This window comes from Leptodactylus fuscus, chromosome 4 (genome assembly GCF_031893055.1).
Source record: "Leptodactylus fuscus isolate aLepFus1 chromosome 4, aLepFus1.hap2, whole genome shotgun sequence".
NCBI lineage: Eukaryota > Metazoa > Chordata > Amphibia > Anura > Leptodactylidae > Leptodactylus > Leptodactylus fuscus.
The window spans coordinates 85,694,865-85,797,083 of NC_134268.1; the positions used below are offsets into that span (position 1 = coordinate 85,694,865).

A 102,219-nucleotide genomic window follows, 5' to 3' on the forward strand; every position below is an offset into this window, starting at 1 on the left:
CACAATGAAATAAAGTTGAACAATTTGGGATTTATCTTGGACAAAGTATAATAACTGGAGGCCTGAGGTAGGTGATAAAAATGAAAAAACATTTATACTCAGCTTCATTACCATTTATCGGCCTCCTTGTGGCGTCTGGCGTTCTCTGCTTCTTTATGACGTCATTTGCCCAGGGTCACTGCTGAGACCTGTGACTGACACTCAGCAGTAATATGGGCACATTGAGCGTCATGAATAGAATAATTACTGGGGATCGCATTGTCCAAACTCAGGATGAATCAAATCTTTTTGAGGTTCATCTATCTTTAATCGTAAACATTACTGAGAGCTGTTTTGTTCCCAAACAGTAGATCTGCAGACGTCCAGGGTATCAGCCCCTTCCCCCCAATTTAATATTTAGACCATACTTCTTAGAAACAGGTTAACCTATTTTTTTGTAAAAACAAAATATGCAGCTTGCAAATTTAATACAGCATCATATTTTTCTATCAGAATAGCACAATTCATTGTGAGGCCCCATTCACATCTGCGTTCGGGTTTCCGTTTAGGGAGTCCGCTTGTAGACCCCTGAATGGAAACCTATCCGCATAAAAAAGCGGTTACCTAAAAAACTTGCGGACCCCATAAACTACAATGGGGTCCATGTGGTTTCCACAAAAACATGCGGAGGAAAAATAGATGCTTGCAGGACTTTTTTCTTCGCATGTCTATTGCAGAAACCACACGGATCCCATTATAGTCTATGGGGTACGTGGGTTTCCTTAGGAAACCACTTTTTTATGCGGTTAGGTTACCGAACGCAGATGTGAATAGGGCTTAAGGCTATTAACTATTTTACTAGTTGATTATGTATATTGCTATTTGTTTACTATGGTATACACTTTTTATAAATATGGGTTTTCTATGCTGCATGTAATAACTGTTTTTTTTAACACTGTAAAAAAAAATGCTGCAATATTTTGTTTGGCATCCTTGATCAAATTTGTGACATATTCTCCTAGTTTTTAAAAAAGAAATTTGTTATAGGCTTCCCATGAATTTGCATGTAAAATAATTCTGTGTTCTTATGTGAGCCCATGCTTGTTAACAAATAGGACTCATCAGAAGTCTGTCGAAGTTATTAGGTATCTCAGAATCAACACACATGGAGTTAGTAAAACTTTGGGGACAAGTAAATAAAAGATCTTCAAAGACTTTTTTTTTCTTGTGCTAATCCATCTTGCCCTTACTGCTTATGTCCTATGCAAATACATGTATACCTGTCTAGAAAGCAGATGCAGCAATGCCACTGTATTCCTATTACAGATGCCTGCTTAGGATATTACAATGGAAAATATTTTTTTTTATGTCTAAAACCTGTCTTTTATAGACTAGCAAAATTTTACGTTCTATTGTTATAGCACTAGAAAGTTGAACTGCTTTATAACTTTGAGCTTCTAGCCTTTTATAATGTTTTAGGGATCTTTGGTCTTTCTTATACTATTGCTTTTTCAATAAAAATTCAAGACTACAGTGCTTGTCTTCTCGGTGTCTTGTGTAGTATTTTACTAGGTTCTTTGAGCACATTTTGTGACTCCCTAAAAGACAGTTAAATAAACCTGGGCTCTACTATGACAGAGACACATGACATGGTTGTGAGTGAAGGGTTTTACAGAAGTCAGAATATTCATTGCCTGTGCTTAGGATATAGGCCGTCAATACCAGATCAGTATGGACCATCTCTCAGAACTGCTAACCATTTAATCTAAGTATAATGGTGTCCATTAAGCATCTGGAAACAACAAATTTTGTATTGTACCACTTAGTCTTTACATTTCAGTAATATGGTGGTATTTTGTTTGAGAAGCCTTTGTAACATGATTTCTTTCTTTTTTTGGAAAAACTCTGTAATAATGTTGATATTACTGGAAGGGTTTGTAATGGAAAATGCCTTCTCTTTACTGGAAAATGGTCCAAACTGTGGAAACTGCAGCTCTGTGTTAGCCAGAAGAGAAGGATCTAGGGGACCTGATATCAGACAGCCACAAAATGAATGAACAGTGTAGCCAGACAGGAGGGAAACCATGATAGTCAGCTGTATAGCTAGAGGTATAACCAGTAGGAAGGGAGTTAGTGAAAACACATCCGAAATACTGTATCCAGTTTTGGAGACCCCTCCTACATAAATATTTTAAATTAAAACAAAAAGGCAGGGCACCCAAGAAAACACTATAAGAACAAGAACGAGCAGGCACAATCTGAAATCAGTTGGGAGAGGATTAGAAACAATATAAAAAAATAATATTTTACTGGCAGACTAGTTGTGGCTTAGTACATCCATGAGATGTGGGTCTGAATCTTCCTTGAGTCATTTAAGATTGCTTGGGATAAACAAGGTCTATCCTAAGATATAATAATAATAATAATAATACATTCACATGCCTGCTACATGCAGGCCACACATACTATAAATACAGCCATCCTGCCTACAGCACACACAGCTCAGATACATGCCCTCCATATATACTGTAAATGCCACCGCACTGCATACCGCAACACAGCTCAGCTACGTGCCAACCATACATGCAGTAAATAGTCATTGTGCATACAGCATCATACAGCTCAGCTACATCCCAACCGCACATACTGTAAATAAGCCTTCCTGAATCCAGCAGCATAGCTAAGGGTAGGTTCACACTTGTGCCTGATGTCCACCTGGGGATTCCCAGCAGAACCCATTATAGTCTATGGGATCCGCAGGTTTCCATTTTTTTTTAAGCGGACCCCCTGAACGCATATGTGAACCTATTGTCAGCTACATGCACACAACACTTACTGTAAATAGTCATCCTACATACAGCATACCTAACAAGCACAGCAGACATACTGTAACACAGCTCAGCTACATGCACAGCACACATGATGTAACACAGCTCAGCTACATGCACAGCAGACATAATGTAACACACAGCTCAGCTACACGCACAGCAGACATAATGTAACACACAGCTCCTCAGCTACATGCACAGCAGACATAATGTAACACACAGCTCCTCAGCTACATGCACAGCAGACATACTGTAACAAACAGCTCAGCTACATGCACAGCACACATGATGTAACACACAGCTCAGCTACATGCACAGCAGACATAATGTAACACACAGCTCAGCTACATGCACAGCACACAGCTCAGCTACATGCACAGCAGACATAATGTAACACACAGCTCCTCAGCTACATGCACAGCAGACATAATGTAACACACAGCTCCGCTACATGCACAGCAGACATAATGTAACACACAGCTCAGCTACATGCACAGCAGACATAATGTAACACACAGCTCCTCAGCTACATGCACAGCAGACATAATGTAACACACAGCTCCGCTACACGCACAGCAGACATAATGTAACACACAGCTCAGCTACATGCACAGCAGACATAATGTAACACACAGCTCCTCATCTACATGCACAGTAGACATAATGTAACACACAGCCCAGCTACATACACAGCAGACATACTGTAACACACAGCTCTGCTACACGCACAGCAGACATAATGTAACACACAGCTCAGCTACATGCACAGCAGACATAATGTAACACACAGCTCCGCTACACGCACAGCAGACATAATGTAACACACAGCTCCGCTACACGCACAGCAGACATAATGTAACACACAGCTCAGCTACATGCACAGCAGACATACTGTAACACACAGCTCCTCATCTACATGCACAGCAGACATAATGTAACACACAGCTCAGCTACATGCACAGCAGACATAATGTAACACACAGCTCAGCTACATGTACAGCAGACATAATGTAACACACAGCTCCGCTACATGCACTGCAGACATAATGTAACACACAGCTCCTCATCTACATGCACAGTAGACATAATGTAACACACAGCCCAGCTACATGCACAGCATACTGTAACACACAGCTCCTCAGCTACATGCACAGCAGACATAATGTAACACACAGTTCCTCAGCTACATGCACAGCAGACATACTGTAACACACAGTTCCTCAGCTACATGCACAGCAGACATACTGTAACACACAGCTCCGCTACACGCACAGCAGACATAATGTAACACACAGCTCAGCTACATACACAGCACACATACTGTAACACACAGCTCCGCTACATGCACAGCAGACATACTGTAACACACAGCTCCGCTACACGCACAGCAGACATAATGTAACACACAGCTCAGCTACATGCACAGCAGACATAATGTAACACACAGCTCCTCATCTACATGCACAGCAGACATACTGTAACACACAGCTCAGCTACACGCACAGCAGACATAATGTAACACACAGCTCCGCTACACGCACAGCAGACATAATGTAACACACAGCTCAGCTACATGCACAGCAGACATACTGTAACACACAGCTCCTCATCTACATGCACAGCAGACATAATGTAACACACAGCTCAGCTACATGCACAGCAGACATAATGTAACACACAGCTCAGCTACATGCACAGCAGACATAATGTAACACACAGCTCAGCTACATGCACAGCAGACATAATGTAACACACAGCTCCTCATCTACATGCACAGTAGACATAATGTAACACACAGCCCAGCTACATACACAGCAGACATACTGTAACACACAGCTCCGCTACACGCACAGCAGACATAATGTAACACACAGCTCAGCTACATACACAGCACACATACTGTAACACACAGCTCCGCTACACGCACAGCAGACATAATGTAACACACAGCTCAGCTACATGCACAGCAGACATAATGTAACACACAGCTCCGCTACACGCACAGCAGACATAATGTAACACACAGCTCCGCTACATGCACAGCAGACATAATGTAACACACAGCTCCTCAGCTACATGCACAGCAGACATACTGTAACACACAGCTCCGCTACACGCACAGCAGACATAATGTAACCCACAGCTCAGCTACATGCACAGCAGACATAATGTAACACACAGCTCCTCAGCTACATGCACAGCAGACATACTGTAACACACAGCTCAGCTACATGCACAGCACACATGATGTAACACACAGCTCCGCTACACGCACAGCAGACATACTGTAACACACAGCTCCGCTACACGCACAGCAGACATAATGTAACACACAGCTCAGCTACATGCACAGCAGACATAATGTAACACACAGCTCAAATACATGCACAGCAGACATACTGTAACACACAGCTCCTCATCTACATGCACAGCAGACATAATGTAACACACAGCCCAGCTACATGCACAGCAGACATACTCTAACACACAGCTCCGCTACACGCACAGCAGACATAATGTAACACACAGCTCAGCTACATGCACAGCAGACATAATGTAACACACAGCTCAGCTACATACACAGCAGACATAATGTAACACACAGCTCAGCTACACGCACAGCAGACATAATGTAACACACAGCTCAGCTACATGCACAGCAGACATACTGTAACACACAGCTCCGCTACACGCACAGCAGACATAATGTAACACACAGCTCAGCTACATGCACAGCAGACATAATGTAACACACAGCTCAGCTACATGCACAGCAGACATAATGTAACACACAGCTCAGCTACACGCACAGCAGACATAATGTAACACACAGCTCAGCTACATGCACAGCAGACATAATGTAACTGTTAGAATCATATCTTCTATCTCGTATTTGTCATCCATCTTTCTCTAGCAAAGATATGTAGTCTTGTCTCAAAAGTAATTAACATGTAGATGCTATGGGCTACCAGGAAATGGAATGCTAATGAATCCTTATCTAGCTGATTGACTTCAGAGTTGCACCTTTGTGTCAAGAGTGTGTAACTCAGGATGTTCTATAGAAACACTGGAAGTTAGATCCAAGAAGTGACACAAAAGTCTTTGATGTGTAATTACCTTCTGAGCCTTGAGATACAGTAACTGTAGGGGGGTAGTTTCCTGTTGAAGTGTAATTAGTCAGCACGCCACATCCAATCCTGAAATGTTATAAGTCCAACCTGCTTTGTCTGTATAAATATTGCCTCTTCTGTAACAATAAATCAGAATCCATTTTGATACACGACCACCATGTGTCTTGTGGTTCTCCAGGCCCAATGGGTGGTAGCCCATCTAGGCCTGTTAATTAATTATTAATTTGGAACTCTGCAACATACTTTTACGAGGACAATTTAATGTCCCCAACAAATTGGCGCTTCCAACGTGCGGCTTGAGAAATAAGGAGATGGTTTACTGATCCCCCGGACGACCAGTGATTACAGAAGTTCCTGGGACCACAGATCCAACAAAAGTCAGCGCTGCAGGTAAGAACTTTTTTTTTCTTACCAATCTGATCTGTGTTCCTAAGGACTTCTTGTACTCCTGTCCGAGTGTGAGGTAAACACATATGTTCCTTATATAGATATCTCAAGCTTTTTGCAAAGAACCTAAGAGCAGTATGTTGTATGGGTGTTGCTAGCTAGGAACTTGGGCTGAAATTGTTAGCTGACTTGTTGTGGTTGTGCATTCATTGTAGTCATTTGTGTTCTGTGGAAAGTAAGAAGTCACGTGACAAAGGGACATAGTGAACCCTAAAAACCCTCCATCTGACCTTAATTAGTCACTTTTGATTTAGATACAGTAGTATCTTGGAAAAAAAGGGCAGGAAAAAGGCAGAGGGACCTTAAAAGTCACTTTTGATTTAGATACAGTATATATAGTGTGCTATATCTTGGAAAAAAAGGACAGAAGGGAAGGAGGAAATCCTCTAAACTGATCTTGAAAGTCTCCATTGAATAGGAATTTGGGGCAGGAAAAGACAGTGTGTAGTAGGAAAGCACGCAGAACAGAATGGGAGGAATGCAAAGTCAGCCAGTATGGAAATCGGCCCAAGAGATAGTTAGAGAAAGAGCAGGGAAGAGAGCAGTTGGAAGAGGATGCAATAAACTGTTGAAGAAAGCAAAATGTAGTGCAAACAGCAGCCATTGGGAAAGATTTGCCTCTCAATACAGAGGCTGGGTTCAGGATCACAAGCTAGGTGAGATATTGGATAATTGGACGCAGGTAAGCAGGGAAATAGAAAGGGAGGGGTATAGAAATAAGGAACATGAGGGAGTCATGTATTATGCCCCCCCTGAGAAAAACCCATCTCCCTATGAGCAAAACTCTGCACCATCTGCTCCAGGTAATCCTGATGGATGGACATGTGGTCAGGAAAGAGCCTGTAAATCAAAATGGCGGCATAGTGAAGTCCCTGCCTTATTACAAGCTGCCAAAGGCCTTGAGTTAGATCACAGGTCTGAGAAGGAGAAAAAGGTATTGCTTGCCTTCAATAATAAAAATTCTGGCCAGAGAACTCGCAACAGACAAGGAGGCAAACAAAAAAAAACAATTACAAGTGTTATCACTGTGGGAAGCCAGGCCATCTTATAAAAGACTGTAGGTTTTTAAAAGCTGGAAACCCCCCAGCTCAGGGCACTGACCAATGTGCCAACACCCCTCAAATGAGGAGTTGGCAACCCTGTACCAGTCCTCCCTGCAAAAACATCAGAAGAAGGTGTGGCAATAATACATAAAAGGGGAGGTATTGGGGGAAGAAATCCCCTTCTTAGTGGATACATGGGCTGCCATTTCTGTTGTTAAAGGATACCACATACCTTATGAGCTGAGGACTGATAAATCTCAATCTTGTGTTGGATTAGGAGGAAAAAGAATCATTTTAAAATAAACAGTGCCACTCAATGTGAAATTTAGAGGGAAAAATGTTGTCACCAAATTGCTTGTTAGTGACGATGTGCCAACATCTCTTATTGGTACTGAGGTGTTAACGGTGCTTGGTGCAAATATAAAATTTGATACTAGTGGGGAGGTACAAGTGGAAACATCAGCTATTACCATTGATGAATTTTGTATGCTGGCTGCCTCATTGTCTGAGTCATTTCATGTTTCTGTACTAACTAAGGAGGAATCCACCCAGCTTTCCCAGGTACCAGATAAATTCACAATGAGTGTCAGGCCCCTCCCCCACCTCCTATTGTCCTCTGTATATCCACAGCAGAGGTATCATGTTATACAGGTTTGGTAGGAGTCAGCAAGAAGGGGGAGGGAAGAGAAAGGGGAGACAGCAGGTGGCTAAGTTGTCAGATATAAGTGAAATTGTAACATTGTAAAACCACTGGTATAATGTATGGACAATTAGGAATATATGGTTTAATAATTTATAACTTTATAGTGTAAGCTGCTTTCAGAAATGCCAGTATTTGATTTTTAAACCTTGTGTAACAGTGGTAAAAACTTTGATTGGAATCTCATAAAGAAAAATGTTAAAATTCTGGCAGTTGGCCCTTAAGGCAAAACCTCAAATATAGGTTAAAAGGTTCTGAACATCTGTGGTAATTAGAAGAGAGGGGTTTGCCATAGACATATTCAAAAACTGCACAGAAATATTAATATGTAATGTTGGTATCAGTATTAGCGGTTTAAATCATATTTAATGTCTTTAGAATTGGATTAATGTCATAAATTTTAGATAATCATTATTATATTTATTTTAGTGATATACACATGAGAAGACGAAGCCAACTAATGACATGTTTTGTTTATTTTTCCTCAATATTCAGCGGTGCAGGAATTATAACTAACCCTGTGATTATTTGTAGGAAAAGAACAATAAGATGATATCACTGTACAAAATATATGAAAATTGACAAGTTCTTTATGATTCAATGGATGTGTGTGTGTCTGGAGCTCCAGTGTGAAGTATGTATGGAAGTAAATGGGCCCATATGTGTTACATGTATTGCTATATGCACATGCTCTGTTTGTTCATGTTTATATTGTTACATTTTTAGACTCCACAGGGAGCAGATGAAGAAATTGAATGCTGATAGTCCCACAGAGGGTGGTGACAAGTAGATATGAGTTCTTTTCCATCGTTGAATATATATATATGTCTTCTGGTGAATATGAGATGTACTTAGTCATTGTTATTTAGATGATCTTTCTGATATGGGAAAAAGGCACCATAAAGGGGTAGGCAATGCATGTGAGCTATCTAATATGTACACGCAGGTAAAGATAAATCGTAGTTTTGCAAAACAAAAGTGGTATTTCTGCGGCATTGTTTGCTACAAGGTGATAGACATCTGACTAAGTAGATCAGAAGGCACTAGAATATCTGCTCTGTAATGTGTTTTTGTATATAAATTCTTGTTATGACGGGGGAGGGGGAAGATAGATTGATCCCTTAAAGTTTTTGCCTTCTCTGCTGATATATTTTGAGCATTTAATGAATTAGTTGTAATTCTGGAATAATTAGAAGTTGTAGAGAATTGAATTTACTTAGGATTGTATAAATAAGTCTGAATACAGGTTTGGCAAGTTTTAGCCAGCCAACCACTTACAATGGCTGTACCCTTAGGCTACAGTGTCTTAATTAGTGTCTTAATTAGGTCTCAAAAGTTCTATTGTATATCTGCTGAGGGCAAATAGAGTATTGTATTGCCTTGTATAGCTTAAAAGTGAGACACTGGAAATCTAATTAGAAGTGTCTGGTATCACCTTAACTAAAAGAAGTGATAGCAAAAACCACCAGTGTATGAAAAAGATTAGACAAATGTTTTATGGGAGATTAAGTGAATATTATTGTGATATGATATGTGGATAATTTAAATTTTTATTCTTTGTGTCACAGATAAATATCACTGTGGGATCGCTACTCAAGCTTTGTAAACACTTCACTGAGGGAGTAACTCTAAAACATAACTTTTAATAAATTTGAATAAAAGGATTCTAAAAAATCAGTCCAACAAAAGTAGGTATATAGGGCCAGGTAGATTATTAAATACGCCTATTGGATAAACCGGCTAATCAATTTCCTCATATCCCTGTACCATCAATATACCACTACCCCTATGGTAAACAATAAGGGGTTAAAGAATGTCCCAGCCGTATAATGAAATTTAGGCTCTGACTCGTTTAGCAGGTATAGCCAGGGTCTTGGGCATAACAGCTCCCTAGCTACTCTCCTACGATAAGGCTAAAAATCAATGCCGATAGCCTGCCTGCACTTCTATCATATTCCCCTCAACGCGTTTCTATGTCCTTGTGTCAGGACAATTCATCAGGAGGAGTTTGTAAGTTAATAGATGAAGTGCGGTAAAAACCGCAGTTCCCCTGTCCCGTATGGTAGGACAGGGTACCGATGTATGCCGCCGAGCGCGGCGTTCCTCGCGACTATAAATCCAAAGACACGCCCCTTCTCCCGCCTCCTATGTCGTGGCGCGATCCCATTGGTCGCACCCTTTTGGCTCTGTTGAGGGCTGGAGCTGCTGTGTCATGTAATCATATGTATTAACCCCGTGTATTGCGATCGTGATAGATACCAACGTATCGCTAAATACAAGCAGATGACAGGTAAGTAGAGATAATCTTTCAAACGGCTCCAGGACGGAATTGCCAGATGTATCAACCGCGGAAAAGTCCAAGTCAAGAAGTTTTTGAAAAACAAGATTTTCATCCACATATTGTTTATCTACTGAAAAAACGCATCCATATTGAATTTACCGACTGCTAAGTTTAAACCACATTATTTGTTGTAGGAACAAGATGTATATGCAAATTACCTCCTATTACAACATTGTATCCATGTAATGTGTCTAGCTCCCAAATTATAAAGGCATAACGCCAGAGTTGGAAAAACGCATCATGTGAATGACGTACTACTGATTTCTTTAAAATAAAGCATTTATAAAGTCAGATGGAAACTTATTCACATACTAGTGTGAATAGGTGTAGTAAGATGTCATAATGCTCTAGGGATCTATCTCCCAAATCTCGCAATGATGTTATTTGCATAATATTTATAAGGATATACATATAACATAATGATATATTAGATGAAACAAGTATATCCAATATTCTCATTGAGACCTTTGGGGCTCAAAGATTGTAGCCTGTATATCCACGCTGCCTCTTTCTGAAGAATTTTCTTATGCAAATCACCTCCCCTTGGACTGGGTCTTACAAGTTCAATGCCTTGAAAGTATATTGTCTTTATGTCACCTTCATGATGCTCCCAGATATGTCTACTCAATGGTCTATCTTCTCTGCGTCTAACATTACCCACGTGTTCCAGGATGCGTTGACGCAACTGACGTGATGTCATACCCACGTAGTTCTTTGGGCAACTACATGTAGCCAGATAGACAACTCCCTCACTGACACAATTGATGAAACTACGGATATCATATTCTTTTTCAGTGTGAACGCTCCTAAACGTGGAACCCGATTTCACATGTTCACACGCCTTACAGTTACCACATCGGAACATTCCATTAGGGATACATCTATTTAACCACGTGTTTGTTGTCACTGGTGCAAAATGACTATGTACTAGTCTATCATGGAGGTTCCTACCCCTCCGAAATGTGATCGAGGGTGTGTCGGATATCATTTGTTCAATATCCGTATCTAATTTGAGAACACTCCAATGTGAATTTAAGATGGACCTCACTCTCTTATGTAGGTGATCATATGTGCCAATGACTCTCAACTGACCAGTCAGATCTTCCCTAGGGCGTGGATTTAAAAGGCTTGTGCGATTTTGGTTACATGCATTCAAATATGATGCAGACAACACATTTTCAGGGTAACCACGTGCTTTTAAACGATTGGATAGGTCTTGTGAAGCACCTTGAAATGCTGTAAATGATGAGCAGTTTCGCCTCATCCTTAAAAATTGGCCTTTGGGGATACCTTTCCTAAGGGACAGAGGATGATAGCTGTCCCATGCCAAGATATTATTAGTGGCAGTATCCTTTCTAAAGACCTCCGTTGACACACCCCCCGCCTCATCTATCATAATTTTCAAATCCAAAAATGTAAGTTGATATTTGTCAATATTTGCTGTAAATTTTAGATTGAGGTCGTTGTTAGAGATGAGCGAACACTAAAATGTTCGAGGTTCGAAATTCGAATCGAACAGCCGCTCACTGTTCGTGTGTTCGAACGGGTTTCGAACCCCATTATAGTCTATGGGGAACATATACTCGTTAAGGGGGAAACCCAAATCCGTGTCTGGAGGGTCACCAAGTCCACTATGACACCACAGGAAATGATGCCAACACCTCTGGAATGACACTGGGACAGCAGGGGAAGCATGTCTGGGGGCATCTAACACACCAAAGACCCTCTATTACCCCAACATCACAGCCTAACAACTACACACTTTACACACTCAATACCACCTCTCTGACAGTAGGAAAACACCTTGAAACGTGTATTTGGCACTTGCAGTGAGGAGAGCTTGTCACCAGCAGTGAATTTGGCCCTTGTAGTAAGTTGAGGTTGGCACCAACATTTGTTTTGAAAATCAGGGTGGATTGAGCCTCTAACCAGCAGAGTTTGGGCAAATTCATGGTGGAGGGAGCCTCTAAAAACCCCAGTTTGGACCAATTCATGGTGGAGGGAGCCTCTAAAAACCCCAGTTTGGACCAATTCATGGTGGAGGGAGCCTCTAAAAAACCCAGTTTGGACCAATTCATGGTGGAGGGAGCCTCTAAACAGCCCAGTTTGGACCAATTCATGGTGGAGGGAGCCTCTAACCAGCAGAGTTGTGGGAAATCAGGGTGGAGGGAGCCTCTAAACAGCCCAGTTTGGACCAATTCATGGTGGAGGGAGCCTCTAAAAACCCCAATTTGGACCAATTCATGGTGGAGGGAGCCTCTAACCAGCCCAGTTTGGGCAAATTCATGGTGGAGGGAGCCTCTAAAAACCCCAATTTGGACCAATTCATGGTGGAGGGAGCCTCTAAACAGCCCAGTGTGGGCAAATTCATGGTGGAGGGAGCCTCTAAAAACCCCAGTTTGGACCAATTCATGGTGGAGGGAGCCTCTAAAAAACCCAGTTTGGACCAATTCATGGTGGAGGGAGCCTCTAACCAGCCCAGTTTGGACCAATTCATGGTGGAGGGAGCCTCTAAAAACCCCAGTTTGGACCAATTCATGGTGGAGGGAGCCTCTAAACAGCCCAGTTTGGACCAATTCATGGTGGAGGGAGCCTCTAAAAACCCCAATTTGGACCAATTCATGGTGGAGGGAGCCTCTAACCAGCCCAGTTTGGACCAATTCATGGTGGAGGGAGCCTCTAACCAGCCCAGTTTGGGCAAATTCATGGTGGAGGGAGCCTCTAAAAACCCCAATTTGGACCAATTCATGGTGGAGGGAGCCTCTAAACAGCCCAGTTTTGGCAAATTCATGGTGGAGGGAGCCTCTAAAAACCCCAGTTTGGACCAATTCATGGTGGAGGGAGCCTCTAAACAGCCCAGTTTGGACCAATTCATGGTGGAGGGAGCCTCTAAAAACCCCAATTTGGACCAATTCATGGTGGAGGGAGCCTCTAACCAGCCCAGTTTGGACCAATTCATGGTGGAGGGAGCCTCTAACCAGCCCAGTTTGGGCAAATTCATGGTGGAGGGAGCCTCTAAAAACCCCAATTTGGACCAATTCATGGTGGAGGGAGCCTCTAAACAGCCCAGTTTTGGCAAATTCATGGTGGAGGGAGCCTCTAAAAACCCCAGTTTGGACCAATTCATGGTGGAGGGAGCCTCTAACCAGCCCAGTTTGGGCAAATTCATGGTGGAGGGAGCCTCTAACCAGCAGAGTTGTGGGAAAGCAGGGTGGAGGGAGCCTCTAACCAGCAGAGTTGGTGGAAATCAGGGTGAAGGGAGCCTCTAACCAGCAGAGTTGGGGGAAATCATGTTGGAGGGAGCCTAGTATTAGCAGAATTGTGCAACGCTTATGGTGGATGAGTATGAGGATGCGGAGGAATTGGAGAGGTTGAGTACAGACATGGAGTTTCATGTTGGGGTGCTTTACACAGGTGGGCACAAAAATGAAGGCTCTATCCAGTGGTGGTTCATTTTTATCAAAGTGAGCCGGTCGGCACTCTCAGCTGACAGACGGGTGCGCTTGTCAGTGATGATGCCACCGGCTGCACTGAACACCCTCTCAGATAGGACGCTGGCGGCAGGACAGGACAGCACCTCCAAGGCATATAGGGCAAGTTCAAGCCACAGGTCCAACTTCGACACCCAATACGTGTAGGGCGCAGAGGGGTCGGAGAGGACAGGGCTGTGGTCGGAAAGGTATTCCCGCAACATGCGCCTATACTTCTCACGCCTGGTGACACTAGGACCCTCTGTGGCGGCACTTTGGTGAGGGGGTGCCATCAAGGTGTCCCAGACCTTAGACAGTGTGCCCCTCGTTTGTGTGGACTGGTGAGAACTTGGTCGCCTACTGGAAGAACTGTCCTCCCTGCCGCCAACGTCACATGCTGGAAACATCTCCATCATATTCTGCACCAATTGCCTGTGGCAAGCATTGATGCGATTGGCCCTCCCCTCTACCGGAATAAAAGACGAGATGTTGTTTTTATACCGGGGGTCAAGGATAGCAAAGATCCAGTACTGGTTGTCCTCCATGATTTTGACAATACGCTTGTCGGTTGTAAAGCACCCCAACATGAACTCAGCCATGTCTGCCACAGTGTTAGTTGGCATGACTCCTCTGGCCCCACCGGAAAGTTCAATCTCCATTTCCTCCTCATCCTCCATGTCTACCCATCCGCGCTGCAACAATGGGACGATTCGAAGTTGCCCGGAAGCCTCCTGTATCACCATCACATCATCGGACAACTCTTCTTCCTCCTCCTCCTCCTCCTCCTCCATTAAACGCGATGAAGCGGACAGATGTGTGGACCTACTCTCCAGCTGTGACGGATCGGATGCTATCCCTGACTCCTCTGTGTGATCTGAGTTATCCCTGATGTCAATCAGGGATTCTCTCAGAACACACAAGAGCGGGATTGTAAGGCTCACCATCGCATCCTCAGAGCTCACCCTCCTTGTGGACTCCTCAAACACCCGTAGGATGTCACAAAGGTCTCTCATCCATGGCCACTCATGGATGAGAAACTGAGGCAGCTGACTTTGTGGCACCCTAGGGTTTTGTAGCTGGTATTCCATCAAAGGTCTCTGCTGCTCAACCACTCTATTCAACATCTGAAACGTTGAGTTCCAGCGTGTGGGGTCGTCGCACAAAAGCCGGTGTTGTGGCACATGCAGGCGTTGCTGGAGAGATTTTAAGCTAGCAGCGGCTACTGTCGACTTGCGAAAGTGGGCGCACATGCGCCGCACTTTCACCAGTAGCTCTGGAACATTGGGGTAGCTCTTTAGGAAACGTTGCACCACTAGGTTGAAGACGTGGGCCAGGCATGGAACATGTTGGAGTCCGGCAAGCTCCAGAGCTGCTACCAGGTTCCGGTCGTTATCACAAACGACCATGCCTGGGCCCAGGTGCAGCGGCTCAAACCATATTGCCGTCTCATCGAGGAGGGCATCCCTCACCTCGGAGGCAGTGTGCTGTCTGTCCCCCAAGCTGATCAGCTTCAGCACAGCCTGCTGACCTCTACCAACGCCAGTGCTGCAACGTTTCCAACTCGTAGCTGGGGTCAATCTAACAGCGGAGGAGGAGGCGGTGGCGGAGGAGGAGGCGGTGGCGGAGGAGGAGGCGGTAGAGGAGGAGGAGGAGGGGGGTGTTCTTCTCGTGTCCCTGCCAGGAATGTTAGGCGGGGAGACGAGGTACACCGGGCCAGTTTGGGAAGCAGTCCCAGCCTCAACTACATTCACCCAGTGTGCCGTCAGTGAAATGTAGCGTCCCTGTCCGCATGCACTTGTCCACGCGTCGGTGGTCAAGTGGACCTTTGTGCAAAGCGCGGAACTAAGGGCCCGCCTGATGTTGAGTGACACGTGCTGGTGCAAGGCGGGGACGGCACACCGGGAGAAGTAGTGACGGCTAGGGACGGCATAGCGAGGTGCCGCAGTTGCCATCAGGTCCAGGAAGGCGGGAGTTTCAACAAGCCGGAACGCCAACATCTCCTGGGCCAGCAGTTTAGCGATGTTGGCGTTCAAGGCTTGCGCGTGTGGGTGGTTAGCAGTGTATTTCTGCCGCCGCTCCAATGTCTGAGAGATGGTGGGTTGTTGTAAAGAAGCGCCTGATGGTGCCTTTGATGGTGCAGGAGAAGGAGATAAGACAGGAACAGGGGAGGATGAGGGAGAAGTCAACAAAGTGGCGGAGGCAGATGAAGTGGTGTCCTGGCTCGTCCTCTGGAGTGCATCGCCAGCACAGTCAGCAGTGGCAGAGGCAGAGGCAGTGGCAGAGGCAGTGGCAGTGGCGTGAACGGCAGGCGGCCTTTGTCCTGCCGTTGCTGCCTGCCACTGATTCCAGTGCTTGGATTCCAAATGACGGCGCATTGAAGTGGTGGACAGGTTGCTCTTCTCAGAGCCCCTAATCAATTTCGAGAGGCAAATTGTGCAGACAACACTATATCTGTCCTCGGCGCATTCCTTGAAAAAACTCCACACCTTCGAGAAACGTGCCCTCGAGGTGGGAGTTTTTCGGGGCTGGGTACGAACTGGAACATCTTGGGAGATTCCGGGTGTGGCCTGGCTTCGCCTAAGCTGCTGACCTCTGCCTCTGCCTCTAGCTACCCTTTTTGGTGCTGCACTTGCCTCAACATCCACACTACTTTCCCCGCTTGACATCCCCCCTGTCCAGGTCGGGTCAGTGTCCTCATCATCCACCACTTCCTCTTCCAACTCCTGTCTCATCTCCTCCTCCCGCACAATGCGCCGGTCAACTGGATGCCCTGACAGCAACTGCGTCACATCATCGTCGATGAGGGTGGGTTGCTGGTCATCCACCACCAAATCGAACGGAGATGGAGGAGACTCTAGTGTTTGAGCATCTAGACACAGATGCTCCTCTGTTAGGTTCGTGGAATCGTGACGTGGAGAGGCAGGTTGAGGGACAATGAAAGGAGCGGAGAACAGCTCTGGGGAGCAGGAACAGTTGGGGTTATTGTTCTGTGAAGCTTGGGAATTTTGGGAGGAAGGAGGACAAGACTGTTGGGTAATAGGAGGAGAGGAGGCAGAGTCTGACTGGCTGCTGGACAATGTGCTGTAAGCGTTCTCTGACAGCCATTGCAAGACCTGTTCCTGGTTCTCGGGCCTACTAAGGTTTGTACCCTGCAGTTTAGTTAATGTGGCAAGCAACCCTGGCACTGTGGAGTGGCGCAATGCTTGCTGCCCCACAGGAGTAGGCATGGGACGCCCTGTGGCTTCACTGCTACCTTGCTCCCCAGAACCATTCCCCCGACCTCGCCCACGGCCTCGTCCACGTCCCTTTCCGGGAGCCTTGCGCATTTTGAATTCCCAGTTAGAAATTGGCACTATATACCAGTAGTAAAAATTGTGGGTGCACGTAACCCCAATATATTCTTTGAATTCCCAGTCAGACAATGGCACTATATACCAGTAGCAAGAAATGAGGGTATTTGTAACCCCAATATATTCTTTGAATTCCCAGTCAGAAACTGGCACTATATGGCAGTAGCAAGAAAGAAGGGTATTTATAACCCCAATATATTCTTTGAATTCCCAGTCAGACAATGGCACTGTATACCAGTAGTAAAAATTGTGGGTGCACGTAACCCCAATATATTCTTTGAATTACCAGTCAGAAACTGGCACTATATGGCAGTAGCAAGAAATGAGGGTATTTGTAACCCCAATATATTCTTTGAATTCCTAGTCAGAAACTGGCACTGTATACCAGTAGTAAAAATTGTGGGTGCACGTAACCCCAATATATTCTTTGAATTCCCAGTCAGACAATGGCACTATATACCAGTAGCAAGAAATGAGGGTATTTATAACCCCAATATATTCTTTGAATTCCCAGTCAGACAATGGCACTGTATACCAGTAGTAAAAATTGTGGGTGCACGTAACCCCAATATATTCTTTGAATTCCCAGTCAGAAACTGGCACTATATGGCAGTAGCAAGAAATGAGGGTATTTATAACCCCAATATATTCTTTGAATTCCCAGTCAGACAATGGCACTGTGTACCAGTAGTAAAAATTGTGGGTGCACGTAACCCCAATATATTCTTTGAATTACCAGTCAGAAACTGGCACTATATGGCAGTAGCAAGAAATGAGGGTATTTGTAACCCCAATATATTCTTTGAATTCCCAGTCAGAAACTGGCACTGTATACCAGTAGTAAAAATTGTGGGTGCACGTAACCCCAATATATTCTTTGAATTACCAGTCAGAAACTGGCACTATATGGCAGTAGCAAGAAATGAGGGTATTTGTAACCCCAATATATTCTTTGAATTCCCAGTCAGAAACTGGCACTGTATACCAGTAGTAAAAATTGTGGGTGCACGTAACCCCAATATATTCTTTGAATTCCCAGTCAGACAATGGCACTATATACCCGTAGCAAGAAATGAGGGTATTTATAACCCCAATATATTCTTTGAATTCCCAGTCAGAAACTGGCACTGTATACCAGTAGTAAAAATTGTGGGTGCACGTAACCCCAATATATTCTTTGAATTACCAGTCAGAAACTGGCACTATATGGCAGTAGCAAGAAATGAGGGTATTTGTAACCCCAATATATTCTTTGAATTCCCAGTCAGAAACTAGCACTGTATACCAGTAGTAAAAATTGTGGGTGCACGTAACCCCAATATATTCTTTGAATTCCCAGTCAGAAACTGGCACTATATGGCAGTAGCAAGAAATGAGGGTATTTGTAACCCCAATATATTCTTTGAATTCCCAGTCAGAAACTGGCACTGTATACCAGTAGTAAAAATTGTGGGTGCACGTAACCCCAATATATTCTTTGAATTACCAGTCAGAAACTGGCACTATATGGCAGTAGCAAGAAATGAGGGTATTTGTAACCCCAATATATTCTTTGAATTCCCAGTCAGAAACTGGCACTGTATACCAGTAGTAAAAATTGTGGGTGCACGTAACCCCAATATATTCGTTGAATTCCCAGTCAGACAATGGCACTATATACCAGTAGCAAGAAATGAGGGTATTTATAACCCCAATATATTCTTTGAATTCCCAGTCAGACAATGGCACTGTATACCAGTAGTAAAAATTGTGGGTGCACGTAACCCCAATATATTCTTTGAATTCCCAGTCAGAAACTGGCACTATATGGCAGTAGCAAGAAATGAGGGTATTTATAACCCCAATATATTCTTTGAATTCCCAGTCAGACAATGGCACTGTATACCAGTAGTAAAAATTGTGGGTGCACGTAACCCCAATATATTCTTTGAATTACCAGTCAGAAACTGGCACTATATGGCAGTAGCAAGAAATGAGGGTATTTGTAACCCCAATATATTCTTTGAATTCCCAGTCAGAAACTGGCACTGTATACCAGTAGTAAAAATTGTGGGTGCACGTAACCCCAATATATTCTTTGAATTACCAGTCAGAAACTGGCACTATATGGCAGTAGCAAGAAATGAGGGTATTTGTAACCCCAATATATTCTTTGAATTCCCAGTCAGAAACTGGCACTGTATACCAGTAGTAAAAATTGTGGGTGCACGTAACCCCAATATATTCTTTGAATTCACAGTCAGAAACTGGCACTATATGGCAGTAGCAAGAAATGAGGGTATTTATAACCCCAATATATTCTTTGAATTCCCAGTCAGACAATGGCACTGTATACCAGTAGTAAAAATTGTGGGTGCACGTAACCCCAATATATTCTTTGAATTACCAGTCAGAAACTGGCACTATATGGCAGTAGCAAGAAATGAGGGTATTTGTAACCCCAATATATTCTTTGAATTCCCAGTCAGAAACTGGCACTGTATACCAGTAGTAAAAATTGTGGGTGCACGTAACCCCAATATATTCTTTGAATTCCCAGTCAGACAATGGCACTATATACCAGTAGCAAGAAATGAGGGTATTTATAACCCCAATATATTCTTTGAATTCCCAGTCAGAAACTGGCACTGTATACCAGTAGTAAAAATTGTGGGTGCACGTAACCCCAATATATTCTTTGAATTCCCAGTCAGACAATGGCACTATATACCAGTAGCAAGAAATGAGGGTATTTATAACCCCAATATATTCTTTGAATTCCCAGTCAGACAATGGCACTGTATACCAGTAGTAAAAATTGTGGGTGCACGTAACCCCAATATATTCATTGAATTCCCAGTCAGAAACTGGCACTATATGGCAGTAGCAAGAAATGAGGGTATTTATAACCCCAATATATTCTTTGAATTCCCAGTCAGACAATGGCACTGTATACCAGTAGTAAAAATTGTGGGTGCACGTAACCCCAATATATTCTTTGAATTACCAGTCAGAAACTGGCACTATATGGCAGTAGCAAGAAATGAGGGTATTTATAACCCCAATATATTCTTTGAATTCCCAGTCAGACAATGGCACTGTATACCAGTAGTAAAAATTGTGGGTGCACGTAACCCCAATATATTCTTTGAATTACCAGTCAGAAACTGGCACTATATGGCAGTAGCAAGAAATGAGGGTATTTGTAACCCCAATATATTCTTTGAATTCCCAGTCAGAAACTGGCACTGTATACCAGTAGTAAAAATTGTGGGTGCACGTAACCCCAATATATTCTTTGAATTACCAGTCAGAAACTGGCACTATATGGCAGTAGCAAGAAATGAGGGTATTTGTAACCCCAATATATTCTTTGAATTCCCAGTCAGAAACTGGCACTGTATACCAGTAGTAAAAATTGTGGGTGCACGTAACCCCAATATATTCTTTGAATTACCAGTCAGAAACTGGCACTATATGGCAGTAGCAAGAAATGAGGGTATTTGTAACCCCAATATATTCTTTGAATTCCCAGTCAGAAACTGGCACTGTATACCAGTAGTAAAAATTGTGGGTGCACGTAACCCCAATATATTCTTTGAATTCCCAGTCAGACAATGGCACTATATACCAGTAGCAAGAAATGAGGGTATTTATAACCCCAATATATTCTTTGAATTCCCAGTCAGACAATGGCACTGTATACCAGTAGTAAAAAATTGTGGGTGCACGTAACCCCAATATATTCTTTGAATTCCCAGTCAGAAACTGGCACTATATGGCAGTAGCAAGAAATGAGGGTATTTATAACCCCAATATATTCTTTGAATTCCCAGTCAGACAATGGCACTGTATACCAGTAGTAAAAATTGTGGGTGCATGTAACCCCAATATATTCTTTGAATTACCAGTCAGAAACTGGCACTATATGGCAGTAGCAAGAAATGAGGGTATTTTAACCCCAATATATTCTTTGAATTCCCAGTCAGAAACTGGCACTGTATACCAGTAGTAAAAATTGTGGGTGCACGTAACCCCAATATATTCTTTGAATTACCAGTCAGAAACTGGCACTATATGGCAGTAGCAAGAAATAAGGGTATTTGTAACCCCAATATATTCTTTGAATTCCCAGTCAGAAACTGGCACTGTATACCAGTAGTAAAAATTGTGGGTGCACGTAACCCCAATATATTCTTTGAATTCCCAGTCAGACAATGGCACTATATACCCGTAGCAAGAAATGAGGGTATTTATAACCCCAATATATTCTTTGAATTCCCAGTCAGAAACTGGCACTGTATACCAGTAGTAAAAATTGTGGGTGCACGTAACCCCAATATATTCTTTGAATTACCAGTCAGAAACTGGCACTATATGGCAGTAGCAAGAAATGAGGGTATTTGTAACCCCAATATATTCTTTGAATTCCCAGTCAGACAATGGCACTGTATACCAGTAGTAAAAATTGTGGGTGCACGTAACCCCAATATATTCTTTGAATTACCAGTCAGAAACTGGCACTATATGGCAGTAGCAAGAAATGAGGGTATTTGTAACCCCAATATATTCTTTGAATTCCCAGTCAGAAACTGGCACTGTATACCAGTAGTAAAAATTGTGGGTGCACGTAACCCCAATATATTCTTTGAATTACCAGTCAGAAACTGGCACTATATGGCAGTAGCAAGAAATGAGGGTATTTGTAACCCCAATATATTCTTTGAATTCCCAGTCAGAAACTGGCACTGTATACCAGTAGTAAAAATTGTGGGTGCACGTAACCCCAATATATTCGTTGAATTCCCAGTCAGACAATGGCACTATATACTAGTAGCAAGAAATGAGGGTATTTATAACCCCAATATATTCTTTGAATTCCCAGTCAGACAATGGCACTGTATACCAGTAGTAAAAATTGTGGGTGCACGTAACCCCAATATATTCTTTGAATTCCCAGTCAGAAACTGGCACTATATGGCAGTAGCAAGAAATGAGGGTATTTGTAACCCCAATATATTCTTTGAATTCCCAGTCAGAAACTGGCACTGTATACCAGTAGTAAAAATTGTGGGTGCACGTAACCCCAATATATTCTTTGAATTACCAGTCAGAAACTGGCACTATATGGCAGTAGCAAGAAATGAGGGTATTTGTAACCCCAATATATTCTTTGAATTCCCAGTCAGAAACTGGCACTGTATACCAGTAGTAAAAATTGTGGGTGCACGTAACCCCAATATATTCTTTGAATTCCCAGTCAGAAACTGGCACTATATGGCAGTAGCAAGAAATGAGGGTATTTATAACCCCAATATATTCTTTGAATTCCCAGTCAGACAATGGCACTGTATACCAGTAGTAAAAATTGTGGGTGCACGTAACCCCAATATATTCTTTGAATTACCAGTCAGAAACTGGCACTATATGGCAGTAACAAGAAATGAGGGTATTTGTAACCCCAATATATTCTTTGAATTCCCAGTCAGAAACTGGCACTGTATACCAGTAGTAAAAATTGTGGGTGCACGTAACCCCAATATATTCTTTGAATTCCCAGTCAGACAATGGCACTATATACCAGTAGCAAGAAATGAGGGTATTTATAACCCCAATATATTCTTTGAATTCCCAGTCAGAAACTGGCACTGTATAACAGTAGTAAAAATTGTGGGTGCACGTAACCCCAATATATTCTTTGAATTCCCAGTCAGACAATGGCACTATATACCAGTAGCAAGAAATGAGGGTATTTATAACCCCAATATATTCTTTGAATTCCCAGTCAGACAATGGCACTGTATACCAGTAGTAACAATTGTGGGTGCACGTAACCCCAATATATTCTTTGAATTCCCAGTCAGAAACTGGCACTATATGGCAGTAGCAAGAAATGAGGGTATTTATAACCCCAATATATTCTTTGAATTCCCAGTCAGACAATGGCACTGTATACCAGTAGTAAAAATTGTGGGTGCACGTAACCCCAATATATTCTTTGAATTACCAGTCAGAAACTGGCACTATATGGCAGTAGCAAGAAATGAGGGTATTTGTAACCCCAATATATTCTTTGAATTCCCAGTCAGAAACTGGCACTGTATACCAGTAGTAAAAATTGTGGGTGCACGTAACCCCAATATATTCTTTGAATTACCAGTCAGAAACTGGCACTATATGGCAGTAGCAAGAAATGAGGGTATTTGTAACCCCAATATATTCTTTGAATTCCCAGTCAGAAACTGGCACTGTATACCAGTAGTAAAAATTGTGGGTGCACGTAACCCCAATATATTCTTTGAATTCCCAGTCAGACAATGGCACTATATGGCAGTAGCAAAAATAGTGGGTGTATATAGCCCCAATTCTATTGCTAGGGGACTTGCAGGGTATTTCTGGGGTGAAGGTGGGGGGGGCACACCGTTGGAACGGGTATCGGGGTATATATCGGGTATACGGGAATACACTGACAGTGTATTCCATTCAGGATCCTGGGAAAGCTGGGTTGCGGCGATTGAGCCCGTCAGTGCCACGTTACACTGACAAGCTTCTCCCTGGAATTTAGCTCTTATAAGAGCTGTTGGTTGTCTTCTCCTTCCTATCCTAGCCTGTCCCTGCCTACCCAGAATCTAAGCCCTAGCTAGCTGGACGGAAACCTCCGTCCTCGGTGAATTGCAAGCTCAGAATGACGCGAACCTGGGCGGCGCTGTTCTTTTAAATTAGAGGTCACATGTTTTCGGCAGCCAATGGGTTTTGCCTACTTTTCTCAACGTCACCGGTGTCGTAGTTCCTGTCCCACCTACCCTGCGCTGTTATTGGAGCAAAAAAGGCGCCAGGGAAGGTGGGAGGGGAATCGAGTAATGGCGCACTTTACCACGCGGTGTTCGATTCGATTCGAACATGCCGAACAGCCTAATATCCGATCGAACATGAGTTCGATAGAACACTGTTCGCTCATCTCTAGTCGTTGTTATTGAGTGTGTCAACGAAGTCAAAGAACTGTTGCTCAGTTCCTGACCAAAAAATCAGGATGTCATCAATAAATCTAAGCCAAACGTGGACCAATGAAGTCCACGCTTCCATGGACTCCGTAAATACATACTGTTCCTCCCACCACCCTAAGTATAAATTAGCAAAAGTGGGTGCTGCGGGACTACCCATTGCGGTTCCGACCATCTGTAGGTAAAGGCGGCCGTCGTATGTAAAAAAATTCTTTCAAAATGAAATCCATCAGATCCATCAGATCCATCAGATCCGACACAGCCAATTTGTGTTGGATCTGATGGATTTCATTTTGAAAAAGAATTTTTTTACATACGACGGCCGCCTTTACCTACAGATGGTCGGAACCGCAATGGGTAGTCCCGCAGCACCCACTTTTGCTAATTTATACTTAGGGTGGTGGGAGGAACAGTATGTATTTACGGAGTCCATGGAAGCGTGGACTTCATTGGTCCACGTTTGGCTTAGATTTATTGATGACATCCTGATTTTTTGGTCAGGAACTGAGCAACAGTTCTTTGACTTCGTTGACACACTCAATAACAACCACCTCAATCTAAAATTTACAGCAAATATTGACAAATATCAACTTACATTTTTGGATTTGAAAATTATGATAGATGAGGCGGGGGGGGTGTCAACGGAGGTCTTTAGAAAGGATACTGCCACTAATAATATCTTGGCATGGGACAGCTATCATCCTCTGTCCCTTAGGAAAGGTATCCCCAAAGGCCAATTTTTAAGGATGAGGCGAAACTGCTCATCATTTACAGCATTTCAAGGTGCTTCACAAGACCTATCCAATCGTTTAAAAGCACGTGGTTACCCTGAAAATGTGTTGTCTGCATCATATTTGAATGCATGTAACCAAAATCGCACAAGCCTTTTAAATCCACGCCCTAGGGAAGATCTGACTGGTCAGTTGAGAGTCATTGGCACATATGATCACCTACATAAGAGAGTGAGGTCCATCTTAAATTCACATTGGAGTGTTCTCAAATTAGATACGGATATTGAACAAATGATATCCGACACACCCTCGATCACATTTCGGAGGGGTAGGAACCTCCATGATAGACTAGTACATAGTCATTTTGCACCAGTGACAACAAACACGTGGTTAAATAGATGTATCCCTAATGGAATGTTCCGATGTGGTAACTGTAAGGCGTGTGAACATGTGAAATCGGGTTCCACGTTTAGGAGCGTTCACACTGAAAAAGAATATGATATCCGTAGTTTCATCAATTGTGTCAGTGAGGGAGTTGTCTATCTGGCTACATGTAGTTGCCCAAAGAACTACGTGGGTATGACATCACGTCAGTTGCGTCAACGCATCCTGGAACACGTGGGTAATGTTAGACGCAGAGAAGATAGACCATTGAGTAGACATATCTGGGAGCATCATGAAGGTGACATAAAGACAATATACTTTCAAGGCATTGAACTTGTAAGACCCAGTCCAAGGGGAGGTGATTTGCATAAGAAAATTCTTCAGAAAGAGGCAGCGTGGATATACAGGCTACAATCTTTGAGCCCCAAAGGTCTCAATGAGAATATTGGATATACTTGTTTCATCTAATATATCATTATGTTATATGTATATCCTTATAAATATTATGCAAATAACATCATTGCGAGATTTGGGAGATAGATCCCTAGAGCATTATGACATCTTACTACACCTATTCACACTAGTATGTGAATAAGTTTCCATCTGACTTTATAAATGCTTTATTTTAAAGAAATCAGTAGTACGTCATTCACATGATGCGTTTTTCCAACTCTGGCGTTATGCCTTTATAATTTGGGAGCTAGACACATTACATGGATACAATGTTGTAATAGGAGGTAATTTGCATATACATCTTGTTCCTACAACAAATAATGTGGTTTAAACTTAGCAGTCGGTAAATTCAATATGGATGCGTTTTTTCAGTAGATAAACAATATGTGGATGAAAATCTTGTTTTTCAAAAACTTCTTGACTTGGACTTTTCCGCGGTTGATACATCTGGCAATTCCGTCCTGGAGCCGTTTGAAAGATTATCTCTACTTACCTGTCATCTGCTTGTATTTAGCGATACGTTGGTATCTATCACGATCGCAATACACGGGGTTAATACATATGATTACATGACACAGCAGCTCCAGCCCTCAACAGAGCCAAAAGGGTGCGACCAATGGGATCGCGCCACGACATAGGAGGCGGGAGAAGGGGCGTGTCTTTGGATTTATAGTCGCGAGGAACGCCGCGCTCGGCGGCATACATCGGTACCCTGTCCTACCATACGGGACAGGGGAACTGCGGTTTTTACCGCACTTCATCTATTAACTTACAAACTCCTCCTGATGAATTGTCCTGACACAAGGACATAGAAACGCGTTGAGGGGAATATGATAGAAGTGCAGGCAGGCTATCGGCATTGATTTTTAGCCTTATCGTAGGAGAGTAGCTAGGGAGCTGTTATGCCCAAGACCCTGGCTATACCTGCTAAACGAGTCAGAGCCTAAATTTCATTATACGGCTGGGACATTCTTTAACCCCTTATTGTTTACCATAGGGGTAGTGGTATATTGATGGTACAGGGATATGAGGAAATTGATTAGCCGGTTTATCCAATAGGCGTATTTAATAATCTACCTGGCCCTATATACCTACTTTTGTTGGACTGATTTTTTAGAATCCTTTTATTCAAATTTATTAAAAGTTATGTTTTAGAGTTACTCCCTCAGTGAAGTGTTTGTGTCACAGATAGACAGACATGAACCTGATGTGTTTTCCTCTATCAGAACGGTGGTAAGGCAATCCTCACACAGATAGACAGATGTCATATTTCTTTGGCAAGATAGAGCAACATGGAATTTGCTCTACATCCTCCTCAAACATCTCATTTCAGCGTTATTTGACTTTTGAATCCAGCAACTCTTATACCAGTAGGAGTTCATGATTCAAAGGGGGAAGTAGATAATGAGATATTTAGTAGATGAGATATTTTTAAACTCCCTCTCAGAAGAGGCGGCTTCGGTCATGTCACTGATGCCCCATTGGAGAATCCTGACTATGAGATGTTTGTGGACGGTTACAGGTACCTAACAGAAAAAGGCAAATTTGAATACAGGGTATGCTGTAGTCATTATACATGACACCATAGTATAAGAAGCCCTTCCACCACACATGTCAGTATAAGAGGCTGACCTTATAGACGCCTGATAGCACAGCAAACATTTACACTGACTCCAGGTATGCGTTTGGCATTGCACATGGTTATGGTCCAATATGGAGGTCCAGGAACTTCCTGATGGCACAGGGCAAACCAATTAAGAAAGGAAACTTAGTAAGTCAGTTGATGGAGGCCACATTGCTTTGTAAGCAGTTGGCAATTGTGAAAGTCAGAGCTCACACAAAGGGAAGAGACCCTGAGAGTATTGGAAATTAGAAGGCTGATTGAGCAACGGTACTACTACCATGGAAGGGTCTCAACCAGGTGAGAAAAATAGCAGACCCTAAGGGGCTGTACTCTAAGGTGACTGGGGAGGAAATTGAGAAATGGACAAAGGCTGGTGCCAGAGAATGTGAAGGAGTGTGGAAATGGGGGATAAATCAGTGTACCCCCAAATGGCTGGTTTGGCCCACGGTAAGGTGCATGCCTCTTGAAATGCCATGGAGTCATTAGTGGGTAAACTATAGTTTGCCTCAGCTTTTGGAAGGGCTGCAGGGAATCACGTAAAAGCATGTCACATATGTGCTCTACACAATCCAGGACATGTAGTTAAGACACACCGCATGCACACCAAAACCCCTGTATCCATTACATATAATTGCCTGAATCTGAACGTACAAATGTGTTGGTCTGTGTATTTGTTCTCAGGTTGGATCAGCCGAGTAACGACGCAGGTAACTGCCAAGAAATTGATATCTGAGCTTGTGTGTAGATTGGGGACACCTGAGATGATAGAGTCTGATAGAGGCACACACTTCACAGGTGAAATAATGTATTTCGGATTGAGCAGAGTTCAGGAAAAGTGAAAAGTTTCTTTGAGTAGAAGTAGCCATGTGTGACCTGGTGAGCGGAGGATGGGCGGCTGCAGGATTTAGTATCACTACTGACAGATATATGTGAGCCTGCATGGCATGTCGTAAATGAAAATTGTCTTTTAGCCAGGCCCAGAGCCCTTGTACCTACTCCAGAGATTGCAGGATAACTATATGCTATAACTATAACTTTAGTAACTACTAAAGATGAGACGGTATAAGTACGTGCTTGTGTGTATAGTGATATCTCTTCAGGATGGCCTGGGGCATATCTGGTAAAAAAAAAAAAAAAAAAAAAAAGCCATCACAAGTGGGCTGCAGATAAACGGCTATTGAAAGATGTAGTGTGTCACTTGTATTTGTATCTTCTGTAAGGTACCCTCCTGACAGAAGAATTGGTTTTAGCCCATAGCAAACTTACTTTGGGTCAGCCCCTAGGTTAGAGTTGTATTATGGTGTACTGACTGACTATGTGATGTCTTGGCAAAAACATCTGACTAATGTATAGTTTTGAGTTTTCTCCTCCCTCTCAGATTTTAAGTTAGTGGACGGGACCTATTCATTTGAGCCAAGAGATTGATGACACGTGAGAAATCTTCTTGAACCAAGATTTGATGATTCCCTCCAAGTGCTGCTAACTACTAATACTTCTATGAAACTTGAAGGACAGAGTAACTGCATCCATGCTTCACATTGCAAAGAAGTCTCTACACAAACAGCGATGAAGATTCACCCGATGTTACTGTTATAGATTATTCTGGCGATAAGCCTGCATAGAACATTTGACAATGAGTGGGACAATAAGTTTTTTTCTTTAAACATCATATGATCTTGATCTGAATGTGTCAGACTGTAGGATATGTACTCATAGCCCCATATTAGCCTCAGTCATGTTATATAGCTGTTTTCATAACACAACAGGAAGTAATGATACATAGTATAAGCAAGTGAATGTATAATCAGACTGAAGATAACAGGCCAGAACTATGGTTGAGATTAATTTGGAATACAGGAATATATATAAGGGGAATCTGGGATGGTCCAGCAGTAGACGTTAAGTCACTGAAGTACCTAAATATGAATTCCTGTATCCAATTATCTCAAAATGGGGGAACTGTTAGAATCATATCTTCTATCTCGTATTTGTCATCCATCTTTCTCTAGCAAAGATATGTAGTCTTGTCTCAAAAGTAATTAACATGTAGATGCTATGGGCTACCAGGAAATGGAATGCTAATGAATCCTTATCTAGCTGATTGACTTCAGAGTTGCACCTTTGTGTCAAGAGTGTGTAACTCAAGATGTTCTATAGAAACACTGGAAGTTAGATCCAAGAAGTGACACAAAAGTCTTTGATGTGTAATTACCTTCTGAGCCTTGAGATACAGTAACTGTAGGGGGGTAGTTTCCTGTTGAAGTGTAATTAGTCAGCACGCCACATCCAATCCTGAAATGTTATAAGTCCAACCTGCTTTGTCTGTATAAATATTGCCTCTTCTGTAACAATAAATCAGAATCCATTTTGATACACGACCACCATGTGTCTTGTGGTTCTCCAGGCCCAATGGGTGGTAGCCCATCTAGGCCTGTTAATTAATTATTAATTTGGAACTCTGCAACATACTTTTACGAGGACAATTTAATGTCCCCAACATAACACACAGCTCAGCTACATGCACAGCAGACAAAATGTAACACACAGCTCAGTTACATGCACAGCAGACATACTGTAACACACAGCCCAGCTACATGCACAGCAGACATACTGTAACACACAGCCCAGCTACATGCACAGCAGACATACTGTAACACACAGCCCAGCTACATGCACAGCAGACATACTGTAACACACAGCCCAGCTACATGCACAGCAGACATAATGTAACACACAGCTCAGCTACATGCACAGCAGACATACTGTAACACACAGCTCAGCTACATGCACAGCAGACATACTGTAACACACAGCTCAGCTACATGCACAGCAGACATACTGTAACACACAGCTCAGCTACATGCACAGCAGACATACTGTAACACACAGCTCAGCTACATGCACAGCAGACATACTGTAACACACAGCTCAGCTACATGCACAGCAGACATAATGTAACACACAGCTCAGCTACATGCACAGCAGACATACTGTAACACACAGCTCAGCTACATGCACAGCAGACATAATGTAACACACAGCTCAGCTACATGCACAGCAGACATAATGTAACACACAGCTCAGCTACATGCACAGCAGACATAATGTAACACACAGCTCAGCTACATGCACAGCAGACATACTGTAACACACAAACAAACCTTTCCCATTTGCATGCTAAGAAAATGCTCTGAACAAACACACAGTACCACAACAGGACATTCCATATAAGGTTGTGTCTCATTCAATGAGAAACCAGGAAGCCACTGGAGCGCCATAGTATATTCATGCAATTGTATTCTCTGGACAAAAGAGATGTTTACAAGGGATTGTCCATCTGCGCTGTTCCCCACAGGTGTCTAGAAGCTGTCTCCCGCTACACACACCTCACATACATAAAACTGTCCTCAGCTGCACACACACACCACATATATACGACATACACAAACCTATAGCAAATGCTTTCTTTACACTAGTAATAATAATAAGTCTCCTGCTCCATCGCACTAGCGACAATACACAGCGCCCACAGCCGACACTCCGGCCTCTGACCTCAGCTCCAGTAGCCTGACTCCTCCCACCCAGTCATACATGTGTCACGTGACCTTCGCCCAGGCCCTGGAGCTCACTAGTATTCGGCTGTTACTCAGGGCGCTCACGTGACGACTTCCTGCTGTCTCTGCTACTTGTCACAAGCTGCGGCTGTCACTGTGCTCGGGACTGTACTAGAGGCTGCTCACACCCATCCACTCCAAGCGCTACCGCAGGTGAGTTATGCAGTCTACGGTCCATATACCTGTATGTGTGAAGCTGTAGCAAGATAATTATATATATATATATATATATATATATATATATATATACACACACACATATATACACACACACACTTACATATATCTCTATTAACTCACTTTATTTCCTATAATGAAGTTTTGCAGTGGCTCTTGCTTGGTGTTCCTATGTGCCAATAACACAGCCCTATAGTCTTATTGCAGGTACTGTGTGTCTGTAGGGTTTTCTGTTCCTTGGTGCTTATTCAGACTGTGTACTTTGGTAGTGACTATTACATTCCTCATGGTACACGCCATGGTTTTCACCGACTTCAGCATTACATTACATCTGTTCTCCAGTATAAGATCCTATATGCCATACATCACTTTATTCTCCCTGCGCTCCTGAGCTAGTTTTCTTCTTGAATCCATCCACAACATATGGACCTGGTAGGTTATAGCTCTGATCCTCCAAGTGGGCGGTAATCTTATGTTTTTCTGTGAGAAAATAAAAGGTTCCTGCCGACATGGGGAATCCGAGCCAGTTTACATATATAATCTTCCAGGGGCCATGGTGTGTAAATGGGTGGATGGATTTTATGAAGAAAAATAGCAGATTGTTCAATGGAACGGCGTCAGTGAATTGCTGCAGGTTATTTAGCACCTTCTCTGTTCTGACCGGTCCTCTTACATCCAGCGATGTAAAACAAGTTACACTGATTTTATTCCCAAAATCATCTACACTTAGGTTCCCCAGAAGACCATATATTTGACTAGATTTCCCCCCTTTAAATATCGATTTTGTTCAGTGAACTGTTTTGTGCCTGTTATATTCTGTGGAAGCAGACCACCCCCTTATCCAACCAAAGGAGAGCCAAGCCAGGAATAAGAGGGGGAACCATGCTGAGGTCTAGGAATGAGCTGGTAACCATGCAGGGGACTAGGAATAAGAGGGGGAGCCATGTTGGTGTGGGCCAGCATGGTGACCCAGTGGTTAGCATTCTTGCTTTCCAGCGCTGGGGTTTGTATGGGTTTCCTTCCACTCCGAAGACATACTGATTAGCTATTAGGATTGTGAGCCCTATATGGGAAAGTGACTGACTAGGTCAGTTAAATGTTCCAGAATATGCTGGCGCTATACAAGGAAGTAAAATAATAATAATTTATAATAAATACATATATATATATATATATATATATATATATATATATATATATATATTTGTCATGCTAGGGTCCAAGAATAAAGGGCCCACATGTTCAGGTTGCCAGGAAACTGAAAAAGATTTGGGCCTTTATGGCTATCCCTGTGGATTGGAGCAATTTGTATACAGTACTATGGATATTATATTAGTCTTAGTCTAGACCTGGGTCTGTGGGATATACTGATGTAATACAAAGTTGAAGACACATGCTTATGGTTCCTTTATCATTATTTGGGGGGCTGCACATGCTTTCTGTTACAATAAGATATTATATACCGTAGTATGAGCTCACTCTAGTGAGGTTTTTATTGTATCAGTCCAGTGCGGTAAAATGATTCTTTAGCTTTAGGAAAAGAATTCAGTGGAACTTGTTCTGACACATTGCACTTTATAGATGTGTAGTAATCTCCTCATTTACCGCTGTTCTATGACTAATATGTCTTCTGGGTGTGGTTGTGCCGACCTTTCACCAGAATGACAGCTGCCTTCAGTTACAAATAGCCTAAAGACATATGTTCAACCCGTTTAAGATGCAGGGTAGTTTGTACGTTAATACTCGGTAACTTTTTTTTAATATTTTCGCTCCCCATCTTTACAAAATTCATAACTTTTTAAAATTTTTCTGTCGACATAGTGATTAGAGATGAGTGAGTACTGTTCGGATCAGCCGATCCGAACAGCACGCTCGCATAGAAATGAATGGACGTAGCCGGCACGCGGGGGGGTTAAGCGGCCGGCCGCCGTCAAAGCGGAAGTACCAGGTGCATCCATTCATTTCTATGGAGCGTGCTGTTCGGATCGGCTGATCCGAACAGTACTTGCTCATCTCTAATAGTGAAATGAGGGCTTATTCTTTGTGTGATGAGTTGTACTTTCATTTGTCACCATTTTGGGGTACATATAATGTTTTGATTAGCTCTTATTTATGTTTTTGGTCCATTTAAAATAACACACAATTCTATAGTCAAAATATATATATATATATATATATATATATATATATATTAGCATCTGCCTGCAACTGTTGCTGGCAATGATCCGCCCATGTCTCGGCTCTGCTACATCTCTGTATATGCGCAGTGTGCCCCGATATAGCTCCGCCCACACAATAGCGGGGGCCTATCCGAGAACGGCTGAAGGACTTGTGATGATGTCATCTCGGGTCCTTTAGCCTAGTTTGAACATAATTTCTGTACTAGCGGTAGTGAACTCCGGGCATTTAACTGCATAATAAGTAGCCTATGTTTCATTCCAGGTCACAATCTATTTATGTGCCAAATGTCAGCCAAATCTGTTCAGCCGTTTTGGCGTGATTGAGGACCAAACATCCAAACACACAAACTTTCACATTTGTAATATTAGTAGGATACATATATATATATATAAAAGAATATTGTATTATAATTATTTATTAAAGGGGCTCTATCATTGGCAAAAGTCACTTTTAAGTAATCACATCCTTGCATAGCCTTTAGAAAGGCTATTCCACACCTACCTTCTGTATGTAAATCGCCTCAGTAGTGTTTGAGTAAGTCCATTTTTATTCATATGCTAATTACCTTCTCGGTGCACAGGAAGTTGTCAGCCAGCTCTCCTCTCCCTGCTGTGTACTATGTATGAGAGCAAGGAGCAGTCAGCAGCAGCAGCCTGTGCTATATACACAGTAGACAGTGCACAAAGAGACTTCCAGGGTGCACGGAGAAGGCTCATTAGTATGTGAATAAAAACGGACTTATTCAAACATTACTGAGGCAATTTACATACAAAAGGTAGGTGTTGAATAGCCTTTCTAGAAAAGCCTAGGAGCAGTCAGCGATGAACATGGCGAGCACTTCCACCAGAACATTTCGGTGATGGAGTCACGCTATCAGGGTCAGTGGAGTGCAGCCAAGTTGGCAGACTACTGTTGGACGCTTCAGCGTGATTTATCAACTCATCCATATAACCGGAAGCACACAGCCAAGAAATTTAAACCATAAACATGTTTAACAAATTTTTGCACATATTTTACAGATATTAGACTTCAAACTGAATTTTTGTTTATCATAGAATAACGTTTATGTTTACGTTTAAAATTCATGTAGCAATAACTTTTCAAATACAAGTTTTTGTGCAAAAATTACATTTCTTATTGTTTGAAGTAATTAATTGAAATATAAAATTTAAGATCGTGGATATTTTAACCCCTTCCCGCCGATGGCATTTTTTGATTTTCGTTTTTCGTTTTTGACTGCCCTCCTTCTAAACCCCATAACTTTTTTTATTTCTCCGCCCCAGAGCCATATGAGGTCTTAATCTTTGCGGGACAAATTTTTCTTCATGATGCCAGCATTAATTATTCTGTATAATGTACTGGGAAGCTGGAAAAAAATTCAGAATGGGGTGGATTTGAAGAAAAAATGCATTTCTGCGACTTTCTTATGGGCTTCGGTTTTACGGCATTCACTGTGCAGCCAAGATGACATGTCCCTTGTATTGTGTTTCATTACGATTCCGGGGATACCAAATTTATATGGTTTTATTTACATTTTAACCCCTTAAAAAATTCAAAACTGTGTTAAAAAAAATTTTTTCTAAAAGTCGCCATATTCTGACAGCTGTAACTTTTTTTTTTTTTGTACGTCCGTGTACAGGGATGCATAGGGCGTCTTTTTTTGCGGGGCCGGATTTACTTTTTAGTTCTATCATTTTCGGGAAATGTTATTGCTTTGATCACTTTTTATTCAAATTTTTATTAGAATCAAAACAGTGAAAAAAACGGCTGTTTGGCGCTTTTGACTATTTTTCCCGCTGCAGCGTTTACCCTACAGGAAAAATATTTTTATAGATTTGTAGAGCGGGCGATTTCGGACACAGGGATACCTAACATGTATGTGTTTCACAGTATTTAACTACTTTTATATGTGTTCTAGGGAAAGGGGGGTAATTTGAATTTTTAATACTTTTTACATGTTTTTTATTACTTAATTTTTTTTTTATTTTTTTTTTGCGCATTTATTAGACCCCCTAGAGGGTTTTGAACCCCAGGGGGTCTGATCACTAATGCAATGTATTACAATGCTAATGCATTGCAAAAAATCATCATTGCTTTTGCAGGCTGCATAGACCAGCCTGCAAAAGAAAGTGAATGCAGACCGGCCGGGGAGCTTTTACAAGGCTCCCAGCTGTCATGGAAACTTGACGTCGGCCCTGGAGCTTGCTCTAGGCGCTGGCGATCACCGGCAAAATGGCGGTGCCCATGCGGCGCTGGGAAAATGGCGCCAGAGGAGTTAATGCCTCCGATCGGAGACATTAGAACAGATTGTCTACTGCGTAAAGCAGTAGACACTCGGCGGCTATGGCGGCCACCCGGCTCCCAGGCGGTCACCATAGTTATGCACTCGGCATGCGCCATACTATTACGGCGGATGTCGGGAAGGGGTTAAGAATGGAGGGTGATACAGAAAAATGGTTTGCATAATTGAAATCAGCCTGTTCAAATTGACTAAGATCGATTATTATATACCAAGATATCCGTGGAAAGTTTTTTTTGTTTTTTTTTTGTTGTGTAGTGTAATTCTTCCTGGTCTGAAATCACCTCTTTGGTCTCTCACTACTGGTTAGTCCCAGCCAGGGCCGGCTCCAGGTTTTTATGGGCCCTTGGGCGACAGAGCCTCAGTGGGCCCCCTTGTAAAGGAGGCAGGGGAGTCGAGACACTGTGCGTTACAGATGAAGCAAGTGACGTCACCGTCATACCTCCCAACTTTTAAAGAATAGAAAGAGGGGAAAATGTGCGGCGTGCTCTGCGCGCAGTGGCAAATTTGGCTCCACCCACTCATTCATTTATCATGTGCTCCCACAGAGTATAATCCTCCTACAGTCACCCGTAAATGATATGTTTCATATACACCTTTCATCTGCCCCCAGTTTCATGTCCCCCCCTCCACTTCTGTCCCCAGTTTCATCACATTCTCCCCCTTCATCTGCCCACAGTTTCACGTCCCCCCCCCCATCTGCCCCAGTGTCATGCTGTTCCACCCCCCCATCTGCCCCAGTGTCATGCCGTTCCCCCCTCCCCTTCATTTGCCCCCCCAGTTTCATTGGGCCCCTCCATCTCTGTCCCCAGTGTCATGCCATTCCCCCCTCCCCTTCATTTGCCCCCCAGTTTCATTGGGCCCCCTCCTTCTCTGTTCCTAGTTTCATGCCGTTCTCTCCCCACCCCCTTCATCTTCCCCAGTGTCATGCCGTTCCCTCCCCTTCATTTGCCCCCCAGTTTCATGGGCCCCCTTCATTATGTTCCACCTTAACATAATACAAAACAAACACTTACACTCACCTTCCATCGCTCCCCCGATGCTCCTCTCTCCGCTCTCTCTCACTCCAGTCACATAGCGATTAAAGCAGGAACTGTGAGCGCAGCTCCTGCTTTAAAGCCGCGGCCCGGCGTGCGTGTGTAAGCGCGATGTGATGACGTCATCGCGCCTACACACGCAAGCCGGGCCGCGACTTTAAAGCAGGAGCTGCGCTCACAGTTCCTGCTTTAATCGTCTATGTATTCAGCACATCGGCGTCCGTCGGACGCCGATGTGCTGAAATAGGGACAGGCAAGTGCTGGGGCGGGCACGTGCCGGCACTTGCCCGACTATGCCGTGCGCTGACGCCGGCCCTGGTCCCAGCCTCTGCTTTCTTCCTACAGTTCTCATGTGTTGTATATTACTTAGGTGACCACTCCAGGGGCGAACCTGCCCCTTTCGCCGCCCGAGGCGAACTACAGAAAGCCGCCCCCCCCCCCCTGCTGGGAGGAGGGGGCGGAGCGGAGGGGGCATGGCGAAGTGAAGGGGGCAGGGCTTAGTGCCGTTCGCCGGCGGAGAGCAGGACCTGCTTGTCCTGGACTGGCTTAGGTAACCAAAAATGCCGCCCTCCCTGAGGCCCTGGCATAGCGCCGCCTGAAGCGCTCGCTTCAGGTTGCCTCATGGGAGGTGCGGCGCTGGACCACTCCAGTCATGTACTATTTGTGCTGACGTCGCTATTGAGGCTGTCACCCCCTTGGATTCCCACCAATTAGATCACGGGTTCTAAGGAGTTGCTATGGCAGCCAGGAGGCCGGGAACATACCTTTATATTCTCCTTTATGTCCCACACAGTATAATGGTACTCATCAGTGTTTGTATTCAGCATAATGGGCCCTATACAATATAATGTCCACCATATAATGACCCCTATACAATATAATGTTCCTCATAGAGTGGCTCATGCAAGAGTGTTCCCCAATCGCATCCTTGTCCTGCAGAACGGAGTTGGAGGCGATGTGGAGAAGAGAGGTAAATATTGTACTAATACTTACTGCTCAAGTACCACAGCTTGTACACCACAGGCCGAATATAGTCTGCAACAGAATTAGGGTCAGGGCTCCTCTTCTTGCCTGTTCTGTGATCCGGTTGTAATACACTGTGAGTGTAGTTTTAACCCCTTCCTCCTTGTTGCGTACATTTGCTTAATCCCCAGGAAATCTGTTTAATAATAAAGGGGTTATTCAGGAATTGTAGAAAACTCAGAGGTTGTTGTAACACAAAAAAATCTTATTTACCTACTTCCAAAGCTCTGTACAGTCTCGCCCCCTCTTCCCTCCTACGCTGGGGCTCGCTGTGCCTGAAGCAGAGAAGCCCACATTATTGCTGAGACTTGAGATCAGTAAGGAACCGGTGATATACTTGAGTGACATCCAGTGATCGCTAAGGCCAGTGATTGATCTTGACATTCATATAAACCTCTCCAGGCCCAGCACAAGAAGAAACTGGCACCAATACTTGTACATCTGTCCCTGAGTTTCCAGTAATTCCTAGTCAACCTCTTTTAATGTAATGAGCCCATCCCCACCCTGTATTATTCAGGTATGTGCAGTAAAATACTTGGATTAAAATCCAAGCAGCCTACATGTTTTGGGTGTGTACCATGAGGCGATGACCTTTGCTGGAGTGCAGCCAGTTGTTACTACCTCCTCCCTTCCTCTTGGATGCCCCTCTTCCTTTTTGTTCTAGTTAAATTTGAGTCACTGATGCTGAGTTCTCTATTGGGCCTTGCATTGTTTGTTCTTGGGTGACAGTATTATATAGCTCTGTACTGTTCTACTCTGAGCGATTTTTCTCTGTGCTGTGTCTGTAATACAGACCCGGCATCTGCTGTAATAGAGAGGCAGATGCCGGGGAGTGTAGACGCTGACACAAGTGCCTGCAACATCGCTACGCTCCTGCCCTGCATGAAGCCAGCAGCGGCAGGAGCGATGCTGCTATTCCGGAGGGGGGGGGGGGAGGAGCGAAATAGCAGCATCGCTCCTGCCGCTGCTGGCTTCATGCAGGGCAGGAGCGTAGCGATGTTGCAGGCACCTGTGTCGGCGTCTACACTCCCCGGCATCTGCCTCTCTATTACAGCAGATGCCGGGTCTGTATTACTTTGTGAAGGCTGTACGTCCGATGCCTAGCTGCATCAGGAGCGCACACGCAGGGCCAGCGGCATAGAAGCGACGACTTCTTGCTGCTGGCTTTGCATATGTAACCCCGCCCACCAATGACGCAACAAAGCCGGAAGACAGAAGAATTTACAGCAGCGAAGACTAGCGAGTATGCGACGTGGGAATACCCCTTTAAATACTACTATTAAGTAATGCAACTTGTCCTGCAAACATTAAACCCTCGATATGGCGTATGCATATTCAAAATACATTTTGTCTCCTTTCTATGAGTTCCTGCATCTCTTTATTGTTTGTTATCCTTGCTTCTAAATTGAGAGCCTCTCGCTGAGTAACTTGGAATAAGGGGCTGTGTAAAATGCAGAGAAAAAGAGGAAGTAGGAGAGGGTCACTTTAAACTGTAGTATCATTATAACATTATACCTGATAGACATGGACACACATGGTCAACAGTGACCCAACATAAGGACTGTGTAAAAAGATCTGCACTAGAGTGCCATACATGACTTATGTCCAAAATCCAGAGAAAGCTTCACAGAACATCCCAGTGCACTTGTAGCTCCATGTGAAAGTTATTCTTATACAAATTAACTGAAAAGGGCTTTTGGGGTATTTCTTCTGTTGCAAGGGTTTTACTGACTGCTCTAAATAATACCCCTGTCTGCTGCCCTAGCACCCACACCCTCATTGCTTGAGTGAAATCTCTCACATTGTCACACTTTGTCTGTAGTTAGGTTGGAGTGGAGGGCAAAGCCTCAGTAGAAGAAATGCATTGCACAGGGAGAAATTTGTGTGAAAAACTGTGATATGAATGAATATGCTACAGGTTTAAAATCCTGGTTAGATTTTATGATATAATTTAACATGATACTTTTAAAATTGCAATCTATATTGTATTCATTATGTCAAGAATAGTGTAAGGAGAGAAGTGTTGCAAAAACCCCTATTGTTCCCATGTGCTTTATATGGAAGCCATCATAGCAGTTAGTCCCAACCCACTAACTCGTGGAAACCTGAGACTGAAAGGACAATTCCTGTATCGCACGTATAAGGTATATCTACATGATACAACATAAAAGTGGCAAAGGAGGGTCCCACCAGTGGGACTCTTAAGTATCTTACCAACTGACCTCCTTGGCTCCATCCCATCTGAATTAGTGAGTGGGAGTTACATAAACAGCAGAGTAGGCACTGCAATGTTGTTTCTGTAACTACCATAGAAGGAACGGTGTAAATGTGTTGTATGGTTCCTTTAGGTCACAATTTCTATGGGAGTTATTGGAACAACTTGGCATGGTTCACGTGGCCGTTTTTGTAACTCCAAGCCTGTTGTCGAGGCTTTCAATAGTATCTTCTCAACTTAGTCATCTATTAAGGATGGAGATTCAACAGCCAAAAATGACAGTAAAAAAGTATGAGGCATTGCACAAGGCGACCTAGGTTACCTGTGAGCCATAGTATAAGTACAAGGCCCTTGTGCTGATCAGTCATTTGCCGGATACTATGGGCACTCTTCTCTTATAATACACAATTGTCTGGTCTGCAGCAATGGGAATGTGTGACGTGCCAGTTATCACTAAGGAATGCATTACTGGTAGATGCGTTCCTGTAAGCAGGCATCATAGTAATCTCTCTGCAGTGATATTAGGTGTGTTAGACATAGATTAATGACCATTGATCTTCTGTAATCTTGCAGATTCTGAACAATGGATTCCCTCAGTGCAGCTAATGGAATCTTTGCTATCAATCTGTTTAAGAAGCTTGCAGAAGGCGACAACAAAGCCAACTTGTTCTTCTCCCCAATAAGCATCTCCTCCGCTCTAGCCATGATTTATCTAGGAGCTAAAGGAAACACTGCCTCTCAGATGTCCAAGGTGGGTATGAAAATGACAGTGAGAATTTCTGTTGACACTTATGTTTTGTTTTTTGTTTTTTTTAAACTGCAATTTTAATTGAAAGGATTTTTGTAAAATACAATACAACACAAGAGTTGAAAACATAAAAAACATGAACGTGAAGCAATACATATACCGTCAGACTGGGAATGTATACACATCACAAAAACCTGAGCGTGGAAAGACACTTATGGTTTTCATGAAAATTTATTTTTTTTCTTGGTGGTTGCAGGAGGAATAGTTTTTGTTTGTATTTTTTTTTTTTTCACCAGTGTGATACAGTTGCTCCGGTGGAGTTGGTTTTGCATTTTTGGAGCTACATCTAGGAACAGGTCGTGTTGATTGAAATGTGTATTTATACAATCCAAGTACAAGGGTTAAACCTTTCAGGAACGAGCGTCATTGATACCCCAATGCTCAGGCAAAATTTAGCACTTTGGTATGCACTGCTTTACACAGCAATATATTTTTTAATGGCTTTGCAAGGCTTGTAATAGCCATATTTGTTAAATAAGTTTATTTTATTTTATTTCTGCTAGAAGCAGAAGAATGTTATAAAATATTTTACCTAAAAAAAAAACTGTTTGTATATATACTATTGTACATAAACATATTAAAATTAGATTTTCTAGTTCTTTTGATTACGGTGTATGAGCTACACTTGTATATAGTTTAGCAACAAAAAATGGTTTTATATTCCGCATGGCTTATTTTCTGGATCCTTGGTCCATTTGTAAATTAACTAGTAGTTTAGAGAACAATAGAGGGCTGTAAACTGCTTTTGTTATCTCTTGCTAGGCTTCCTATGAGAGAGCAGCCCTAGGAGAAGAAGGTGAAGGGAGGGATATTCCTTAATATGTACTGTAAAATTTCTTATTCATATGCACTAGTCCTTTATGACAAGGTGTTTATAGCTGAAGGTACACTTTCATACTTCCCAGCATTTTGTGTCATTCTTGCCTTTAAATACTGAAATTTGCTAACAGCAACCAGTGCATTCTAGGAGTAGAAAATGACCATTGTCTTTCATTGACCACATGGCGGAAGTTTCTTTCATTTTGGTGGGATGCAAATGCTTTATTTTCTGCTGACTGAAAAATCAGCTAGCAGACAAAAGACGCGCCTGGCCTGTCTTTGTGCAGATTATAACACATAAAAGAGGCAAAAATGTAAACTTATGTGTGGGTATACAATTATGTCCAACAGTACAAAACTACCACACAATTGATTAATAAAACATAATAAATTTTATTAATACCTACTAAAACAGTAGAATCACATGACATATATGAGAGACAATTACATAATACAATTCTGTTGCTATAAGCAAGTGGGGGTAGACAAAACTACATAGTACCAACTAGCCAAGGCGTTTCCTTTCTTGTTGGTAGGTAAGATGGCAACACTGCATTGTTATACCACCTAGGAGAGATACTGGGTTCCTGGCTTTGTCACACTGCTGTCAATGGCTAGGTGCATCTTGCACCATACATTATTATATATTGTTGTTCTTATCCAGGACTATTCCTACTTCATGTAACTGTTATTGGCCATCTGTTTTCTACCTATTACTGGCTAGTTGGTACTATGTAGTTTCATCTACCCCCACTTGCTTATAGCAACAGAATTGTATTATGTAATTGTCTCTCATATATGTCATGTGATGCTACTGTTTTAGTAGGTATTAATAAAATTTATTATGTTTTATTAATCAATTGTGTGGTAGTTTTGTACTGTTGGACATGTTTGTGAAGATTGTGCCAAGCCTCCCATTGTAGTAAATACGAGGAATATTTCTTCAGACTTGGATAATGGTCCCATTTACCCATATCCTTTAATACTCTACTTTTACATCTCACCCCCCTCCACCTTCTATATGGTCACATTTCCAGGAGCAGTACCAAAGTGATAACCTAGTGCCCTTCACAACTAAGTTTCTTTAGGCAGCATAGGCAGGCCTGATTTTCATACTGAAATTCCTTTCAGCAAATTATCCAATATATTTTCTGTATCAGTTCCTCGCAGTTTTCTAGATCTCTGCTTGTTGTCATTCATTGTGTACTTTCAGTGGATAAAAACCAGTCCATGGTCATGTGATGGATACAGTTGCACGGCTTGTTACAGTCACCTCGCAGTATTCAGAGCTGTGTGTTGTAACAAGCTGTGTGTCCCTCACATGACCCTGGACTGGTTTTCTTTTTGTTTTTTATCCTCTGGGAGTAAACAATCACAGCAAGCAGAGATCTAGAAAACTGTGAGGAAAGTACATTGGACAATTCATCCTAGAAACAATACTATTTATTTGCTGATCTGGACAACCCCTTTTTACTTTTCCATTGCCTTGAGAACTGGCTTTAAATAATTTCTGCAGTTTTCTGTGCAGTTTTGTATACTCGGGTAACAAACTGCCATAAAACATCTGACTGTAACCCTGTGTTGTGATGGATTCTACTATGTATTTAGCTAGTATATATTATCTACTCCATAACACAATCTGAAATTTTGTGTTACAGGTGCTGCAGTTTGAAAAAGCAAAAGACGTCCATGCAACATTTCAGTCTTTGATCTCTGAGATCAACAAACCTGGCACAGCTTATCTCCTGAGAACTGCCAACCGCCTATATGGGGAGAAGTCATTCACATTCCTCGATGTAAGTTAATTGTCCTCAGAAACTTTACTCAGTACTAGGACTGCAATATTTTATCTTTTCTCGACATTCATTCATTCATTTATTTATTTTGCTTACTTGTATAGCACTGTCATATTCCAAAGCACTTTATAGACATTGTCAGTGACTGTCCCAAATAGGACTCACAATCTACATTCCCTATTAGTATATCTTTGGAGTGTGGGAGGAAACTGTAGTACCCAGAGGAAACCCATGCACACAAGAGAACATACAAACTCCTTGCAGAGTCTTTACATAAGGAAGCAAACTAGAGTTTGTAAAGAAACCCACAATCTATATCTAATTTAGCACCAAAAACCTCAAATCTGAATAACAATGTGTTATGAAATTTTACTTGTTTCAAATAAACCTGCCAGCTTCCCTGACTTGTGTGTTTTAGTGAAAACTTGTAATTCCATTTAAAATAAAGTTCTGGATTATTTCCCTTAACTATGCTTTGTGCTATTTCACAGTTAATCCTTCTAGAAATATATGAATACATTGACATGGGGAATGATAAAGCCCATTGTCAAAGTGGAGTGCCCCTGTATACTCTGGAGCTGTCAAGACTGGTTGGAAAGTATCAAACTATGCACGGACACAACCATAGTTGTCAATTACTTTATAGTAGGAAAAACAAAGAAGCGCAAATCAAGGCTGGCATATTGTATGCCTGTTTAGATGTTCCTAGCACCAGCAGAGGATGTGCTTAATTGATGATGTTCTTCTCTGGGGAGAGCCTACAACTCACCTGAAATCTACTTCAGCTGACGTAGATTTCTATTGTCATTTAAGCCACAAGAGTGTCGTAAATGCTAATAAATGTGGCATGTCCACATGCAATTATTTTAATCCCAAGTGGAATAAAAAAAATAAATAAAAATGGAATACTATATAACTAATTCCCATAAACGTTTAAGAAAAGAAGTTGCAAAATTGTTATATTATGGTAAGTAGAAATATTAACTAAATCAGAAATGCCTGGAGAGCTGACAGCCCTGCTTTGGATACATATATAGTCATGTTCCCAGGTAAAACTCATTTTCAGACTGAAGTAAAGTGCTATTTGAATTTTGCAGGAATTCCTGGGATCTACTCAGAAACACTACCATGCAGACTTACAACCTGTGGACTTCTCTGCCAAGGCAGAAGAATGCAGGAAGGAAATAAACTCCTGGGTGGAAGAAAAGACAGAAGGTGCTGGCAGAAGATACTTTACTTATGAATCTATACCATTAGCTCTCTTAGCTCTTTTTTCGTTTTTTGCTTTCATATAATTATACTATGAATAACAGAATTTTGGAAAAAAGTGTGTAGTTTGTTTTTTGGTGGGGGAGGGGTTGGTTTTTGTTTGTTTTTTCTTTTTCTTTATATATACTGGTGGACCTTTCAAATAGTGTACTAGTTTTTTGCCCAGAACATGCCATTTTAATGTTTTAACGTTTTTGTTCAGGTAAAATCCAGGACCTGTTACCCAGTGGCAGTGTGGATTCCCTCACCAGATTAGTACTTGTCAATGCAATTTACTTTAAAGGAAATTGGGCAAACCAATTTGACAAAAATTGCACACATGAGATGCCCTTCAGGCTGAATAAGGTATGTACTGAATGTGAGTGTTTTGTAAGTCTGTCAGCAGGTATCTAAATAACAGTCCCTTGTAGGGTAGCTTCTACACGTTCCAAAGATGCCTTTCTTATACTGCAGCTCCATTTTCATGGAATTATTGTTTTCTATTTTTACGCTAGTTAGCTGAAGGGGGGATATTTCTTCTTTTCTCGGGGCTTCATTCTCCCCTCTAGATAACAGCCCTATCTTCCACCCAGCTCCTCTCCCCATTGTTTGAGTTCTATCTCCTACTTTGTTACACATTTCCTGCATGCAGCTACATCTATCTGAAGCCAGACTCCTGCTTTTCCGGGTGCAGCCTGACCTAATCAGGCATGCACAGTACAGTCAGTAATATGCTTGTCAATGCTGATCCAGACAATAGGCACAGGTAGGAGATGTCACTCAAACAGTTGTGGGTGGAGCTGGATAGCAGTTAGGCTTAACAGAAGAAGAATTGCTCCTGAAACACTCTTCAGCTCTTATGCATAAGAATAAAGCATAATTTCCATGAAAGATGAAATGCAAAACAGAATAAGAAAGGCATCTTTGGAAATTGTATAGCCAGCCATACTAGATACTGTCATTAGTTTAGTATTGAATTTCCTACTGACAGACTCCCTTTAAATTGTAACTAAATTTTAAAAAAACTTTTAATTTTTCTTGCCGTATTTGTGACATTAAAGGGGTTGTACCGTTATGGACACAAGACAGGGGATGTGTATGGGGCCCAAATGACTGGTCCTCTAGTGATCATGAGGAAAGGACCCCCAAAGCCTCCTTGTGAGTGCACTACATTCTTTTCTATTGAACTGCCGGGAATGTAATCTCTGGCAGCACCTGTAGCCCTTTAGAAGGGAATAGAGCATCGGTAATGCAAGCGCACTGACACCCTATTCACAAGAAGCCTTTAAGGGGGCTTTCAGTGATGTCAGGCATTATACATTATGAAAGCTCACAATTCCACCTGTATTTCCAGTGATATCACCATTTGAAAACAGTCTGAATTGGGTGCAGCTACATATAAATATGCCAATCCCAACTGTGTTTTCAATTGTTGATATCAGATTGCTTGCATTTAAAGGCATAATATTTGGAGACAGAAGACTGGCTACTGCATTTGAAACCAATTGAATCAAGTGACCCATCTGAACTGAACACTAAGGTTGATTACACGTTTTTTTCAGTGGCATCATGCCATTGGTGGAATAGTGGTTAACAGCTGGAGCCAGAACCACTACTCCACCAATGGATCTCAAAAAGGTCTAGTTGACTGAAACATGTGGTGATTGGCAGCCAAGTGGTCTTCTTGTGGTCTTAATATCCCATAGCCACAGTTCTTTGTACAAATAAAGGTTATGCCTTTAACTGCAAGCAAACTGAATGTTGTGGATTTCTTCTCTTGGAGAACACAAATGTTTATGTCCTCCACGAGCACCACCTCATTTTAAGATAAAATGCCCTCCTATTGTTTTTTGTTCAACAAGTGAGATCTTTGGAACTTTTACACCTGCTTTCCTGGTGTCTTGTGAAAGCTGAGAATTTCCTCTTTCATGGGACACCAAATATTGTCCATTTATTTCCTTTGGCAGTGCAGGAGATAGACGAGTACAGCACTTGGCTGCCTCAGGCATTCACATAAAGAATGAATGGAGCAGCAGGGCTCATGCTTGGTCTACTGTTCAATCAGGACTGGACAACCAGATCCTCATTCTCTGGATCGGTGGAGGTCCAGCAGTCATACCCACTTCAAATCTTAGTACAACCCCTCTTATCTACCTGTATTCATAAGGTTGGCATTCTCCTTGCACCTACTTCATTGACAGGTTAATAACTCTTTGCAGGGGGCAGAGCTGCCTTGATGAGTACAGTGGATAGAGTGGATTATTCTGAAAACGGAGAGCAAAAATGTCCCCTGTGCTGTCTGCAGCAGTCTATAATATGCTGCCAGCTCTACTTTCATTGTCTATACATGAGCTTTTGCTATTTGATGAATGTTTTTTAGCAGCAGTAGTTTTCTGAGCTACAGACATACAGCATATTTGCTTAACATTACAATAAGCGCTCTTATCAGGGTGAACCCTGTCATGCATTGCCAGCAAAGTACATTGTGATGCAAAACTCCACTCGCATGTTCTTGAGATTGGAAGACCTGCTCTGTGTGGACAGTCTGTATGCTCAGAAATGTTGCAGTGTGTCTAGACCAGGGGTCCTCAAACTTTTTAAACAGTGGGCCGGAGGCAGAGCAGGTCGCACAAACATCGGGAGAGGTGCCCTCCAATAGGTAAAGTGAAGTGCGCTCCATGGCCTGGACCAAGCTCCCCAGGAGCTTCATTATAAATGCACGCCTTCCGACGTTGTTGGCAGGGCCAGACAGAAGTGCTTGGCGGGCCGCATGTGGCCCGCGGGCTGCAGTTTGAGGACCCCTGGTCTAGACTCTAGAGAAAGTGCCTCTAATAGAGGAGAAATATAGGCTTTAGAATTACTAATTGGTTTTCTTGCTCCCTAATAACAAAAGCTAGCACCTAGATTTTAGTAGTCTGTCTAGGCCTGCTGTATAATTGGGCAGAGCTCCATAGCCTGTGCCCTACAGTCAAGCAATACCATTTGCACTGCCTGCAGACATTACTAGTGGGAACGTCAGAGGTAAAGACAGTAGAATAAAGGGAAGTGGAGGATTTAGAGGCAGTGAGGAAATAATCTAACTAATCACTCACTTTGATTTATTGTGAGATCAATTAAACAGAATTATGCCTTCTTTTCTTAACTTCTTAATACACCAGGTATGATAGACACAAAAGGCTTTCTTATGAAGTGATGAAATGATTCATACATTAGACTGTTTTATCAAATGGTGCTACTACTTATGACTTCACTTCATATTGGCCATATATGTTTGGTATTTTTGGCTTATACCAAACCACCTATTATTCCTGTATTAATATTTTTAATGAAGTAAATGTAATTCTGTGACATAAAATGTGCTGTCTCCTTCAGAATGAAACCAAACCGGTGCAGATGATGTATAAAAAAGCTAAATATCCAATGACTTATGTTGGGGAATTGTTCACCAAAGTCCTGGAGTTACCATATGTTAACAGTGAATTAAGTATGATTGTAATGCTCCCTGATGATATTCAAGATGGAACCACTGGACTAGAGAAGGTAAGCTGATTCTGCAATTCTGAGTTTTATGGATGGATCATTTCTGTACAAAAGTCATTGATCTCTCAGAAAGTTCAAGGTACACAGTCCTTCCTTTGCATTTCTTGCCTATAGGAAACATATAGTTAGTACATATTGTGCAACTCTGAACCACGGTTAATACATCTTTTACCAGCGGATTGTTTTTCCTTGTGTTAATTTTTTTAGGTTTGGGTTAAATCTGCTACATCCGTGTATGGTGGAACTAAAAATCCATTACAGGAAATAGGGTCTGGATAAGGGGGTGGTCTTTCTGATACTCTTCACTGTATTTTTACTTGGTGTTGTCACCACTGCATATTGTCTGGTTAGACTGTAGTATGGAAATTTAGCAAAATCTGTAGCATAGTTATTCTGCAGCATGTGGCCGCAGCCTTAGGTTGTGTTCACATCTGTATACTATCTTTCCTATTAAAAACTTTGCTCACTGTGTCAGGTCCTAAAATGACCCCATTGTAATTGGTGTCTGTCATGCGTTTGTAACATAAATCATAATGCAAATCTGGACAGAGTCCTACAAGGTTTGATATTACCCCACACTATATGATGCCGTTTCAGGCTAACCTTAAATACCCAGGCACCATCTGCACGTTAAAGGACACAACTGGTGACGGCTCATTATGTTTGTGTAATTACAGTGACCTCTATTACAAAATTGTCTGACCGCTGTATAACAAATGCTACCTCCGATGCCGCCCCTGCTACCTCTTGTGTCACCCCCTCTACCTCATAGATTGTAAGCTCTTGTGAGCAGGGCCCTCAGTCCCATTGTGTGAAGTGACTATTTCTTTGTAATGTGTCTTTATGTCTGTACTTGAACCCTACAAATTGTACAACGCTGCGGAATATGTTGGCGCTATATAAATAAAATGTATTATTATTATTTTCAGTATTTGGCTTTTGTATGATTTACTGCTTTTATACTTTTTTCTCTTTTTATAATACATTTTTATTTATACAGTGCTAGTGTGTTCCCCAGCACTAAATCATACAGTACAAAGTAATAAATCCATTCACACAATGGGAATGGGGCTCCTGATCACAAGAGATTACAATCTATGAGGTAGAAGGGGCATAAAGGTTATCATTTTTATCAACAGTTTAATATGATTAGGCGCAGCTTAGTTTTCTCTCAGCATCTGCCAATGAAGAAAGTTAGAATCGAGTATATTGACTTTCTTTCTGGAAATTTCTTTAAGAGTTTCTGCCAAAATTGTCTGGCAGAAATGTAACCACCCTCTCTTTATTGAAATAAACTTGTATACGTGGCCAAGTCATGGATGTATTGGAAAGTCTGGGGAACAGTTGTGTAGTGCTGGGGGTTACAGCTGTGATGGTGGCTATACAGCCAGGAGGCCACTAGTCCTCTCGCCAAACTAATTGAACCTCTGTGATCTCTCTTGATGCCTGTCAGCCCATAAACCATCTCCCTTGTTCTCTGAACTTGGCAGGCCCCTAATCCTGTTAGAAGGTCTTTAATAGAGATGAGCAAGTACTGTTCGGATCAGTCGATCCGAACAGCACGCTCCATAGAAATGAATGGATGCACCTGGTACTTCCGCTTTGACGTCGGCCGGCCGCTTAACCCCCCGCGTGCCGGCTACGTCCATTCATTTCTATGCGAGCGTCCTGTTTGGATCGGCTTATCCGAACAGTAGTCGCTCATCTCTAGTCTTTAACCCTTTAATGCCAATAGTAGCAGTATGTCGGCAGATGGAAAAGAAAGTAGAGAAAAATACAGAAGGCTGGAACAGTGTTACAGTATTGTTACTGCCTTACTGTATGAAAGAAACTGCTTAGCTGTACAGGAGAAGATGTCATCGGATGCAAATGAACTGTAAGAACTGGAGTCTGTCCATTATTTGGTGAATCCATTATAGGGGTATACTTTTTCACATAGTTGCTGTATCCAAGCATGCCATGTTAGAACAACAAAAGGCAAAACTTATATCTTGGGACTTGTACCATCTAATCTGATTTAAAGGGGTTTTCTGGCCCTAGATGTTGTTTTTTTTTTTGTTTGTTTTTTTAAAATGGTGATTTTTAGGCTAATCCACAGGATTGTTCATCGGTGTATAATCTGTGGTGCTATGATACCTGTACCCATGTAGATCTGCTGATCTGGTAGCTTCTAGCATTCAACAGTGGAAGAGAACTGAATCAGCCTTTTCCTATTCAAGTAATAGAAGCAGAGCTGCAATTCCTAGTGCCACCACTATATAGTGGGCGGGGCTTACTTGAATAGGAGTACACTGTTTCCTCTCCCATTCTACTGCTGTAGATTCCAACACCCAAAGGCAGCTGGATGAGCAGATCTGTGTGGGGTCTGGATGTTAGACCACCACAGATCAGATGGTCATCAGTATCAAAAATGTCATTGGGATCAGAAAACCCTCTTTAAGAACCTTACAAACCTGAATGCTAGTGCTACACTGATGGATCATCAAGAGATCAGCGCTGCTCCTGAAAGCTACAGATGAGCTGCAGATGGAGGGTGTGAGCAAAAGTTGTGCAGGAGCCCAAACAGAACTTTTTTGCATCTGGAATTAAGAATCTTTAGCTAGACTCCTGAAGGGTAGATGTCTGCCGACCCAACATGCAGTGTAGCATGTATAACCAGCATAATACCTGTCCTTTTCCTAACACTTTCTCTGTCCTAAAATCTTTAAATTTAAGGGATCTTTGCCCTGAGCCAGTGGCTTGGCATGCTGTCCTTTCACATGCGTACTTTCTAAATCACCAGTAAACCTTTGTAACATAATTATTGCAATGTTTTATTCTTTTCAGCTGGAAAATGAGTTAACATATAGCAAATTTTTGGAATGGACAGACCCAGAAAGAATGGACATTACAGAAATGGAGTTGCATTTGCCAAAGTTTAAGCTAGAAGAAAATTATGATCTGAAATCTGTACTTTGTGACATGGGAATGCCTGATGCCTTTGCCAGCACATCTGATTTCTCAGGAATGTCTAGCAATAATGAACTAGTCCTGTCTAAAGTAGTGCACAAGTCTTTTGTGGAGGTGAACGAGGAGGGTACAGAGGCTGCTGCAGCCACTGCGGGGATTATGATGCTCCGCTGTATAATGATTGTACCAAAGATTATATGTGACCATCCTTTCCTGTTCTTTATCACTCATAAGCAAACCCGCAACATTTTGTTTGCTGGTAGATATTCTGCACCTTGAGAAAATTATTAAGGGGCACTCCACCTACAATACAGGTTAACCAATCATATATTCTGAAATATCCTTATACAGAGCTTGAGGCTACGGCCTCACGTTGCGGAAACGCTGCTTCTTTTGTTGCGGGTGTTTTTCTTTGGGGTTTTTTAGCCAAAACTTTATCTTATCTAAAGGAATAGGAAATATGTATGAAGTTCTTACAATTCTACCTTTTACTCAATCCACTCCTGGTTATGGCTCAAAAAAAATTCAGCAAAGTCTTCAACATAAAAATATGCGTTTCCCCAATGTGGGGCCTCAGCCTAAAGGGGTTTTCTAAACAAATGTGCATAACCATGTTTAGCTGTTTTATGTGTGTATCAACTAAACTCTGTTGTAAATGAAGCCTAAATGATACTGAAGAATGAGGGATTTTATGAAGAATGAATTTCATCTGCATTTTTAACTCATTTATAGGAAAGGCTACCTACTCAACTGTACAATGGCATTGTCTGTTATACCATTGACTTATCATACCATCAATGATAAACTTACTGCCCAACGGTAGTATATTATCTCAATGGTGTCCTGTGTCATAAAAGTATGTAATGACCTGGTTATTGTAGAATAACTTATTACAGTATGGCCTCTATATGCTGTGATATATTTATATATGGGACTTGGCAGGTTACTCTTACTATGAAAACCAAATATTTTATTCTTCTGAATAATTGCACTATTTCTGGATATGACTTTTTCTGTTTGACACGCCTTAATTTGTATTGACACACTTGTTTGATCCATTATTGTAGGTAATGTGTTCTTATACTTGTAATAGTTGAAGTCCACAATAAATATCCTGTGTGATACGATTTACAATTTTTTTATTTTTTTTTTTTATTTTTTTTTTTTTTTTTAGTTTTGTGTAATAGTTCCCACATGTTTTTCCAAAATAGGCCAGTGTTGCAGGTCTAGCAGTTGCTAACATAAGGTTTAACTTCTCTTTTGTCTTAGTTTCATACTAATACTTGCTGCACAGTGATAGTCATACTGGTTATTTCTACCCGTACTGCTTTATGAGAGGAACAACTAATAAAAGGTAGAACTAAAGAAAGGAAATATAAATGGTATAAGTTAAAGAAAAAGTTTACGAAAGAGATGAGGAGTGAGATCATCTGTGACAACAATGTTACCAAAACCCGGCTCGCCATCCACAATGGTTTGTAGGCATTAAGATGTCAGGTTATCTTATTAAGTAAAAATTCTTGGAGTTGCCATATTATGACACCTGTAACTCGTGTGTGTGTGTGTATGTATATATATATATATATATATATATATATATATATATATATATATATATATATATATATAAAAAAAAAACAAGCCTACTTTACTATATGAGCAACTTGTGGTGTTGCATCATAGCCCTAAAGGTAAGGGGAGTGCACCGCTAAACTTTATAGCTCCTGATTACTGGTGGATTTTTTGAGACCTACGACAAGGAGGGGCTTTATGCTGAGCTTTTTGAGAACAAAGGACCCATATACTGTTCTTGCACAGGTCCCCTTTGGTGTCTGCATTAGCTTATGGACTTTTGATCCTTTCACAAGTGTGTAGTCCCTGAAGAAGTTTTCTGGGACTTGCATATTGATCGTGCATTCTTAGCCCCACACTGATCACAGTGATGATAGCCACTGAAACAAGATAAGAAGAAAAATACGGCACCGAGCCGACCCTAGTGTAGTAAATTCAGCACAAGTATGAGTAAAGGTAAGCAAATGTTGAGCCGCTCACCTTAGGGGGTTGTGTAGGACACACCAACCCCAACATTTAAAAAGATGTTAGAAACCTAGAGGGAAGCAGCTGGAAGAAACGTCACTGGGACGTAGAGGCATCAACAGACTGGGACCAAAATCCTCAGAAGGTTTGGCAAGGAGAAGCGCTCACCCAATTGGATAACGATATGTTTATTAATGCACGACGCGTTTCAGGCATTTAGGCCTTTATCAAGTGCAATAAATCACCTTCCCAGAGCAGCTGGGAGTCTTAGTGGTTCCGAGTTCAGGCTCAAGGTGATTTATTGCACTTGATAAAGGGCCTAAATGCCTGAAACGCGTTGTGCCTTAATAAACATATCGTTATCCAATTGGGTGAGTGCTTCTCCTTGCCAAACCTTCTGAAGATTTTGGTCCCAGTCTGTTGAGGACCTCCACTGAATCGCTTTCACAACCACTGCACCTTCTTTCCTGAGCCATTGTTGTCACATTCAGTCAAAACCTACAGCAACTGTTCAGTACCATTCAACTAAGTAATATCCTACGGTATTTATGATGCTGTGCTTGGTATTCAGTGAAGAAGCCAAAGCGTTTAACTGAATGCTGCGGTCTCTTCAATCATCTGATCTGTAGGGGTCCCAGTGTCCGACCCCCATTGAACAAATACTTATGACTAATGTTAGGTTGAAAATTAGTCCAGGAAAATCCCTTTAATGTGCTTTCTAGAATTATTCTTGGAAGATGGATGCAGTAAAACTGGTAAGAGATTTCTGGGAAGTTGGTACATTTTAATAATCTTGGTTTAATTTTGCATGACTGATAATCAAACCTTAAGGGATGTACAAGTCTTCTGCATCACTGCAAAAGTGTAGCAGTGGTCAAAATGAAATGTCTGAACCACTACTATGACACTTGTTTTCTTATTAGATAATTTAACTTTTATTATTAATAAACGCTATTTGTTTGATATTGTAATTTTGGCTACAGAAATATAATTTCATAATTTATTTCATTTTGCAAATACATCCCAGTTAATATTTTCTCTTATTACTCTTAGTATTAAATTTCTTTGTTTTTCCAATATTTATATTGGATTTTCTAGCCATCAAAAATACAACCTGGATCTGGGGACAACACGGTGGCTCAGTGGTTAGCACTGCAGCCTTGCAGTGCTGGAGTCCTGGGCTTGAATCCTGCCAGGAACAACATCTGCAAGGAGTTTGTATGTTCTCCCCATGTTTGCGTGGATTTCCTCCCATTCTACAAAGACATACTGATAGGAAAAAGAATGTACATTGTGATCTCTATATGGGGCTCACAATCTGCATAAAAAAAGCTACAACCCGGATCATGGGTGGATCTATCACAGCTGTCATTGCTCTGTGATGGAGTCATAAAATCCTGTAAAACTGGGATTTATTTGTTAATGGATAAAACCAATCTCTATCGTTTTTTAATAAATGTGATTTCAAATTTCTCTTCCTCGAATTGATGTCTGATCACTTTAGGTTAATTCACTTAATGTGTTTATTTCCAGCTTGAACAAGAACTCACTTATGAGAAATTTGCAGAACTGACAAATCCAGACAACATGGACAGAACCGAAGTGGAGCTTTCTTTACCTAAATTCAAGCTAGAAAACAGCTACGATCTAGAATCTGTTCTTGGAGGTTTAGGCATGACTGATGCCTTTGACATAGGCAAATGTGATCTTTCAGGCATGTCTGGAGATCGTGATTTAGTTCTATCCAAAGTGGTCCATAAATCCTTTGTAGAGGTGAATGAAGAAGGTACAGAGGCGGCGGCTGCCACAGGAGCTGTTATTATGCTGCGTTGTGCTCGGTTTGTACCAAGGTTCACTTGTGATCATCCTTTCCTTTTCTTTATCATACACAAGCAAAGTCGCTGCATTCTGTTCTTTGGTAGGTTTACTTCACCTTAGGTCAGGATTTACACACTGCAGATCTAGTTTGTAATTAGTAGTAACTCTGCTTTATATTAACACGTAAATGTACATTCCATGACAAATGGAATGAAATCCATAACAAATTCAGAACAAATCTATAGCAGTATTGCACGATACAGATTATAAATGCTGCAGCATGCTTTAATATGATTTTTTCAGCATATTCATGGGGTTTTATCATCTCGATTTAAATGCATTATAATTTACTGTGTATTTTGGTTCACATTCCACATCATAAATCCATTTGCGAAATGTAAACCCAACCTTAGTCAAAGCACTATGCAATATCAAACTAGGGCTTTTTGTGTACTAAAGATTAGAAACCTATTTGCTTGTCACAAGAGTATCTAACATTATATCATTGCCACTCACACTACTTAATGTAGCGTAATTAAAGGGGTGGCCTTCATGGACCGCAGGGATGTCTTGTCCTATTGTCTGTCACTCACATCAGTAATGACAGATACGTAATACACTGGCATATAGTCATGTCTGTTCATTATTGGTTTAAAACCTTGATCGCAACTATTAAGGGTGCATTCACACTGAGTAAACGCTAGCTTATTTTGTAGAGTAAAATTACACTTGTAAATTTTGCTATCCCATTGACTTCAATGACATTTTACAGGCGTATTTTTTACAGGCGTATTTTTACACTTGTAAAAAAATATCATTGAAGTCAATGGGATAGCAAAATTTACAAGTGTAATTTTACTCTACAAAATAAGCTAGCGTTTACTCAGTGTGAATGCACCCATAGGCTGCGTTTACACACTCAAATTCCTCCTCCTAAAAACATCTCACCATAGAACTGTATGGTGAGATGTTTTTTGGAGGAGGAATTTGAGTCAGTTTCCTGACCAAAAAAAAACTCTGTGTGAACACCGCCTCACAGAGTATTTTGGTCAGGATTTTGAAGCCATAGCCGCCTCAAAATCCTGACCAAAAAGACGGCTCCCATTGAAATCAATGGGAGCCAGTCGGGTGTTTTTTTCCGGGAGTCGTTTTGTTCCGGCTCCCGGAAAAAGAAGCGAGATGCTCATTCTTCAGGCCGAGTCGCCTCGCGATTCTGCCTGAAGACACACCCTGCTCCGGACTAGGCCTTCGGACTAAGTCACAGCTACCCGTATTTTCGACCGGCCTCAGGTTCCAGTCCAAAATACATTGTGTGAACTTATACTTAGATTGGGTTTGCATCTTCAGGTTTTGGGGTTTTTTTGCAGTTTTTGAAGCCAAAACCAGGTATGAATCATATAGGGAAAGCATTTAGTACTTTTGGTTTCCTAAAACCACTGCTGGGTTTGACTTCAAAAATTGTATCAGAAAAAAGCCTTAAGGTGTGAACATAACCTTTAATCCTTCATAAATGAATCTCCTCAAATCCACAGTTCCACTACATTGCTTAAAGTACTGAATATATATATATATATATATATATATATATATATATATATATATATATATATATATATTAGCAAGTGTGAACCTAGTCTAAGCTGCATTATTTGTTGTATTACAGAACAATACAAATAATCTCTACAAACTGGGCAATCCTTTAAACAAATGTTGATTTTTCTTATTCAGGTTTATAACACTATTTTGAAATCTAGCAATAGGTGCACAGTGCCTTCAGTGTAACATGTTGCAAAGCTTTACATGTTTGAGCGTGACAGTCTTGTAAGGCCTTATATAATGGTTATCTACATACTGTACAACAAATATATTACAATGATCAATGAAGGGGATGTCTCATTTTCACAACACTTCTAAGAACCGCTTCCCCAACAGATAGTTGTTTGGCACTGCCAGAACTACTCAAACCCCTGGCAAATATTGTTCGCCAGGAGATTGTTTGCCTTGCTCCTGCATAGAAAAATGAAGTACTGTGTGGTGCCCATTCAGATATATGGATCACCTTGTTCAGCCAAGACTGCCAGAGCAGGTGCCGCTTTTATTTAGCAGGGGACCCCCAGTGTATGATGTCCATCTCCTGTAATATGGCAGATGGATAAATGTTTTCTTATGGGAAAACAACTTTTAAATAAGATGCTTTAAACACAGTATATGTGCCTTTTTTTATACTAAGGCTGGATTCACATTTGCGTTTAAAGTCCTGCAGGTAGACTTTTTCCTTATGCAAAAAGAGGAAACCTTATAGATCCCATTGACTATAATAAGGTCAGTCTACCTCCATTGGTGTCTATCATTGGACAGATCCATGTTTATTAATTGTTCATAATGTTCCAATATCGTAACAAAATGAACAATGCTGATGTGACTCCAGCCTTACAAAATAATTCTACTTAGAAGTCTATGCACTTGGTTTATACTAGCTTGATTGTTAGTAAAGCCGCTTTTGTCTCAGTTATTTCATCTATAATGGGATTTATAGCTTTATCTTTACAGTTTACAGGAAACTTTCGTTGCCTTATATATTTTTAGAATGTTAGCGTTACCCAATTTTATTTGTGTAGCCTTAGAGGTTTTCATTTGAATGGGTTTCTATTTTTTTATGAATAATATTTATGCTTTTTTATTTTGAGAAGTTATACAAGATTGGCTTTGGTTAAAGAAGTCCTGTCACCAGATCGGAAAAACCCAATGACAAGCATCATTTGATGGGCGCTGTCACCATGGAGTAGTTTGCTGTTTTCGTTACTCAGATTTGTTAATCCATTTGACAGATATGAGACCTTTAAAGAGTAACTAAACTTTTGAACAGCTTTTGAACCTGTGCTGGTAGCATTTGTGTTAACTCTCATTCTCCAGTTTGCAGAACTACCTGTATTATGTCCAGAGATATCATCATTAGAGATGAGCGAACAGTAAAATGTTCGAGGTTCGATATTCGTTTCGAGTAGCCCCTCAATATTCGACTACTCGAATATCGAACCCTATTATAGTCTATGGGGGGGGGAATGCTCGTTTCAGGGGTAGGCAACATTCGATCAAATTATACTTACCAAGTCCACGAGTGAGGGTCGGGCTGGATCCTCCGTGCAGTCTTCTTGCAGCATCCCCGCGGCGTCTTCCGGCTCTTCATTCACTCTGCCGGGCATCAGGCCTGGGCAGAGCCGACTGCGCATGCCTGCACTACAGTCGGCTCTGCCCAGGCCCGATGCCTGGCAGAGTGAATTCAGAGCCGGAAGACGCCGCGGAGAAGCTGCACGGAGAAGACTTCTAAAGGTAGGAGAAGAACCAGCCTTGATTGGCCGACTGTATAGCATTCGGCCAATCAATGCTGGTTCTGCATCGAACTTTTACATTCGAACAGCGAGTGGTACTCGATCGAGTACGAGTATTTCGAATACCGTAGTATTCGATCGAATACCTACTCGATCGAGTACTACTCACTCATCTCTAATCATCATTTGAAAACATAGTATTGGGAGAAGCTGCAGCTGTAAATAAATATCCCAGTCCAAAATGGGTTGTCAACTGATGATATCTCTGAGAATCTCCACTTTCATACAACACCAGAATCACATTACTATATTTTATAATGCCTGAGATATAACTCTGAGGGTGGAGGAGGGTCTGTATTACACAAAGGCCTGTATAGAGAGAGCAGTAGGGTACAAGCTCTTAATGGAGAAGTACAGGATTTCACACAAAGGAGTCTTAATGTGTTAATAAAGTACATTACAAAATGCTGCCAGAAAGTAGAAAGGTGTTCAAAGGTTTAGCTACACTGTGAGAGTTTATGCAAATTAGGGTATACTGGCCAAGTGGGCAGTACTACTGCATGACATACAGTATACACAGTATTAACATTAGTCATGTTCAGTCACAAAAAACATGAAATGATCCAGGAGCCATGCAGCTGTACAAGGACACTTTTGTATGTTCCTAGTTCCTGTCTATAAGCAGAAGTCTTATCAAGAAGATTAGGAAGCCATTTTTTATAAAACCAGGAAACTGTTTTATTAAAAAACACTTTTTCAGGTGCTAACTTAAATTTATCTTTTTTTTTTTTGCCCTACAATGTATATGTATACTGTATAGTGACATTCCCTCATAAGTCAATTTTTTTGCTATTTAGCCTTGAGTTTGATATTGGCTGTTTTTAAAAATCTCTTCTGGTAAGTAGAAAACTTGCTGAACTGTTGTAATAGATTAGTATGGCTGTGGACATGGGTTTCTTGGCTGCCTGTTTGCAAATATCATTAACCAAAATACATGTATGCTGTTCATTTATAAAACCACAATAAAACATAATAAAAGCTTTGCAATTGTCATCATTTGTAAGTCGCCCTCAAAAGGAAGCACCTTTTCATCTCAGATGCAAAAATGGTTACAATCTGCCAAACACAACTCCTAATAATGTTGTACACAAATGATACATCACTGGCTATAAACCATATAGAAAATAGTCATATATTTGATCAAACCCTATTCTTAAGGGCGCAGTTGGCAGTATAGTTTAATTAGATTGCTTTCAATTTAGATAGTCTGAGAGATGACCAAAAGTGGGGGAAGGAGGTTTACATTTTGTTTGTTTTTTTCAGTTGAATTTTTTTTTCTAAAATAGTATCAAATCTGGTGCCATTACAGTCCAGTGTAGTTTGACTTCCCCTGTCTTTTATTAGTTTGACGGATCAGGTCATCCTTTTGATATTTCGCACATTTCTTAGGCATTCTATAGAATACCAAATGAAAAACCGGCAAAAAAGTATGAAATACATCTGATTCATTTTGAATATCACATGGCAAGGCATGTGACTTTTAACCCGTGATATGGTCGCCTCAGGCTTAGAATTTTACAGTTACAGTTTGTTCGGGAGTGTCCATGAAAATTGAACAGCAAGTTGTATTGTTGGAGAAGGACATGGAACATCGATTCGACGTTGAACTGTCCAAAATGCGAGTTAATGCTGCAAAAAAACAGTATTTTCTTGACCGAAACTACTTATTTTGTTTTTTTCATACTTTGCCTAAATAGCATTAGTCATTCTATACAATGCCTATGGAAAGTATGTAATAATTCCTATATTTCATACATTGCCTAAAAACGTCAGGCTTTATATACAATGCCTAGGCATTCTATAGAATGCCAGCTTTTCATACATCACCGATAACATATACATTTCCTGCAGTGTGCAGTTAGGGCACATTTGCACAAAACGCATCACAGTGTCTGTTCGCATGGTCCCTTTTTTTTTTTTTTTTTTTTTTTAAATTCCTCCAGTGAGGTGCCAGGCTACATTTAACCTGAAAATTTTGCATTAAAAATTATTCATAGTAAAAATTATCATATGTGCAGTAAAATGACTGGAAAGGCATGGCAGAAGACAGGGTAAAGGAAGAGGAGGGAACACAAGATACTTTGAAGCCTTCCCATCATTGTAAGTAAGAACAATGCGTGGCAACATCAACACTATTTCTGGGCATGGCGATGCCTCAGGTAGCTTTAGGATGGTGTATATTCTGAAAGATTACATTTTTTCGCTACATCTGTCAGCAGCAATGCAGTGACAATGACTCCGGGTTGAGTGTTCTGTAACGCTTACTTTACTGCACAGTGCCTTCATCATCTTCACTGACACTGACCCCTAGAAGTGATGTAGCAATTACCGAGAGAGATATTCTTACTAATCCAAGTCTTTCTCTTCTTGATGAGTTGAATTAGAAGAGTTGAGGGTTTTTTGGCTATGAAGGAGGCAAAGGAAAAAAAACATGACTGGTGACAGTGGAGGTAGTAATGGTAGGGGGTGAGGAATGGTCATGCTTGGGGTGTAATGAAAGGCTCATGGGCCCTGGTGCAAAAACTCAGCATAGGCACCCTTGCATAAATTTTCACAACTGTCAGTCATGTCCCATATGGACATTTTACTGATCTCTACATTTCCCTTTTATTTTTTATCTGGGCCTATACATTTATGAAAGCGTTCCTTCATTCATATCACTTGTCCGTTCGCCCTAAACGGTAATTGTGCCTCATCCTGCCATTACAACTAACTGCTTATTTTGGTATTTAAAGGTTAATTTTCTCCGTTCTGACAATGGAAGGCTGTGTGCCATAATTCTCTTCACTAGTTTCACCCCCTGAGCACCAGATAGCATAAGGAATAGATTTGCATAAAGGAAATTAAAGTTTAATCAGACTGAGTTGTGAGGGTGACCTGTGTGTCCCCCTGGCTTATGGGCCCTGTCACAGCTGTAACCACTGTGCCCCTATAGCTATGGCAGTGCTTATAGGCCTCCTACGGTTCCTGAGCCCAGGTGCGACTGCAATTTCTGCACTTCCCTAAGTTGAGACACTGGTTGTGCTGGTTAAAGGAAATGACAAGGTAGAAAATAGGTTTTGCAAGAATTCCTTGTCCATGATGATCCAGAAAAACTTGGAAAGGAAGAAATTACTGATGATGATTCTGATGTGGATAGGACCTGGCAACCCGATCAAGCTGACCAGGTCACATCAGAGGAAGAGGGTTCTAGAAGTAGTGATAATAACTATATTGAGCCAAAGTGCAGTCCCAACATCAAAAAAAAAATGTGCCTAAGCAGACCTGAGGCAAGTTTGGGTGGAGGTGGCGGCGGTGGCACTGGCAGACATGTTTCCAGCACTGTTGGTGTTGGCTGCAGCTCTTATTTGCAGCCACCAATTATATGGGGCTTTTTATTTAGATTATCAAACGATAAATTCACTGTATGAGATCTGCAAGCAGAAAATAAGCCCTGGCTGTATAGGTACAAAAGTGAAACTATATCTCTGTACGAACATGAAAAGATATCGGTCTCATCTGGTAAAATAGAATTGGCAATGGCAAGTGAAGAGAGAAACATTGTCCTTCTTGTGATTTTCCTTGTGGCCAGACCACATCAACATCTAGCACTTGCTCATCTTCGTCCTCATCACTACCATGTCTTTTTTTTTCTCTCCATTCCAACATCAGCCATCCATCCATATGGGAATGTGTGTCCAGGAAATAGCAATATGCACCCATTTACTGGCTTAAGTTGCACCTGACCAAGTTGCTGGTGGCGCAGTCAATGATGCAGTTCACTAAATGATGGCATGCGTCTCATTCTCGATGGAGGATATCTAGCCACCATTATTTCTCTAGAAAAGCTCCATATGTCAAAGAATATGGGGCACTCCTTAGATATAGATATACTTAGCCACTTGAGTTGGCAAAGGCTACCTCCCCCGATCCCCCAATCCCTGCTGGTGTTTTAATAGAAGCACTGGGGGTGGAGGCCTTTAGCTAAGCAATATATTATTTTGCAAAACAGGACCACATGAAGCTACCCTGGTTACCTAACGTAGAGATACTAGAGTGCTCTCACTATAAAGGGTTGCTCTTTGTCATTTGAGTAAACTTTATTTTTACTCAATTGTAATTTTTATAACATTTTTGTAGAAGTACAAAGTCCTGCAAATAGATGCGTACAAAAATGGGATAAGCACTTCACGAACTACTTTCCTTTCTGCATGACTCATACGGAAAACACACGCACCCCATTATAGTCTAGGGGGTCCAAGTGCTTTCATTGCTCACCGCTTATCAATGCATTCGGTATTCCTTTCGGGGGTCCCCAAGCAAATTCCCCAAATGGAATACCAAATGTAGATGTGAACCTAAGAAAGTAAAGGGAACACAAAACAAGAAACAAGAAAAGAAAAAAGGTATAAAAAGGACTACACAGACCAGTCTGCAATCTGCAATGGCACTGGAGAGCTTCTGTCATGTTGTTTACATTAATGTCAATGGGAACAGACATAGACAGTCTGCTTCCATTACTCTTCCACAGTTAATTAAAGAGGTTGTCCAGGCAAAATAAATATTTTTAAAAATGCTGGGGGAGGAGGAAAAAAAAAATCAGTCACCTGTCCCTGGTGCTCCAGTGCCTCCCAGCAAGGTCCATTCCTTCTGCTGGCCTGTCTTCTCAAAGTAAAACTGTTCGCCAACTTTGATGTCACAGATTCCTTCTGCTGAAGCCTCTGATGGCCTCAGTGGTCATGTGACAGGTAGTGACATCATGGTCCCTTTCATGAGGTCACTAATTGGGATTAGTGTTCACTTGTGGCAGGGACTTCCACTGGAAGACAACAATGGCTTTGCAGGACCAGAGCTCTCTTGAACTACCAGAGCACTGGGAAAAGATAAGTCTGATTTTTTTTTTTTTTTTTTTTTTTTTAGTTCCCCCAGCCTATCTAAAATATAACCTTACTGCCTGAACAACCCCTTTAACAACGGTAGTGTGAACCGACCCTTAAAGAGCTAAAATGAGCTAAATAGATTCCAAGGAACCCTGACAGTGTTATACACTATATATAAAACCAATTAAAATTCAGATTTGTAACAAATGTATTTGACTCAAAACTAATCTTGGGACTGAACTACCTAAACTCAAAAAAAATCTTCAGATATTTATTATAAATATCTAAGGTGGGAATACCAGATTAATTATACAACAAAGGAAATTTATCAAAATTAGTGGAAGGGAAAGATGGAAGAGCTGTTGATGGTATCCAATCAGATTTTAGGTCTCCCATTCCAATGGGTACTTTGGAAAATAGAAGCACCTTCCTTTGCTGGCAGCTATTGGTAATAATCAACACTTTCCACTTGCATTCATTTTGATAAATTTCCTTATTAAAGGGGGTCTCTGTGGACAGTTACAATTAACTATTACATGCATGCTCTTTACCTGCAGTGCTGAGAGGCTAGTTTTCCCTCTATTTGCAATTGTTTTGGTGTTTTCAATGTTGCTGTTGTGCTTTCCTGTCAAGTCCCAGCATTGTCCATTTACCAAGGTTCCTTTTGCTGTATCAGCCTACTTCCCTTCTACAATCTTCTGTAGTTTGACTTCTTCTTACTTACTGACCCAAATTATCAAATTAATTCCTGCCACAGCATCTTTTATTCTGCCCCTTCTTCTCTAGCTCCATCCCCTGCAACTCCAGTGATGCCCCACTGTGTCTGATGTTCTGCCCTCTTTCTCTTTTCTTCCACCCCCCGCATGTCAGTTGTAATGCCGTGTTATAGAAATATGCTGTCTCTTTAACATCTCTGAGATGGGGAAATATATTTTGTCTTCAAGCTTATGGAAAGATACCATGTCGCAATAATGTCTGCATTTATTTCTGCTTTTGATATGATGGTTATTCTATTTTAATATCAGAACATCAGAACTTGTGATATCTTACAAAATGCAGGACAGGGAGGAAAATGCTAGCTTGCAGTTAAGGACTGGTGAAGGGATAGATAACTAACAACCAATCAGAATTGTATGATGTATGTTGCTGGGCACAATCTTGGTTTATGCTCCACACCAAATAAGGAGGAAATATCCTTAAGCACACTTCCTGTGTTTGACTGGTCATTTCTGTGAGCTCACGATATATGATAATTTGGCACCGCTTGACAATCAGAATATTGGACCCAGTTCGGGTTCCGATAACATGCCCATAACCACTATTTTATCCACCCAACTTCTGCTCCTGGATTCTTTAGACATAGTAGCAGTGCCCTTTGTGTCACTACTGCATCCTTTTCCAAGACTGGACCAGAAAGTTTGTCCTATACGCAGGCAGCAAGAAGATGTCATTGGTGATGTCAAGCTGGGTTCACAAGAGCTGCTGCCACTGTTGAAATTAATATCAGCTTCTGGCTCTTCTGTCTTCTGAATATAGCGCCAAAGCAGGTGCTGTGGTACATAAGAACAAGCAACGAGAGAGGCTCCAGCAATCCGAGATTATCAAAAATAAAAACTTAAAAAACTTTTATTGTTCCCATCAACGGTAAAAAATAATTGTGCCTATTTTGTTGTCCTTGGTCGGAGGGTGAGGACCCACGCAGTCACGATATATGGTGGGACTCTATGCTCAAGGACACGTAAGTTGGGCTGTATCTATACTTTTTACATAAATTCACATAGACCAATTACAATAGAGACACTGCCACTGTAAGAGGGACAATCATTGGTAATAGTGGTAATAGTCCCGCTATGATCTATCCCTGGGCTGTGACACTATGATGTCACAGTACAAGGATGGTAAATAACATTGGTGGCAGTGGGTAAAAAAAAACAAAAAAACATAGAGTTGCCAATAGCTAATGCCAGCAGTCACCCCGCTATAAAATGGCATTTTGGCCATTCAAATGGACCAATCACAAAAGAGCCACTGTCACTATTTGAATTCAATAGCGACCGATGGCTCTTGTGATTGGCCCTTCTGAATTTAGCACTAAAGCACCTGTCCAAAGTGTCTATACATAGTGGGGGCACTTCGCTATGTATTTTTTAATTATTTTTAATCGCTGTCACTATGTTATGTACTTTCCCTGTACTGTGACATCATAATGTCACAGTCTGGAGATAGACCATAGCCAGACCACCGCCACTATTATCAACTGTCCATCACCCCATTTAAACATACAAAATGAGGAAGGTTGCACTTGCCAGACTCAGGACTAAGTTTCACCTGCCAAGTACTAGCCAGCCCCTGTCCTGCCCTCCACCTCCTGTGGGAGACATCATCATAGATCACATGACTGCAAGGGACTGGTTATAATGTAGTTAGCTGTCCCTTGCAGTCATGTGACTGATGATGATCCGACCCCAAGTTACGTGATGCAGGGTCATCTTATCAACAAGATCAAAAACATCACGTGACTGCACCATGTTACTCAGGCACAAATTAATACAAATAATACAGTAAAAAAAAGTTAAAAATTTGAAACACATATACACAGGCAACACACATTAATATAAAGAAAAACTTAATATCCCCAGGCGACCCCTTTAATTCCAAATTATATTGCAATAATGCATTAAGGAAATGTTATCTACCATTGCAGACTTCCTTTGTTTGATAGACATATCAACTAGAGATGAGCGAGTAGTACTCAATCGAGTAGGCATTCGATCGAATACTACGGTATTCGAAATACTCGTACTCGATTGAGTACCACTCGCTGTTCGAATGTAAAAGTTCGATGCAGAACAAGCAAGAATCAACGCTGGTTCTTCTCCTACCTTTAGAAGTCTTCTCCGTGCAGCTTCCCCGCGGCGTCTTCCGGCTCTTCATTCACTCTGCCAGGCATCGGGCCTGGGCAGAACCGACTACGCATGTACACTTGTAATGCGGGCATGCGCAGTCAGCTCTGCCCAGGCCCAATGCCTGGCAGAGTGAATGAAGAGCCGGAAGATGCCGCGGGGACGCTGCACGGATAAGACTTCTCGGAGGATCCAGGCCGACCCTCACTCGTGGACTTGGTAAGTATAATTTGATCGAATGTTGCCTACCCCTGAAACGAGCATTTTCCCCCCAAAGACTATAATAGGATTCGATATTGGATTCGAGTAGTCGAATATTGAGGGGCTACTCAAAACAAATATCGAACCTCGAACATTTTACTGTTCGCTCATCTCTAATATCAACTAATCCATTCTATTTTTCTTTTATGAATGCTTGGTTCAAATACTGACAACTTGATTTTTGAGAATTACATTTTATATACTTTTCTATTTAAAAAGTCTTCAAATATCAAATCTATTCATAGTATATACAATATCTATACAGCATATCAAGAAATTGTAAGACTAATTCTAAGGAGACAAATTTCACAATACACTGATTTACTATTGATATAGGAATGCAAAGTGTTGTTGAAAAAGAGCAAAGTCTATTGTGAGTTTTATCATCTATGAAGGATGACTCCTTATACAAACAGACAATATAAAAGGGCGGATTAGAACTATGGAACATACTTACCATCAGTCTATATTTTCCCATTGCTTTATGGCTTAGACATTGGTAAATCCTTTTTACAACGCTCAATAAAACTGAGTCATTGCAGTGTCTTTATCACAGGACAGACTTTAGCCATTACTGATTACTTTGTAGAAGTTTGTTCTTCTAAGTTTGTTCTTCTAATTTTTTACATTTGAGATGACAAGGATCTTGAATGATTTTTATTTTACAAACTTTTGAACAGTTTGCCTAGACTGGTCGTAAATTCTTTCCTAGTTAACCATTTGCCAAAATTGAAACCTGGTGTTAATAGACTGATAAATCTTCTCATCTGCTTCTTGGTCTTCAGTTTGGTCAGAACACTTGTTCTATACAATACACTTTGTACCCAAGTAAAGCTAAACTATGAACAAACATCATGCCATTTGACAATTCTGAAAAATATGTTCAGTTAACTGATTTATTGTTTTAACCCCCTAAAGGTAAGCCCAGTGGTGAACCTAGCCTCTCTGCTGCCTGGGTGGATGATCAAAAGACGCATCATCCCCCCTCCTCGGACGGAATATGGGGGTGGGGGTCATCTTTTGATCGTCCGCCTCAGGCAGTGGGGGGGGGTGCAAGTGGTAACATTACAGTGAATACAATGCAGTAATATTTTGTGCAGTAATACATACAGGAGGACGTCTTCCCACATTTCCCATCAGTACCACCATGACCACTTCTTCCAGCTGTGACTTGACACTGTAAAGTTTGCAACACAGACATCTTTGACTCCTCACTTCCTTTTCCACGCACCCAACCCCCATATATATACGTTATGTCCCACAGCGTCCCCTGCAGCCTATATTATGCCCCACAGTGGAACAATAGACTGTGGGGCGTAATAGAGGTTGCAGGGAGCCGCTGTGGGGCATAACAGAGGTTGCAGGAGGCAATGTGGGGCATAATAGAGGTTGAAGGGGCCACAGTGGACCCTGCAACCTCTATTATGCCCCACAGTTGCCCACCCAACTCTTATGCCTCATAATGGCCCACCCATGAACTATTGTCATACTCGGTGGGAGTTTTTTCAGATCCCGGAGAGGTGAATAACATGGTTTATTATGTACCCTCACCTCTCCTGGGGCTCTAAAAAGACCCCCGAGTATAATAATAGTGGTAGTGGGTTTGCAGCCTGGGCCCGGGCCTGCTCATGGCCGCCCTCCGCGTCCTATAGCAGAAGGGGAACCGGGGGGGGGGGGGAGCAGGCCCAGGGAGGTAGGTAAATGGGCCGCTACCTGCTGGGGATCCTCCAGCAGGTAGCTGCCTATTATAAAGAGAAAAAAAAAAAAGACAAGCTCATGGGGATACCCATAGCATAGTAACAAGCTTCCTTAATATTTCCCGTTTTCTTTGTAGCCACTACTGGGTTCAGCTCCGAAAACCGAAGCAAAATCTGCAAACAAAAGTAGCTTTTCAACTTGGGGCTTTAGCCTAAAGGGGTTTAAAAGACTTATTCATTGATGTATCTTTAGGATACATTATCAATTAAAAATCGACAGTGGTCTGACACCCAGGCCACCGACCAATCAGTTGTTTGAAGAGGATGCCAGTTAAGTACTTACTAAGCACAGTGTTGTACATTTTTGCAGTGACTGTACTTAGTAATGCAGCTCAGCCCTTTCACTTGAATGGGACTGAGCTGTAATCATGCCAGAATAATGAATGTGACATCACATTGAGTGTGATATAGAGCACCAGTGCTGCTTCTAACAGTTGACCCACAAGTGTCCCTGGTGTCGCCCCATCCCCGCAGATCTTCAACTGATTACATATAAGGTATGCTATCAATATGCTATCAATGAAAAAGTCCCAGAAAATCCTTTTAACCCCTTCCCGCCAATGGCGTTTTTTGACTTTCGTTTTTTATTTTTGACTCCCCTCCTTCTAAACCCCATAACTTTTTTTATTTCTCTGCTCCCAGAGCCATATGAGGTCTTAGTCTTTGCGGGACAAATTTTTCTTCATGATGCCGCCATTAATTATTCTGTACACTCAAATAATTGCTGCTATTACACTCTGCTATTCCTTGCTTTTTTCACTGCTAAGTAGTAGATAAGAGGCTGTGAGAGCACAAAATGAGGCAATAAATCAGTTATCAGAGGACAGGAGAATATCACCCCCTTCTCTCCCTCCAAAAAGTTGTATTTGTGAGGCTGACTATGGATATGGATATAACGTGAACAACAGTCAGATTAAAGATAAGAAGCAGGAGAACAGCTTAAAAAGTGCTAAAGGAAACATTACAAAGTTACATTACAAAGTTCCTTTATGAACATGTCTTGCCTTTTCTGACATAAATAATTCATCATTCCCAAGAGGTATGACACCATAACTGAGGGTATGGTACTTTGAGGCACTCTTCTATAAGCACAATTCTATATTCTAGTTTAAGTTACAATAGGTTCACACCTGCACCTGGGTTTCTGTTTTTCAGGTCCACTTGAGGACTTGAAGAATGGAAACCTAATCCACTTAAGAAGCAGTTACCCATGGAAACCCGTAGACCCAATAGGCTATTATGGGGTCTGCTGGGTTTCCGCCCAAAAAATGTTTTTGCTGCGTTTTTTTTTTTTTTAGCAAAAACCAGGAATGGATTGAACAGTAGGTAGAAGTATAAGGGCCCATGCACATGGAGTTAACGCGAGCGCATTTTAGCATAATACACGTGTATAGAATACACGTGTAAAAATAACACTCCCATTGACTTCATTGAGATTTTTTACACGTGTAAAAAATTTCATTTAAGTCAATGGGAGTTTTATTTTTACACGTGTATTCTATACACGTGTATTATGCTCAAACACGCTCACATTAACTCCGTGTGCACGAGCCCTAAGAATTTCCTATTAGAGATGAGCAAACACTATTCGAAACAGCCATTTCGTATAGCACGCTCCCATATAAATGAATGGACGTAGCCGGCACGTGGAGGGTTAAGCGGCCGGCTGCCGGCAGTCTGTGTGCCGCTTCCATTCATTTCTATGTGAGCGTGCTATTCGAAACAGCTGTTTCGAATAGTGTTCACTCATCTCTATTTCCTATATATTTTCCATTCCTTTTGTAGCCATTCTTGACTTTGGCTCAAAAAAAAACACCAAAATCTGCAACAGAAAAAAAGCTTCGTTTTCGCAAGGTGGGGCCTCAGCCTAAGTCTGTAATAGAGAGAGAGCTGGTGGAGAAAGAACTAGCGTGGCTCCTGCTAACTTAAGAAAGGAGGTATATGCTCCGGAAACTTTGCACCAGGTTAGGGCCACACTAGTTCCACCACTACCTGCCGTTCTAAGGTTACAACATGGTTTGGATTTATAGAGCTATGGGTAAATGCTTGTGCAATTGTCTTTGACCTGTTTTTAGTATATCGCTGGATGTTTCCAAATGCGGTAAAACAGGTTTCAGTATAGAGGGGTGTTGTGCATTCACTTGCTTGAAGTTTACAAAGGTTTTGAGAGACATCCAAGTGCACGGTATTGCTAAATCTGTTGCTTGTACTGGCCTGTTGGCTGCTTTACACACAAATACCCTCAACAGCTTATCCGTTATTTTATAGTTTCTATAGGAAAGCATAAAGGTTACACCTTCTTTCATACAGGTAAACCGTTTATTTGGGCCATAGATAAAGTGAATGGGTTGGCAGGGCATTGTCCCTCAAATGTCACTTTGCCTTTCTTCAGGTGAAGAACAGTGTAGTTATTGTAATCTCTGCCGCACCCTGAAAAGTAATACCTACAAATCTCTGAATGCTGAAACAGTGGGGTGTAGCTACTGTATGCTTATTCCCATAGCGGCGCGTATGAATACCTTGTCCAAGGTAAAATGGCTTGTTGACATTTTCATGGCTCCCAGCACATACCTGGCAGCTCCAGTATTCAATACGCTTATTGCCCTGAAATGTATACAAGGATTTGTTCTGCTGACAGGCGGCCCTGCCCTCCTGATGCACGCAGTAGGAGTCTAGTACTCCCCTCTACATATGGAGTAATCATTAAATACCATGCTATTTTCACTTTGGAGTTGTTATGTGTGTTGATCTATAGGTGTACGAGTATATATCTCGTAAATACTGTATAACACAGTTCTTATATATGATATGTATTAGTTCATTAAAATACAGTATTGATTGCAGGCTTTGTGCACTGCGCAGTCATTGCTTTGTTAGACTGATCCATTACATCAGATTGTTATTCCTTCACAATCTTCCCTCCCCTTCCTCATTCTTAGTCTTATTACAGTTTCATTTACAGTGGGTGGAAGCTGCAGTAACTGGCCACTACCCTCCTCTGTGAAGTATACAGCTGGGACAGCTTTGCAAGAAACCAAGGAAAGTGCAGATAGGGTAAGACTCGATTTTTGTATCTTTAAGAAAAATAAATTGCTGTAGAAAAATCTTTAAGCTTTAAAACATGCTCCTATTGTAAACCCAAGCACCTTCTTCTAAGTTTATGTGGATATGTGGATAGTTCTGGCTTTAGAGTGCCTGGGGCAGGGTTCACACTTATGTTGGATTCCATTATGAAGGTGTCTGTTTAAAAAAGAAAAGACAGACACCTATCCTAACAGACATTAACAGACGCTGAGGACGGGTTCACACCAGCGCCCGGTCTCCGCTTTAGGTAATCCAGCGGGTTTCTGTCTTCTTTCCGAGAAACTGGACAGGGGACGGAGACTGGCAGTCAGTTTTCAAACCCATTCACTTGAATAGGTTTTCAAACTGACCTCCCGTGTGCGCCTTCTGCCTCTCCGCGGCAAAACCGTTTTTTTTAACCAGACACAAAGTCTGACATGCAGGACTTTGTGTCCGGTTAAAAGAAAACAGTTTACCATGGAGAGGCAGAAGACGCACACGGACGGTCACTTTGTAAACCCATTGAAGTGAATGGGTTTGAAAACTGACTGCCGGTCTCCGTCCCCTGTCCAGTTTCTTGGGGCAGGAGATGGAAACCCGCCGGATTGCTGTCCGACTTTTCAAGCGGACAGCAAAACCCGACATGTAGGTTTTGCTGTCCGCATGAAAAGTCGGACATCTTAAGGAACGGACAGTTAAGGACAGGCACGGAGAGTAAAAGAACGCACCATATGTCCATTTAAATCAATGCAAAATGTAACAGACACAGCTAGTGTCCAATGCTAATGTCCATGCAAGATTTTGCACGTACATTAGCAGCGGACACTAGCCGTCGGACACCGATGGTAGTGTGAACGCTCCCTTACAGACACAAGATAAAATCCCTTTGAAATGAATGGAAACTTCAGACGGACCAGCTAGAGTCCATTGCTAAAATCCAGTGGTATTAAGTATTATTGAAAAGTGGTTTCTGTTTTGGATTGCCACATATAGACTAATGCTTGCCACATATAGACTCATTTTTATCACTATACTATATGCCTCACTATTTTGATGAAATATACAATAGGTCTCATTTGCTGACTTTCATAAGAAAGCCATACTGTTACCTAAAGGGTTTGTCTTATGAAATGTTGTGCACAGTGTAGGGGGAATTTACTAAGACTGGCATTCTGTACGCCAGGCTTTATCCTTTCCCCACTGTTAGTCACTGCACCTGAAATTATAAAAAGGCTGTGTTGATCCAAAACATCTCTGTCCCAACCTGCTTTGGTCTCTGCCCCACTGTGCCCTCTTTTGTAAAAAGTGATGAGCAGAGCACAGAGGGAACAATGTGGAGGCAGAACGGTGGCCTCGCATTGCTGGAGTCCTGGGTTCAGGTGTTTGCGTGGGTTTCCTCCCACACTCCAAAAACATACTGATAGGGAATGTAGATTGTGAGCCCTATATGGGACACTTACTGACAATGTCTGTAAAGCGCCGCGAAATATGATAGCGCAATATAAGTAAGCAAATAAAATTGAACAATGTGGCACACCTTTGGCAAACGGCCTTTTCTTGCACAAAAAAACAACTATAAATGCCGGAAAACTCATGTAGATGGGTTAGTAAATTCCCGCTTATGTACGCTTTTTTTTAGTGCAACAATTTGGGCATATTTAGTAAATCTATCTCTGTTACAGAATGGTTTTTAGAATTAGCAAATGGGGCTTTTCAGAAAAATACCAAGTGAATAGCTGGATCTCAATACCAGACAACCCATGGATGAGAGTTGTTTCTGGAGAAAATAGTATGTTAGTGAGTGAGTGGAGACTACACAGAGATGAGATATAATGGAAAGATTTGTACCCGTCCTGTGTTATTAACACACTCCTGATTTTGACAATGATGTAAATCACTGGTGAAAATCATTTCCTCTGCGCGTTTCGCTGACTCTGGCTTCATCAGGGGGGAGCTGCCATGCTGCTACAGTACCCTTTCCATGTGGATAACGAGCACCGGTGCGTGTTTTGCCGACTCTGGCTGATGAAGCCAGAGTCAGCGAAACGCACGTCGGGGTACGTTATCAGCATGGAAAGGGCATTGTAGCAGCATGGCATTTTAAGGTCAGTGTGTTTTCTCTAACCTATGGTCTTATGCAAAGAGTGGCAATTTATGACTTTTTGAACACTTTATTGCTATAATTGCATGAGCGTAGCTACTAATATAGCTATAGTATTTTTATATTGGATTTTTTTGTATGTTACACACATTGCATATCATCCATGATCATCTTTTGAAATATCACCACCAGTTAATACTTTTATCTGACACTGTACCTACATATAAATATGCTGTAATTTAATCAGCCCTAGATGCACATTCATTTGGATGTATTCTTTCCCTCCATTTTTAACATCAATGTGTGAATTTTGTATTATATTACTGTAGATTATACAGTATAATCATGCGATCAATGGCAGGTTTTTTTGGTCAGGATTTTGAGGCCGTATCTGCCGCAAAATTCTGACCAAAAAGAAGGTTCCCATTGAAATCAATGGGAGCTGGTCAAATCTTTTTTACGAGAGCTGGAACAAACTGGGACAAGCGAGATGCCCATTCTTCAGGCTGATTCGCCATGTGTTTATGTGGGGATGTGCATTTTTTGTGTCCGTGAAAAATAATGGTCATGTGACAGATTAGGTGTAAACAGACTCTAGCAGTTAGTAACAGACACCAGATAAAATACTATTGAAATCAATGGAATATTTAATGGATTTGTGAAAGTTCTGTTATTGTCCATTGCTAAAATCTTGCGGTGGTGTGAACGACTCCTTATTGTTTGCTTATCATTAGCTGATCTTGATTCTCCTGTAATTCTGATCACATTACTGTCAGAGGTACATGAAGTAATGCACTCGGTCGGATCAGAAGTAGTAATTGTGAATATAATATTGGCCACAGGGACAGATAATAAAAGGTGGGGGAGGGGGGGGGGAAATCTGCATTCCATCCTGTAAATATTGATACTGCTACAAGAAAACCTGATATGTGAGACAAGACAAGACATTGAATACCATCTTCATTCTTGTTTCAGGCCCCAAGATGGAAGCACTAAGCTCTGCGTGCACCAATTTTTCAATCGACTTATTCAAGAAGTTATGTCAAAACAACCCTAATGGAAATATTTTCTACTCTCCATTGAGTATCTCAGCAGCACTGGCTATGATTTATTTAGGTACTAAAGGTAAAACTGCTGAACAAGTATCCAAGGTAAATAAATATACCATAGATGTTTATTATCAATCACAAGAGCCACATGAAATAAAATAATATATTATGCTGAACACAAATACTATAAAATTCTGGAATGTACTGAAAGTACTTACCGATAGCAGATGGTACCATAACATGGTTTCCAATTATCAGAACATATGTTGTGAGACGCATACTTCTTGAACTTTTGTTTCTTAATGTGGTATCATAGGTCATTTTTCCGAGTAAATTAAAACTACAGTAATGTGTTTTTTATCAGCGAAGGATATTCAATGACCATAGCCTCACCATAACAACCGGTGCCATAACAATGCTTACTGTGACATAATTTGACTGTAAGATTAATCATTTAGCTGGTAAACTTTAGACTTATTTATAACTTAGCACATCGCAGCTAAAATGAGGCAATTTAATTCTGTTAAGAGAGAATTTTTCTATATGAAGTGACTAAATATACAGGAATGGAAGATGCAACCCCTGCGTTCCAGAGTAACTGGTGCTGGCTTCAGCCACTGATATCAGCAAGGAGAGAGTTGCAGCTTCTCCTGTACAGCTTAGTAACATGAATTATACTAAAGATCAGTTGAATTCACTTTAAGTTTTTGATTTTGGGCAGGTTAAAGAGCACACTATTTTGACTTTTAATTTTGATGACTTAATGGGGCTGTCTTGAATGTGGACAAATCACAGAGGAGGCCAGGGAAGGTGTAACTTAAAAAATTCATACTCGCCTGTCCCCTGAACTTGGGTGTCTGCTACTGCCATGTCTTTGCCAACAGAAGTCCTGTGTTGCACATGTTCGCTGTGGCTGGAAAGGACCTGGTGACGTCACTTACATGGATCACTGGGGCCCTATATGCTGGGCTGTGATTGGCCTCAGCAATCACATGTGGCACAGGACTTCCAGTGGTGAAGGCACGCTGCACACCCGATTAGAGAAATGCAGCAGACACCAAAGCACCGGGACGGGTGAGTATTTTTGTATTTTTATGTTACACCTTCCCCGGCCTCCTCTGTGACTTTTTTCCAATTCTTTAAGTGGTTGGTTAAAAATCTATTTGTTCCTTTGTTAAAATGGATTCTTATTTAAAAGCAGCATATTACAACATTAGTCCACTGTAGTCATAAGCATCGGGTTCGCTCGCTCCCACAACAACCATCGCTTACAGGGAGTCCTACCTTCTCCTCATTTTAGAAGGATAGAACATATAGATTGAGGCACCTTTACAGTACCTGCATGTCAACTATACCTACAGAAATACTGCCGTTTCCATATAGGTATAATTGAAGCAAAAAGTCTGCAAAGGAAAACTCTACGGACTCTGACACCGGACACCCCCTTCAATTGGCTGATTGTGGCTGCAGGAAGTAGCACAGTGCATAGACTTTGAGCAGGCAACTCTATAGACTGTTTAGTGTCTGTTCCTAGTTATTGCAGCTCAGCTCCCATTCAGGTGAAGGAGAGTTAAAGATAAGCATAGGCCAAAGTCCTGGAAACTCCCAATAATGGAGTCATCAGGGAGGAACTAATCAGCTTATGTGCCTAATCAGGTATAAAGAGGACCTTTCACGATTTTTGCGGAATTTTTCTTCTTTGACTAAATTTATAGGGAAAGCACTCTTGTTTCTGGAGCTAAAATAGCCCTGCTGCCTTTTTTTTTTTAAAAAAAAAAGCAATTTGTGAATAAGATTAACCAAAGTCTCATTGAATTTGTTGTTACTGTTACCGCAGCAGCCAAAAACGCTGTATTTCCGCAACATTGCGCCTTAGCCTAAAGTCCCTTTTCAGCTAATTTGCATAAAGATAAAATGTTGATTTTCCTGAAAATGGAGCTGTAATGCAGAATAAGAAAGACATCTTTGTAAAGTGTAGAAACGAGTGTAGAAGGTATTGCCATTAGTCTGATACTTATTTTTTTATTCTAATCATTTAAAGGGATTCTATCGTTAGAATTCCCTTTTTTAAATAAGAAAAGCTATTCTTCTCTTACCTTTATTATTGCGTCACCGTTCCTGAGAAATATCTTCTTTTTTCCATATGTAATAGAGTTTTCTCACAGCACTGGGGGCGTTCACCTGCACTCAAACAGCACTGGGGGCCATCCCCTGTGCTGTTCGAAAACTCTCCAACGATGCCTCCATCTTCTTCTCCGGACCACAGGAAAATGGCCGACGGACATGCGCAGTCGGCGCTTTTGGAGGTAGACACGAGCAGAGGCGTCTGGAGTAGAAGATTGAGGCATTGATGGAGAGTTTTTGGACAGCACAGGGGATGCCCTCTGTGCTGTTTGAGCCCAGGGGAACGCCTCCAGTGCTGTGAGAAAACTCATTTGCATAAAGAAGAAAGAAGATATTTTTCAGGAAAGGCGGCACTGATCAGAATAATGAAGTTAAGCGAAGCATAGCCTTTCTTATTTAAAAAAGGGAATTCTAATGATAGAATCCCCTTACAGCAATATTTCTGTGATACTCATTTTGCAATATGAGTTCACAAGCAATAGAATCCTAGAATGTTTTGTGCTTCCAGCCGGCCGTAAATTAAAGGCACGAGAGACATGCAGATGTCGCCCGTGTACCAGCTTTGCTTCCGGGGCCCCCTTTCATTAAATGAATATGAAGTAGGGCCACAAAATAGGACAGGAGTAGGACCTGTTCAATATTTGTGGCCCGGACTGTCAGCCTGCACATGTGACTGTGTAATTCACAGTCATGTGTACGGGCCCATAGAAATGAATGGGTCAGTGTGGTATCAGGGAAAAACACGGATAGCACACTGATCATGCCACAGTCGTCTGCAAGTGGCCTTAATATAATAATTACTGTTATGCAACAAATGGTTTAAATATTCATCTCTTCATTCTTTTTCATGGACGTTTAGGTATTGCATTTTGACAATGTTCAAGACATTCATTCAAACTTCCAAACCCTGAATGCTCAGATTAATAAAAAATCTAGCTTCCATACCCTGAATCTAGCTAACCGGTTATTTGGAGAACAGACCTTCAGTTTTCTTCCTGTAAGTCAATCTATTCATTATTATTCTATGTATAAGTATATACAGTCCTATGAAAAAGTTTGGGCACCCCTATTAATCTTAATCATTTTTAGTTCTAAATATTTTGGTGTTTGCAACAGCCATTTCAGTTTGATATATCTAATAACTGATGGACACAGTAATATTTCAGGATTGAAATGAGGTTTATTGTACTAACAGAAAATGCGCAATATGCATTAAACCAAAATTTGACCGGTGCAGAAGTATGGGCACCCTTATCATTTTATTGATTTGAATACTCCTAACTACTTTTTACTGACTTACTGAAGCACAAAATTGGTTTTGTAACCTCAGTGAGCTTTGAACTTCATAGCCAGGTGTATCCAATCATGAGAAAAGGTATTTAAGGTGGCCAATTGCAAGTTGTTCTACTATTTGAATCTCCTCTGAAGAGTGGCATCATGGGCTACTCAAAACAACTCTCAAATGATCTGAAAACAAAGATTGTTCAACATAGTTGTTCAGCGGAAGGATACAAAAAGCTGTCTCAGAGATTTAACCTGTCAGTTTCCACTGTGAGGAACATAGTAAGGAAATGGAAGACCACAGGGACAGTTCTTGTTAAGCCCAGAAGTGGCAGGCCAAGAAAAATATCAGAAAGGCAGAGAAGAAGAATGGTGAGAACAGTCAAGGACAATCCACAGACCACCTCCAAAGAGCTGCAGCATCATCTTGCTGCAGATGGTGTCACTGTGCATCGGTCAACTATACAGCGCACTTTGCACAAATAGAAGCTGTATGGGAGAGTGATGAGAAAGAAGCCGTTTCTGCACGTACGCCACAAATAGAGTTGCCTGAGGTATGAAAAAGCACATTTGGACAAGGCAGCTTCATTTTGGAAACAAAAATTGAGTTGTTTGGTTATAAAAAAAGGCGTTATGCATGGCGTCCAAAAAGAAACAGCATTCCAAGAAAAACACATGCTACCCACTGTAAAATTTGGTGGAGGTTCCATCATGCTTTGGGGCTGTGTGGCCAATGCCGGCATCGGGAATCTTGTTAAAGTTGAGAGTCGCATGGATTCCACTCAGTATCAGCAGATTCTTGAGAATAATGTTCAAGAATCAGTGACGAAGTTGAAGTTACGCCGGGGATGGATATTTCAGCAAGACAATGATCCAAAACACCGCTCCAAATCCTCAGGCATTCATGCAGAGGAACAATTACAATGTTCTGGAATGGCCATCCCAGTCCCCAGACCTGAATATCATTGAACATCTGTGGGATGATTTGAAGCGGGCTGTCCATGCTCGGCGACCATCTAACTTAACTGAACTTGAATTGTTTGTCCAAAATACCTTTATCCAGGATCCAGGAACTGATTAAAAGCTACAGGAAGCGACTAGAGGCTGTTATCTTTGCAAAAGGAGGATGTACTAAATATTAATGTTACTTTTCTGTTTCGGTGCCCATACTTTTGCACCGGTCAAATTTTGGTTTAATGCATATTGCACATTTTCTGTTAGTACAATAAACCTCATTTCAATCCTGAAATATTACTGTGTCCATCAGTTATTAGATATATCAAACTGAAATGGCTGTGGCAAACACCAAAATATTTAGAACTAAAAATGATTAAGATTAATAGGGGTGCCCAAACTTTTTCATAGGACTGTAGCTAGAAAACACAAAATGTCTTGACCTGTTCGATCCATTAATAGAGCTGATATTTCTGTAGATGTGTGATGCAGTGATCTTTCTATTACACACCACCTGTTGTATGAACTTGTCACCTTGCCCCATCCAGCCCTCACTCACTCCTCCGAGCAGCACTGAATCACATCTAGGGCACTTGAGCTACAGCTGTTGTGATTGAGTAGACAAGAAGGTGCAAAAATCTTTCAAAGTAGCCACGATACTCAGTTTGTATATCTATGTATTAAATATACTTCCTGTGAAATTTCTGGGTACTGCTTTTCTTTTATGCTGGAATTAGACCTTACATTCAACTGAGGCCATATTTACACAAAATGTACATTACAGATCAACATATATATCATCCTACAGAGGATACGCCTGTGGTAAAAAATACTAAAGTACCATATGTCACAGCAGGTTAGTCACCCACCCACTGCGACTACACCTCGTGTTGTCCTATTCCTGATGGACAACTCCAGCATAAATTTAAACTTCCAAGTTGAATGAACGTCTCTAGAAATCACTCTTTCCTTTCTTTACTGAAAACATCAAAAACCCTCATTGCTCACTCGTGACTGACTACTGTAACTCACAACTCATCAGTCTTCCCCTAACTCTCCAGTCTATCTTGAATGCAGCGGCCAGGCTCATCTATCAGTCTACACCCTTCTCTAAGGGTAAGTTCACACGGGGTTTTTTTTGTATCGGAACCTGAGGCAGAGGCCGCCTCAGGTTCTGATCCAAAAACCGGGTACTTACGATTGAAAGCCAGTGCACTGCACCGGCATCCATCTGCGCACTCCGCTCCGGATTAGACCTAATGAATGGGCCTACTCGGAAGGAGGATGTGTCTTCAGGCCAAATTGCGAGGCGAAACGGCCTGAAAAATTAGCATCTCGCTTCCGGAAGAAACAGCTCCCACAAAGAAGACCTGAGCAGCTCCCATTGATTTCAATGGGAGCCGTCTTTTTGGTCAGGATTTTAAGGCGGATATGACCTCAAAACCCTTACCAAAAAAACTCAGTGTGAACTTGCCCTATTACCTCCAGTCTGTGTCAGTCACTACACTGGTTCTCTGTCTATTCTATAGAATACAATTTAAACTTATCATACTCATCCACAAGCTTTTCATAGCACTGCACCTCTATATACCGTCTTATTCTTTTTTTGCCACCTTATCCGTACTCTCTGATCTGCCATTGATCTAAGACTAGCATCTTCTATAATTAGAACCTCCTACTATCTCCTGAATTGCACCAGTTGTCTGGAATGTGCTACCCCGGACAATCAAATTAACACCAAACTTTCCACAGCTTCAAGTGCATCCTAAAAACATGTCTCTTGAGGCAGGCCTATCAAATTTCCTAATCTAACACTTCTGCTCCTTGAGTCAACTTTCTTTCCTTTTTATCTGGTTTCATGTGTAATTTTTATATTGCCCACACTTTTTACTTGCCACAGGTTAGTTTGAACAACCAGCACATGCTTGAAAAAGTTATTTACCCACAATTTTAAAAAGGTACCAGCAGTTTTGTCTGGCACATTTGTGGATTTTTGTGTCATAATGTGACTTTTTTCCTCAGTTTTTTTGTGTTGTCTCAATACAAAGGAACTAAACATGTGTAATTGCAATAATTTTCTGGGAGAAATACTTCATTTTCTGGAAAAATTTCAGGGGTACCAAAATTGTATGAATATGCCCATAATTGTAAAAAGCTGGATGGCATTTTCATAATGTGCCTGATGTCTATGGGAATGGTTGTGTGAAAAAATGTTCTGTCAGTGAAGGCGTATCAATACTGTATCAATGCCTTGTTTATTTTAGTACAGGAATGACATAGAATAAAACTGAGTTCATGTAAGGTAACTCACACAGAAATATATTTGAACAGCATAAATAAAACAGCTCTGTCAATGAATGTAAGAAATGTAAATATAAAATGGCATACTGCAACATTCTCCTTTTACAATATTACTGAGCTTCCAAACTACAAACAATGAGCAATCTCAAAAGGCGTTTGATCATTTTCTGGGGTTGAGCAATTGAATACATAATATATTGTGCGACTCCCAATTTATATTTTAACTGTAATTCTTACAAAAACTTCTCGTAAACTGGAATAATGCTAAGTTCACACCTATGTTTTGGTTTCCGTTCGTAGGGCCCACTTCGGGACCCCACACAGAAACCTAACAGAAACTTTAAAAAGTTACCCATGGTAGCCCGTGGACTAGTGGACTAGACAGTATCTAGACAGGCCCATGGACTAGACTAGTATCTTCTTGCTTGCAGGACTTTTCTCTCTGCATTTTTTAAGCAGAATAATTGACGGAATGTTTAATCGGGCAGTGAGCGCAGGTATTAACCCAGCCTCAGGCTAAACATGATATTCACCTCAATTTGTCTAAGGTTTGGTTCACATCTGCTTTTGTATTCCGTCTGGGGAGAGTCCACATGGAGACCCCCCGAATGGAATACAAACGCAATTGCAAGCGCTGTGCTGTAAAAGCACACGCACCCCATAGACTATAATGGGGTCCGTGTGCTTGCCGCGCGCTGCCCGCACGAATCATGTGGACAGAAAAGTAGATGGTGAACTACTTTCCTGTCCATACGATCCCTGTGGTGATCTGGTGGTAAGCACATGCACCCCATTATAATCTATGTGCACCAGCGCTTGCATTTGCGTTTGGTATTCTGTACGGCCGGGGGGGTCCCCATGCAGACTCCTCTGGACAATACAAAAAATATGAAAGCAGATGTGAACCAAGTATAAGGCAACTAAACGCATGTCATTAAAACTCTCAAAATATGTGATAAAAAGGGAAATGAAAACATTATATGTGCCCCACAATGGTGCCAACTCAAAGTACAACTCGTCACACAAAGAATAAACCTGAGATATTCGACAGAAAAATGATAGTTATGAATTTTGGAAGGTAGAGATGGAAAATATGTAAGACGTCAATGCACCTTAATACCCAAACTACCCTGCATTATTAAAAAGCAAGCTTTTAACAGTTTCTCCTGGTGCTGTGTACATCGTATTACTGTTGTCATTTATACCGCATGGTGAAAATGATAGGAGAACGTGTATATTGGGGAATATTGGGGAAGTGGAACTAGCGAATTAAAAACGTCAAAAGTCTGTTCCTACAGTATAAACACTGAAGCTCTACAACATGCTGCAGTCTAAACTAACAACTACTGTGAAAAGTGCTGAAACTTTAAATGACATTAAATATGATTTTTTGGCAGGAATTTTTAGCATCTATCCAAACATTATACCAAGCTAATCTGGGCACAGTTGACTTTATATCTGCATATGAGGCTGCTAGAAAGGAAATCAATACATGGGTTTCAGAACAGACAAAAGGTCAGTATGCTATATATTTTATTCATTTCTAGTGGGAGAATTGTTCTGGCATGCAGGAAATATCAGAACATCAAGTTGGACAATGAAAATATTTATTGACCACTTTGCCTGGTATATCTTTTATATACTCAAAAAAAAGCCTCATTTGCCCTCAGCATGGGTTGTATTCTTTGTGGCATGGACTTAAAAAAAATAAAAAAAATGCTGGAATATTCTTTAAAGAAGCACTGTTGTTTCAACTAGTTTTGCATAAAGGAGTAGTATAGACAATTGTAAGAAACTTATATTATGAGGGTCAGATCACACAGAGTTTTTTGCAGGCGGAAAAAAGTGACCTGGCCCACAGTATCTTCAGGCGGATTCCGCAGCTGAGTCAGCCGCAGCATCCGTGGATCGAGACTCCCTCCTGATTAGACCCATTCATCCGGGCCCAATCAGGAGTGGCAGTGCCGCACCTCCCATGAGGCGACCTGAAGCGAGCGCTTCAGGCGGCACTATGCCAGGGCCTCAGGGAGGGCGGCATTTTTGCTAACCTAAGCCAGTCCAAGACAAGCTGTCCTGGACTGGCTTATCACCGAGCGGTGGTTTGGAGAGGCCACTGGATGCAGCGACTGAATGCCAATGCACTGTATCAGCATCCCGTTGCCGCTAGCTGCACAAAAAAGCCGCTGGCAGAAAAGGAATTTCCTCTTCCTTTTCCACCATGTGAACGGGGCCTAAGGGTGCCTTCACACAGAGTATACGCTCACTAATTCTGAACACGTTCCGAATCAGTGGCATTAAAACAGATCCCATTGCTTTCTATGGTAGCCAGTATACGAGTGCTCCTCATAGAAATGGGGAGCTGCGACTGAAAGTCGGTGCTCTGTACCGGCATCCATCCGCGCAGTCTGCTACGGATTAGACCCAATGAATGGGCCTAGTCCGGAGCAGGGAGTGTCTTCAGGCCGAATCGTGAGGCTACTCGGCTTGAAGAATGAGTACCTCGAGACCTGAGTGGCTCCCATTGATTTCAATGGGAGCCGTCTTTTTGTTCAGGGTTTGGAGGCGGATATGGCCTCAAAACCCTGACCAAAAAAAACTTCATGTGAAATTACCCTTAAGGCTGATGCTAAAACTGAATATGAATAGAGATGAGCGAACAGTGTTCTATCGAACTCATGTTCGATCGGATATTAGGCTGTTCGGCATGTTCGAATCGAATCGAACACCGCGTGGTAAAGTGCGCCATTACTCGATTCCCCTCCCACCTTCCCTGGCGCCTTTTTTGCTCCAATAACAGCGCAGGGTAGGTGGGACAGGAACTACGACACCGGTGACGTTGAAAAAAGTAGGCAAAACCCATTGGCTGCCGAAAACATGTGACCTCTAATTTAAAAGAACAGCGCCGCCCAGCTTCGCGTCATTCTGAGCTTGCAATTCACCGAGGACGGAGGTTTCCGTCCAGTTAGCTAGGGGTTAGATTCTGGGTAGGCAGGGACAGGCTAGGATAGGAAGGAGAAGACAACCAACAGCTCTTATAAGAGCTAAATTCCAGGGAGAAGCTTGTCAGTGTAACGTGGCACTGACGGGCTCAATCGCCGCAACCCAGCTTTCCCAGGATCCTGAATGGAATACACTGTCAGTGTATTCCCGTATACCCGATATATACCCCCGATACCCGTTCCAACGGTGTGCCCCCCCACCTTCACCCCAGAAATACCCTGCAAGTCCCCTAGCAATAGAATTGGGGCTATATACACCCACTATTTTTGCTACTGCCATATAGTGCCATTGTCTGACTGGGAATTCAAAGAATATATTGGGCTTACATATAACTTCAATTCCAGGGAGAAGCTTGTCAGTGTAACGTGGCACTGACGGGCTCAATCGCCGCAACCCAGCTTTCCCAGGATCCTGAATGGAACACACTGACAGTGTATTCCCGTATACCCCATATATACACCCCAAATCCCCGTTCCAACGGTGTGCCCCCCCACCTTCACCTCAGAAATACCCTGCAAGTCCCCTAGCAATAGAATTGGGGCTATATACACCCACAATTTTTGCTACTGGTATACAGTGCCATTGTCTCACTGGGAATTCAAAGAATATATGGGGGTTATGTGCACCCACAATTTTTAATACTGCTATACAGTGCCATTGTCTGACTGGGAATTCAAAGAATATATGGGGGTTATGTGCACCCACAATTTGTAATACTGGTATATAGTGCCATTGTCTGACTGGGAATTCAAAGAATATATGGGGGTTACGTGCACCCACAATTTTTAATACTGGTATACAGTGCCATTGTCTGACTGGGAATTCAAAGAATATATGGGGGTTACGTGCACCCACAATTTTTAATACTGCTATACAGTGCCATTGTCTGACTGGGAATTCAAAGAATATATGGGGGTTATGTGCACCCACAATTTTTACTACTGGTATACAGTGCCATTGTCTGACTGGGAATTCAAAGAATATATTGGGGTGACGTGCACCCACAATTTTTGCTACTGCTATACAGTTCCATTGTCTGACTGGGAATTCAAAGAATATATGGGGGTTATGTGCACCCACAATTTTTAATACTGGTATATAGTGCCATTGTCTGACTGGGAATTCAAAGAATATATGGGGGTTATGTGCACCCACAATTTTTAATACTGGTATACAGTGCCATTGTCTGACTGGGAATTCAAAGAATATATGGGGGTTATGTGCACCCACAATTTTTAATACTGGTATATAGTGCCATTGTCTGACTGGGAATTCAAAGAATATATGGGGGTTACGTGCACCCACAATTTTTAATACTGCTATACAGTGCCATTGTCTGACTGGGAATTCAAAGAATATATGGGGGTTATGTGCACCCACAATTTTTAATACTGGTATACAGTGCCATTGTCTGACTGGGAATTCAAAGAATATATGGGGGTTATGTGCACCCACAATTTTTAATACTGGTATACAGTGCCATTGTCTGACTGGGAATTCAAAGAATATATGGGGGTTATGTGCACCCACAATTTTTACTACTGGTATACAGTGCCATTGTCTAACTGGGAATTCAAAGAATATATTGGGGTGACGTGCACCCACAATTTTTGCTACTGCTATACAGTTCCATTGTCTCACTGGGAATTCAAAGAATATATGGGGGTTATGTGCACCCACAATTTTTAATACTGGTATACAGTGCCATTGTCTGACTGGGAATTCAAAGAATATATGGGGGTTATGTGCACCCACAATTTTTAATACTGGTATACAGTGCCATTGTCTGACTGGGAATTCAAAGAATATATGGGGGTTATGTGCACCCACAATTTTTACTACTGGTATACAGTGCCATTGTCTAACTGGGAATTCAAAGAATATATTGGGGTGACGTGCACCCACAATTTTTGCTACTGCTATACAGTTCCATTGTCTCACTGGGAATTCAAAGAATATATGGGGGTTATGTGCACCCACAATTTTTAATACTGGTATATAGTGCCATTGTCTGACTGGGAATTCAAAGAATATATGGGGGTTACGTGCACCCACAATTTTTAATACTGGTATACAGTGCCATTGTCTGACTGGGAATTCAAAGAATATATGGGGGTTATGTGCACCCACAATTTTTAATACTGGTATACAGTGCCATTGTCTGACTGGGAATTCAAAGAATATATGGGGGTTATGTGCACCCACAATTTTTACTACTGATATACAGTGCCATTGTCTAACTGGGAATTCAAAGAATATATTGGGGTGACGTGCACCCACAATTTTTACTACTGGTATACAGTGCCATTGTCTGACTGGGAATTCAAAGAATATATGGGGGTTATGTGCACCCACAATTTTTACTACTGGTATACAGTGCCATTGTCTAACTGGGAATTCAAAGAATATATTGGGGTGACGTGCACCCACAATTTTTACTACTGGTATACAGTGCCATTGTCTGACTGGGAATTCAAAGAATATATGGGGGTTATGTGCACCCACAATTTTTAATACTGGTATATAGTGCCATTGTCTGACTGGGAATTCAAAGAATATATGGGGGTTACGTGCACCCACAATTTTTAATACTGCTATACAGTGCCATTGTCTGACTGGGAATTCAAAGAATATATGGGGGTTATGTGCACCCACAATTTTTAATACTGGTATACAGTGCCATTGTCTGACTGGGAATTCAAAGAATATATGGGGGTTACGTGCACCCACAATTTTTAATACTGGTATACAGTGCCATTGTCTGACTGGGAATTCAAAGAATATATGGGGGTTATGTGCACCCACAATTTTTAATACTGGTATACAGTGCCATTGTCTCACTGGGAATTCCACAAATAATTTGGGGATTCATTCACCCTACATCTCAGGCTCTTGCCATATTCACCCAGGTTGTCAGTGCTGCACCAGCTCGTTCCCAGACAGCTCGGCCCGAAAAACGCGTTACCTATATAGAGGATTTGGACAATGAAGACAACATGTTCTAAATCTAATGTCTGCACCTTCTCCAGAATTAAAATAAAGGCAGCGTTTAACTTTCAAATAGCACTGCACAAAGGAAGAGCTTATCAGCTTGTCTCATGACATGCTACTGAAAAGTTTCATTTGTGTATCTTAATGTAAATATAGTTGTATAAGCTTTTTGGGTTTTAGGCACTGCCAAGTTATTTATTACCACCCACTCCCTTATAATGATGATGACGCCAAAGTCACTGTGGGTGTTCAGAGCTCACAGCTTTGGGTGACATTTGTCTTGCTCTCTGTCGGTACCAGCTGTCTTTTTGGATACCGTAAAGTTATGTTGACTTTATTAACAGCTATAGAAGCTTTAGCCAGGTTGTGACGGTGTGTAACCCTAACAACACTAAGTGGGATACACATTAATAGTCAGTCTATGTACGCTAAACGTATCACTGAAGTAATTTTTTTTCCCTCTCCCCTAATATAAGAAAGGAACAGACATTAGACCTAGACCGGGGTTCGAGGCTTGAAAAAATCCAGTATTATTTGTTCTTCATGATGTGAAATATGTGTTGAAAAGCAACCCAAGATGAAGTCAGCCATGTGTGCCAGTGTGTTACTTGGCATGCCTTTGCTGGCCCCAACTGTAAGGGTCACTCTCCATTTCCTCCATTTTCCACTCCCCTTCACACCATTTGTGGTGAAGCAATGGGATGCACTGAAGTGCACCCTCTAGCCTCGTGTGGGATAGGGACATCAGATGCCACTCCAACCCCCTCGTCTTCCTCCGCCAGCCAACGGTGCGAAGATGAGAGGAGTGTGCTCTGAATGTTTTCTGCCTAGCAGAGGCTAGTTCTCACTTACGAAAATGGCCCCACTTTGACCTGTATATCAGGCACAATGGTGTAGGTTTCAAAGAAACATGGCACCAACAAGTTGGAAAACGTGGGCCATGCGTGGACCGTGTTTGAGTCTGGCAAGCTCCAGATCTGCTACCAGGTTCCAGCCATTATCACAGGCGCAAAAATGCCAGGCCCCAGGTGTAGCAGGGAAAAAAAAATGCCATCTCAGCCAGGATGGCATCCCTGACCTCGGAGGCACTGTGCTGTCTGTCCCCCAAGCTGATCAGTTTCAGCACGGCCTACTGACATCTCCCCATGCCAGTGTTACAGTGTTTTCCGCTAGTAGCTGGGGTGGAGGTTGCAGCTTCGTAGGGTTTCAGTCTACTCCTGCCATGAATTTTGGCCTGGGAGAGGAGATAGGCCACCCCAGTTTGCACCCGGGGAACAGACTCCACCACATTCACCCTGCCTGTCATTAAAGATAAGCACTGCAGCATCCCTGACCACAGGCGCTTGTCCATGTGTCGGTGGTCAAGTGGACCTTGCAGCAAAGCGCAGAGCTCTGGGCCCGACTGATGTTATGGGACACATGCAGGCGCAAGGCAGAGACAGCACACCAAGAGAAGTAGTAACGGCTAGGCCCAGCATAGGGAGGTGCCCCAGCTGCCATCTGCTGACGGAAGGCCTGGGTCTCCAGAAGCATAAACAAACACCAACATCTCCAGGGCCAGCAGTTTATCGATGAGGCTGTTACAGGCTTGGGCATGGGGGTGGGTTGTATTGTACTTCTGCCTGCAATGAAAAGCTTGGGAAATGTGGAGTGGCTGGGAAGAGGCGCATGATGGTGCAGGCCAAAAGGGCGCATGAGGGTGAACTCCCCAATGTGTCAGAGATAGGTGTGTAGGTGTCCTTGCATCATATACTTGCACCATATTTGGCTTTGGAAGTTAATTTTGTGCCAAAAAGTGGTTAAGACAGCGATCCCTCAGCTACTCCCGTTACACTGTCTATTGAAGTTACCATCTGTGGAAGTGGACCACCATTTCTAAGATCCCAAAGGAAGCAGGCAAGAGATGTGCAGTTCAGAAAAAAAGATGAGAAAATAAGTTTAGGCTGTAGAGCACAGAGGGATCGGAGAGGACAGAGCTGGTGTCGGCCAGGTATTCCCACAACATGCGCCTATACTTGTCCCTCCTGGTGACACTAGGCCCCTGAGTGGCAGTAATTTGTCCAGGGGGGCCATTAACGTGTTCCAGACCTAGGAATAAGTCTTCCAACAGGGTAGAGTTTTGCATGCCTTTGCTTCTACCCACTGTTTTTGCTGCTTAGCTTCCCTCCACATCTACTCTGCTTTCACCCCTAAACATCACCCCAGTTTATGCCTTTGCTTCTACCCAGGTTTTTTGTTGATTTAGCTTCCCTCTACATCTACACTGCTTTAGCCCCTAGACATCACCCCTGTCCATGTGGGGTCGGTGGCCTCGTCATCCACCAACTCCTCTTCCAATTGCGCACTGCCCCCTTACTGCAAACCGCACATGACCACAGCTTGCCTTGATGGCAACTGTGTCTCATGATCCCCACTTAGGTCCAGACAAGTCGGTGGCGGGTCCAAAACCCCAAAATTGGAAGGAAATGGCAGATGCTGCAGTATTTCTAACACCTGTTCCTGGTGCTCGGGCCTGGTCTGTGTTGTACCCTGCACCCTGCTTAACGCATCTGCCATATCCGAAGTTGTGCTGAGCGCATGCTAATGTTTCGTGTCCAGTGCAATGGATGGGATGGGATTTCACATAAGTCTGCCACCCATGGCCACTCATGGTTGAGCAACTGAGGGAGTTGACTTTGACGAACCCGAGGGTTTTGGAGTTGGAACTACATCAAAGGTCTGTGCTGCTCACACACTCTGCTCAACACATGATATGTTTAGTGCCAGCAGTGTGGAGACGTCGCACAACAGCCGTTGTTCCAGCAGGTACAGGCGTTGTAGGAGTGCATAGAGGCTAGCAGCGGCAACTATACACTTTAAAAACTATCCGCACAAGCGCCACACTTTCACCAGTAGCTCAGGAACATTGGGGTACCTTTTTCAAAAGATTAGCAGCAATGAGTTAAAAACGTGGCCCAGGCATGGAATATGTTGCAGGCTGCCAAGCTACAGAGCCAATCCCAGGTTACGGCCATTATCACACATGACAACATGCCTGGGCCCAGGTGCAGTGGCAAAAACCACATTGCCGTCTCATCGAGGATGGCATGACTCACTTTGTAGGCAGTGTGCTGTCTGGCCCCCAAGCTGATGAGCTTCAGCACGGCCCGCTGACGTCTCCCCACACCAGTGTTGCAGCGTTTCCAGCTCGTAGCTGGGGTCAATTTAACAGCGGAGGAGGGTGGTGTTTCAGCCCTCCTCCCAGGAATGTTGTGTGGGGAGACAAGTCAGGCCACCACATTTTGCGACCCGGTCCACGCCTCAACTACATTCAACCACTGTGCCCAAATTGAAAGGTAGCGTCCCTGTCCGCATGCACTTGTCCATTCGTAACTGGTCACATGGAACTTTAGGGCTAAGCGCTGAATTTAGGGACCGCCTCATGTTTGGGGGAAAGTGCTGGTGTGGACGGCACAGTGCGGTGGCGCAGTAGACACTCTGCCCAAAAAGGGCAGAGTGTCCCCCAGCCGGGATTCCAACATCTCCTGGGCCAGATTTCTTGAGATGAGGCCGTTGAAGCCTTGGGCATGTGGGTGGGTTGCGCTGTACTTTAGCATGAAATGAAAGGCTTGGGAGATGGGGAGTTGCTGGGAAGAGGCGCATGATGGCGCGGGCAAAAGGAGAAATGGCAGGAAAAGGTGAGGATAAGGGTGAACTCCCCAAAGTGTCAGAGGCAGATGTGGAGGTGTCCTGGCTCCTGGTCTGGACTGCAGCGCCAGCCCTGTCAACAGTGGAAGAGGCAGTGGCCGCCAGGCCAAACGACGATTATCCTGCGCTTGCTCTCACCCACTGAGCCCAGGGCTTGCCTTCCAAATGATGGCACCCGCAAGAGGTGGTGAGATTCCTCTCCGCAGATCTCCAAACCATCTTGGACTTGCAAATTGCACTAAATTTGTCATGTAACTGACATGTATATGATGAGTCTATCCATTGTCTGTTCATTTTGGTGAAAGTCAGCCTGTCAGCTGACAGACAGCTGTGCTTGTCAGTGATGATGTCACCGGCTGCTTGTACCCCCAGTTTTTGCTGCTTAGCTTGCCTCCACATCCACACTGCTTTTGCCCCTACACATCACCCCTATCCATGCCTGTGCCTCTAGCCATAAGTCTGCCACCCATGGAAACTCATGGTGCAGAAAGTGAGGGAGCTGACTCTGAGGAACCCTTGGGTTTTGTAGCTGGTACTCCATCAAAGGTCTCTGCTGCTCACACACCCTGCTGAACATACGGTATCTAGGGTTAGAGCGTGTGGTGACCTCGCACAACAGTAGGTGCTTCAGGCAGATGTAGGCCTTGCTGGAGTGTATTGCGGCTAGCTCCAGGTACTGTAGACTTGGGAAAGTGGGTGTCCAAGTGCCGCACTTTCACCCTTAGCTCAGCTAATTTGGGGTATGTTTTTAAAGATCATTGCACCACTACATTGAACATGTGGGCCAGGCATGGAACGTGTTGGAGGCTGGCAAGCTCCAGAGCCCTCCAACAAGCTAAAAAACCTGGCCCCAGGGGCAGCGGGGATAAACAAATTGCCATCTCATCCAGGATGGCATCCCTGACCTCAGAGGCAGTGTGCTGTCCGTCTCCCAAGCTGATGAGCTTCAGCCCAGCCTGCTGACGTCTCCCCACACCAGTGTTGCAGCGTTTTCAGCTCGTAGCTGGGGTAAATCTAACAGCGGAGGAGGAGGAGGGTGGTGTTTCAGCCCTCCTCCCAGGAATGTTTTGTGGGGAAACAAGTCAGGAAAATTCTTGAAACGGGAGAGTTTTGCATCTTTGCCCTTGCTGCCTATGGACATCCCTTTGCCTCTAGCCACCATTTTCCCTGCTTTGCTTGCCTCCAAATCCACACTGCTTTTGCCCCTAGACATCACCCCAGTCCATGCCTTAGCTTGTACCCCCAGTTTTTCCTGCTTAGCTTGCCTCCACATCCACACTGCTTTTGCCCCTAGACATCACCCCAGTCCATGCCTTAGCTTGTACCCCCAGTTTTTCCTGCTTAGCTTGCCTCCACATCCACACTGCTTTTGCCCCTAGACATCATCCCTATCCATGCCTCTTCCCCTAGCCATAACTCTGCCACCCCTGGAAACTCATGGTGCAGAAACTTTGGTTGCTGACTTTGAGGAACCCTTGGGTTTTGTAGATGGAACTCCATCAAAGGTCTGTGCAGCTCACACACCCTGCTCAAGATATGGTATTGTAGGGTTTCAGCGTGTGTGAATGACGGACAACAGCCTGTGTTTGGACAGATGTAGGCCTTGCTAGAGTGTTTTTAGGCTAGCAGCGACTCCTGTGCACTTGCAAAAGTGGGCGCACAAGCGCCGCATTTTCAACAGTAGCTTCGGTACATTTGGGTATGTTTTTAAAAAACTTTGCACCACTAGGTTAGACGTGGGCCAAACATGGAACGTGTTGGAGGCTGGCAAGCTCCAGAGCCGCTACCAGGTTCCAGCCATTATCACAGGCGTAAAAATGCCAGGCCCCAGGTGTAGCAGGGAAAAAAAAATGCCATCTCAGCCAGGATGGCATCCCTGACCTCGGAGGCACTGTGCTGTCTGTCCCCCAAGCTGATGAGCTTCAGCACCGCCTGCTGACGTCTCCCCACACCAGTGTTTTAGCGTTTGCCGCTAGTAGCTGTGGTGGAGGTTGCAGCGTCGTAGGGTTTCAGTCTACTCCTGCCATGAATTTTGGCCTGGGAGAGGAGATAGGCCACCCCAGTTTGCACCCGGGGAACAGACTCCACCACATTCACCCTGCCTGTCATTAAAGATAAGCACTGCAGCATCCCTGACCACAGGCGCTTGTCCAAGTGTCGGTGGTCAAGTGGACCTTGCAGCAAAGCGCGGAACTAAGGGCCCACCTGATGTTGAGTGACACGTGCTGGTGCAAGGCGGGGACGCCACACCGGGAGAAGTTGAGACGGCTAGGGACGGCATAGTGAGGTGCCACAGTTGCCATCAGGTCCGGGAAGGCGGGAGTTTCAACAAGCCGGAACGCCAACCTCTCCTGGGCCAGCAGTTTAGCGATGTTGGCGTTCTAGGCTTGCGTGGGTGGGTGGTTAGCGGTGTATTTCTGCCGGCGCTCCAATGTCTGAGAGATGGTGGGTTGTTGTAAAGAAGCGCCTGATGGTGCCTTTGATGGTGCAGGAGAAGGAGATAAGACAGAAACAGGGGAGGATGAGGGAGAAGTCAACAAAGTGGCGGAGGCAGATGAAGTGATGTCCTGGCTCGTCCTCTGGAGTGCATCGCCAGCACTGTGAGCAGAGGCAGTGGCATGAACGGCGGGCGACGTTTGTCCTGCCGTTGCTGCCTGCCACTGATTCCATTGCTTGGATTCCAAATGACGGTGCATTGAAGTGGTGGACAGGTTGCTCTTCTCAGGGCCCCTACTCGATTTCGAGAGGCAAATTGTGTAGACGACACTATATCTGTCCTCGGCGCATTCCTTGAAAAAACTCTACACCTTCAAGAAACGTGCCCTCGATGGGGGAGTTTTTCTGGGCTGGGTACAAAAGGGAACATCTTCGGACATTCCGGGTCTGGCCTGGCTTCGGCAAAGCAGCTGACCTCTGCCTCTGGACATGTCTCTGCCTCTAGCTACCCTTTTTGGTGCTGCACCTGCCTCAACATCCACACTACTTTCCCAGCTTGACATCTGCCTTGTCCAGGTGGGGTCGGTGTCCTCGTCGTCCACCACCTCCTCTTCCAACTCCTGTCTCGCCTCCTCCTCCTGCACAATGCGCATGTCAACTGGCTGCCCTGACAGCAACTGCGTCTCATCGTCGTCGATGAGGGTGGGTTGCTGGTCATCCGCCACCAAATCGACCGGAGATGGAATGGAGGAGACTCTAGTGTTTGAGCATCTGGACACAGATACTCGTCTGTTAGGTCCGTGGAATCGCGAAATGGAGGGGCAGGTTGCGGTACAGTCAAAGGAAGGGAGAACAGCTCTGGGGAGCAGGGACAGTTGGGGTTATTGTTCTGAGAAGATTGGGAATTTTGGGTGGAAGGAGGACAAGACTGTTGGGTAAGAGGAGGTAGAGGCTGACTGGCTGGTGGACAATGTGCTTTAAGCGTTATCCGACAGCCATTGCAAGACCTGTTCCTGGTTCTCGGGCCTACTAATCTTTGTACCATTCAGCCTAGTTAATGTGGAACTTTTGTGCAAAGCGCAGAACTTAGGGCCCGCCTGATGTTAAGGGACACACGCTGGTACAAGGCTCAACTCACCCTAAGTGCCAAAAACACTGCTGGTGCAAGGCTCTACTCATGCCAAGGGCCTCAATCTCTGCTGGTAGCTCAGCTTAAGGTCATGTAACTTTGTTTGGAAGGGCTCATGTTAAGGGCTAGAAAAGTGAATTTTGGAAGGTCTTACCACATCACACACACACACACACACACACACACACACACACACTCAAAATGACAGTTAAGGGTGAGGGCTTTTGGAATTCCCATTGCCTATTCCATTTGTGGTTGTCATGGGGAACGTGATTTAAAGGGGTGGTTGTTACTGTTTGTTGAGCTTAAATTGGGGTTTGTGTCCATCCATTTGGGGAGTAAAGAAGGTTTCCAGGTATTTTCCCACTTTGATAGAGGTTTTTTTGAATGTGGAAAGTGTGTAGTTGTTAGGCAGTGATGTTGGGGTAATAGAGGGTCTTTGGTGTGTTAGATGCCCCCAGGCATGCTTCCCCTGCTGTCCCAGTGTCATTCCAGAGGTGTTGGCATCATTTCCTGGGGTGTCATAGTGGACTTGGTGACCCTCCAGACACGGATTTGGGTTTCCCCCTTAACGAGTATCTGTTCCCCATAGACTATAATGGGGTTCGAAACCCGTTCGAACACACGAACATTGAGCGGCTGTTCGAATCGAATTTCGAACCTCGAACATTTTAGTGTTCGCTCATCTCTAAATATGAACTTTCTATCAAAACTAAAACACTTTATTCACATCAGTACCGTCATTACTTCTCTATACATGTCTTGCACTTTCAAGGAATCAAATCCTTATTTTATGCGACTGCAGCAATGCTTCTAGATACACTTGAACAGTTGAAGGAACTCTGCAGGGAGATGTTCCAAACCTCTTGAAGAACCACAGATCTTTTGTGGATGTAGACTTGTTCTCTTCTAATGTAATCCCAGATAGACTCAATGATGTTGCGGTCACGGCTTTTGTGATCTATTGTCACTGAATTTTGGTAAATGACAAAAATAAATAAGACTCATCTTCTTACTTTGCATCATTTTTCCACACCTGCCTAAATTTATACAGAGTATTAAACTACTGTAAGGCTGGACTTACACGACCGTAGTTTAAGTCCGCAAATGGTCCGCAATTGAGGGCTTTCAATTGCGGACCATTTGCGGACACATTATAGTCAATGCGGCCTCTTACACCACCTCAACCGAGGTCCACACTTTTTAGAACATGTCCGTAATGGCCGCAATTCACGGCACTGCACGGACTCGCCCATAGAACTCTATGGGCGAGTGCGGCAGGTCACGGACATCTGCGGAGTGTAAGTTGATGATCAGCAACTAGTGTTGCTGATCAGCAACTTGTGGACCGTAAAAGCATTACGGTCGTGTAAGACCAGCCTAAAGGATTGAGATTTGGTGAATGTATGGGCCATTGGAGTATTATAGTTGTTTTCACATTCAGAAAAGCAGTTTGAGAAAAGGGATAAAGTGTAGCATGAAAAGGTACTATGCCATATTGTAGTGGACCGTGGCAAAGTAATTAGGTATTGTAGAATTAGTTTTCTTGCAATTCCCACACCATTAGAACTGTAACAATTGGTGTAATACAGGATGAATGATTGCCATAAAGAGACTCTGTCACCTTAATGATAGCCTTTAATTTGTAAGACTGGACAAACTTTTTAAAGGGAGTGTATCACTGCCCCAGTGCCGCACCTCCCATGAGGCGACCTGAAGCGAGCGCTTCAGGCGGCGCTATGCCAGGGCCTCAGGGAGGGCGGCATTTTTGCTAATCTAAGCCAGTCCAGGACAGTTTGTCCTGGACTGGCTTAGCACAGAGCAGTGGTTTGGGGAGGCCACTGGAGCAGCGCTGCTCCAGCAGCCTCCCCGCATGCTCAGGCAGAGAGCAGGCAGTCTCCGGGCCTGCTCTCTGCCGGCGAACGGCGCTAAGCCCCGCCCCTCCGCTAAGCCCCGCCCCATCCACTAAGTCACGCCCATCCGCTAAGCCACGCCCCTGCTACACCCCCTCCCCGGCCGGAGGGGGGGGCGGCTTTCTGCACTTCGCCTTGGGTGGCGAAAGGGGCAGGTTCACCCCTGCACTGCCCCCAGCTACTTTAAAACTTTAAACTGCTCCCATAGTGCTGTAGATGCTGTTAGCAGAATAAAACCAAAACCTTTCTGCCCAGGGGGATGAGCTGAATGCAGTATGGGCGTGTTTAGTGACGATGCAGCAGTGCTCAGTGCTCCAAGATCCTTATTTGAATAAAGAATAAACATGCTTTTTCTTTGCATTCCTGGGGCCCTGAAACATAAGTAAGGTATGATTTTTATTTGGTTAACAGCATCTACAGCACTATGAGAGTGGTTTATAGTATCTGGGGGCAGTGATAGACTCCCTTTAAGATTTTGGTTTCATAGACCGCCATGACCTCCTAATTTACTGTTTTTTGTAGGAAAAATTCCAGAAATACTGTCTCAGGGGTCAGTAAATGGAGCAACCAAATTAGTGCTGGTGAATGCCATATATTTTAAAGGTGACTGGGCTGAGAAATTTAACCCTGAGCACACAACAGAAGTACCTTTTAGACTAAACAAGGTATGTAATTGGACTTTATAAATATCTGATCAGTATCTACTTTTTTTTAGAAGTATTTTGTGTTCTCAAATCTTCAAGATATTGAGCAATTCTGCAAATACGACTCCATCATCATTTTCTGTATACCCAAATCTTAATGTCCATTTCTGAAAGATATTAAACTATGTGGAATATTTTCCTACTATACACCCACATGTGTGCTCCCCCCACACAAATACCTGCATACTTTATAGACATTAAATCAGACCAGATATACTTTTTAGGATGAAAAGTTACATAATGTGGAATAAAATCATGGTTTTCCCCCCCAGAATGAACAAAAGCCTGTTAAGATGATGTATCAGATGAAACATCTGCCTTTCAACTACATCCCTGAACTGAGTTGTCGAATTTTGGAGCTTCCATATAAGGGAAATGAACTCAGTATGATTATCCTATTGCCAGACAATATTGAAGATGAAACAACAGGTTTACAAAAAGTAGGTCAACATAATATAGTGAAGAATTTGGCGTTTTACCGTTATTTAAATTGTATTGCTGCAAATCTGATATTAACTTTTTGCTGCAGTTTATTTTGCTGTGTATACTGGGAAAGATCAGGAAAGTCATTTTGTTATAGTAGTATTAAAGCTACAGTAACCTGCAGTAACTGGAGGCAGTTTATTAATCTACCATATGGATATTATTCATTATCTTTCATTCTATTGGCCAGTATCTATACCGGCACTGCATAAAGGATGGGGTTCTTTTTTGTTTTTGGTATGTTTTTTTTTTTGTTTTTTTTTAATGTAGGTTGTGAGCCCCACATAGAGCTCACAATGTACATTTTTCCCTATCAGTAGGTCTTTGGAATATGGGATGGAAATCCATGCAAACACGGGGAGAACATACAAACTCCTTGCAGATGGTTTTTTGCCCTTGGCGGGATTTGAACACCAGGTCTCCAGCGCTGCAAGGCTGCAGTGCTAACCACTGAGCCACCGTGTGGCCCCCGCATAAAGGATGCTTGAGCCTCAAAAAGGTTGTCCAGGATGAAAATTATTTTTGAAATTAGACCAGGGAAGGTGATAAAAATTACAAAAAAACCCACATTCACCTGTCCCCGGTGCTCTGGTCTTCTTTTGCCGGAAGTCCTCGCTGGCTGTGACGTCCCATGTCCTTCACTGAGGATGCTGATTGCCCTCAGTGGTCATATGCAGCGGGGACTAGTGTCAGAAGAAAGCAATAGGCAGCAGACACCGAAGCATCGGGGACAGGAGAGTATGGGTTTTTTTTTTGTTTGTTTGGGTTTTTTTCACCTTCCCCGGCCTAAAAATTTTTTAAAAATATCCTGGTCAAACCCTTTAAATACAACATTTTACCATCTCCACCAGCTCTACTTTTTTGCATGGTTTCATATGTTCAGGCACTGTTCAACCATATAGATAGATAGATAGATAGATAGATAGATAGATAGATAGATAGATACCCTAGATTTCTAGAAAGAACTTATTTCGTACTTTTCTTTTATCTTATTTGTATCACCAAATAAAATTGTAGTGTATATAGATGTAGCAGACATTAAGGTAATAGAGCTCCGTGTTGAGCAATGATACTTGAGTAGTAATGTCGCCTTTCTCATTCACTTTGAAGTAGTTTGCCATGGCGGTCTTGTAATGGACTGCTACATCTGTACTGTACAGTATATAATTTTAGATTTTTTTTTTTGGTAATTCCAGTCCAGCTTTTACTAGTGTTAAATAAAATAAAATTAAGATTTATAACACAATGCATGTCAATTTTTTTCCAGCTTGAAAATGAAATTTCCTTAGAGAAGTTGCAGGAATGGACACGACCGGATCACATGTATCCAATTGATGTACGTGTGCATCTACCAAAATTCAAGTTAGAAGAAAGTTATAACCTTAAATCAAGGTTATCTGCTCTGGGAATGGTAGATTTATTTAACCCCGCTGAAGCTGATCTATCTGGAATATCAGGATCTCCAAATCTTTTCTTATCTGAAGTAATTCACAAGTCTTTTGTGGAGGTGAATGAAGAAGGCACAGAGGCTGCAGCTGCCACGGCTGGCATTGCATTGATGTGCTTGTCCCGAGAAGAAGAATTTAATGCAGATCACCCATTTCTTTTCTTCATTCGGCACAATGAAACGAAGAACATTCTTTTCTTTGGAAAATATTGCTCTCCATAGAAAAGCAAATACATATAATAATCATCCTTCTTTACAGGCTCTAAATCAAAGTATCAAGCAAAATAACAATGAAGGAAAATAAAGAAACTACTAGAGATTAAAGCCATCTTTACCTTATTTATACATTGCCAGAAATATGAATATCTACTTGGTAAAATATTCGTGACAATTCCACGACTAAACCCAGGGCTGCATAAAGAGATTTTCGAGACTGTGACAGCTCACATAACTGCAGACCATAAAAATATAGTGAATCTCGTGAACACAAGAAACAGGCAGCTATTACATAACAATTATATCAGTAAGGGTGCATGCACACGAGCAGAGCTTGCCGTACACGCCGGCACTTCCCATTCACTTCAATGGGACTGCTCGGAGTGAAAGAAGCAGCCCATTCATTTCTATGGGGAGCGCTCGTATCCCCGCTCCCATAGAAATGAATGGAGCTGCTTTATACGCCGCTTATTCTGAACATGTTTTATGTTCAGAATAAGCTTCAGTATACGTAGTGTGCATGCACCCTAAGGCTCCATTCACACACAGTAACGTTGGCGTTTTTTGTGCTTATTTTGTCACATAGCGCCGCGTAATTCCGCGTTTGCGCCGCGCTATTTTGCGGTCGCGTTGAACGGCGCAAATGCGGCGTATACGCGGCGTTACGCGGCGCTATGTGCCAAAATAAGCACAAAATAAGCACAAAAAACTCCAACGTTACTCTGTGTGAATGGAGCCTTAGACGACATTCACTTTTTGAGTGGGAGATTTTGTTATGGGTTTCCAGGGCAGCTTTCAAAGAAACAGTCCAGCAAGCTCCTCTTTTCATTCCAAAAAAACTAAAGAAACTAAAATGAAAATTGGAAAGTGGAGTCAATATAAAGGGAGGTGATGTCACAATCGTGAGGGCCAACAGTTAAAGGGGCTCTATCAGCAAAATTATGCTGATAGAGCCACACATATGCGTGAATAGCCTTTAAAGGGGATATTTAGGCACTGGTAAAGTTATATTAAACTACCCCCCCTCCCCCCATTTTAAAATAAAACCCTAAAACAGAATATGTTCAACTTACCGAACATGCACGGGGGGCGGGCATTCAGGGTCCGACGTCATCTTCAGCCACGCCTCCTCTTCCAGCGATTTCCTCGGGTCCGCGCCATTTATTATCAATGTCAGTTCGCGAGTTAGACGGGACCCGAAGACATCGCTGGAAGAGGAGGTGTGGCTGAAGATGACGTCGGACCCTGAACGCCCGCCCCCCATGCACGTTCCGTATGTTGAACATATTCTGTTTTAGGGTTTTATTTTAAAAGGGGGGGGGGTAGTTTAATATAACTTTACCGGTGCCTGAATAGCCCTTTTAAAGGCTATTAACGCATATGTGGGGCTCTATCAGCATGATTTTGCTGATAGAGCCCCTTTAAACTTGGTGTCCATAACTGATATATCTAGCTATTTATTAGGCCATGCATTACGATGCATTTTCTCACACAAAACAAAGGAAAGCTAAAGTATCTTACAGTTCCCTGTCCTGTGGCCAAACACAGTATATATAATGCTTCCCAGTGCTCTCCCAACAGTATAATATTCCACAGGGTATATAATGCTTCACAGCCACCCCACACAGTATAAAATGCTCCATTGAGGCTCCACATGAATTATAAAGCTCCACAGTAGCCCACATAGTATTTATATGCTCCCCAAAGCCTCCCCCACAGTATGATGCTTCACAGTGGCCACACATAGTATAACATTCTTCCCAGAGTCCCTCACTATAATGCTTCAAATGGCCCACATAGTATAATATGTTCCCCAAAGCCCCGTAATATAATGCGCCACAAGGGCCCCAATGCAGAATAATATACTGTCAAGAGTCCCCTATTATAATGCTCCATAGTGGCCCCAAACATTCTAATATGCTCTCCATAGTACCCTCCCAATATAATGCTCCACACAGTATAAAATGTTCCCCAGAGTCTCCACACAGTATAATTCTTCCAAGAGCTTTGAGTGCTTTAGGGGAACCACTCAAAATTTGTCTCAATGAATATTCAAGAGGTTTAGCCCTTTTTCGTTTGTTTTAGTGTTATCTTTGTATTCTGGGGTCTCTTTAGGCATAGTGAAGGTAAGTAAAAATAACAGTTATACTCACCTTACCTTTCCTCTGCTGGGCATCATAGCTGTGTTCAACTGTTTCCAACTTCCTCTTTAGGCCTTAGGCTGACATCATGAGCCCCAGGTGTCACTACTGAGGCCTGTAATTGGGCCTCAGCAGTCATGTGGGACATGCTGACGTTATCACGCCAGAGCACCCTACGTTGCCACTGAGGCCCAATCACAGGCCTCAGCAGTGACACCCTGGGATCCATACGTCAGCCAAAGGGCGGCAGATGGTTCTGGGAACTGCCGAACATCCAGGAGTCCCCAGTACCATTCACTTCCCCTATGCTTTATGCTTTTATTTGAAAAGGGCCCAGCTTGCACATACAGGCCAGAGGGCAGGTCCATTGCTGTATATGAGGGTTTATTTTTGTCGGTCAGGTTAAAGTGTTTAGCAATAATATTCTAAAAAAACTGGAGGGGGGGGGACACTGCAAAAAAAAAGCAGCTTTTTCTTTTGCGCTTTGCAAATTGTTAGAATCAGGCCATTGTTAGGATCTCCTTGTACCTCAACGATCCTTGAGAAGTTGTGACTGTTTTGGCAGTTTATCAGTTATAGTTCCTTGGAACAGTTTTTGTAGGTACTAAACACAGTATATTGGGAACAACCCACAAGACTGCAATTTGTACATGGACTGGAGTTTTCTTTAAAGGGGTATTCCCATAACTCTTGTTCTGCAGCCTGCAGGGCTTTGTGCTCTCTTCACTTCCTGTATTTCTTGGCACATTGGTGGGCGGGGTTTCACTTGCTCTGCTATCTGCTATGTTTGTAGCAGTAATGAGGGATTGGTTGTAAATGCATTACCACAGTATAAATCTGATGTGGAAACTGATGTAGCAGAGCTGGATTTGAGTCAGCTTGCATTACATACAGAGGTACGGGACTCCTTATCTCAGCCCTTATCAGCCAAATTCAATTAAACCGGCTGATAAGTGGAAAAGCTGAAGATAGACAGCACAGTAATCTCTCACCTCCCCCCTCCCCTAT

The 102,219-nt window shown here is 42.4% G+C and overlaps 2 protein-coding genes across 3 annotated transcripts; both read left to right on the top strand.

Moving 5' to 3' along the window:
• The first annotated feature begins 31,153 nt into the window (after positions 1-31,153).
• Positions 31,154-55,809, top strand: LOC142200392 (serpin B6-like). Of its 2 annotated transcripts, none has more exons than XM_075270730.1 (7): positions 31,154-31,228; positions 40,581-40,758; positions 43,293-43,430; positions 44,528-44,645; positions 44,902-45,044; positions 48,051-48,218; positions 54,738-55,809. In XM_075270730.1, the coding sequence occupies exons 2-7, from the start codon at positions 40,591-40,593 to the stop codon at positions 55,140-55,142; spliced, it is 1,140 nt and encodes a 379-aa protein (XP_075126831.1). In that variant the 5' UTR covers positions 31,154-31,228; positions 40,581-40,590; the 3' UTR covers positions 55,143-55,809. The 2 variants fall into 2 exon arrangements, with proteins under 2 accessions (XP_075126831.1, XP_075126832.1); XM_075270731.1 differs by lacking the exon at positions 54,738-55,809 and adding an exon at positions 51,045-52,294.
• A 15,321-nt stretch (positions 55,810-71,130) lies between these two features.
• LOC142200394 (leukocyte elastase inhibitor-like) lies at positions 71,131-99,353 on the top strand. Its single transcript, XM_075270732.1, has 7 exons — positions 71,131-71,245; positions 74,331-74,506; positions 77,388-77,525; positions 82,462-82,579; positions 96,743-96,885; positions 97,197-97,364; positions 98,675-99,353. Exons 2-7 carry the CDS (start codon positions 74,339-74,341, stop codon positions 99,074-99,076), a joined length of 1,137 nt encoding a protein of 378 aa, XP_075126833.1. The 5' UTR covers positions 71,131-71,245; positions 74,331-74,338; the 3' UTR covers positions 99,077-99,353.
• Positions 99,354-102,219: the final 2,866 nt, after the last annotated feature.

Coding starts and splice junctions, on each gene's coding strand:
- LOC142200392 (XM_075270730.1), top strand. CDS start 40,591: ATGGATTCCCTCAGTGCAGCTAATGGAATCTTTGCTATCAATCTGTTT. Junction 44,646..44,901: donor GGTGGAAGAAAAGACAGAAG/GTGCTGGCAGAA, acceptor GTTTTTGTTCAG/GTAAAATCCAGGACCTGTTA. Junction 45,045..48,050: donor TGCCCTTCAGGCTGAATAAG/GTATGTACTGAA, acceptor TGTCTCCTTCAG/AATGAAACCAAACCGGTGCA.
- LOC142200394 (XM_075270732.1), top strand. CDS start 74,339: ATGGAAGCACTAAGCTCTGCGTGCACCAATTTTTCAATCGACTTATTC. Junction 74,507..77,387: donor CTGCTGAACAAGTATCCAAG/GTAAATAAATAT, acceptor ATGGACGTTTAG/GTATTGCATTTTGACAATGT. Junction 97,365..98,674: donor AAACAACAGGTTTACAAAAA/GTAGGTCAACAT, acceptor ATTTTTTTCCAG/CTTGAAAATGAAATTTCCTT.